Consider the following 139309-nt stretch of genomic DNA (forward strand, 5'->3'; position numbering starts at 1 on the left):
TGAGTCATTTTGCTTCAGGGCTTCATAGACCCAGGCATCACCAACTGAATGTTGGAAGGTCAAGAAAGGATTAAGAACATATTTATCAGTATGGTTATGTGAGAAATATCTCATTTTTTGAGTTCACATAGTAGGTAACTAATGCCAAGACAGATCTACCACAATGTAGAAATTATAGAGATAAAAACTAGGTTTCATTATGTTTAAACGCAGATTCAGGAACCTGAGTCCTGATTAGGATTCTAAAAGAGGCTTTTTATAGACAAAATTATATCAGAGTAATAGAGAAATAATTCTTTCACATATTACAATGTCAAACATTCTCTTAAGCTATAAAAGTTTTTTTTTTTTAAAAAGAAAGATTCATAATCCCAGGGTTCCTCCAATGTCCTAAAAGTTGAACAAACTTAATCAAAATCAGAATCTCACATATTCTCTAAGTAAACAAACCTCATTAAAACTTTATCAGTAAACTATAAGTAAACTAAGTTAGCTTACCCACTAAACTACATTTAAAATGTTCACAATGGTTTGATTGAGTGAAAAGGGATTTACATATCACCAAGATACCAACATGACTTTATTACAAGATTCAAGTCCAGTAAGAATCTATGAATCTCTAGTTTAAGTATAGTGACTTTAACAAGTCACAATCAAAAGTGTTCTGGTTAATGTTTAACAAAAATCTCTGAAAAAAAGAAATATCCACAGGACAAATTTTAACATTTAATCCGTATTATACACATTTTTTACATTAGTTTCTTAAGTCTGTGAATTTCAAAACTACTCAACCCTGTTCAAACCATTCTTTAGAGGATGGGATTTGGCTATTTCCTGATCAATAACAATGGAGATACTTGGAATGACAGAATCAGGTCTTGGAAACTACAATCTCTACCCTACTCAGGGTAACACGATTTAGGAAGGGCTGCAGCAAAGCTCAAGATTTAATTATTTGAGAATATGGCCTTCAACAGACATATGCAAAGGGGACAGACCTCTGGGCGGTCCTGGGTGAAGCTAGAGCCACCATTGGTACAGGTGAGACACAGGAAGTGAGGTAGAGGACAGCTGAGGAGTCTGGGGATTTTCTGTGTGGGGGAAGGGAGGTTGTTGGAGCCTGGTGCTTGGAGTGGAGGCCCTGAGACTCTTTCTCCATTTTGGTCACATGAGTGATAGGGACTGATCTCTTTTCTTTGCCTTGGCTATCTAAGGCCTTGAGCCTTTGGCCCAGCCTAAGCAGAGGGGGTATTTTAAGCCCTATTCCCTTCTCTCCCCTTTCTCTTTCTCTCTCTCTCTCTCTCTCTCTCTCTCTCTCTCTCTCTCTCTCTCTCTCTCTCTCTCTCTTTAATACCTTTCTTCCTCCTGTTAGTAATTAAAAACTCCATAAAAGGTTGACTGCTGACTTGAGTTTTCATTTAGGAATTACATAGCTGAATTCCTTGGCGACCTTAAATTAATATATATATATATATGTCTTTTAATGTGATTTCCATATCACAAGTCCAGGCAGTCGTTAAAACAATAAATCAAGCTGATTTATAACATATGCTGGTTTTCAAGGTGTAAATGCTCACACTGAAAATTTAACAATCAATTTTTTGAATAAATGGGTAGGATGTGGCTTCCACACACCACTCTTATCAATTATTTAATAGCACAACATTCCCCAAGTAATATCAGCTTTTTATTTAAGTCTAATTTTATTTATATATGAATATTACTCATCCAAAAATGTTTGTGATTAAGTTCTATCCTTGCACTAAAATATAAACTTCTTGAGGGAGAGGATTTTCTTATTTCTGTCTTTGGATCAACAGTACCAAACAGAGAGCCTTACATAGTATAAGGGTGATTGAAATGAATTGAATATTTTTGACTGGAAAGTAAGAGATATGCTTGAGAAATGGCAGTTGAATTTGGCTCAAATATAGGGCATTATAAAGGCAAATAATGTATAAAAGGGTAAAAAAGATTAGGAACAGGTCTCAGAGGTTCTTCAATGCATTTGAGAATGAGCAGCTCAAGAGACTTAAGTTCTCATTGGTGACCTCCGACCAAAGACTTATCTGTAAAAAGGATTCTGTTTAACTTTTGGACTTAACTATATGGCCCCTACAGCCCCTCCCTGAGAGTCTGTATCTGGATATGAATTTATCCTGCAAATGGGAAAACTAATGAAGAATTTGTTTTTGAAAGTAGGTTAAGCATTACTCCTATAATGTAATTTACTCCACTTGCTTTTGCTTAGCAAATCCTCTTTTCACAGACAAGCATAGAACTAAACATCAGCCTCATCAAGTCTGAATTATCCTGAAACACAGCTTAGAGCCAGAATTCTGTAAGATTAGCTATCACTCAAGTAATATGCTACTATCCAACAGACGGCCTAAACTGCAACTACAATTAATGGCATCTGTCAATTTTTTGTTTTTTATTCTTTCAGATGCACCTGATGCATCATTGCACCAAAGAATATCATGCATTTGGCAGTGCAAATACTTAAAAAAATCTTATTGATCAGCAGATAACCAGATTGGGCAAGTGCAATACCTAATTTCAAGTACTTGGAGAACTTCAACTCTCTTTGCAAATGTTTTTCATTATGTAAAAAAAAACTAAAGAAGGCAATAAAATCATTTTAATTAGCTGTGATGTGAAAATGTGGCTTATGAGCTATCATAACCATTCTGTTGGGAAACAAAGTCTAGCATGGTACGTGGTTTCTATACTGATTAGTTAATTGACAGGGATTCACTAAGTGTCAATGATGTAATCTTCTCAGAATAAGGTTTTTTAATTAATGTAATAAAATAAATGGGATTATAAAAGAAATCGATGGTTATAATTTTTTTAAAAAACTCGAGGGTCCAATCTATACCAGCATTCTCTTTTGATAGAGGAAGAAACAGGATGAGAAACAAAGTTACTTTTCTAATGCTTCATAGCTAGTAACTGGACAGTTTAGGACTACAACTCAAATTTTCTGGCTCCAAGTTCAGTAGTAAAAAGAGATGCCCATCCTTATTAGATATCATCTATTCTAAATCCCTATTAGATGAAAAGTGTCTCTTCAGAACTTTTGTAAGTCATGAAAGTACTGAAAGTTCTTCCTTAATTGCTCATTGTCCTCATACTAGAGTCATGGTTACTTAGGAAGGTCTAATCAAGTCTTCCCTTTAGTTTGTTTACCTCAGATAATTACCTATACCACATATCTCTCCTGACATTAAGGACTTTATCTAATTTTAGCTTCACAACAACTGTAAATCATGTAGGTAATCTGGGTGTTGTTATTCTCATTTTAAGAAGAAACTAAAATTCATATTTAAATTACTTAACCATGGTCACACAGTAATTCTCAAAGGCAGGATTCTAAAATGTCTTTCTACCTTCAGGGTTAGAACATTGTTTACCATATTGCCTCTTATTTGAAGGCAGTGATCATTTTTCTGTTTTATCTTCTTTTTTTTCCATTCCTTTAAAAGCCCTACCTTCTAAGATAGAAGAGCAGTGAGAGCAATGCAATTTGGGTTAAGTGACTTTCCCAGAGTCACACAGTTAGGAAGTGTCTGAGACCAAATTTGAACCCAGGACTTCTGATCTCCAAGCCCAGCTCTCTATCCACTGAATTACCTAGCTGCCCTAGAAAGGATGAATCTCAATTTGTTACATTAGCGAGAATACTCCTATAGTCCCATGAATCAGTCAATCAACAAACATCTATTAAACACTTACTAAGGGTAATGGACTGTTCTAGATACTGAGGATGCAGAGCAGAAATGAAATAATCTCTGTCCTCAAAGAATTTATAGTCTATCAAGCAGAGACAATATGTACGTGGATAATTTAATGCATAATAAAAACAAAGTAATTTGGTGGGGAAGATACTAGTTATTTTAAGAATTGTAGTATGATCAGACATGGGCTTTAGGAAATTGATTTTGGTAGAGCCATTCCTCAATAGATAAATGCTCAAAGGCTATGAACAAGCAGTTTTCAAAGAATGGAATCTAAGCTATGAACAACCTTGTGAAAAAATGCTATAAATCAATAATCTCCTTAACTGAGGGGGTCATCAGGACATAAAATGTAGAGGAAAAAGAATAAAATCCACAAAGATCGCTGACTACACCCAGGAGAATGATGAAACCAGTTTATGTCAGTTACAGAGAGCCAATTGTTAAAATTTTAGTGTGCTTATTACACTTCAGAAATCAGCAAAGGCTACAAATCAGGACCTGATTCATTGTTTCATTGATCGTCTAGTCTTAAGAAAGTGAATGCAAAAATGTTAATAATGCACAACAAGCTTAAAAGTGTGTCTTGTACAATTTTTTTCCAGGAAAGCCAGTTTTTAAATATCAGCACATTCTTGAATATACCCAGAATTAGTAGAAGCGATATAGATTATGATCCAGGAGAGGACACTAAAGAATAGTAAGAAAAGTAGGAGAAACAAGATAGAACAATGTCACAAAAACTCAGAAAGCAGAAAATACCCAGGATGAGAGGTTTTAGGTGAGATCCCAGATTCACTGAAATTTTGAAGAGGGTGAAAAGCAAAGAAAAAAGTGGAAAGAGTAAAGTGAGGGGAATAGGTGGAGAAGGAGGAAGGGAGAGGCAAAATGGAGACAGAAAGAGACAGATTGAGAGAATTATCAACTCAATAGTTGCAGATGAGTTGAAAGAGACAATAACTTTTGAGTTTGTAATATGTCATAAACTATATAGTTATAAACTTTCAAAGAATTATCATCTAGTAGCTACTTCCTTTGATATGTTAATAACCAACTGGGCATTATTCACAGTCCTTTAGTTGCTCCAATCTCTGAAAATTCAGAGGATCCACTGTAAGTGGGATAACTAGAACAACTTACCAAGAATGAAAATGAACATAGTACTAAAATAAAGGGAGACATGAGTATAGGGGAAATATTTTTGCTCATAAAATATGTGAATATTTTTTGAAAAGTAAATATTTAAGTCCAAGATTTCATCATTATCATTTCTGTATTCTTACTATTCATTCCAGTGAGAACTGCCAATCATCTTTGAAAGTAAAACATATTTAATCATGGTCCAACACATTCATGAATAATTTCCCATTTCTCCTTGTGTGGTTTTTTCTCCATTATGATATCTATAAAAATCTGCCAACAATTCATTCTGTAACTCCTCATCCTATAATTGGATGTTCACATATTCATATGTATGACATTTTAAACATAGTTGTAATCAGTATGTATGTGGAAATCGTAGTTCCCTTTTTAACATTATATTATTTTATATAATTCTTTCATAAGCCCATATCACTTCCATTTTAAGACTTTTAGACCTATGTAATTTTTTAAATGTAAATCCCTTCTTTCATGGTCCAATTACTTACCCAAGTAGTGATTAGATCTGTTTTACTTCCTTTTAACCACTGGATTCTCTCATTTCTTTTATTCCTTAGGAATTTAGTTTTCTCTTTACATCTCTAGTTTTATTAAATGGTTTCAATTTTCATTTATTCCTTTTTTATCCTGCAAGAAAAATCCAGAGAATGCAAATGTCCCTAAATATTGTATTATTCATACCCCAGGAGATCAGCTCTTATATTTAGAATATTTTAACATCTAGCTGATGTTGTGTTTATATAGCTCTAGAATCCTAAAGTAAAAGTCAGAAGATATATCGAGGTTTCTTCTATAGTAGACAGAGTATCCATCCATCTTGGGTAAACCCAATTGGCATTGCTCATAGCTTCAATGAACTATGCAAGCCCTTCTGCCATGACAAGTTATATAGACTATTCACTGGCAGATCAGATACTAAAGTCAAAGCTTAAATACTTTGGCCATACTATGGAAATTCAGGACTCACTGGAAAAGACCTTGATCTTGGGAAAGATTGGCAAAAGGAGAAAGAGATGGCAGAGGTTGAGATGGATAGAAAGTGTCCTGAAAACAAGAAACATGAAACTTTGAGGGACAATGGAGAATAGAAGGACTTGGTGTGCTTGAGGTTACAAAGAGTCAGACATGACTATATCAACAACAACATAAAGAGTACTAGATTTGAAACCAAATGTCAAAAGCTAATTTTCTATGTTTAATTCAATTTAGAAAACTGAGACTCAGAAATGTTACATATCTAAATATGGGGAATAGTCATAACACAAATATGGTGTTGATACTGTGGAAAGGAAAACTGAATCAAGTTTTGGACTTCCTGCCACTCAGGTGGAACAAACAGCATTTGGAATGTTAGAGAGAAGATATTGACAAGAATGATAGTTGGTGGGGGAGGAGAACTTGGGGAGTGACAGTTGGTCTCATGAGGCTTTCTCTTTCCTGGCCCTTAGACTGGAAGTAGAACTCTATGTATCTGGATAGAAGTTCCTCTAGTCATGATTTTCCCAACTGTGTGCTCTACCTAGATTCCTGTGATTGTGTCATTGAACAAAAAAGATTTAAGGGGAGTGGTTTGAACTGTAAGGCAGGTCTTTAGGGGCATCAGCCTGAAGAGTCAGGCCCAACCAGCTCTGAAGGTCAGAAACTTTTCTTCTTCTTACTGTCTACTGCTAAAGACTTTGAATTTAAGAAAGCTAGCATAGCTTAGCATAGGCAGGAATAAAAGAAATCCTCTGCCAGCCTGTGAGGCCTGGCCTCAGCTCAAAAGCTGAGAGAGACTCAAACCCAATTTCTGAAAATCCCAATTCCCTCTTCCCTGATACCGCCCCAATCCAAACTTGCTATTCATATTCAAATTTATTTAAATAAACTCAGTCAGATAAGAGGAGTATCATTTCAGGGGGACATAGAGGGAGCTGAACCTAAGGACAGCCATTCAACCATAGAAGGTCCTTATGAGACCCCTACTGGGCAACCTTGGTCTGCGGGGAGACTTGTTCCTCAGGAGGGCTATGCTTACCTTCTCTGGGATATCTTCACCATCAATCAATAGAGAAGACATCCCCTCAGGCTATCATAGTTGGCCCATTGCTCAGGAAGAACAATTTTCAAAGATAGCCTCTTAGCAGGGGGTATTTTTATCCTTTTACCTCAGCAGTAGCTATATTCTCTCTATCCGTTCAACTCCTCCATTCCCTATTACAAAATATTTCCTTATCCCCTGTACTTCTTCTGTCCTCTACAGTTTCCTTTTATTATAGTTTTTGCAGAGCCAGCTAGGCTTTCTAGCCTATTTTGCCAAGAATTTGGGAAGAAGAAGGCAGTTAGAAGTGTCAGGAAATTTTCATGAAAATCAGGCCTACATATATTTCAAAAGCCTGTGTGACTGTTTGAAAGTAGCCATTTTGAGAGCAGTGTTGAGTGCAGTTAATCTGCCTAGCAACACCATAGCCAATAAGAAACCACTCCTTCTGAAGGGAAGAGGCAACTCTTAAAGGGCCAGTTTTAAAAACATTTTTTTTTCCTTTGCAAGAGCCTTTTCAAGATACAAGACAACAAAGAAATTATTTCTTGCCATTGGTTATATAGTCTTGATTGGACACTTCTTTTATTTGGTTTATAACTTATTTTTTGTCATGATTCCAAATTATATTTATTTTTTGCTTAACATCTATGAAAGTTTTCAATGGCTCAAGATTGGTTTAGAGCACTTGATTTCATTCATTCCCACATATGCTGGAGCATGATTCTCCTTAGACCAAATATACTATGGCCTAAAAAAAAGTATATTAATTAATGGGAAAAAAGCAAAATAAAATGAAATGGCAGTGATTTCCAGACAGCAGCATAATCCATATTAACATACATAAATTGTTCACAGCAGCAGACCTTGAAAGTATGAAAAAAAAGGATTCCTTCCTGTGCACTGCTTGAAAGAATTTAAAAGAGCAATTAGGCTTTATGATCCAAATTTCCAGGACACTTAAATTCTTCTCTAAGAATGATTTTCAAAAAGAGAAAAGCAACAATTCATTAATAAAACTAGAAACAATCCAAATTTAACATCATGGCCAGAGAAGGAAAGAGACATAGAGTTATCTCATAATGAAAATCTGCATTATCTAAAACAGGCCAGAGAAGATCTATTAGAGGAAATTAAAAGGTTTTTTTCAAAAAAACAGATTTTTTTCAAAAAAGCAGATACTGGGGGACAATTTGAGAAATTGAGACAGGAGAGTGTGGAACATCCATCAAAGTTCCACGATTGGGTGATTGAAGTAGCAGAGGATGTACTTGTATTTGAAAATTTAAATGAGCAAAATCTCCAACACATAAGGAGACAATTTGTGAAAGGCAGTAACACACCTATTAGATCATATTTTAAACTTCATTGCCCAGACTGAGAAACACTAACTCTGGAAGATTTAAGAAAAACTGCAACTTACATATTCACAGGTCATAAAGAAATCCTAAATGAAAAGGATGAAATAATAAAAGAGCTTAAAACCAAGCTCAAAGAGGCAAATAGCACAATTAAACAAAAGGAAGTGGAGGAAATAAAAAATCTAACTACTCTGTAGTCATACAAACCCACAAGAAATTGCACACAAAACAATCAAAGAAGAAATGTACCCAAATGTTTCCTATGTGGAAAAATGGGTCACATGGTTTGAGACTGTTATTTAAAGGCACAACTAGTTCAAGCTAACAATAAAAAGAGATCCTGGAAAAGCAACATAAAAGTATAGCAGCAACAATACACAAACTAATACAAAATGTTGCAATTGTAATTGCAAGAATTCATTGCAAACATCAAATTTAGCAAACAGAGATACATCCAAACAGGAAGCAAAACCACATTATTTGCAAGTAGATTCAGGTGCTACCAAACAATATCAGTTATGAATCCAGGTACATGGGGTAAAAACAAAAAAGGAAAAATGGGAAAGGAAAAGGGGAAAATGAAAAGGAAGGAGACTGCATGCAAATAGAATTTGGGGGTCCAAAAACACAAAATAAAACTAAAGAGCAAATAGAAGAAGAAATCCAGTTAGATAATTAAGTAACAGAGATTAGAGAGAAAATTCTTGGAACAGTGGAACAAGATACAAAGAAAGGGGAAGGAACAGATCTGGCAAAAATCTGTAATACACAAACCTTAAACTTATTAGGACATTATAACTTACAAAGCAAAGAACATGAAAGATTAGATCCAAGCAACAGTGAATAGCAGCATTTCTCAGCACAAGACAAAAGTAAATTAGCAGAAAGGAAATAATATACTTTAGAAACAGAAAGTATAGAATAAATAGCAAAATAAAAAACAGAACTTTTAGAGATACAAATAATAAAGGGTTCTAAAGATTCTAAACAAACTGCAAAAGAATTAACTGAAGCATATGAGCAACAACAGAAAGGTCCAATGGGAAGGAAAATGTGTAATGGTTAAATTTTGTGGTGAGACTGAATAAAAATTTAGTTGGTCAACAGGGATATAATTTCTAAATCCCAATGAAGCACTCAAGTCAGAGTGGAAATTTATGATGATTTATTTACAATAGGAGGAAGAAATTAAGGATGGGGGGGTGGAGTTAATTTAAACTGTTCCAGCTCAGGCTGAGCCAGGCAGGAGTTCAAAGGCCTTGACCAAGGTGGCCCTCCCAGAGAGCCAAGAGAAAGAGAAAGCCTTATCACTTACCACGTGACTGTCTCAAGGAAGCCATCTGAGGAGCTCCTCTAGGAGCTCGAGTTCCATGGTCAACTGGCAACCAGCCCTCACCACAGACGGAAACTAAAAAGACAGTTCTCTACATCACTTCCTGCATCTCACATGTGCCAAGGTGGCTCAAGCTTGGCTTAGGACAGCCCAAGGTACAATCAGTTGTTTCTGATTTTTCACTTGCTAGCACATGCCAGTATGGTGTGGGTGTATACATTCCTGGGTGCTAGACTAAGCAAAATGGAGAAAATCCAAAATCAACAAATGCCATAACAGAGAACATTCTAATTATCAGATCTCCTGGAGACAATGAAATTAAAGGCAGGGATGATATTACAAAAGAATATACCAATGACATTATAGAAAAGTCAACTTTATATCCGTATGTCAAAGAATTCCAATTAATAGCAACTGCACAGGAAACAGCAAACACAAATATCATCACACCATTCTTAAGTTTCCATGCTAATGCAATTCCATTGCAAACTGATGATGGATAACAAAATGAATGTTTAAAGAAACAAAAGAAGTCTGTAGCTGAAGAACAAAACTAAGATATGAGCAAAATAGAAATACAAGCACCTTTGGTCCAAGTATGCCAACAAAATGAGAACACAGAACCAAGGGTCATGATAAAAGTGGGTAATAAAATATACCCAGCCTGTATCAATACAGGGGCAACCAAATCTGTTTTGAAAACATCTCCTGAAGGCAATCAAATCACAAATTGCATACAAAATGGTGACAACCGGGAAAAATAAACAGAGAGTACCAAAACTAAAATCAAATATGGTAACTCCAGAAACCCTAAAAACAGAACACACATTCTTGTTAATCCCAGAATGTCCAATCAACCTTATTGAGAGATATTTTTTTTCTGTAAAATTGGAGCAACCATTCAATGTGATAAATCAGGTTTACATCTACCCAAAGACTCTTTAAAACATTATCCATTGCTATTCAGGGGACAAATGGATGATGTACAAGATCAGAATGAAGCTAAAGTATTTGAAATACCAAGTGATATAACAGAAGAGCTTTGGGCTACACATTCTACAGATTTGTAGATTCTACAATCAACAAAGTTTCTATCTTTTTGGTAAGCTCCAATTCAAATTCTTCAAGAGTTTGTGGCCAAATTCCACTGGAGGGAGGGAGGTTTTGGCATATTTGTTTGTATTTCCTCTTCTGCTTTTTTCTCTGTAGTCTGGATTTTCCTCTGTAAAATTATGCAGAGTCAACCCTCTTTTTTATAGAAAACTTTTTATTTTATTTTACTTATTTATTTTTTAACCCACACCATCCATCTTGGAGTCAGTACTGTGTATTGACTACAAGGTAGAAGAGGGGTAAGGGCTAAGCAATGGGAGTTAAGTGACTTGCCCAGGGTCACATAGCTGGGAAGTGTCTGAGGCCAGATGTGAACCTAGGATTTCCCATCTGTAGACCTGACTCTCAATCCACTGAGCCACCCAGCTGCCCCCTCAACCTCTTCTTGTTTTTCTTGGTGTTGGGAAGTTGCTCCTGGGCACTATTTGTCAACACTTTGGTGGTTTCTCTTTCCCTTTTAGGGTGTGAGGTGTTGATCCAACCCCAGTCTCTCCCATGCTGTCTTCCAACATTCCCAGCAGTTTTTGTTTTCAATCAAATAGTGTATTTTTGTCCTCAAAGCTGGGATCTTTGGGTTTATCATAGACTGTTATCCTCTGGTCATTAACCACAAGTCTATTCCACTGATCCTCCTTTCAGTCTCTTAGCCAGTACCATATTGTTTTGATGACCACTGCTTTATAGTAATGTTTGAGACCTGGTAGTGTAAGGCCTACTTCCTTTACATTTTTTTTTCATTACTTCCCCGGATATCCTTGGTATTTCCTTCTTCGAAACAAACTTTGTTTTGTTTTTGTTTTTTGTTTTTTTCAATGGGTATGGAACCAAAGAAGTAAAGAAGTTTTGGTAGGATAGTCATTTTTATTATGTTAGCTCATTCTACCAATGAGCATTTAATGTTTTTTTTTCTTTTTTTCCCAGTTGTTTAGATCTACTTTTAATTGGGTGGGAAGCGTTTGGTATATTTTTGTGTTCATATACTTCCTGTGTTTGTCTTGGCAGATAGATTCCTAATTGTTCTATATCATCTAGGGTGATTTTAAATGGAATTTCTCTCGCTAATTCTGGCTGCTGAGATGTGTTGGAGATATATAGAAATGCTGATGACTTATGTGGTTTTATATTGTATCCGGAAACATTGCTAAAGCTGTTGATTATTCCCATTAGCTTTGTAGTTGATTCTCTAGGGTTCTTTAAGTAGACCATCATATCATCTGCAAAGCATGATAGCTTGGTCTTCTCGTTGCCAATTTTAATGCCTTCAATTTCTTTTTCTTCTCTAATTGCTACAGCTAGTGTCTCTAGTACAATGTTCAATAATAGGGGTGATAATGGGCATCCTTGCTTCACTCCTGATCTTATTGGGAAGGCTTCTAATTCATCCCCATTGCAGATGATGTTTGCTGATGGTTTTAGATATATACTATTTATTATTTTTAGGAAAGGCCCTTCTTTTCCTAGACTTTGTAGTGCTGTCAGTACGAATGAGTGTTGTTTTTTGTCAAAGGCTGTTTCTGCAAATACTGAGATAAGCATGTGATTTGTGTTGGTTGCTTGTCGATTTGGCCAACAATGTGGATGGTTTTCCTGATATTGGACCATCTTTGCCTTCCCGGCATCAATTCCACCTGATCGAAAAGAATAGTCCTGGCTATCATGTGCTGCAGTCTATTGCTAGTATTCTTTGGAAGATTTTTTTTTTGCATCTATGTTCATGAAGGAGATTGGTCTATAGTTTCCTTTCTCTACTTTTAAGCTGTCTGGCTTTGGAATCTGTACCATATTTGTGTCATGAGAGGAATCTGGGAGCATTCCTTCTTTGCTTATTCTGTCAAGGAGTTTGTATAATATTGGGATTAGTTGTTTTTGAATGTTTGATAGGATTCACTTGTGAATCCATCAGGCCCTGGGGATTTTTTCTTAGTGAGTTCTTTGATGGCTTGTTCAATTTTGTTTTCTGATACGGGATTATTTCTGGATTTCATTTCTTCTTCTGTTAATCTAGGCAATCTATATTTTTGTAAATATTCATCGATATCACCTACATTGCCATATTTGTTGCCATATAATTGGGCAAAATTCGTTTTTATGATTGCCTCAATTTCTACTCCATTACAGGTGAGGTCTCCCTTTACATCTATGGTACTGGGAATTTGATTTTCCTCTTTCCTTTCTTGTTTATCTTTTTATTCGATTGACCAGTGCTTTGTCTCTTTTGTTGGGTTTGTTTCCCCACAATACCACCTTCTATTCCTATTTATTAATTCAATCTTTCTTTCATTTTTGATTTTATTAATTTCTCCCTTAGTTTTTAGGATCTCTAATTTAGTTTTCATCTGAGAGTTTTCAATTTTTTGCTCTCCAGTTTTTTGATTTGCATGTCCAAGTCATTGACCTCTACCCTCCCTAATTTGTTAATATATGAATTCTAGGATATAAATTTCCCCCCAAGTTCTGCTTTGGCTGCATCCCACAGACTTTGAAAGGATGTCTCATCATTGTCATTTTCTTCAATGAAATTAGTAGCTAGCTGTTTCTATGATTTGTTTTTTAACTAACAGATTTTGGAGAATCATAGTATTTAATTTCCAATTGGTTTTTGAATTGGCTCTCCATGTACCATTACTGATTATTCTTTTTATTGCATTATGATCTGAAAAGGTTGCAGTTATTATTTCTGCTTTTCTGAACTGTTTTGCCATGTTTTTATGCCCTAGTACATGGTCAATCTTTGTGAATGTACCATGTGCTGCTGAAAAGAAGGGGTCTTCCTTTTTGTCCCTATATATTTCTCTCCGTTTACCTATTGACTCTCATTTTTCTAAGATTTCATTCAGGTCTCTCACCTCTTTCTCATTTAGTTTTTTTTTCAATTTGATTTATCTAGATCTGATAGTGGTAAATTCAGATCTCCCACTAGTATAGCTTACTTATCTATTTCCTCCTTTAACTCCAATAGTTTCTTCTTTAGAAATGTGGATGCTCTACCATTTGGTTCATACATGTTGATTACTGATATTTCCTCATTGTCGACACTGCCTTTTATCAGGATGTAGTTACCTTCACTATCCCTTTTAATCATATCCATTTTTACTTTGGCTTTCTCAGATTTCATGATTGCAACTCCTACCTCCTTTCTCTCAGTTGAGGCCCAATAGATTTTGCTCCGACACCGAATGCTAAACTTGTTAGTGCCCTGCTACTGGTCCTGCTTGTTCGTGATAATCGATGGCTAGCAACAAACCCTCACGTCCTTTGATGCCTAAAGTGCAAATGGTTACATTTATATTTCTTAATGGAGTATCTTCTGTTCAATAGAAAGGACCCTTCTCTTCTTTACAATTGCTGAAGTGAGTCACGGTGTAGAATTGTTGTTGTTTGGTTATTTCAGTTGTGCCCAGCTCTTTTGACTGCATTTGGGGTTTTCTTGGCAAAGGTAGTGCATGATTTGCTTTGGCCTTTTCCAGCTCATTTCACAGGTGAAGACTTCAGATTGTGAGAAGGGAATTAACACTTCCTTCGTTTTTTAGAGCGCTGTAGCAACTCTGTGTTAGGAAAGCCTTCATTTTCCTCCCCCTGTCTCCTCTTCCCGTGTTTGTCCTGTTTGCTTCCCTTTCCATCTCCTGGTGGATTTTCACGGTCCTTCTCTTTTGACGTGGCAATGTCCTTCATGGTGTGACCATGTCTCGCTGAGAGCTTTTCCGGGTAATTGCCACCTCTGTTGGGACTGCGGTGACCTGTTTGTCCTTGAGGTATATTCCGTTTGTTAGGAGACTGCCCCCTAAACACTGGAGGGGATCTTGGTCGTGAATGATATCGCCTACGTGGGGGCGACCTCGATCTGGCGCGGTGATAACCATGAGACCTGGATCTTGAACGCCGATCTCGACTTTTGCCTCTGCCTCTTCTGGGGTATGGACAGTGTGAAGGACTAAAGGATCGAGAATGGGAAGGGCAACGTGAGGAACCACATCTCGATTTAGAATAGGTATATGAACTTCTTGAGCGAGAGGAGCCACTATGTGGCGATTTAGATCTTGAAAAGGCGCGTCGACGCTCCTTTGGAATCTTTTCGTAGTCCGTGAATTTCTTAGCAAAATCTCGTTTGGACTTTCTCTTCTCCTCCTCTCTTAGTCTTCTTTGCACTCTGTAGAACTCTTCCCTGGATAAGGGGAGAGCTTGTATTGTCCGGATGGTATTCGGAGGAGCGGTTTGTACTGCTGTGGATACCCAAGGTGCTGATAAAGTTGTAGGGGCTGGAGGGAAACCTGGAGGAGGGACTCTGTAGCCAGCAGGTGGTGGTGGCCCGGGTGGAAATTGAGGAGGGAACTGAGGTGGTGGAACACCTGGAGGGAGAGGAAGTGTGTGGGGCGGTGGTGGATACAAAGGAGGCGGTGGGACAGGTGTTCCTGGTAGTGATGGGCCATGAGTCCTCTGGGAATGTTCACCAAGGTGTTGCCCTCCATTGATGCTTGGTTCCCAAACAGGTCTACCAGCAGCAGCAGCAGCAGCAGCAGGAGCAGCAGCAGCAGCAGCAGCAGCAGCAGCAGCAGCAGCAGCAGCAGCAGCAGGAGCAGGAGCAACAAGAGCAGCATTTATTCTTGCTGGACCCGTTGTAGGCATCAACTGTCCATGCAAAAGGGACTGCCCGATCCCAGAAGGCGTTCCAAGCAGAGGTCCCCGAGAGCCCTTTTCTTCCCTTAGTGCACTAATTGCTGTTGATGAAGAAGCTTGAGGATGATCTGATACCAAAGCTGCAGCAGGTCTCAGTTTGTCATCAGGATCACGGGAAGGCCCATCTGGTTTTTCTGCTTGGACAGATATGGACACTGTGGCAGTTCCATCGGCAACTGGTGCCGGAGTAGAAGGTTTCTTTATAGGTGCAGCAGAGGATTTATTAGGACTCATGGATGATGATCCAGAAGCAGTAGCAGCATGAGTAGATGCAGATGTCACTGGGATCTTCAAAGGGTCCTGCTGTCTTGAAAGTGGAGGTCTGGTCAGTGGCAGTAGGTTCCGCTGAATCGGTGGCCTTGGAGGTGGGGGTGGGCATATTTGCTTTTGAAGCCCTTTGGTATAACCGGTTTTGTTTTGGAAGTTCTCAATAGCCCGGCGCAAACATTTGTTGGCAATTAAAGCATCAGGAGACACATCATTCTGATGACAAGTTGGGCATGTATGGCCATCCGATTCTAGCAAAGCTGTTCTTATACATTCGTCACAATAACTGTTTCCACAGCAAGGTATGACAGCGGCATCAGTCATTATGGCTTTGCAGATTAGACATAGCAATTCATCTGGGATAGGGTCCTCCACTTCTGACGAAGACGACTCTTCCGCTGGTAGGAAAGGTGGTTTTTCTTTCTTCCCCCTGGCATATGCCTCTGCATCTATGGTTGGGATGACATATTTTCCAGTATCGGTAAGCATGGCACCTTTCATGTTCGGATCTTTCACCTCCATCATAAAACTTCTAGGAATTCCAGTGCTCTTTTTCATTCTGGGAACCGGATCAAAGTCTTTATCCCCTTTGGTTGGGCAATTCTTTATGTAATGGCCAGGTTTCCCACACCGGAAACAGGTATAAGATGGTGGAGGTGGCCCCGGAGGTGTCTTCGTGTAATGGATCGGATCGTATTCGTGGACGGACTGGATCATCATCGCTTGAACTTTGTCTTCTTCAGAAGCATCGGCTTCAGTCAGATTTGCAAACTTGATCAACTGGGCCACAGAAGCAGATGCAGAAGAGTCAGTCTTCCTTTGAGTTTCCTTTTTCGCCTCCCGTGGAACGCCACTAGGCATATCAAACTGTCTTCTCAGGTCATGAGATAGGTTTGCTTTTGAGGTTCTACTCACTCGTTTAGTTAGATCTAAAACATGTGTCCTGCTCGTAGCTACAATACCTCCAGCAGGAACTCTTCTTACGATAACGGAGAAATTCCTGTGAATCGGGGCATTGTCATCCCTGTACTCTTCTTTTGTGTCTGCATTGCTGATGTGCAGCTCGCAGTTAGGAGCCTTGAGTTTCTCTTTCTTCATGATTTGCTTCTTCAAATCACACACGGAGATGTGGGGTCCTTCAAAGATAACGGTCCCATAGTTGAGTTGGGAGGAAAATTTATAATGCACACCGGACATGGTGCCAAAAGTTTCCTGAGGCTCAGGGCTGAGACGGGACACTCTGAAGTATCTGGCTCTTTGTAAACTGAAGAGATGTGTACACACACACACAACACTCAGAATCTGAGGCAACCTGGGGCCTTATTCAGGCCCCCACCCCCCAAAAATGGGGTTCTGAACCAAGGACCCTCACTCCAATACTCAAATCACCTCAAGGGTGGATGGGAGCAGGAGGGTACCGGAAAAGGGATTTTGGAGGTAGGGAGCAGTTGAGCTAAATGCCCTAAGGGCTTCTCTGAAGAAATCCAGTTCACCTCCAACAAAGTTCCAATCTCCAGTCAGAAGAGCACAAGAGTCCCCAGAATAAGCGTCTCCTTCAGCCCTAGCCACCAACTCAGGAATCCTCTTCGGAGGCTGAGAGTCCCTTCAGCAAGGGCCACCAGCACAAGACTCTTGCTTCAACCAGAGTCACCAACCAAAAGCTCAATTCCAGCCCTCTGCTCTGGCTTTATAATGAACCCCTTTCTCCACCTACCAGTTCTCCCATGTCTCTGGGAGTGTGAACTTCCTAACTCTGACAGTGTGAACTTTCTCCCTCTCAGGGTGTGAACTTACTGTCTCTCAGGCTGGGAACTTCCTTTCTCTGGGGGTGTGAACTTCCTTGCAATCCATGCTAAATAAAGGGTCTTCAAGTTTCTGACTAGGCATGTCAATCCTCTGAAACCCTCCTCTCCCAAAAGGATCACAGAGGGGATTTTCAAAAGGAGATTAACACTCCCTTGTTGTTGTTGTTTTTAATGTGACCACACAGAAACTTGAAAACCCAATAGCATCTTTCCTTTCCCAAAGATCTGACATTCATACTATTCTGTGCTCACCTAATTCACTTCTAATTTCCTTCCTTATATTCAGCCCATTCGCCCATTCTGAGCTGATCTTGGTATAGGGTGTGAGCTGTTGATCCAACCCCTGTGTCTCCCATGCTGTCTTCCAATGTTCCCAGCAGATTTTTTTTTTTAATCAAATAGTGGATTTTTGTCCCAAAAGCTGGGATATTTGGGTTTATCATAGACTGTGGTACTCTGGTCACTAACCCCAAGTCTATTCCACTGATCCTCCTTTCTGTCTCTTAGCCAGTACCATACTGTATAGATGACCGCTGCTTTATAGTATAGTTTGAGATCTGGTAGTGCAAGGCCCCCTTCCTTTGCATGTTTTCTTTCATTACTTCCACAGATATCCTTGGTATTTACTTCTTCCAAACAAACTTTGTTCCGTTTCTGTTTCTGTTTTGTTGTTGTTGTTGTTTTTTTCTAATTCAGTCAAAAGGATTTTTGGGTAGTTCAATGGGTATGGCACCAAACAAGTAAATAAGTTTGGATAGGAAGGCCATTTTCATTATGTTAGCTTGTCCTACCCATGAGCAGTTAATGTTTTGTTTTGTTTTGCTTTTTCCCAGTAGTCTAGATCTACTTTTAATTGTGTGGGAAGTGTTCTGTATTTCTGTGTTCATATAGTTCCTGTGTTTGTCTTGGCCGATAGATGCCTAATCGTTCTATATCGTCTAGGCTGATTTTAAATGGAATTTCTCTCACTCATGCTGAGATGTGTGGGAGATATATCGAAATGCTGATGACTTATGTGGGTTCATTTTGTATCCTGCAACTTTGCTAAAGTTGTTGATTATTTCCACTAGCTTTTTAGTTGATTCTCTCGGGTTCTTTAAGTAGACCATCATAACACCTGCAAAGCGTGATAGCTTGGTCTCCTCGTTGCCAATTTTAATGCCTTCAATTTCTTTTTCTTCTCTAATTGCTACAGCTAGTGTCTCTAGTACAATGTTCAACAATAGAGGTGATAATGGGCATCCTTGCTTCACTCCTGATCTTATTGGGAAGGCTTCTAATTCATCCCCATTGCAGATGATGTTTGCTGATGGTTTTAGATATATACTATTTATTATTTTTAGGAAAGGCCCTTTTTTCCTAGACTTTGTAGTGCTTTCAGTGCGAATGAGTGTTGTTTTTTGTCAAAGGCTGTTTCTGCAAATACTGAGATAAGCATGTGATTTGTGTTGGTTGCTTGTCGATTTGGCCAACGATGTGGATGGTTTTCCTGATATTGGACCATCCTTGCCTTCCCGGTATCAATTCCAACTGATTGTAATGAATAATCCTGGCGATCATGTCTATTGCTAGTATTCTTTGGAAGATTTTTTTTTTTTTTTTGCATCTATGTTCATGAAGGAGATTGGTCTATAGTTTCCTTTCTCTACTTTTAAGCTGTCTGGCTTTGGAATCTGTACCATATTTGTGTCATGAGAGGAATCTGGGAGAATTCCTTCTTTGCTTATTCTGTCAAGGACTTTGTATAATATTGGGATTAGTTGTTTTTGAATGTTTGATAGGATTCACTTGTGAATCCGTCAGGCCCTGGGGATTTTTTCTTAGTGAGTTCTTTGATGGCTTGTTCAATTTTGTTTTCTGATACGGGATTATTTCTGGATTTCATTTCTTCTTCTGTTAATCTAGGCAATCTATATTTTTGTAAATATTCATCGATATCACCCACATTGCCATATTTGTTGCCATATAATTGGGCAAAATTCGTTTTTATGAATGCCTCAATTTCTACTCCATTACAGGTGAGGTCTCCCTTTTCATCTATGGTACTGGGAATTTGGTTTTCCTCATTCCTTTCTTGTTTCTCTTTTTATTCGATTGACCAGTGCTTTGTCTCTTTTGTTGGGTTTGTTTCCCCACAATACCACCTTCTATTCCTATTTATTAATTCAATCTTTCTTTCATTTTTGATTTTATTAATTTCTCCCTTAGTTTTTAGGATCTCTAATTTAGTTTTCATCTGAGAGTTTTCAATTTTTTGCTCTCCAGTTTTTTGATTTGCATGTCCAATTCATTGACCTCTACCCTCCCTAATTTGTTAATATATGAATTCTAGGATATAAATTTCCCCCCGAGTTCTGCTTTGGCTGCATCCCACAGACTTCGAAAGGATGTCTCATCATTGTCATTTTCTTCAATGAAATTAGTAGCTAGCTGTTTCTATGATTTGTTTTTTAACTAACAGATTTTGGAGAATCATAGTATTTAATTTCCAATTGGTTTTTGAATTGGCTCTCCATGTACCATTACTGATTATTCTTTTTATTGCATTATGATCTGAAAAGGTTGCAGTTATTATTTCTGCTTTTCTGAACTGTTTTGCCATGTTTTTATGCCCTAGTACGTGGTCAATCTTTGTGAATGTACCATGTGCTGCTGAAAAGAAGGGGTCTTCCTTTTTGTCCCTATATATTTCTCTCCGTTTACCTATTGACTCTCATTTTTCTAAGATTTCATTCACGTCTCTCACCTCTTTCTCATTTAGTTTTTTTTTTTCAATTTGATTTATCTAGATCTGATAGTGGTAAATTCAGATCTCCCACTAGTATAGCTTACTTATCTATTTCCTCCTTTAACTCCACTAGTTTCTTCTTTAGAAATGTGGATGCTCTACCATTTGGTGCATACATGTTGATTACTGATATTTCCTCATTGTCGACACTGCCTTTTATCAGGATGTAGTTACCTTCACTATCCCTTTTAATCATATCCATTTTTACTTTGGCTTTCTCAGATTTCATGATTGCAACTCCTACCTCCTTTCTCTCAGTTGAGGCCCAATAGATTTTGCTCCGACACCGAATGCTAAACTTGTTAGTGCCCTGCTACTGGTCCTGCTTGTTCGTGATAATCGATGGCTAGCAACAAACCCTCACGTCCTTTGATGCCTAAAGTGCAAATGGTTACATTTATATTTCTTAATGGAGTATCTTCTGTTCAATAGAAAGGACCCTTCTCTTCTTTACAATTGCTGAAGTGAGTCACGGTGTAGAATTGTTGTTGTTTGGTTATTTCAGTTGTGCCCAGCTCTTTTGACTGCATTTGGGGTTTTCTTGGCAAAGGTAGTGCATGATTTGCTTTGGCCTTTTCCAGCTCATTTCACAGGTGAAGACTTCAGATTGTGAGAAGGGAATTAACACTTCCTTCGTTTTTTAGAGCGCTGTAGCAACTCTGTGTTAGGAAAGCCTTCATTTTCCTCCCCCTGTCTCCTCTTCCCGTGTTTGTCCTGTTTGCTTCCCTTTCCATCTCCTGGTGGATTTTCACGGTCCTTCTCTTTTGACGTGGCAATGTCCTTCATGGTGTGACCATGTCTCGCTGAGAGCTTTTCCGGGTAATTGCCACCTCTGTTGGGACTGCGGTGACCTGTTTGTCCTTGAGGTATATTCCGTTTGTTAGGAGACTGCCCCCTAAACACTGGAGGGGATCTTGGTCGTGAATGATATCGCCTACGTGGGGGCGACCTCGATCTGGCGCGGTGATAACCATGAGACCTGGATCTTGAACGCCGATCTCGACTTTTGCCTCTGCCTCTTCTGGGGTATGGACAGTGTGAAGGACTAAAGGATCGAGAATGGGAAGGGCAACGTGAGGAACCACATCTCGATTTAGAATAGGTATATGAACTTCTTGAGCGAGAGGAGCCACTATGTGGCGATTTAGATCTTGAAAAGGCGCGTCGACGCTCCTTTGGAATCTTTTCGTAGTCCGTGAATTTCTTAGCAAAATCTCGTTTGGACTTTCTCTTCTCCTCCTCTCTTAGTCTTCTTTGCACTCTGTAGAACTCTTCCCTGGATAAGGGGAGAGCTTGTATTGTCCGGATGGTATTCGGAGGAGCGGTTTGTACTGCTGTGGATACCCAAGGTGCTGATAAAGTTGTAGGGGCTGGAGGGAAACCTGGAGGAGGGACTCTGTAGCCAGCAGGTGGTGGTGGCCCGGGTGGAAATTGAGGAGGGAACTGAGGTGGTGGAACACCTGGAGGGAGAGGAAGTGTGTGGGGCGGTGGTGGATACAAAGGAGGCGGTGGGACAGGTGTTCCTGGTAGTGATGGGCCATGAGTCCTCTGGGAATGTTCACCAAGGTGTTGCCCTCCATTGATGCTTGGTTCCCAAACAGGTCTACCAGCAGCAGCAGCAGCAGCAGCAGGAGCAGGAGCAGCAGCAGCAGCAGCAGGAGCAGCAGCAGCAGCAGCAGCAGCAGGAGCAGGAGCAACAAGAGCAGCATTTATTCTTGCTGGACCCGTTGTAGGCATCAACTGTCCATGCAAAAGGGACTGCCCGATCCCAGAAGGCGTTCCAAGCAGAGGTCCCCGAGAGCCCTTTTCTTCCCTTAGTGCACTAATTGCTGTTGATGAAGAAGCTTGAGGATGATCTGATACCAAAGCTGCAGCAGGTCTCAGTTTGTCATCAGGATCACGGGAAGGCCCATCTGGTTTTTCTGCTTGGACAGATATGGACACTGTGGCAGTTCCATCGGCAACTGGTGCCGGAGTAGAAGGTTTCTTTATAGGTGCAGCAGAGGATTTATTAGGACTCATGGATGATGATCCAGAAGCAGTAGCAGCATGAGTAGATGCAGATGTCACTGGGATCTTCAAAGGGTCCTGCTGTCTTGAAAGTGGAGGTCTGGTCAGTGGCAGTAGGTTCCGCTGAATCGGTGGCCTTGGAGGTGGGGGTGGGCATATTTGCTTTTGAAGCCCTTTGGTATAACCGGTTTTGTTTTGGAAGTTCTCAATAGCCCGGCGCAAACATTTGTTGGCAACTAAAGCATCAGGAGACACATCATTCTGATGACAAGTTGGGCATGTATGGCCATCCGATTCTAGCAAAGCTGTTCTTATACATTCGTCACAATAACTGTTTCCACAGCAAGGTATGACAGCGGCATCAGTCATTATGGCTTTGCAGATTAGACATAGCAATTCATCTGGGATAGGGTCCTCCACTTCTGACGAAGACGACTCTTCCGCTGGTAGGAAAGGTGGTTTTTCTTTCTTCCCCCTGGCATATGCCTCTGCATCTATGGTTGGGATGACATATTTTCCAGTATCGGTAAGCATGGCACCTTTCATGTTCGGATCTTTCACCTCCATCATAAAACTTCTAGGAATTCCAGTGCTCTTTTTCATTCTGGGAACCGGATCAAAGTCTTTATCCCCTTTGGTTGGGCAATTCTTTATGTAATGGCCAGGTTTCCCACACCGGAAACAGGTATAAGATGGTGGAGGTGGCCCCGGAGGTGTCTTCGTGTAATGGATCGGATCGTATTCGTGGACGGACTGGATCATCATCGCTTGAACTTTGTCTTCTTCAGAAGCATCGGCTTCAGTCAGATTTGCAAACTTGATCAACTGGGCCACAGAAGCGGATGCAGAAGAGTCAGTCTTCCTTTGAGTTTCCTTTTTCGCCTCCCGTGGAACGCCACTAGGCATATCAAACTGTCTTCTCAGGTCATGAGATAGGTTTGCTTTTGAGGTTCTACTCACTCGTTTAGTTAGATCTAAAACATGTGTCCTGCTCGTAGCTACAATACCTCCAGCAGGAACTCTTCTTACGATAACGGAGAAATTCCTGTGAATCGGGGCATTGTCATCCGTGTACTCTTCTTTTGTGTCTGCATTGCTGATGTGTAGCTCGCAGTTAGGAGCCTTGAGTTTCTCTTTCTTCATGATTTGCTTCTTCAAATCACACACGGAGATGTGGGGTCCTTCAAAGATAACGGTCCCATAGTTGAGTTGGGAGGAAAATTTATAATGCACACCGGACATGGTGCCAAAAGTTTCCTGAGGCTCAGGGCTGAGACGGGACACTCTGAAGTATCTGGCTCTTTGTAAACTGAAGAGATGTGTACACACACACACAACACTCAGAATCTGAGGCAACCTGGGGCCTTATTCAGGCCCCCACCCCCCAAAAATGGGGTTCTGAACCAAGGACCCTCACTCCAATACTCAAATCACCTCAAGGGTGGATGGGAGCAGGAGGGTACCGGAAAAGGGATTTTGGAGGTAGGGAGCAGTTGAGCTAAATGCCCTAAGGGCTTCTCTGAAGAAATCCAGTTCACCTCCAACAAAGTTCCAATCTCCAGTCAGAAGAGCACAAGAGTCCCCAGAATAAGCGTCTCCTTCAGCCCTAGCCACCAACTCAGGAATCCTCTTCGGAGGCTGAGAGTCCCTTCAGCAAGGGCCACCAGCACAAGACTCTTGCTTCAACCAGAGTCACCAACCAAAAGCTCAATTCCAGCCCTCTGCTCTGGCTTTATAATGAACCCCTTTCTCCACCTACCAGTTCTCCCATGTCTCTGGGAGTGTGAACTTCCTAACTCTGACAGTGTGAACTTTCTCCCTCTCAGGGTGTGAACTTACTATCTCTCAGGCTGGGAACTTCCTTTCTCTGGGGGTGTGAACTTCCTTGCAATCCATGCTAAATAAAGGGTCTTCAAGTTTCTGACTAGGCATGTCAATCCTCTGAAACCCTCCTCTCCCAAAAGGATCACAGAGGGGATTTTCAAAAGGAGATTAACACTCCCTTGTTGTTGTTGTTTTTAATGTGACCACACAGAAACTTGAAAACCCAATAGCATCTTTCCTTTCCCAAAGATCTGACATTCATACTATTCTGTGCTCACCTAATTCACTTCTAATTTCCTTCCTTATATTCAGCCCATTCGCCCATTCTGAGCTGATCTTGGTATAGGGTGTGAGCTGTTGATCCAACCCCTGTGTCTCCCATGCTGTCTTCCAATGTTCCCAGCAGATTTTTTTTTTTAATCAAATAGTGGATTTTTGTCCCAAAAGCTGGGATATTTGGGTTTATCATAGACTGTGGTACTCTGGTCACTAACCCCAAGTCTATTCCACTGATCCTCCTTTCTGTCTCTTAGCCAGTACCATACTGTATAGATGACCGCTGCTTTATAGTATAGTTTGAGATCTGGTAGTGCAAGGCCCCCTTCCTTTGCATGTTTTCTTTCATTACTTCCACAGATATCCTTGGTATTTACTTCTTCCAAACAAACTTTGTTCCGTTTCTGTTTCTGTTTTGTTGTTGTTGTTGTTTTTTTCTAATTCAGTCAAAAGGATTTTTGGGTAGTTCAATGGGTATGGCACCAAACAAGTAAATAAGTTTGGATAGGAAGGCCATTTTCATTATGTTAGCTTGTCCTACCCATGAGCAGTTAATGTTTTGTTTTGTTTTGCTTTTTCCCAGTAGTCTAGATCTACTTTTAATTGTGTGGGAAGTGTTCTGTATTTCTGTGTTCATATAGTTCCTGTGTTTGTCTTGGCCGATAGATGCCTAATCGTTCTATATCGTCTAGGCTGATTTTAAATGGAATTTCTCTCACTCATGCTGAGATGTGTGGGAGATATATCGAAATGCTGATGACTTATGTGGGTTCATTTTGTATCCTGCAACTTTGCTAAAGTTGTTGATTATTTCCACTAGCTTTTTAGTTGATTCTCTCGGGTTCTTTAAGTAGACCATCATAACACCTGCAAAGCGTGATAGCTTGGTCTCCTCGTTGCCAATTTTAATGCCTTCAATTTCTTTTTCTTCTCTAATTGCTACAGCTAGTGTCTCTAGTACAATGTTCAACAATAGAGGTGATAATGGGCATCCTTGCTTCACTCCTGATCTTATTGGGAAGGCTTCTAATTCATCCCCATTGCAGATGATGTTTGCTGATGGTTTTAGATATATACTATTTATTATTTTTAGGAAAGGCCCTTTTTTCCTAGACTTTGTAGTGCTTTCAGTGCGAATGAGTGTTGTTTTTTGTCAAAGGCTGTTTCTGCAAATACTGAGATAAGCATGTGATTTGTGTTGGTTGCTTGTCGATTTGGCCAACGATGTGGATGGTTTTCCTGATATTGGACCATCCTTGCCTTCCCGGTATCAATTCCACCTGATTGTAATGAATAATCCTGGCGATCATGTCTATTGCTAGTATTCTTTGGAAGATTTTTTTTTTTTTGCATCTATGTTCATGAAGGAGATTGGTCTATAGTTTCCTTTCTCTACTTTTAAGCTGTCTGGCTTTGGAATCTGTACCATATTTGTGTCATGAGAGGAATCTGGGAGAATTCCTTCTTTGCTTATTCTGTCAAGGACTTTGTATAATATTGGGATTAGTTGTTTTTGAATGTTTGATAGGATTCACTTGTGAATCCGTCAGGCCCTGGGGATTTTTTCTTAGTGAGTTCTTTGATGGCTTGTTCAATTTTGTTTTCTGATACGGGATTATTTCTGGATTTCATTTCTTCTTCTGTTAATCTAGGCAATCTATATTTTTGTAAATATTCATCGATATCACCCACATTGCCATATTTGTTGCCATATAATTGGGCAAAATTCGTTTTTATGAATGCCTCAATTTCTACTCCATTACAGGTGAGGTCTCCCTTTTCATCTATGGTACTGGGAATTTGGTTTTCCTCATTCCTTTCTTGTTTATCTTTTTATTCGATTGACCAGTGCTTTGTCTCTTTTGTTGGGTTTGTTTCCCCACAATACCACCTTCTATTCCTATTTATTAATTCAATCTTTCTTTCATTTTTGATTTTATTAATTTCTCCCTTAGTTTTTAGGATCTCTAATTTAGTTTTCATCTGAGAGTTTTCAATTTTTTGCTCTCCAGTTTTTTGATTTGCATGTCCAATTCATTGACCTCTACCCTCCCTAATTTGTTAATATATGAATTCTAGGATATAAATTTCCCCCCGAGTTCTGCTTTGGCTGCATCCCACAGACTTCGAAAGGATGTCTCATCATTGTCATTTTCTTCAATGAAATTAGTAGCTAGCTGTTTCTATGATTTGTTTTTTAACTAACAGATTTTGGAGAATCATAGTATTTAATTTCCAATTGGTTTTTGAATTGGCTCTCCATGTACCATTACTGATTATTCTTTTTATTGCATTATGATCTCAAAAGGTTGCAGTTATTATTTCTGCTTTTCTGAACTGTTTTGCCATGTTTTTATGCCCTAGTACGTGGTCAATCTTTGTGAATGTACCATGTGCTGCTGAAAAGAAGGGGTCTTCCTTTTTGTCCCTATATATTTCTCTCCGTTTACCTATTGACTCTCATTTTTCTAAGATTTCATTCACGTCTCTCACCTCTTTCTCATTTAGTTTTTTTTTTTTTCAATTTGATTTATCTAGATCTGATAGTGGTAAATTCAGATCTCCCACTAGTATAGCTTACTTATCTATTTCCTCCTTTAACTCCACTAGTTTCTTCTTTAGAAATGTGGATGCTCTACCATTTGGTGCATACATGTTGATTACTGATATTTCCTCATTGTCGACACTGCCTTTTATCAGGATGTAGTTACCTTCACTATCCCTTTTAATCATATCCATTTTTACTTTGGCTTTCTCAGATTTCATGATTGCAACTCCTACCTCCTTTCTCTCAGTTGAGGCCCAATAGATTTTGCTCCGACACCGAATGCTAAACTTGTTAGTGCCCTGCTACTGGTCCTGCTTGTTCGTGATAATCGATGGCTAGCAACAAACCCTCACGTCCTTTGATGCCTAAAGTGCAAATGGTTACATTTATATTTCTTAATGGAGTATCTTCTGTTCAATAGAAAGGACCCTTCTCTTCTTTACAATTGCTGAAGTGAGTCACGGTGTAGAATTGTTGTTGTTTGGTTATTTCAGTTGTGCCCAGCTCTTTTGACTGCATTTGGGGTTTTCTTGGCAAAGGTAGTGCATGATTTGCTTTGGCCTTTTCCAGCTCATTTCACAGGTGAAGACTTCAGATTGTGAGAAGGGAATTAACACTTCCTTCGTTTTTTAGAGCGCTGTAGCAACTCTGTGTTAGGAAAGCCTTCATTTTCCTCCCCCTGTCTCCTCTTCCCGTGTTTGTCCTGTTTGCTTCCCTTTCCATCTCCTGGTGGATTTTCACGGTCCTTCTCTTTTGACGTGGCAATGTCCTTCATGGTGTGACCATGTCTCGCTGAGAGCTTTTCCGGGTAATTGCCACCTCTGTTGGGACTGCGGTGACCTGTTTGTCCTTGAGGTATATTCCGTTTGTTAGGAGACTGCCCCCTAAACACTGGAGGGGATCTTGGTCGTGAATGATATCGCCTACGTGGGGGCGACCTCGATCTGGCGCGGTGATAACCATGAGACCTGGATCTTGAACGCCGATCTCGACTTTTGCCTCTGCCTCTTCTGGGGTATGGACAGTGTGAAGGACTAAAGGATCGAGAATGGGAAGGGCAACGTGAGGAACCACATCTCGATTTAGAATAGGTATATGAACTTCTTGAGCGAGAGGAGCCACTATGTGGCGATTTAGATCTTGAAAAGGCGCGTCGACGCTCCTTTGGAATCTTTTCGTAGTCCGTGAATTTCTTAGCAAAATCTCGTTTGGACTTTCTCTTCTCCTCCTCTCTTAGTCTTCTTTGCACTCTGTAGAACTCTTCCCTGGATAAGGGGAGAGCTTGTATTGTCCGGATGGTATTCGGAGGAGCGGTTTGCACTGCTGTGGATACCCAAGGTGCTGATAAAGTTGTAGGGGCTGGAGGGAAACCTGGAGGAGGGACTCTGTAGCCAGCAGGTGGTGGTGGCCCGGGTGGAAATTGAGGAGGGAACTGAGGTGGTGGAACACCTGGAGGGAGAGGAAGTGTGTGGGGCGGTGGTGGATACAAAGGAGGCGGTGGGACAGGTGTTCCTGGTAGTGATGGGCCATGAGTCCTCTGGGAATGTTCACCAAGGTGTTGCCCTCCATTGATGCTTGGTTCCCAAACAGGTCTACCAGCAGCAGCAGCAGCAGCAGCAGGAGCAGGAGCAGCAGCAGCAGCAGCAGGAGCAGCAGCAGCAGCAGCAGCAGCAGGAGCAGGAGCAACAAGAGCAGCATTTATTCTTGCTGGACCCGTTGTAGGCATCAACTGTCCATGCAAAAGGGACTGCCCGATCCCAGAAGGCGTTCCAAGCAGAGGTCCCCGAGAGCCCTTTTCTTCCCTTAGTGCACTAATTGCTGTTGATGAAGAAGCTTGAGGATGATCTGATACCAAAGCTGCAGCAGGTCTCAGTTTGTCATCAGGATCACGGGAAGGCCCATCTGGTTTTTCTGCTTGGACAGATATGGACACTGTGGCAGTTCCATCGGCAACTGGTGCCGGAGTAGAAGGTTTCTTTATAGGTGCAGCAGAGGATTTATTAGGACTCATGGATGATGATCCAGAAGCAGTAGCAGCATGAGTAGATGCAGATGTCACTGGGATCTTCAAAGGGTCCTGCTGTCTTGAAAGTGGAGGTCTGGTCAGTGGCAGTAGGTTCCGCTGAATCGGTGGCCTTGGAGGTGGGGGTGGGCATATTTGCTTTTGAAGCCCTTTGGTATAACCGGTTTTGTTTTGGAAGTTCTCAATAGCCCGGCGCAAACATTTGTTGGCAATTAAAGCATCAGGAGACACATCATTCTGATGACAAGTTGGGCATGTATGGCCATCCGATTCTAGCAAAGCTGTTCTTATACATTCGTCACAATAACTGTTTCCACAGCAAGGTATGACAGCGGCATCAGTCATTATGGCTTTGCAGATTAGACATAGCAATTCATCTGGGATAGGGTCCTCCACTTCTGACGAAGACGACTCTTCCGCTGGTAGGAAAGGTGGTTTTTCTTTCTTCCCCCTGGCATATGCCTCTGCATCTATGGTTGGGATGACATATTTTCCAGTATCGGTAAGCATGGCACCTTTCATGTTCGGATCTTTCACCTCCATCATAAAACTTCTAGGAATTCCAGTGCTCTTTTTCATTCTGGGAACCGGATCAAAGTCTTTATCCCCTTTGGTTGGGCAATTCTTTATGTAATGGCCAGGTTTCCCACACCGGAAACAGGTATAAGATGGTGGAGGTGGCCCCGGAGGTGTCTTCGTGTAATGGATCGGATCGTATTCGTGGACGGACTGGATCATCATCGCTTGAACTTTGTCTTCTTCAGAAGCATCGGCTTCAGTCAGATTTGCAAACTTGATCAACTGGGCCACAGAAGCGGATGCAGAAGAGTCAGTCTTCCTTTGAGTTTCCTTTTTCGCCTCCCGTGGAACGCCACTAGGCATATCAAACTGTCTTCTCAGGTCATGAGATAGGTTTGCTTTTGAGGTTCTACTCACTCGTTTAGTTAGATCTAAAACATGTGTCCTGCTCGTAGCTACAATACCTCCAGCAGGAACTCTTCTTACGATAACGGAGAAATTCCTGTGAATCGGGGCATTGTCATCCGTGTACTCTTCTTTTGTGTCTGCATTGCTGATGTGTAGCTCGCAGTTAGGAGCCTTGAGTTTCTCTTTCTTCATGATTTGCTTCTTCAAATCACACACGGAGATGTGGGGTCCTTCAAAGATAACGGTCCCATAGTTGAGTTGGGAGGAAAATTTATAATGCACACCGGACATGGTGCCAAAAGTTTCCTGAGGCTCAGGGCTGAGACGGGACACTCTGAAGTATCTGGCTCTTTGTAAACTGAAGAGATGTGTACACACACACACAACACTCAGAATCTGAGGCAACCTGGGGCCTTATTCAGGCCCCCACCCCCCAAAAATGGGGTTCTGAACCAAGGACCCTCACTCCAATACTCAAATCACCTCAAGGGTGGATGGGAGCAGGAGGGTACCGGAAAAGGGATTTTGGAGGTAGGGAGCAGTTGAGCTAAATGCCCTAAGGGCTTCTCTGAAGAAATCCAGTTCACCTCCAACAAAGTTCCAATCTCCAGTCAGAAGAGCACAAGAGTCCCCAGAATAAGCGTCTCCTTCAGCCCTAGCCACCAACTCAGGAATCCTCTTCGGAGGCTGAGAGTCCCTTCAGCAAGGGCCACCAGCACAAGACTCTTGCTTCAACCAGAGTCACCAACCAAAAGCTCAATTCCAGCCCTCTGCTCTGGCTTTATAATGAACCCCTTTCTCCACCTACCAGTTCTCCCATGTCTCTGGGAGTGTGAACTTCCTAACTCTGACAGTGTGAACTTTCTCCCTCTCAGGGTGTGAACTTACTATCTCTCAGGCTGGGAACTTCCTTTCTCTGGGGGTGTGAACTTCCTTGCAATCCATGCTAAATAAAGGGTCTTCAAGTTTCTGACTAGGCATGTCAATCCTCTGAAACCCTCCTCTCCCAAAAGGATCACAGAGGGGATTTTCAAAAGGAGATTAACACTCCCTTGTTGTTGTTGTTTTTAATGTGACCACACAGAAACTTGAAAACCCAATAGCATCTTTCCTTTCCCAAAGATCTGACATTCATACTATTCTGTGCTCACCTAATTCACTTCTAATTTCCTTCCTTATATTCAGCCCATTCGCCCATTCTGAGCTGATCTTGGTATAGGGTGTGAGCTGTTGATCCAACCCCTGTGTCTCCCATGCTGTCTTCCAATGTTCCCAGCAGATTTTTTTTTTTAATCAAATAGTGGATTTTTGTCCCAAAAGCTGGGATATTTGGGTTTATCATAGACTGTGGTACTCTGGTCACTAACCCCAAGTCTATTCCACTGATCCTCCTTTCTGTCTCTTAGCCAGTACCATACTGTATAGATGACCGCTGCTTTATAGTATAGTTTGAGATCTGGTAGTGCAAGGCCCCCTTCCTTTGCATGTTTTCTTTCATTACTTCCACAGATATCCTTGGTATTTACTTCTTCCAAACAAACTTTGTTCCGTTTCTGTTTCTGTTTTGTTGTTGTTGTTGTTTTTTTCTAATTCAGTCAAAAGGATTTTTGGGTAGTTCAATGGGTATGGCACCAAACAAGTAAATAAGTTTGGATAGGAAGGCCATTTTCATTATGTTAGCTTGTCCTACCCATGAGCAGTTAATGTTTTGTTTTGTTTTGCTTTTTCCCAGTAGTCTAGATCTACTTTTAATTGTGTGGGAAGTGTTCTGTATTTCTGTGTTCATATAGTTCCTGTGTTTGTCTTGGCCGATAGATGCCTAATCGTTCTATATCGTCTAGGCTGATTTTAAATGGAATTTCTCTCACTCATGCTGAGATGTGTGGGAGATATATCGAAATGCTGATGACTTATGTGGGTTCATTTTGTATCCTGCAACTTTGCTAAAGTTGTTGATTATTTCCACTAGCTTTTTAGTTGATTCTCTCGGGTTCTTTAAGTAGACCATCATAACACCTGCAAAGCGTGATAGCTTGGTCTCCTCGTTGCCAATTTTAATGCCTTCAATTTCTTTTTCTTCTCTAATTGCTACAGCTAGTGTCTCTAGTACAATGTTCAACAATAGAGGTGATAATGGGCATCCTTGCTTCACTCCTGATCTTATTGGGAAGGCTTCTAATTCATCCCCATTGCAGATGATGTTTGCTGATGGTTTTAGATATATACTATTTATTATTTTTAGGAAAGGCCCTTTTTTCCTAGACTTTGTAGTGCTTTCAGTGCGAATGAGTGTTGTTTTTTGTCAAAGGCTGTTTCTGCAAATACTGAGATAAGCATGTGATTTGTGTTGGTTGCTTGTCGATTTGGCCAACGATGTGGATGGTTTTCCTGATATTGGACCATCCTTGCCTTCCCGGTATCAATTCCACCTGATTGTAATGAATAATCCTGGCGATCATGTGCTGCAGTCTATTGCTAGTATTCTTTGGAAGATTTTTTTTTTTTGCATCTATGTTCATGAAGGAGATTGGTCTATAGTTTCCTTTGTCTACTTTTAAGCTGTCTGGCTTTGGAATCTGTACCATATTTGTGTCATGAGAGGAATCTGGGAGAATTCCTTCTTTGCTTATTCTGTCAAGGAATTTGTATAATATTGGGATTAGTTGTTTTTGAATGTTTGATAGGATTCACTTGTGAATCCGTCAGGCCCTGGGGATTTTTTCTTAGTGAGTTCTTTGATGGCTTGTTCAATTTTGTTTTCTGATACGGGATTATTTCTGGATTTCATTTCTTCTTCTGTTAATCTAGGCAATCTATATTTTTGTAAATATTCATCGATATCACCCACATTGCCATATTTGTTGCCATATAATTGGGCAAAATTCGTTTTTATGAATGCCTCAATTTCTACTCCATTACAGGTGAGGTCTCCCTTTTCATCTATGGTACTGGGAATTTGGTTTTCCTCATTCCTTTTTTGTTTCTCTTTTTATTCGATTGACCAGTGCTTTGTCTCTTTTGTTAGATTTGTTTCCCCACAATACCACTTTCTATTACTATTTATTAATTCAATCTTTCTTTCATTTTTGATTTTATTAATTTCTCCCTTAGATTTAGGATCTCTAACTTAGTTTTCATCTGAGATTTTTCAATTTTTTGCTCTCCAGTTTTTTGATTTGCACGTCCAATTCATTGACCTCTACCCTCCCTAATTTGTTAATATATGAATTCTAGGATATAAATTTCCCCCCGAGTTCTGCTTTGGCTGCATCCCACAGACATTGAAAGGATGTCACATCATTGTCATTTTCTTCAATGAAATTAGTAGCTAGCTGTTTCTATGATTTGCTTTTCAACTAACAGATTTTGGAGAATCATATTATTTAATTTCCAATTGGTTTTTGAATTGGCTCTCCATGTACCATTACTGATTATTCTTTTTATTGCATTATGATCTGAAAAGGTTGCAGTTATTATTTCTGCTTTTCTGAACTGTTTTGCCATGTTTTTATGCCCTAGTACGTGGTCAATCTTTGTGAATGTACCATGTGCTGCTGAAAAGAAGGGGTCTTCCTTTTTGTCCCTATATATTTCTCTCCGTTTACCTATTGACTCTCATTTTTCTAAGATTTCATTCACGTCTCTCACCTCTTTCTCATTTAGTTTTTTTTTTTCAATTTGATTTATCTAGATCTGATAGTGGTAAATTCAGATCTCCCACTAGTATAGCTTACTTATCTATTTCCTCCTTTAACTCCACTAGTTTCTTCTTTAGAAATGTGGATGCTCTACCATTTGGTGCATACATGTTGATTACTGATATTTCCTCATTGTCGACACTGCCTTTTATCAGGATGTAGTTACCTTCACTATCCCTTTTAATCATATCCGTTTTTACTTTGGCTTTCTCAGATTTCATGATTGCAACTCCTACCTCCTTTCTCTCAGTTGAGGCCCAATAGATTTTGCTCCGACACCGAATGCTAAACTTGTTAGTGCCCTGCTACTGGTCCTGCTTGTTCGTGATAATCGATGGCTAGCAACAAACCCTCACGTCCTTTGATGCCTAAAGTGCAAATGGTTACATTTATATTTCTTAATGGAGTATCTTCTGTTCAATAGAAAGGACCCTTCTCTTCTTTACAATTGCTGAAGTGAGTCACGGTGTAGAATTGTTGTTGTTTGGTTATTTCAGTTGTGCCCAGCTCTTTTGACTGCATTTGGGGTTTTCTTGGCAAAGGTAGTGCATGATTTGCTTTGGCCTTTTCCAGCTCATTTCACAGGTGAAGACTTCAGATTGTGAGAAGGGAATTAACACTTCCTTCGTTTTTTAGAGCGCTGTAGCAACTCTGTGTTAGGAAAGCCTTCATTTTCCTCCCCCTGTCTCCTCTTCCCGTGTTTGTCCTGTTTGCTTCCCTTTCCATCTCCTGGTGGATTTTCACGGTCCTTCTCTTTTGACGTGGCAATGTCCTTCATGGTGTGACCATGTCTCGCTGAGAGCTTTTCCGGGTAATTGCCACCTCTGTTGGGACTGCGGTGACCTGTTTGTCCTTGAGGTATATTCCGTTTGTTAGGAGACTGCCCCCTAAACACTGGAGGGGATCTTGGTCGTGAATGATATCGCCTACGTGGGGGCGACCTCGATCTGGCGCGGTGATAACCATGAGACCTGGATCTTGAACGCCGATCTCGACTTTTGCCTCTGCCTCTTCTGGGGTATGGACAGTGTGAAGGACTAAAGGATCGAGAATGGGAAGGGCAACGTGAGGAACCACATCTCGATTTAGAATAGGTATATGAACTTCTTGAGCGAGAGGAGCCACTATGTGGCGATTTAGATCTTGAAAAGGCGCGTCGACGCTCCTTTGGAATCTTTTCGTAGTCCGTGAATTTCTTAGCAAAATCTCGTTTGGACTTTCTCTTCTCCTCCTCTCTTAGTCTTCTTTGCACTCTGTAGAACTCTTCCCTGGATAAGGGGAGAGCTTGTATTGTCCGGATGGTATTCGGAGGAGCGGTTTGTACTGCTGTGGATACCCAAGGTGCTGATAAAGTTGTAGGGGCTGGAGGGAAACCTGGAGGAGGGACTCTGTAGCCAGCAGGTGGTGGTGGCCCGGGTGGAAATTGAGGAGGGAACTGAGGTGGTGGAACACCTGGAGGGAGAGGAAGTGTGTGGGGCGGTGGTGGATACAAAGGAGGCGGTGGGACAGGTGTTCCTGGTAGTGATGGGCCATGAGTCCTCTGGGAATGTTCACCAAGGTGTTGCCCTCCATTGATGCTTGGTTCCCAAACAGGTCTACCAGCAGCAGCAGCAGCAGCAGCAGGAGCAGGAGCAGCAGCAGCAGCAGCAGGAGCAGCAGCAGCAGCAGCAGCAGCAGGAGCAGGAGCAACAAGAGCAGCATTTATTCTTGCTGGACCCGTTGTAGGCATCAACTGTCCATGCAAAAGGGACTGCCCGATCCCAGAAGGCGTTCCAAGCAGAGGTCCCCGAGAGCCCTTTTCTTCCCTTAGTGCACTAATTGCTGTTGATGAAGAAGCTTGAGGATGATCTGATACCAAAGCTGCAGCAGGTCTCAGTTTGTCATCAGGATCACGGGAAGGCCCATCTGGTTTTTCTGCTTGGACAGATATGGACACTGTGGCAGTTCCATCGGCAACTGGTGCCGGAGTAGAAGGTTTCTTTATAGGTGCAGCAGAGGATTTATTAGGACTCATGGATGATGATCCAGAAGCAGTAGCAGCATGAGTAGATGCAGATGTCACTGGGATCTTCAAAGGGTCCTGCTGTCTTGAAAGTGGAGGTCTGGTCAGTGGCAGTAGGTTCCGCTGAATCGGTGGCCTTGGAGGTGGGGGTGGGCATATTTGCTTTTGAAGCCCTTTGGTATAACCGGTTTTGTTTTGGAAGTTCTCAATAGCCCGGCGCAAACATTTGTTGGCAACTAAAGCATCAGGAGACACATCATTCTGATGACAAGTTGGGCATGTATGGCCATCCGATTCTAGCAAAGCTGTTCTTATACATTCGTCACAATAACTGTTTCCACAGCAAGGTATGACAGCGGCATCAGTCATTATGGCTTTGCAGATTAGACATAGCAATTCATCTGGGATAGGGTCCTCCACTTCTGACGAAGACGACTCTTCCGCTGGTAGGAAAGGTGGTTTTTCTTTCTTCCCCCTGGCATATGCCTCTGCATCTATGGTTGGGATGACATATTTTCCAGTATCGGTAAGCATGGCACCTTTCATGTTCGGATCTTTCACCTCCATCATAAAACTTCTAGGAATTCCAGTGCTCTTTTTCATTCTGGGAACCGGATCAAAGTCTTTATCCCCTTTGGTTGGGCAATTCTTTATGTAATGGCCAGGTTTCCCACACCGGAAACAGGTATAAGATGGTGGAGGTGGCCCCGGAGGTGTCTTCGTGTAATGGATCGGATCGTATTCGTGGACGGACTGGATCATCATCGCTTGAACTTTGTCTTCTTCAGAAGCATCGGCTTCAGTCAGATTTGCAAACTTGATCAACTGGGCCACAGAAGCGGATGCAGAAGAGTCAGTCTTCCTTTGAGTTTCCTTTTTCGCCTCCCGTGGAACGCCACTAGGCATATCAAACTGTCTTCTCAGGTCATGAGATAGGTTTGCTTTTGAGGTTCTACTCACTCGTTTAGTTAGATCTAAAACATGTGTCCTGCTCGTAGCTACAATACCTCCAGCAGGAACTCTTCTTACGATAACGGAGAAATTCCTGTGAATCGGGGCATTGTCATCCGTGTACTCTTCTTTTGTGTCTGCATTGCTGATGTGTAGCTCGCAGTTAGGAGCCTTGAGTTTCTCTTTCTTCATGATTTGCTTCTTCAAATCACACACGGAGATGTGGGGTCCTTCAAAGATAACGGTCCCATAGTTGAGTTGGGAGGAAAATTTATAATGCACACCGGACATGGTGCCAAAAGTTTCCTGAGGCTCAGGGCTGAGACGGGACACTCTGAAGTATCTGGCTCTTTGTAAACTGAAGAGATGTGTACACACACACACAACACTCAGAATCTGAGGCAACCTGGGGCCTTATTCAGGCCCCCACCCCCCAAAAATGGGGTTCTGAACCAAGGACCCTCACTCCAATACTCAAATCACCTCAAGGGTGGATGGGAGCAGGAGGGTACCGGAAAAGGGATTTTGGAGGTAGGGAGCAGTTGAGCTAAATGCCCTAAGGGCTTCTCTGAAGAAATCCAGTTCACCTCCAACAAAGTTCCAATCTCCAGTCAGAAGAGCACAAGAGTCCCCAGAATAAGCGTCTCCTTCAGCCCTAGCCACCAACTCAGGAATCCTCTTCGGAGGCTGAGAGTCCCTTCAGCAAGGGCCACCAGCACAAGACTCTTGCTTCAACCAGAGTCACCAACCAAAAGCTCAATTCCAGCCCTCTGCTCTGGCTTTATAATGAACCCCTTTCTCCACCTACCAGTTCTCCCATGTCTCTGGGAGTGTGAACTTCCTAACTCTGACAGTGTGAACTTTCTCCCTCTCAGGGTGTGAACTTACTATCTCTCAGGCTGGGAACTTCCTTTCTCTGGGGGTGTGAACTTCCTTGCAATCCATGCTAAATAAAGGGTCTTCAAGTTTCTGACTAGGCATGTCAATCCTCTGAAACCCTCCTCTCCCAAAAGGATCACAGAGGGGATTTTCAAAAGGAGATTAACACTCCCTTGTTGTTGTTGTTTTTAATGTGACCACACAGAAACTTGAAAACCCAATAGCATCTTTCCTTTCCCAAAGATCTGACATTCATACTATTCTGTGCTCACCTAATTCACTTCTAATTTCCTTCCTTATATTCAGCCCATTCGCCCATTCTGAGCTGATCTTGGTATAGGGTGTGAGCTGTTGATCCAACCCCTGTGTCTCCCATGCTGTCTTCCAATGTTCCCAGCAGATTTTTTTTTTTAATCAAATAGTGGATTTTTGTCCCAAAAGCTGGGATATTTGGGTTTATCATAGACTGTGGTACTCTGGTCACTAACCCCAAGTCTATTCCACTGATCCTCCTTTCTGTCTCTTAGCCAGTACCATACTGTATAGATGACCGCTGCTTTATAGTATAGTTTGAGATCTGGTAGTGCAAGGCCCCCTTCCTTTGCATGTTTTCTTTCATTACTTCCACAGATATCCTTGGTATTTACTTCTTCCAAACAAACTTTGTTCCGTTTCTGTTTCTGTTTTGTTGTTGTTGTTGTTTTTTTCTAATTCAGTCAAAAGGATTTTTGGGTAGTTCAATGGGTATGGCACCAAACAAGTAAATAAGTTTGGATAGGAAGGCCATTTTCATTATGTTAGCTTGTCCTACCCATGAGCAGTTAATGTTTTGTTTTGTTTTGCTTTTTCCCAGTAGTCTAGATCTACTTTTAATTGTGTGGGAAGTGTTCTGTATTTCTGTGTTCATATAGTTCCTGTGTTTGTCTTGGCCGATAGATGCCTAATCGTTCTATATCGTCTAGGCTGATTTTAAATGGAATTTCTCTCACTCATGCTGAGATGTGTGGGAGATATATCGAAATGCTGATGACTTATGTGGGTTCATTTTGTATCCTGCAACTTTGCTAAAGTTGTTGATTATTTCCACTAGCTTTTTAGTTGATTCTCTCGGGTTCTTTAAGTAGACCATCATAACACCTGCAAAGCGTGATAGCTTGGTCTCCTCGTTGCCAATTTTAATGCCTTCAATTTCTTTTTCTTCTCTAATTGCTACAGCTAGTGTCTCTAGTACAATGTTCAACAATAGAGGTGATAATGGGCATCCTTGCTTCACTCCTGATCTTATTGGGAAGGCTTCTAATTCATCCCCATTGCAGATGATGTTTGCTGATGGTTTTAGATATATACTATTTATTATTTTTAGGAAAGGCCCTTTTTTCCTAGACTTTGTAGTGCTTTCAGTGCGAATGAGTGTTGTTTTTTGTCAAAGGCTGTTTCTGCAAATACTGAGATAAGCATGTGATTTGTGTTGGTTGCTTGTCGATTTGGCCAACGATGTGGATGGTTTTCCTGATATTGGACCATCCTTGCCTTCCCGGTATCAATTCCACCTGATTGTAATGAATAATCCTGGCGATCATGTCTATTGCTAGTATTCTTTGGAAGATTTTTTTTTTTTTGCATCTATGTTCATGAAGGAGATTGGTCTATAGTTTCCTTTCTCTACTTTTAAGCTGTCTGGCTTTGGAATCTGTACCATATTTGTGTCATGAGAGGAATCTGGGAGAATTCCTTCTTTGCTTATTCTGTCAAGGACTTTGTATAATATTGGGATTAGTTGTTTTTGAATGTTTGATAGGATTCACTTGTGAATCCGTCAGGCCCTGGGGATTTTTTCTTAGTGAGTTCTTTGATGGCTTGTTCAATTTTGTTTTCTGATACGGGATTATTTCTGGATTTCATTTCTTCTTCTGTTAATCTAGGCAATCTATATTTTTGTAAATATTCATCGATATCACCCACATTGCCATATTTGTTGCCATATAATTGGGCAAAATTCGTTTTTATGAATGCCTCAATTTCTACTCCATTACAGGTGAGGTCTCCCTTTTCATCTATGGTACTGGGAATTTGGTTTTCCTCATTCCTTTCTTGTTTATCTTTTTATTCGATTGACCAGTGCTTTGTCTCTTTTGTTGGGTTTGTTTCCCCACAATACCACCTTCTATTCCTATTTATTAATTCAATCTTTCTTTCATTTTTGATTTTATTAATTTCTCCCTTAGTTTTTAGGATCTCTAATTTAGTTTTCATCTGAGAGTTTTCAATTTTTTGCTCTCCAGTTTTTTGATTTGCATGTCCAATTCATTGACCTCTACCCTCCCTAATTTGTTAATATATGAATTCTAGGATATAAATTTCCCCCCGAGTTCTGCTTTGGCTGCATCCCACAGACTTCGAAAGGATGTCTCATCATTGTCATTTTCTTCAATGAAATTAGTAGCTAGCTGTTTCTATGATTTGTTTTTTAACTAACAGATTTTGGAGAATCATAGTATTTAATTTCCAATTGGTTTTTGAATTGGCTCTCCATGTACCATTACTGATTATTCTTTTTATTGCATTATGATCTCAAAAGGTTGCAGTTATTATTTCTGCTTTTCTGAACTGTTTTGCCATGTTTTTATGCCCTAGTACGTGGTCAATCTTTGTGAATGTACCATGTGCTGCTGAAAAGAAGGGGTCTTCCTTTTTGTCCCTATATATTTCTCTCCGTTTACCTATTGACTCTCATTTTTCTAAGATTTCATTCACGTCTCTCACCTCTTTCTCATTTAGTTTTTTTTTTTTTCAATTTGATTTATCTAGATCTGATAGTGGTAAATTCAGATCTCCCACTAGTATAGCTTACTTATCTATTTCCTCCTTTAACTCCACTAGTTTCTTCTTTAGAAATGTGGATGCTCTACCATTTGGTGCATACATGTTGATTACTGATATTTCCTCATTGTCGACACTGCCTTTTATCAGGATGTAGTTACCTTCACTATCCCTTTTAATCATATCCATTTTTACTTTGGCTTTCTCAGATTTCATGATTGCAACTCCTACCTCCTTTCTCTCAGTTGAGGCCCAATAGATTTTGCTCCGACACCGAATGCTAAACTTGTTAGTGCCCTGCTACTGGTCCTGCTTGTTCGTGATAATCGATGGCTAGCAACAAACCCTCACGTCCTTTGATGCCTAAAGTGCAAATGGTTACATTTATATTTCTTAATGGAGTATCTTCTGTTCAATAGAAAGGACCCTTCTCTTCTTTACAATTGCTGAAGTGAGTCACGGTGTAGAATTGTTGTTGTTTGGTTATTTCAGTTGTGCCCAGCTCTTTTGACTGCATTTGGGGTTTTCTTGGCAAAGGTAGTGCATGATTTGCTTTGGCCTTTTCCAGCTCATTTCACAGGTGAAGACTTCAGATTGTGAGAAGGGAATTAACACTTCCTTCGTTTTTTAGAGCGCTGTAGCAACTCTGTGTTAGGAAAGCCTTCATTTTCCTCCCCCTGTCTCCTCTTCCCGTGTTTGTCCTGTTTGCTTCCCTTTCCATCTCCTGGTGGATTTTCACGGTCCTTCTCTTTTGACGTGGCAATGTCCTTCATGGTGTGACCATGTCTCGCTGAGAGCTTTTCCGGGTAATTGCCACCTCTGTTGGGACTGCGGTGACCTGTTTGTCCTTGAGGTATATTCCGTTTGTTAGGAGACTGCCCCCTAAACACTGGAGGGGATCTTGGTCGTGAATGATATCGCCTACGTGGGGGCGACCTCGATCTGGCGCGGTGATAACCATGAGACCTGGATCTTGAACGCCGATCTCGACTTTTGCCTCTGCCTCTTCTGGGGTATGGACAGTGTGAAGGACTAAAGGATCGAGAATGGGAAGGGCAACGTGAGGAACCACATCTCGATTTAGAATAGGTATATGAACTTCTTGAGCGAGAGGAGCCACTATGTGGCGATTTAGATCTTGAAAAGGCGCGTCGACGCTCCTTTGGAATCTTTTCGTAGTCCGTGAATTTCTTAGCAAAATCTCGTTTGGACTTTCTCTTCTCCTCCTCTCTTAGTCTTCTTTGCACTCTGTAGAACTCTTCCCTGGATAAGGGGAGAGCTTGTATTGTCCGGATGGTATTCGGAGGAGCGGTTTGCACTGCTGTGGATACCCAAGGTGCTGATAAAGTTGTAGGGGCTGGAGGGAAACCTGGAGGAGGGACTCTGTAGCCAGCAGGTGGTGGTGGCCCGGGTGGAAATTGAGGAGGGAACTGAGGTGGTGGAACACCTGGAGGGAGAGGAAGTGTGTGGGGCGGTGGTGGATACAAAGGAGGCGGTGGGACAGGTGTTCCTGGTAGTGATGGGCCATGAGTCCTCTGGGAATGTTCACCAAGGTGTTGCCCTCCATTGATGCTTGGTTCCCAAACAGGTCTACCAGCAGCAGCAGCAGCAGCAGCAGGAGCAGGAGCAGCAGCAGCAGCAGCAGGAGCAGCAGCAGCAGCAGCAGCAGCAGGAGCAGGAGCAACAAGAGCAGCATTTATTCTTGCTGGACCCGTTGTAGGCATCAACTGTCCATGCAAAAGGGACTGCCCGATCCCAGAAGGCGTTCCAAGCAGAGGTCCCCGAGAGCCCTTTTCTTCCCTTAGTGCACTAATTGCTGTTGATGAAGAAGCTTGAGGATGATCTGATACCAAAGCTGCAGCAGGTCTCAGTTTGTCATCAGGATCACGGGAAGGCCCATCTGGTTTTTCTGCTTGGACAGATATGGACACTGTGGCAGTTCCATCGGCAACTGGTGCCGGAGTAGAAGGTTTCTTTATAGGTGCAGCAGAGGATTTATTAGGACTCATGGATGATGATCCAGAAGCAGTAGCAGCATGAGTAGATGCAGATGTCACTGGGATCTTCAAAGGGTCCTGCTGTCTTGAAAGTGGAGGTCTGGTCAGTGGCAGTAGGTTCCGCTGAATCGGTGGCCTTGGAGGTGGGGGTGGGCATATTTGCTTTTGAAGCCCTTTGGTATAACCGGTTTTGTTTTGGAAGTTCTCAATAGCCCGGCGCAAACATTTGTTGGCAATTAAAGCATCAGGAGACACATCATTCTGATGACAAGTTGGGCATGTATGGCCATCCGATTCTAGCAAAGCTGTTCTTATACATTCGTCACAATAACTGTTTCCACAGCAAGGTATGACAGCGGCATCAGTCATTATGGCTTTGCAGATTAGACATAGCAATTCATCTGGGATAGGGTCCTCCACTTCTGACGAAGACGACTCTTCCGCTGGTAGGAAAGGTGGTTTTTCTTTCTTCCCCCTGGCATATGCCTCTGCATCTATGGTTGGGATGACATATTTTCCAGTATCGGTAAGCATGGCACCTTTCATGTTCGGATCTTTCACCTCCATCATAAAACTTCTAGGAATTCCAGTGCTCTTTTTCATTCTGGGAACCGGATCAAAGTCTTTATCCCCTTTGGTTGGGCAATTCTTTATGTAATGGCCAGGTTTCCCACACCGGAAACAGGTATAAGATGGTGGAGGTGGCCCCGGAGGTGTCTTCGTGTAATGGATCGGATCGTATTCGTGGACGGACTGGATCATCATCGCTTGAACTTTGTCTTCTTCAGAAGCATCGGCTTCAGTCAGATTTGCAAACTTGATCAACTGGGCCACAGAAGCGGATGCAGAAGAGTCAGTCTTCCTTTGAGTTTCCTTTTTCGCCTCCCGTGGAACGCCACTAGGCATATCAAACTGTCTTCTCAGGTCATGAGATAGGTTTGCTTTTGAGGTTCTACTCACTCGTTTAGTTAGATCTAAAACATGTGTCCTGCTCGTAGCTACAATACCTCCAGCAGGAACTCTTCTTACGATAACGGAGAAATTCCTGTGAATCGGGGCATTGTCATCCGTGTACTCTTCTTTTGTGTCTGCATTGCTGATGTGTAGCTCGCAGTTAGGAGCCTTGAGTTTCTCTTTCTTCATGATTTGCTTCTTCAAATCACACACGGAGATGTGGGGTCCTTCAAAGATAACGGTCCCATAGTTGAGTTGGGAGGAAAATTTATAATGCACACCGGACATGGTGCCAAAAGTTTCCTGAGGCTCAGGGCTGAGACGGGACACTCTGAAGTATCTGGCTCTTTGTAAACTGAAGAGATGTGTACACACACACACAACACTCAGAATCTGAGGCAACCTGGGGCCTTATTCAGGCCCCCACCCCCCAAAAATGGGGTTCTGAACCAAGGACCCTCACTCCAATACTCAAATCACCTCAAGGGTGGATGGGAGCAGGAGGGTACCGGAAAAGGGATTTTGGAGGTAGGGAGCAGTTGAGCTAAATGCCCTAAGGGCTTCTCTGAAGAAATCCAGTTCACCTCCAACAAAGTTCCAATCTCCAGTCAGAAGAGCACAAGAGTCCCCAGAATAAGCGTCTCCTTCAGCCCTAGCCACCAACTCAGGAATCCTCTTCGGAGGCTGAGAGTCCCTTCAGCAAGGGCCACCAGCACAAGACTCTTGCTTCAACCAGAGTCACCAACCAAAAGCTCAATTCCAGCCCTCTGCTCTGGCTTTATAATGAACCCCTTTCTCCACCTACCAGTTCTCCCATGTCTCTGGGAGTGTGAACTTCCTAACTCTGACAGTGTGAACTTTCTCCCTCTCAGGGTGTGAACTTACTATCTCTCAGGCTGGGAACTTCCTTTCTCTGGGGGTGTGAACTTCCTTGCAATCCATGCTAAATAAAGGGTCTTCAAGTTTCTGACTAGGCATGTCAATCCTCTGAAACCCTCCTCTCCCAAAAGGATCACAGAGGGGATTTTCAAAAGGAGATTAACACTCCCTTGTTGTTGTTGTTTTTAATGTGACCACACAGAAACTTGAAAACCCAATAGCATCTTTCCTTTCCCAAAGATCTGACATTCATACTATTCTGTGCTCACCTAATTCACTTCTAATTTCCTTCCTTATATTCAGCCCATTCGCCCATTCTGAGCTGATCTTGGTATAGGGTGTGAGCTGTTGATCCAACCCCTGTGTCTCCCATGCTGTCTTCCAATGTTCCCAGCAGATTTTTTTTTTTAATCAAATAGTGGATTTTTGTCCCAAAAGCTGGGATATTTGGGTTTATCATAGACTGTGGTACTCTGGTCACTAACCCCAAGTCTATTCCACTGATCCTCCTTTCTGTCTCTTAGCCAGTACCATACTGTATAGATGACCGCTGCTTTATAGTATAGTTTGAGATCTGGTAGTGCAAGGCCCCCTTCCTTTGCATGTTTTCTTTCATTACTTCCACAGATATCCTTGGTATTTACTTCTTCCAAACAAACTTTGTTCCGTTTCTGTTTCTGTTTTGTTGTTGTTGTTGTTTTTTTCTAATTCAGTCAAAAGGATTTTTGGGTAGTTCAATGGGTATGGCACCAAACAAGTAAATAAGTTTGGATAGGAAGGCCATTTTCATTATGTTAGCTTGTCCTACCCATGAGCAGTTAATGTTTTGTTTTGTTTTGCTTTTTCCCAGTAGTCTAGATCTACTTTTAATTGTGTGGGAAGTGTTCTGTATTTCTGTGTTCATATAGTTCCTGTGTTTGTCTTGGCCGATAGATGCCTAATCGTTCTATATCGTCTAGGCTGATTTTAAATGGAATTTCTCTCACTCATGCTGAGATGTGTGGGAGATATATCGAAATGCTGATGACTTATGTGGGTTCATTTTGTATCCTGCAACTTTGCTAAAGTTGATTATTTCCACTAGCTTTTTAGTTGATTCTCTCGGGTTCTTTAAGTAGACCATCATAACACCTGCAAAGCGTGATAGCTTGGTCTCCTCGTTGCCAATTTTAATGCCTTCAATTTCTTTTTCTTCTCTAATTGCTACAGCTAGTGTCTCTAGTACAATGTTCAACAATAGAGGTGATAATGGGCATCCTTGCTTCACTCCTGATCTTATTGGGAAGGCTTCTAATTCATCCCCATTGCAGATGATGTTTGCTGATGGTTTTAGATATATACTATTTATTATTTTTAGGAAAGGCCCTTTTTTCCTAGACTTTGTAGTGCTTTCAGTGCGAATGAGTGTTGTTTTTTGTCAAAGGCTGTTTCTGCAAATACTGAGATAAGCATGTGATTTGTGTTGGTTGCTTGTCGATTTGGCCAACGATGTGGATGGTTTTCCTGATATTGGACCATCCTTGCCTTCCCGGTATCAATTCCACCTGATTGTAATGAATAATCCTGGCGATCATGTGCTGCAGTCTATTGCTAGTATTCTTTGGAAGATTTTTTTTTTTTGCATCTATGTTCATGAAGGAGATTGGTCTATAGTTTCCTTTGTCTACTTTTAAGCTGTCTGGCTTTGGAATCTGTACCATATTTGTGTCATGAGAGGAATCTGGGAGAATTCCTTCTTTGCTTATTCTGTCAAGGAATTTGTATAATATTGGGATTAGTTGTTTTTGAATGTTTGATAGGATTCACTTGTGAATCCGTCAGGCCCTGGGGATTTTTTCTTAGTGAGTTCTTTGATGGCTTGTTCAATTTTGTTTTCTGATACGGGATTATTTCTGGATTTCATTTCTTCTTCTGTTAATCTAGGCAATCTATATTTTTGTAAATATTCATCGATATCACCCACATTGCCATATTTGTTGCCATATAATTGGGCAAAATTCGTTTTTATGAATGCCTCAATTTCTACTCCATTACAGGTGAGGTCTCCCTTTTCATCTATGGTACTGGGAATTTGGTTTTCCTCATTCCTTTCTTGTTTATCTTTTTATTCGATTGACCAGTGCTTTGTCTCTTTTGTTAGATTTGTTTCCCCACAATACCACTTTCTATTACTATTTATTAATTCAATCTTTCTTTCATTTTTGATTTTATTAATTTCTCCCTTAGATTTAGGATCTCTAACTTAGTTTTCATCTGAGATTTTTCAATTTTTTGCTCTCCAGTTTTTTGATTTGCACGTCCAATTCATTGACCTCTACCCTCCCTAATTTGTTAATATATGAATTCTAGGATATAAATTTCCCCCCGAGTTCTGCTTTGGCTGCATCCCACAGACATTGAAAGGATGTCACATCATTGTCATTTTCTTCAATGAAATTAGTAGCTAGCTGTTTCTATGATTTGCTTTTCAACTAACAGATTTTGGAGAATCATATTATTTAATTTCCAATTGGTTTTTGAATTGGCTCTCCATGTACCATTACTGATTATTCTTTTTATTGCATTATGATCTGAAAAGGTTGCAGTTATTATTTCTGCTTTTCTGAACTGTTTTGCCATGTTTTTATGCCCTAGTACGTGGTCAATCTTTGTGAATGTACCATGTGCTGCTGAAAAGAAGGGGTCTTCCTTTTTGTCCCTATATATTTCTCTCCGTTTACCTATTGACTCTCATTTTTCTAAGATTTCATTCACGTCTCTCACCTCTTTCTCATTTAGTTTTTTTTTTTCAATTTGATTTATCTAGATCTGATAGTGGTAAATTCAGATCTCCCACTAGTATAGCTTACTTATCTATTTCCTCCTTTAACTCCACTAGTTTCTTCTTTAGAAATGTGGATGCTCTACCATTTGGTGCATACATGTTGATTACTGATATTTCCTCATTGTCGACACTGCCTTTTATCAGGATGTAGTTACCTTCACTATCCCTTTTAATCATATCCGTTTTTACTTTGGCTTTCTCAGATTTCATGATTGCAACTCCTACCTCCTTTCTCTCAGTTGAGGCCCAATAGATTTTGCTCCGACACCGAATGCTAAACTTGTTAGTGCCCTGCTACTGGTCCTGCTTGTTCGTGATAATCGATGGCTAGCAACAAACCCTCACGTCCTTTGATGCCTAAAGTGCAAATGGTTACATTTATATTTCTTAATGGAGTATCTTCTGTTCAATAGAAAGGACCCTTCTCTTCTTTACAATTGCTGAAGTGAGTCACGGTGTAGAATTGTTGTTGTTTGGTTATTTCAGTTGTGCCCAGCTCTTTTGACTGCATTTGGGGTTTTCTTGGCAAAGGTAGTGCATGATTTGCTTTGGCCTTTTCCAGCTCATTTCACAGGTGAAGACTTCAGATTGTGAGAAGGGAATTAACACTTCCTTCGTTTTTTAGAGCGCTGTAGCAACTCTGTGTTAGGAAAGCCTTCATTTTCCTCCCCCTGTCTCCTCTTCCCGTGTTTGTCCTGTTTGCTTCCCTTTCCATCTCCTGGTGGATTTTCACGGTCCTTCTCTTTTGACGTGGCAATGTCCTTCATGGTGTGACCATGTCTCGCTGAGAGCTTTTCCGGGTAATTGCCACCTCTGTTGGGACTGCGGTGACCTGTTTGTCCTTGAGGTATATTCCGTTTGTTAGGAGACTGCCCCCTAAACACTGGAGGGGATCTTGGTCGTGAATGATATCGCCTACGTGGGGGCGACCTCGATCTGGCGCGGTGATAACCATGAGACCTGGATCTTGAACGCCGATCTCGACTTTTGCCTCTGCCTCTTCTGGGGTATGGACAGTGTGAAGGACTAAAGGATCGAGAATGGGAAGGGCAACGTGAGGAACCACATCTCGATTTAGAATAGGTATATGAACTTCTTGAGCGAGAGGAGCCACTATGTGGCGATTTAGATCTTGAAAAGGCGCGTCGACGCTCCTTTGGAATCTTTTCGTAGTCCGTGAATTTCTTAGCAAAATCTCGTTTGGACTTTCTCTTCTCCTCCTCTCTTAGTCTTCTTTGCACTCTGTAGAACTCTTCCCTGGATAAGGGGAGAGCTTGTATTGTCCGGATGGTATTCGGAGGAGCGGTTTGCACTGCTGTGGATACCCAAGGTGCTGATAAAGTTGTAGGGGCTGGAGGGAAACCTGGAGGAGGGACTCTGTAGCCAGCAGGTGGTGGTGGCCCGGGTGGAAATTGAGGAGGGAACTGAGGTGGTGGAACACCTGGAGGGAGAGGAAGTGTGTGGGGCGGTGGTGGATACAAAGGAGGCGGTGGGACAGGTGTTCCTGGTAGTGATGGGCCATGAGTCCTCTGGGAATGTTCACCAAGGTGTTGCCCTCCATTGATGCTTGGTTCCCAAACAGGTCTACCAGCAGCAGCAGCAGCAGCAGCAGGAGCAGGAGCAGCAGCAGCAGCAGCAGGAGCAGCAGCAGCAGCAGCAGCAGCAGGAGCAGGAGCAACAAGAGCAGCATTTATTCTTGCTGGACCCGTTGTAGGCATCAACTGTCCATGCAAAAGGGACTGCCCGATCCCAGAAGGCGTTCCAAGCAGAGGTCCCCGAGAGCCCTTTTCTTCCCTTAGTGCACTAATTGCTGTTGATGAAGAAGCTTGAGGATGATCTGATACCAAAGCTGCAGCAGGTCTCAGTTTGTCATCAGGATCACGGGAAGGCCCATCTGGTTTTTCTGCTTGGACAGATATGGACACTGTGGCAGTTCCATCGGCAACTGGTGCCGGAGTAGAAGGTTTCTTTATAGGTGCAGCAGAGGATTTATTAGGACTCATGGATGATGATCCAGAAGCAGTAGCAGCATGAGTAGATGCAGATGTCACTGGGATCTTCAAAGGGTCCTGCTGTCTTGAAAGTGGAGGTCTGGTCAGTGGCAGTAGGTTCCGCTGAATCGGTGGCCTTGGAGGTGGGGGTGGGCATATTTGCTTTTGAAGCCCTTTGGTATAACCGGTTTTGTTTTGGAAGTTCTCAATAGCCCGGCGCAAACATTTGTTGGCAATTAAAGCATCAGGAGACACATCATTCTGATGACAAGTTGGGCATGTATGGCCATCCGATTCTAGCAAAGCTGTTCTTATACATTCGTCACAATAACTGTTTCCACAGCAAGGTATGACAGCGGCATCAGTCATTATGGCTTTGCAGATTAGACATAGCAATTCATCTGGGATAGGGTCCTCCACTTCTGACGAAGACGACTCTTCCGCTGGTAGGAAAGGTGGTTTTTCTTTCTTCCCCCTGGCATATGCCTCTGCATCTATGGTTGGGATGACATATTTTCCAGTATCGGTAAGCATGGCACCTTTCATGTTCGGATCTTTCACCTCCATCATAAAACTTCTAGGAATTCCAGTGCTCTTTTTCATTCTGGGAACCGGATCAAAGTCTTTATCCCCTTTGGTTGGGCAATTCTTTATGTAATGGCCAGGTTTCCCACACCGGAAACAGGTATAAGATGGTGGAGGTGGCCCCGGAGGTGTCTTCGTGTAATGGATCGGATCGTATTCGTGGACGGACTGGATCATCATCGCTTGAACTTTGTCTTCTTCAGAAGCATCGGCTTCAGTCAGATTTGCAAACTTGATCAACTGGGCCACAGAAGCGGATGCAGAAGAGTCAGTCTTCCTTTGAGTTTCCTTTTTCGCCTCCCGTGGAACGCCACTAGGCATATCAAACTGTCTTCTCAGGTCATGAGATAGGTTTGCTTTTGAGGTTCTACTCACTCGTTTAGTTAGATCTAAAACATGTGTCCTGCTCGTAGCTACAATACCTCCAGCAGGAACTCTTCTTACGATAACGGAGAAATTCCTGTGAATCGGGGCATTGTCATCCGTGTACTCTTCTTTTGTGTCTGCATTGCTGATGTGTAGCTCGCAGTTAGGAGCCTTGAGTTTCTCTTTCTTCATGATTTGCTTCTTCAAATCACACACGGAGATGTGGGGTCCTTCAAAGATAACGGTCCCATAGTTGAGTTGGGAGGAAAATTTATAATGCACACCGGACATGGTGCCAAAAGTTTCCTGAGGCTCAGGGCTGAGACGGGACACTCTGAAGTATCTGGCTCTTTGTAAACTGAAGAGATGTGTACACACACACACAACACTCAGAATCTGAGGCAACCTGGGGCCTTATTCAGGCCCCCACCCCCCAAAAATGGGGTTCTGAACCAAGGACCCTCACTCCAATACTCAAATCACCTCAAGGGTGGATGGGAGCAGGAGGGTACCGGAAAAGGGATTTTGGAGGTAGGGAGCAGTTGAGCTAAATGCCCTAAGGGCTTCTCTGAAGAAATCCAGTTCACCTCCAACAAAGTTCCAATCTCCAGTCAGAAGAGCACAAGAGTCCCCAGAATAAGCGTCTCCTTCAGCCCTAGCCACCAACTCAGGAATCCTCTTCGGAGGCTGAGAGTCCCTTCAGCAAGGGCCACCAGCACAAGACTCTTGCTTCAACCAGAGTCACCAACCAAAAGCTCAATTCCAGCCCTCTGCTCTGGCTTTATAATGAACCCCTTTCTCCACCTACCAGTTCTCCCATGTCTCTGGGAGTGTGAACTTCCTAACTCTGACAGTGTGAACTTTCTCCCTCTCAGGGTGTGAACTTACTATCTCTCAGGCTGGGAACTTCCTTTCTCTGGGGGTGTGAACTTCCTTGCAATCCATGCTAAATAAAGGGTCTTCAAGTTTCTGACTAGGCATGTCAATCCTCTGAAACCCTCCTCTCCCAAAAGGATCACAGAGGGGATTTTCAAAAGGAGATTAACACTCCCTTGTTGTTGTTGTTTTTAATGTGACCACACAGAAACTTGAAAACCCAATAGCATCTTTCCTTTCCCAAAGATCTGACATTCATACTATTCTGTGCTCACCTAATTCACTTCTAATTTCCTTCCTTATATTCAGCCCATTCGCCCATTCTGAGCTGATCTTGGTATAGGGTGTGAGCTGTTGATCCAACCCCTGTGTCTCCCATGCTGTCTTCCAATGTTCCCAGCAGATTTTTTTTTTTAATCAAATAGTGGATTTTTGTCCCAAAAGCTGGGATATTTGGGTTTATCATAGACTGTGGTACTCTGGTCACTAACCCCAAGTCTATTCCACTGATCCTCCTTTCTGTCTCTTAGCCAGTACCATACTGTATAGATGACCACTGCTTTATAGTATAGTTTGAGATCTGGTAGTGCAAGGCCCCCTTCCTTTGCATGTTTTCTTTCATTACTTCCACAGATATCCTTGGTATTTACTTCTTCCAAACAAACTTTGTTCCGTTTCTGTTTCTGTTTTGTTGTTGTTGTTGTTTTTTTCTAATTCAGTCAAAAGGATTTTTGGGTAGTTCAATGGGTATGGCACCAAACAAGTAAATAAGTTTGGATAGGAAGGCCATTTTCATTATGTTAGCTTGTCCTACCCATGAGCAGTTAATGTTTTGTTTTGTTTTGCTTTTTCCCAGTAGTCTAGATCTACTTTTAATTGTGTGGGAAGTGTTCTGTATTTCTGTGTTCATATAGTTCCTGTGTTTGTCTTGGCCGATAGATGCCTAATCGTTCTATATCGTCTAGGCTGATTTTAAATGGAATTTCTCTCACTCATGCTGAGATGTGTGGGAGATATATCGAAATGCTGATGACTTATGTGGGTTCATTTTGTATCCTGCAACTTTGCTAAAGTTGTTGATTATTTCCACTAGCTTTTTAGTTGATTCTCTCGGGTTCTTTAAGTAGACCATCATAACACCTGCAAAGCGTGATAGCTTGGTCTCCTCGTTGCCAATTTTAATGCCTTCAATTTCTTTTTCTTCTCTAATTGCTACAGCTAGTGTCTCTAGTACAATGTTCAACAATAGAGGTGATAATGGGCATCCTTGCTTCACTCCTGATCTTATTGGGAAGGCTTCTAATTCATCCCCATTGCAGATGATGTTTGCTGATGGTTTTAGATATATACTATTTATTATTTTTAGGAAAGGCCCTTTTTTCCTAGACTTTGTAGTGCTTTCAGTGCGAATGAGTGTTGTTTTTTGTCAAAGGCTGTTTCTGCAAATACTGAGATAAGCATGTGATTTGTGTTGGTTGCTTGTCGATTTGGCCAACGATGTGGATGGTTTTCCTGATATTGGACCATCCTTGCCTTCCCGGTATCAATTCCAACTGATTGTAATGAATAATCCTGGCGATCATGTCTATTGCTAGTATTCTTTGGAAGATTTTTTTTTTTTTTGCATCTATGTTCATGAAGGAGATTGGTCTATAGTTTCCTTTCTCTACTTTTAAGCTGTCTGGCTTTGGAATCTGTACCATATTTGTGTCATGAGAGGAATCTGGGAGAATTCCTTCTTTGCTTATTCTGTCAAGGACTTTGTATAATATTGGGATTAGTTGTTTTTGAATGTTTGATAGGATTCACTTGTGAATCCGTCAGGCCCTGGGGATTTTTTCTTAGTGAGTTCTTTGATGGCTTGTTCAATTTTGTTTTCTGATACGGGATTATTTCTGGATTTCATTTCTTCTTCTGTTAATCTAGGCAATCTATATTTTTGTAAATATTCATCGATATCACCCACATTGCCATATTTGTTGCCATATAATTGGGCAAAATTCGTTTTTATGAATGCCTCAATTTCTACTCCATTACAGGTGAGGTCTCCCTTTTCATCTATGGTACTGGGAATTTGGTTTTCCTCATTCCTTTCTTGTTTATCTTTTTATTCGATTGACCAGTGCTTTGTCTCTTTTGTTGGGTTTGTTTCCCCACAATACCACCTTCTATTCCTATTTATTAATTCAATCTTTCTTTCATTTTTGATTTTATTAATTTCTCCCTTAGTTTTTAGGATCTCTAATTTAGTTTTCATCTGAGAGTTTTCAATTTTTTGCTCTCCAGTTTTTTGATTTGCATGTCCAATTCATTGACCTCTACCCTCCCTAATTTGTTAATATATGAATTCTAGGATATAAATTTCCCCCCGAGTTCTGCTTTGGCTGCATCCCACAGACTTTGAAAGGATGTCTCATCATTGTCATTTTCTTCAATGAAATTAGTAGCTAGCTGTTTCTATGATTTGTTTTTTAACTAACAGATTTTGGAGAATCATAGTATTTAATTTCCAATTGGTTTTTGAATTGGCTCTCCATGTACCATTACTGATTATTCTTTTTATTGCATTATGATCTCAAAAGGTTGCAGTTATTATTTCTGCTTTTCTGAACTGTTTTGCCATGTTTTTATGCCCTAGTACGTGGTCAATCTTTGTGAATGTACCATGTGCTGCTGAAAAGAAGGGGTCTTCCTTTTTGTCCCTATATATTTCTCTCCGTTTACCTATTGACTCTCATTTTTCTAAGATTTCATTCACGTCTCTCACCTCTTTCTCATTTAGTTTTTTTTTTCAATTTGATTTATCTAGATCTGATAGTGGTAAATTCAGATCTCCCACTAGTATAGCTTACTTATCTATTTCCTCCTTTAACTCCACTAGTTTCTTCTTTAGAAATGTGGATGCTCTACCATTTGGTGCATACATGTTGATTACTGATATTTCCTCATTGTCGACACTGCCTTTTATCAGGATGTAGTTACCTTCACTATCCCTTTTAATCATATCCGTTTTTACTTTGGCTTTCTCAGATTTCATGATTGCAACTCCTACCTCCTTTCTCTCAGTTGAGGCCCAATAGATTTTGCTCCGACACCGAATGCTAAACTTGTTAGTGCCCTGCTACTGGTCCTGCTTGTTCGTGATAATCGATGGCTAGCAACAAACCCTCACGTCCTTTGATGCCTAAAGTGCAAATGGTTACATTTATATTTCTTAATGGAGTATCTTCTGTTCAATAGAAAGGACCCTTCTCTTCTTTACAATTGCTGAAGTGAGTCACGGTGTAGAATTGTTGTTGTTTGGTTATTTCAGTTGTGCCCAGCTCTTTTGACTGCATTTGGGGTTTTCTTGGCAAAGGTAGTGCATGATTTGCTTTGGCCTTTTCCAGCTCATTTCACAGGTGAAGACTTCAGATTGTGAGAAGGGAATTAACACTTCCTTCGTTTTTTAGAGCGCTGTAGCAACTCTGTGTTAGGAAAGCCTTCATTTTCCTCCCCCTGTCTCCTCTTCCCGTGTTTGTCCTGTTTGCTTCCCTTTCCATCTCCTGGTGGATTTTCACGGTCCTTCTCTTTTGACGTGGCAATGTCCTTCATGGTGTGACCATGTCTCGCTGAGAGCTTTTCCGGGTAATTGCCACCTCTGTTGGGACTGCGGTGACCTGTTTGTCCTTGAGGTATATTCCGTTTGTTAGGAGACTGCCCCCTAAACACTGGAGGGGATCTTGGTCGTGAATGATATCGCCTACGTGGGGGCGACCTCGATCTGGCGCGGTGATAACCATGAGACCTGGATCTTGAACGCCGATCTCGACTTTTGCCTCTGCCTCTTCTGGGGTATGGACAGTGTGAAGGACTAAAGGATCGAGAATGGGAAGGGCAACGTGAGGAACCACATCTCGATTTAGAATAGGTATATGAACTTCTTGAGCGAGAGGAGCCACTATGTGGCGATTTAGATCTTGAAAAGGCGCGTCGACGCTCCTTTGGAATCTTTTCGTAGTCCGTGAATTTCTTAGCAAAATCTCGTTTGGACTTTCTCTTCTCCTCCTCTCTTAGTCTTCTTTGCACTCTGTAGAACTCTTCCCTGGATAAGGGGAGAGCTTGTATTGTCCGGATGGTATTCGGAGGAGCGGTTTGTACTGCTGTGGATACCCAAGGTGCTGATAAAGTTGTAGGGGCTGGAGGGAAACCTGGAGGAGGGACTCTGTAGCCAGCAGGTGGTGGTGGCCCGGGTGGAAATTGAGGAGGGAACTGAGGTGGTGGAACACCTGGAGGGAGAGGAAGTGTGTGGGGCGGTGGTGGATACAAAGGAGGCGGTGGGACAGGTGTTCCTGGTAGTGATGGGCCATGAGTCCTCTGGGAATGTTCACCAAGGTGTTGCCCTCCATTGATGCTTGGTTCCCAAACAGGTCTACCAGCAGCAGCAGCAGCAGCAGCAGGAGCAGGAGCAGCAGCAGCAGCAGCAGGAGCAGCAGCAGCAGCAGTAGCAGCAGGAGCAGGAGCAACAAGAGCAGCATTTATTCTTGCTGGACCCGTTGTAGGCATCAACTGTCCATGCAAAAGGGACTGCCCGATCCCAGAAGGCGTTCCAAGCAGAGGTCCCCGAGAGCCCTTTTCTTCCCTTAGTGCACTAATTGCTGTTGATGAAGAAGCTTGAGGATGATCTGATACCAAAGCTGCAGCAGGTCTCAGTTTGTCATCAGGATCACGGGAAGGCCCATCTGGTTTTTCTGCTTGGACAGATATGGACACTGTGGCAGTTCCATCGGCAACTGGTGCCGGAGTAGAAGGTTTCTTTATAGGTGCAGCAGAGGATTTATTAGGACTCATGGATGATGATCCAGAAGCAGTAGCAGCATGAGTAGATGCAGATGTCACTGGGATCTTCAAAGGGTCCTGCTGTCTTGAAAGTGGAGGTCTGGTCAGTGGCAGTAGGTTCCGCTGAATCGGTGGCCTTGGAGGTGGGGGTGGGCATATTTGCTTTTGAAGCCCTTTGGTATAACCGGTTTTGTTTTGGAAGTTCTCAATAGCCCGGCGCAAACATTTGTTGGCAACTAAAGCATCAGGAGACACATCATTCTGATGACAAGTTGGGCATGTATGGCCATCCGATTCTAGCAAAGCTGTTCTTATACATTCGTCACAATAACTGTTTCCACAGCAAGGTATGACAGCGGCATCAGTCATTATGGCTTTGCAGATTAGACATAGCAATTCATCTGGGATAGGGTCCTCCACTTCTGACGAAGACGACTCTTCCGCTGGTAGGAAAGGTGGTTTTTCTTTCTTCCCCCTGGCATATGCCTCTGCATCTATGGTTGGGATGACATATTTTCCAGTATCGGTAAGCATGGCACCTTTCATGTTCGGATCTTTCACCTCCATCATAAAACTTCTAGGAATTCCAGTGCTCTTTTTCATTCTGGGAACCGGATCAAAGTCTTTATCCCCTTTGGTTGGGCAATTCTTTATGTAATGGCCAGGTTTCCCACACCGGAAACAGGTATAAGATGGTGGAGGTGGCCCCGGAGGTGTCTTCGTGTAATGGATCGGATCGTATTCGTGGACGGACTGGATCATCATCGCTTGAACTTTGTCTTCTTCAGAAGCATCGGCTTCAGTCAGATTTGCAAACTTGATCAACTGGGCCACAGAAGCGGATGCAGAAGAGTCAGTCTTCCTTTGAGTTTCCTTTTTCGCCTCCCGTGGAACGCCACTAGGCATATCAAACTGTCTTCTCAGGTCATGAGATAGGTTTGCTTTTGAGGTTCTACTCACTCGTTTAGTTAGATCTAAAACATGTGTCCTGCTCGTAGCTACAATACCTCCAGCAGGAACTCTTCTTACGATAACGGAGAAATTCCTGTGAATCGGGGCATTGTCATCCGTGTACTCTTCTTTTGTGTCTGCATTGCTGATGTGTAGCTCGCAGTTAGGAGCCTTGAGTTTCTCTTTCTTCATGATTTGCTTCTTCAAATCACACACGGAGATGTGGGGTCCTTCAAAGATAACGGTCCCATAGTTGAGTTGGGAGGAAAATTTATAATGCACACCGGACATGGTGCCAAAAGTTTCCTGAGGCTCAGGGCTGAGACGGGACACTCTGAAGTATCTGGCTCTTTGTAAACTGAAGAGATGTGTACACACACACACAACACTCAGAATCTGAGGCAACCTGGGGCCTTATTCAGGCCCCCACCCCCCAAAAATGGGGTTCTGAACCAAGGACCCTCACTCCAATACTCAAATCACCTCAAGGGTGGATGGGAGCAGGAGGGTACCGGAAAAGGGATTTTGGAGGTAGGGAGCAGTTGAGCTAAATGCCCTAAGGGCTTCTCTGAAGAAATCCAGTTCACCTCCAACAAAGTTCCAATCTCCAGTCAGAAGAGCACAAGAGTCCCCAGAATAAGCGTCTCCTTCAGCCCTAGCCACCAACTCAGGAATCCTCTTCGGAGGCTGAGAGTCCCTTCAGCAAGGGCCACCAGCACAAGACTCTTGCTTCAACCAGAGTCACCAACCAAAAGCTCAATTCCAGCCCTCTGCTCTGGCTTTATAATGAACCCCTTTCTCCACCTACCAGTTCTCCCATGTCTCTGGGAGTGTGAACTTCCTAACTCTGACAGTGTGAACTTTCTCCCTCTCAGGGTGTGAACTTACTATCTCTCAGGCTGGGAACTTCCTTTCTCTGGGGGTGTGAACTTCCTTGCAATCCATGCTAAATAAAGGGTCTTCAAGTTTCTGACTAGGCATGTCAATCCTCTGAAACCCTCCTCTCCCAAAAGGATCACAGAGGGGATTTTCAAAAGGAGATTAACACTCCCTTGTTGTTGTTGTTTTTAATGTGACCACACAGAAACTTGAAAACCCAATAGCATCTTTCCTTTCCCAAAGATCTGACATTCATACTATTCTGTGCTCACCTAATTCACTTCTAATTTCCTTCCTTATATTCAGCCCATTCGCCCATTCTGAGCTGATCTTGGTATAGGGTGTGAGCTGTTGATCCAACCCCTGTGTCTCCCATGCTGTCTTCCAATGTTCCCAGCAGATTTTTTTTTTTAATCAAATAGTGGATTTTTGTCCCAAAAGCTGGGATATTTGGGTTTATCATAGACTGTGGTACTCTGGTCACTAACCCCAAGTCTATTCCACTGATCCTCCTTTCTGTCTCTTAGCCAGTACCATACTGTATAGATGACCGCTGCTTTATAGTATAGTTTGAGATCTGGTAGTGCAAGGCCCCCTTCCTTTGCATGTTTTCTTTCATTACTTCCACAGATATCCTTGGTATTTACTTCTTCCAAACAAACTTTGTTCCGTTTCTGTTTCTGTTTTGTTGTTGTTGTTGTTTTTTTCTAATTCAGTCAAAAGGATTTTTGGGTAGTTCAATGGGTATGGCACCAAACAAGTAAATAAGTTTGGATAGGAAGGCCATTTTCATTATGTTAGCTTGTCCTACCCATGAGCAGTTAATGTTTTGTTTTGTTTTGCTTTTTCCCAGTAGTCTAGATCTACTTTTAATTGTGTGGGAAGTGTTCTGTATTTCTGTGTTCATATAGTTCCTGTGTTTGTCTTGGCCGATAGATGCCTAATCGTTCTATATCGTCTAGGCTGATTTTAAATGGAATTTCTCTCACTCATGCTGAGATGTGTGGGAGATATATCGAAATGCTGATGACTTATGTGGGTTCATTTTGTATCCTGCAACTTTGCTAAAGTTGTTGATTATTTCCACTAGCTTTTTAGTTGATTCTCTCGGGTTCTTTAAGTAGACCATCATAACACCTGCAAAGCGTGATAGCTTGGTCTCCTCGTTGCCAATTTTAATGCCTTCAATTTCTTTTTCTTCTCTAATTGCTACAGCTAGTGTCTCTAGTACAATGTTCAACAATAGAGGTGATAATGGGCATCCTTGCTTCACTCCTGATCTTATTGGGAAGGCTTCTAATTCATCCCCATTGCAGATGATGTTTGCTGATGGTTTTAGATATATACTATTTATTATTTTTAGGAAAGGCCCTTTTTTCCTAGACTTTGTAGTGCTTTCAGTGCGAATGAGTGTTGTTTTTTGTCAAAGGCTGTTTCTGCAAATACTGAGATAAGCATGTGATTTGTGTTGGTTGCTTGTCGATTTGGCCAACGATGTGGATGGTTTTCCTGATATTGGACCATCCTTGCCTTCCCGGTATCAATTCCACCTGATTGTAATGAATAATCCTGGCGATCATGTCTATTGCTAGTATTCTTTGGAAGATTTTTTTTTTTTTTTGCATCTATGTTCATGAAGGAGATTGGTCTATAGTTTCCTTTCTCTACTTTTAAGCTGTCTGGCTTTGGAATCTGTACCATATTTGTGTCATGAGAGGAATCTGGGAGAATTCCTTCTTTGCTTATTCTGTCAAGGACTTTGTATAATATTGGGATTAGTTGTTTTTGAATGTTTGATAGGATTCACTTGTGAATCCGTCAGGCCCTGGGGATTTTTTCTTAGTGAGTTCTTTGATGGCTTGTTCAATTTTGTTTTCTGATACGGGATTATTTCTGGATTTCATTTCTTCTTCTGTTAATCTAGGCAATCTATATTTTTGTAAATATTCATCGATATCACCCACATTGCCATATTTGTTGCCATATAATTGGGCAAAATTAGTTTTTATGAATGCCTCAATTTCTACTCCATTACAGGTGAGGTCTCCCTTTTCATCTATGGTACTGGGAATTTGGTTTTCCTCATTCCTTTCTTGTTTATCTTTTTATTCGATTGACCAGTGCTTTGTCTCTTTTGTTGGGTTTGTTTCCCCACAATACCACCTTCTATTCCTATTTATTAATTCAATCTTTCTTTCATTTTTGATTTTATTAATTTCTCCCTTAGTTTTTAGGATCTCTAATTTAGTTTTCATCTGAGAGTTTTCAATTTTTTGCTCTCCAGTTTTTTGATTTGCATGTCCAATTCATTGACCTCTACCCTCCCTAATTTGTTAATATATGAATTCTAGGATATAAATTTCCCCCCGAGTTCTGCTTTGGCTGCATCCCACAGACTTTGAAAGGATGTCTCATCATTGTCATTTTCTTCAATGAAATTAGTAGCTAGCTGTTTCTATGATTTGTTTTTTAACTAACAGATTTTGGAGAATCATAGTATTTAATTTCCAATTGGTTTTTGAATTGGCTCTCCATGTACCATTACTGATTATTCTTTTTATTGCATTATGATCTGAAAAGGTTGCAGTTATTATTTCTGCTTTTCTGAACTGTTTTGCCATGTTTTTATGCCCTAGTACGTGGTCAATCTTTGTGAATGTACCATGTGCTGCTGAAAAGAAGGGGTCTTCCTTTTTGTCCCTATATATTTCTCTCCGTTTACCTATTGACTCTCATTTTTCTAAGATTTCATTCACGTCTCTCACCTCTTTCTCATTTAGTTTTTTTTTTCAATTTGATTTATCTAGATCTGATAGTGGTAAATTCAGATCTCCCACTAGTATAGCTTACTTATCTATTTCCTCCTTTAACTCCACTAGTTTCTTCTTTAGAAATGTGGATGCTCTACCATTTGGTGCATACATGTTGATTACTGATATTTCCTCATTGTCGACACTGCCTTTTATCAGGATGTAGTTACCTTCACTATCCCTTTTAATCATATCCGTTTTTACTTTGGCTTTCTCAGATTTCATGATTGCAACTCCTACCTCCTTTCTCTCAGTTGAGGCCCAATAGATTTTGCTCCGACACCGAATGCTAAACTTGTTAGTGCCCTGCTACTGGTCCTGCTTGTTCGTGATAATCGATGGCTAGCAACAAACCCTCACGTCCTTTGATGCCTAAAGTGCAAATGGTTACATTTATATTTCTTAATGGAGTATCTTCTGTTCAATAGAAAGGACCCTTCTCTTCTTTACAATTGCTGAAGTGAGTCACGGTGTAGAATTGTTGTTGTTTGGTTATTTCAGTTGTGCCCAGCTCTTTTGACTGCATTTGGGGTTTTCTTGGCAAAGGTAGTGCATGATTTGCTTTGGCCTTTTCCAGCTCATTTCACAGGTGAAGACTTCAGATTGTGAGAAGGGAATTAACACTTCCTTCGTTTTTTAGAGCGCTGTAGCAACTCTGTGTTAGGAAAGCCTTCATTTTCCTCCCCCTGTCTCCTCTTCCCGTGTTTGTCCTGTTTGCTTCCCTTTCCATCTCCTGGTGGATTTTCACGGTCCTTCTCTTTTGACGTGGCAATGTCCTTCATGGTGTGACCATGTCTCGCTGAGAGCTTTTCCGGGTAATTGCCACCTCTGTTGGGACTGCGGTGACCTGTTTGTCCTTGAGGTATATTCCGTTTGTTAGGAGACTGCCCCCTAAACACTGGAGGGGATCTTGGTCGTGAATGATATCGCCTACGTGGGGGCGACCTCGATCTGGCGCGGTGATAACCATGAGACCTGGATCTTGAACGCCGATCTCGACTTTTGCCTCTGCCTCTTCTGGGGTATGGACAGTGTGAAGGACTAAAGGATCGAGAATGGGAAGGGCAACGTGAGGAACCACATCTCGATTTAGAATAGGTATATGAACTTCTTGAGCGAGAGGAGCCACTATGTGGCGATTTAGATCTTGAAAAGGCGCGTCGACGCTCCTTTGGAATCTTTTCGTAGTCCGTGAATTTCTTAGCAAAATCTCGTTTGGACTTTCTCTTCTCCTCCTCTCTTAGTCTTCTTTGCACTCTGTAGAACTCTTCCCTGGATAAGGGGAGAGCTTGTATTGTCCGGATGGTATTCGGAGGAGCGGTTTGTACTGCTGTGGATACCCAAGGTACTGATAAAGTTGTAGGGGCTGGAGGGAAACCTGGAGGAGGGACTCTGTAGCCAGCAGGTGGTGGTGGCCCGGGTGGAAATTGAGGAGGGAACTGAGGTGGTGGAACACCTGGAGGGAGAGGAAGTGTGTGGGGCGGTGGTGGATACAAAGGAGGTGGTGGGACAGGTGTTCCTGGTAGTGATGGGCCATGAGTCCTCTGGGAATGTTCACCAAGGTGTTGCCCTCCATTGATGCTTGGTTCCCAAACAGGTCTACCAGCAGCAGCAGCAGCAGCAGCAGGAGCAGGAGCAGCAGCAGCAGGAGCAGGAGCAGCAGCAGCAGCAGCAGCAGCAGGAGCAGGAGCAACAAGAGCAGCATTTATTCTTGCTGGACCCGTTGTAGGCATCAACTGTCCATGCAAAAGGGACTGCCCGATCCCAGAAGGCGTTCCAAGCAGAGGTCCCCGAGAGCCCTTTTCTTCCCTTAGTGCACTAATTGCTGTTGATGAAGAAGCTTGAGGATGATCTGATACCAAAGCTGCAGCAGGTCTCAGTTTGTCATCAGGATCACGGGAAGGCCCATCTGGTTTTTCTGCTTGGACAGATATGGACACTGTGGCAGTTCCATCGGCAACTGGTGCCGGAGTAGAAGGTTTCTTTATAGGTGCAGCAGAGGATTTATTAGGACTCATGGATGATGATCCAGAAGCAGTAGCAGCATGAGTAGATGCAGATGTCACTGGGATCTTCAAAGGGTCCTGCTGTCTTGAAAGTGGAGGTCTGGTCAGTGGCAGTAGGTTCCGCTGAATCGGTGGCCTTGGAGGTGGGGGTGGGCATATTTGCTTTTGAAGCCCTTTGGTATAACAGGTTTTGTTTTGGAAGTTCTCAATAGCCCGGCGCAAACATTTGTTGGCAACTAAAGCATCAGGAGACACATCATTCTGATGACAAGTTGGGCATGTATGGCCATCCGATTCTAGCAAAGCTGTTCTTATACATTCGTCACAATAACTGTTTCCACAGCAAGGTATGACAGCGGCATCAGTCATTATGGCTTTGCAGATTAGACATAGCAATTCATCTGGGATAGGGTCCTCCACTTCTGACGAAGACGACTCTTCCGCTGGTAGGAAAGGTGGTTTTTCTTTCTTCCCCCTGGCATATGCCTCTGCATCTATGGTTGGGATGACATATTTTCCAGTATCGGTAAGCATGGCACCTTTCATGTTCGGATCTTTCACCTCCATCATAAAACTTCTAGGAATTCCAGTGCTCTTTTTCATTCTGGGAACCGGATCAAAGTCTTTATCCCCTTTGGTTGGGCAATTCTTTATGTAATGGCCAGGTTTCCCACACCGGAAACAGGTATAAGATGGTGGAGGTGGCCCCGGAGGTGTCTTCGTGTAATGGATCGGATCGTATTCGTGGACGGACTGGATCATCATCGCTTGAACTTTGTCTTCTTCAGAAGCATCGGCTTCAGTCAGATTTGCAAACTTGATCAACTGGGCCACAGAAGCGGATGCAGAAGAGTCAGTCTTCCTTTGAGTTTCCTTTTTCGCCTCCCGTGGAACGCCACTAGGCATATCAAACTGTCTTCTCAGGTCATGAGATAGGTTTGCTTTTGAGGTTCTACTCACTCGTTTAGTTAGATCTAAAACATGTGTCCTGCTCGTAGCTACAATACCTCCAGCAGGAACTCTTCTTACGATAACGGAGAAATTCCTGTGAATCGGGGCATTGTCATCCGTGTACTCTTCTTTTGTGTCTGCATTGCTGATGTGCAGCTCGCAGTTAGGAGCCTTGAGTTTCTCTTTCTTCATGATTTGCTTCTTCAAATCACACACGGAGATGTGGGGTCCTTCAAAGATAACGGTCCCATAGTTGAGTTGGGAGGAAAATTTATAATGCACACCGGACATGGTGCCAAAAGTTTCCTGAGGCTCAGGGCTGAGACGGGACACTCTGAAGTATCTGGCTCTTTGTAAACTGAAGAGATGTGTACACACACACACAACACTCAGAATCTGAGGCAACCTGGGGCCTTATTCAGGCCCCCACCCCCCAAAAATGGGGTTCTGAACCAAGGACCCTCACTCCAATACTCAAATCACCTCAAGGGTGGATGGGAGCAGGAGGGTACCGGAAAAGGGATTTTGGAGGTAGGGAGCAGTTGAGCTAAATGCCCTAAGGGCTTCTCTGAAGAAATCCAGTTCACCTCCAACAAAGTTCCAATCTCCAGTCAGAAGAGCACAAGAGTCCCCAGAATAAGCGTCTCCTTCAGCCCTAGCCACCAACTCAGGAATCCTCTTCGGAGGCTGAGAGTCCCTTCAGCAAGGGCCACCAGCACAAGACTCTTGCTTCAACCAGAGTCACCAACCAAAAGCTCAATTCCAGCCCTCTGCTCTGGCTTTATAATGAACCCCTTTCTCCACCTACCAGTTCTCCCATGTCTCTGGGAGTGTGAACTTCCTAACTCTGACAGTGTGAACTTTCTCCCTCTCAGGGTGTGAACTTACTATCTCTCAGGCTGGGAACTTCCTTTCTCTGGGGGTGTGAACTTCCTTGCAATCCATGCTAAATAAAGGGTCTTCAAGTTTCTGACTAGGCATGTCAATCCTCTGAAACCCTCCTCTCCCAAAAGGATCACAGAGGGGATTTTCAAAAGGAGATTAACACTCCCTTGTTGTTGTTGTTTTTAATGTGACCACACAGAAACTTGAAAACCCAATAGCATCTTTCCTTTCCCAAAGATCTGACATTCATACTATTCTGTGCTCACCTAATTCACTTCTAATTTCCTTCCTTATATTCAGCCCATTCGCCCATTCTGAGCTGATCTTGGTATAGGGTGTGAGCTGTTGATCCAACCCCTGTGTCTCCCATGCTGTCTTCCAATGTTCCCAGCAGATTTTTTTTTTAATCAAATAGTGGATTTTTGTCCCAAAAGCTGGGATATTTGGGTTTATCATAGACTGTGGTACTCTGGTCACTAACCCCAAGTCTATTCCACTGATCCTCCTTTCTGTCTCTTAGCCAGTACCATACTGTATAGATGACCGCTGCTTTATAGTATAGTTTGAGATCTGGTAGTGCAAGGCCCCCTTCCTTTGCATGTTTTCTTTCATTACTTCCACAGATATCCTTGGTATTTACTTCTTCCAAACAAACTTTGTTCCGTTTCTGTTTCTGTTTTGTTGTTGTTGTTGTTTTTTTCTAATTCAGTCAAAAGGATTTTTGGGTAGTTCAATGGGTATGGCACCAAACAAGTAAATAAGTTTGGATAGGAAGGCCATTTTCATTATGTTAGCTTGTCCTACCCATGAGCAGTTAATGTTTTGTTTTGTTTTGCTTTTTCCCAGTAGTCTAGATCTACTTTTAATTGTGTGGGAAGTGTTCTGTATTTCTGTGTTCATATAGTTCCTGTGTTTGTCTTGGCCGATAGATGCCTAATCGTTCTATATCGTCTAGGCTGATTTTAAATGGAATTTCTCTCACTCATGCTGAGATGTGTGGGAGATATATCGAAATGCTGATGACTTATGTGGGTTCATTTTGTATCCTGCAACTTTGCTAAAGTTGTTGATTATTTCCACTAGCTTTTTAGTTGATTCTCTCGGGTTCTTTAAGTAGACCATCATAACACCTGCAAAGCGTGATAGCTTGGTCTCCTCGTTGCCAATTTTAATGCCTTCAATTTCTTTTTCTTCTCTAATTGCTACAGCTAGTGTCTCTAGTACAATGTTCAACAATAGAGGTGATAATGGGCATCCTTGCTTCACTCCTGATCTTATTGGGAAGGCTTCTAATTCATCCCCATTGCAGATGATGTTTGCTGATGGTTTTAGATATATACTATTTATTATTTTTAGGAAAGGCCCTTTTTTCCTAGACTTTGTAGTGCTTTCAGTGCGAATGAGTGTTGTTTTTTGTCAAAGGCTGTTTCTGCAAATACTGAGATAAGCATGTGATTTGTGTTGGTTGCTTGTCGATTTGGCCAACGATGTGGATGGTTTTCCTGATATTGGACCATCCTTGCCTTCCCGGTATCAATTCCACCTGATTGTAATGAATAATCCTGGCGATCATGTCTATTGCTAGTATTCTTTGGAAGATTTTTTTTTTTTTTGCATCTATGTTCATGAAGGAGATTGGTCTATAGTTTCCTTTCTCTACTTTTAAGCTGTCTGGCTTTGGAATCTGTACCATATTTGTGTCATGAGAGGAATCTGGGAGAATTCCTTCTTTGCTTATTCTGTCAAGGACTTTGTATAATATTGGGATTAGTTGTTTTTGAATGTTTGATAGGATTCACTTGTGAATCCGTCAGGCCCTGGGGATTTTTTCTTAGTGAGTTCTTTGATGGCTTGTTCAATTTTGTTTTCTGATACGGGATTATTTCTGGATTTCATTTCTTCTTCTGTTAATCTAGGCAATCTATATTTTTGTAAATATTCATCGATATCACCCACATTGCCATATTTGTTGCCATATAATTGGGCAAAATTCGTTTTTATGAATGCCTCAATTTCTACTCCATTACAGGTGAGGTCTCCCTTTTCATCTATGGTACTGGGAATTTGGTTTTCCTCATTCCTTTCTTGTTTATCTTTTTATTCGATTGACCAGTGCTTTGTCTCTTTTGTTGGGTTTGTTTCCCCACAATACCACCTTCTATTCCTATTTATTAATTCAATCTTTCTTTCATTTTTGATTTTATTAATTTCTCCCTTAGTTTTTAGGATCTCTAATTTAGTTTTCATCTGAGAGTTTTCAATTTTTTGCTCTCCAGTTTTTTGATTTGCATGTCCAATTCATTGACCTCTACCCTCCCTAATTTGTTAATATATGAATTCTAGGATATAAATTTCCCCCCGAGTTCTGCTTTGGCTGCATCCCACAGACTTTGAAAGGATGTCTCATCATTGTCATTTTCTTCAATGAAATTAGTAGCTAGCTGTTTCTATGATTTGTTTTTTAACTAACAGATTTTGGAGAATCATAGTATTTAATTTCCAATTGGTTTTTGAATTGGCTCTCCATGTACCATTACTGATTATTCTTTTTATTGCATTATGATCTCAAAAGGTTGCAGTTATTATTTCTGCTTTTCTGAACTGTTTTGCCATGTTTTTATGCCCTAGTACGTGGTCAATCTTTGTGAATGTACCATGTGCTGCTGAAAAGAAGGGGTCTTCCTTTTTGTCCCTATATATTTCTCTCCGTTTACCTATTGACTCTCATTTTTCTAAGATTTCATTCACGTCTCTCACCTCTTTCTCATTTAGTTTTTTTTTTTTCAATTTGATTTATCTAGATCTGATAGTGGTAAATTCAGATCTCCCACTAGTATAGCTTACTTATCTATTTCCTCCTTTAACTCCACTAGTTTCTTCTTTAGAAATGTGGATGCTCTACCATTTGGTGCATACATGTTGATTACTGATATTTCCTCATTGTCGACACTGCCTTTTATCAGGATGTAGTTACCTTCACTATCCCTTTTAATCATATCCGTTTTTACTTTGGCTTTCTCAGATTTCATGATTGCAACTCCTACCTCCTTTCTCTCAGTTGAGGCCCAATAGATTTTGCTCCGACACCGAATGCTAAACTTGTTAGTGCCCTGCTACTGGTCCTGCTTGTTCGTGATAATCGATGGCTAGCAACAAACCCTCATGTCCTTTGATGCCTAAAGTGCAAATGGTTACATTTATATTTCTTAATGGAGTATCTTCTGTTCAATAGAAAGGACCCTTCTCTTCTTTACAATTGCTGAAGTGAGTCACGGTGTAGAATTGTTGTTGTTTGGTTATTTCAGTTGTGCCCAGCTCTTTTGACTGCATTTGGGGTTTTCTTGGCAAAGGTAGTGCATGATTTGCTTTGGCCTTTTCCAGCTCATTTCACAGGTGAAGACTTCAGATTGTGAGAAGGGAATTAACACTTCCTTCGTTTTTTAGAGCGCTGTAGCAACTCTGTGTTAGGAAAGCCTTCATTTTCCTCCCCCTGTCTCCTCTTCCCGTGTTTGTCCTGTTTGCTTCCCTTTCCATCTCCTGGTGGATTTTCACGGTCCTTCTCTTTTGACGTGGCAATGTCCTTCATGGTGTGACCATGTCTCGCTGAGAGCTTTTCCGGGTAATTGCCACCTCTGTTGGGACTGCGGTGACCTGTTTGTCCTTGAGGTATATTCCGTTTGTTAGGAGACTGCCCCCTAAACACTGGAGGGGATCTTGGTCGTGAATGATATCGCCTACGTGGGGGCGACCTCGATCTGGCGCGGTGATAACCATGAGACCTGGATCTTGAACGCCGATCTCGACTTTTGCCTCTGCCTCTTCTGGGGTATGGACAGTGTGAAGGACTAAAGGATCGAGAATGGGAAGGGCAACATGAGGAACCACATCTCGATTTAGAATAGGTATATGAACTTCTTGAGCGAGAGGAGCCACTATGTGGCGATTTAGATCTTGAAAAGGCGCGTCGACGCTCCTTTGGAATCTTTTCGTAGTCCGTGAATTTCTTAGCAAAATCTCGTTTGGACTTTCTCTTCTCCTCCTCTCTTAGTCTTCTTTGCACTCTGTAGAACTCTTCCCTGGATAAGGGGAGAGCTTGTATTGTCCGGATGGTATTCGGAGGAGCGGTTTGTACTGCTGTGGATACCCAAGGTGCTGATAAAGTTGTAGGGGCTGGAGGGAAACCTGGAGGAGGGACTCTGTAGCCAGCAGGTGGTGGTGGCCCGGGTGGAAATTGAGGAGGGAACTGAGGTGGTGGAACACCTGGAGGGAGAGGAAGTGTGTGGGGCGGTGGTGGATACAAAGGAGGCGGTGGGACAGGTGTTCCTGGTAGTGATGGGCCATGAGTCCTCTGGGAATGTTCACCAAGGTGTTGCCCTCCATTGATGCTTGGTTCCCAAACAGGTCTACCAGCAGCAGCAGCAGCAGCAGCAGGAGCAGGAGCAGCAGCAGCAGCAGCAGGAGCAGCAGCAGCAGCAGCAGCAGCAGGAGCAGGAGCAACAAGAGCAGCATTTATTCTTGCTGGACCCGTTGTAGGCATCAACTGTCCATGCAAAAGGGACTGCCCGATCCCAGAAGGCGTTCCAAGCAGAGGTCCCCGAGAGCCCTTTTCTTCCCTTAGTGCACTAATTGCTGTTGATGAAGAAGCTTGAGGATGATCTGATACCAAAGCTGCAGCAGGTCTCAGTTTGTCATCAGGATCACGGGAAGGCCCATCTGGTTTTTCTGCTTGGACAGATATGGACACTGTGGCAGTTCCATCGGCAACTGGTGCCGGAGTAGAAGGTTTCTTTATAGGTGCAGCAGAGGATTTATTAGGACTCATGGATGATGATCCAGAAGCAGTAGCAGCATGAGTAGATGCAGATGTCACTGGGATCTTCAAAGGGTCCTGCTGTCTTGAAAGTGGAGGTCTGGTCAGTGGCAGTAGGTTCCGCTGAATCGGTGGCCTTGGAGGTGGGGGTGGGCATATTTGCTTTTGAAGCCCTTTGGTATAACCGGTTTTGTTTTGGAAGTTCTCAATAGCCCGGCGCAAACATTTGTTGGCAACTAAAGCATCAGGAGACACATCATTCTGATGACAAGTTGGGCATGTATGGCCATCTGATTCTAGCAAAGCTGTTCTTATACATTCGTCACAATAACTGTTTCCACAGCAAGGTATGACAGCGGCATCAGTCATTATGGCTTTGCAGATTAGACATAGCAATTCATCTGGGATAGGGTCCTCCACTTCTGACGAAGACGACTCTTCCGCTGGTAGGAAAGGTGGTTTTTCTTTCTTCCCCCTGGCATATGCCTCTGCATCTATGGTTGGGATGACATATTTTCCAGTATCGGTAAGCATGGCACCTTTCATGTTCGGATCTTTCACCTCCATCATAAAACTTCTAGGAATTCCAGTGCTCTTTTTCATTCTGGGAACCGGATCAAAGTCTTTATCCCCTTTGGTTGGGCAATTCTTTATGTAATGGCCAGGTTTCCCACACCGGAAACAGGTATAAGATGGTGGAGGTGGCCCCGGAGGTGTCTTCGTGTAATGGATCGGATCGTATTCGTGGACGGACTGGATCATCATCGCTTGAACTTTGTCTTCTTCAGAAGCATCGGCTTCAGTCAGATTTGCAAACTTGATCAACTGGGCCACAGAAGCGGATGCAGAAGAGTCAGTCTTCCTTTGAGTTTCCTTTTTCGCCTCCCGTGGAACGCCACTAGGCATATCAAACTGTCTTCTCAGGTCATGAGATAGGTTTGCTTTTGAGGTTCTACTCACTCGTTTAGTTAGATCTAAAACATGTGTCCTGCTCGTAGCTACAATACCTCCAGCAGGAACTCTTCTTACGATAACGGAGAAATTCCTGTGAATCGGGGCATTGTCATCCGTGTACTCTTCTTTTGTGTCTGCATTGCTGATGTGTAGCTCGCAGTTAGGAGCCTTGAGTTTCTCTTTCTTCATGATTTGCTTCTTCAAATCACACACGGAGATGTGGGGTCCTTCAAAGATAACGGTCCCATAGTTGAGTTGGGAGGAAAATTTATAATGCACACCGGACATGGTGCCAAAAGTTTCCTGAGGCTCAGGGCTGAGACGGGACACTCTGAAGTATCTGGCTCTTTGTAAACTGAAGAGATGTGTACACACACACACAACACTCAGAATCTGAGGCAACCTGGGGCCTTATTCAGGCCCCCACCCCCCAAAAATGGGGTTCTGAACCAAGGACCCTCACTCCAATACTCAAATCACCTCAAGGGTGGATGGGAGCAGGAGGGTACCGGAAAAGGGATTTTGGAGGTAGGGAGCAGTTGAGCTAAATGCCCTAAGGGCTTCTCTGAAGAAATCCAGTTCACCTCCAACAAAGTTCCAATCTCCAGTCAGAAGAGCACAAGAGTCCCCAGAATAAGCGTCTCCTTCAGCCCTAGCCACCAACTCAGGAATCCTCTTCGGAGGCTGAGAGTCCCTTCAGCAAGGGCCACCAGCACAAGACTCTTGCTTCAACCAGAGTCACCAACCAAAAGCTCAATTCCAGCCCTCTGCTCTGGCTTTATAATGAACCCCTTTCTCCACCTACCAGTTCTCCCATGTCTCTGGGAGTGTGAACTTCCTAACTCTGACAGTGTGAACTTTCTCCCTCTCAGGGTGTGAACTTACTATCTCTCAGGCTGGGAACTTCCTTTCTCTGGGGGTGTGAACTTCCTTGCAATCCATGCTAAATAAAGGGTCTTCAAGTTTCTGACTAGGCATGTCAATCCTCTGAAACCCTCCTCTCCCAAAAGGATCACAGAGGGGATTTTCAAAAGGAGATTAACACTCCCTTGTTGTTGTTGTTTTTAATGTGACCACACAGAAACTTGAAAACCCAATAGCATCTTTCCTTTCCCAAAGATCTGACATTCATACTATTCTGTGCTCACCTAATTCACTTCTAATTTCCTTCCTTATATTCAGCCCATTCGCCCATTCTGAGCTGATCTTGGTATAGGGTGTGAGCTGTTGATCCAACCCCTGTGTCTCCCATGCTGTCTTCCAATGTTCCCAGCAGATTTTTTTTTTTAATCAAATAGTGGATTTTTGTCCCAAAAGCTGGGATATTTGGGTTTATCATAGACTGTGGTACTCTGGTCACTAACCCCAAGTCTATTCCACTGATCCTCCTTTCTGTCTCTTAGCCAGTACCATACTGTATAGATGACCGCTGCTTTATAGTATAGTTTGAGATCTGGTAGTGCAAGGCCCCCTTCCTTTGCATGTTTTCTTTCATTACTTCCACAGATATCCTTGGTATTTACTTCTTCCAAACAAACTTTGTTCCGTTTCTGTTTCTGTTTTGTTGTTGTTGTTGTTTTTTTCTAATTCAGTCAAAAGGATTTTTGGGTAGTTCAATGGGTATGGCACCAAACAAGTAAATAAGTTTGGATAGGAAGGCCATTTTCATTATGTTAGCTTGTCCTACCCATGAGCAGTTAATGTTTTGTTTTGTTTTGCTTTTTCCCAGTAGTCTAGATCTACTTTTAATTGTGTGGGAAGTGTTCTGTATTTCTGTGTTCATATAGTTCCTGTGTTTGTCTTGGCCGATAGATGCCTAATCGTTCTATATCGTCTAGGCTGATTTTAAATGGAATTTCTCTCACTCATGCTGAGATGTGTGGGAGATATATCGAAATGCTGATGACTTATGTGGGTTCATTTTGTATCCTGCAACTTTGCTAAAGTTGTTGATTATTTCCACTAGCTTTTTAGTTGATTCTCTCGGGTTCTTTAAGTAGACCATCATAACACCTGCAAAGTGTGATAGCTTGGTCTCCTCGTTGCCAATTTTAATGCCTTCAATTTCTTTTTCTTCTCTAATTGCTACAGCTAGTGTCTCTAGTACAATGTTCAACAATAGAGTTGATAATGGGCATCCTTGCTTCACTCCTGATCTTATTGGGAAGGCTTCTAATTCATCCCCATTGCAGATGATGTTTGCTGATGGTTTTAGATATATACTATTTATTATTTTTAGGAAAGGCCCTTTTTTCCTAGACTTTGTAGTGCTTTCAGTGCGAATGAGTGTTGTTTTTTGTCAAAGGCTGTTTCTGCAAATACTGAGATAAGCATGTGATTTGTGTTGGTTGCTTGTCGATTTGGCCAACGATGTGGATGGTTTTCCTGATATTGGACCATCCTTGCCTTCCCGGTATCAATTCCACCTGATTGTAATGAATAATCCTGGCGATCATGTGCTGCAGTCTATTGCTAGTATTCTTTGGAAGATTTTTTTTTTTTGCATCTATGTTCATGAAGGAGATTGGTCTATAGTTTCCTTTGTCTACTTTTAAGCTGTCTGGCTTTGGAATCTGTACCATATTTGTGTCATGAGAGGAATCTGGGAGAATTCCTTCTTTGCTTATTCTGTCAAGGACTTTGTATAATATTGGGATTAGTTGTTTTTGAATGTTTGATAGGATTCACTTGTGAATCCGTCAGGCCCTGGGGATTTTTTCTTAGTGAGTTCTTTGATGGCTTGTTCAATTTTGTTTTCTGATACGGGATTATTTCTGGATTTCATTTCTTCTTCTGTTAATCTAGGCAATCTATATTTTTGTAAATATTCATCGATATCACCCACATTGCCATATTTGTTGCCATATAATTGGGCAAAATTCGTTTTTATGAATGCCTCAATTTCTACTCCATTACAGGTGAGGTCTCCCTTTTCATCTATGGTACTGGGAATTTGGTTTTCCTCATTCCTTTCTTGTTTCTCTTTTTATTCGATTGACCAGTGCTTTGTCTCTTTTGTTGGGTTTGTTTCCCCACAATACCACCTTCTATTCCTATTTATTAATTCAATCTTTCTTTCATTTTTGATTTTATTAATTTCTCCCTTAGTTTTTAGGATCTCTAATTTAGTTTTCATCTGAGAGTTTTCAATTTTTTGCTCTCCAGTTTTTTGATTTGCATGTCCAATTCATTGACCTCTACCCTCCCTAATTTGTTAATATATGAATTCTAGGATATAAATTTCCCCCCGAGTTCTGCTTTGGCTGCATCCCACAGACTTCGAAAGGATGTCTCATCATTGTCATTTTCTTCAATGAAATTAGTAGCTAGCTGTTTCTATGATTTGTTTTTTAACTAACAGATTTTGGAGAATCATAGTATTTAATTTCCAATTGGTTTTTGAATTGGCTCTCCATGTACCATTACTGATTATTCTTTTTATTGCATTATGATCTCAAAAGGTTGCAGTTATTATTTCTGCTTTTCTGAACTGTTTTGCCATGTTTTTATGCCCTAGTACGTGGTCAATCTTTGTGAATGTACCATGTGCTGCTGAAAAGAAGGGGTCTTCCTTTTTGTCCCTATATATTTCTCTCCGTTTACCTATTGACTCTCATTTTTCTAAGATTTCATTCACGTCTCTCACCTCTTTCTCATTTAGTTTTTTTTTTTTCAATTTGATTTATCTAGATCTGATAGTGGTAAATTCAGATCTCCCACTAGTATAGCTTACTTATCTATTTCCTCCTTTAACTCCACTAGTTTCTTCTTTAGAAATGTGGATGCTCTACCATTTGGTGCATACATGTTGATTACTGATATTTCCTCATTGTCGACACTGCCTTTTATCAGGATGTAGTTACCTTCACTATCCCTTTTAATCATATCCGTTTTTACTTTGGCTTTCTCAGATTTCATGATTGCAACTCCTACCTCCTTTCTCTCAGTTGAGGCCCAATAGATTTTGCTCCGACACCGAATGCTAAACTTGTTAGTGCCCTGCTACTGGTCCTGCTTGTTCGTGATAATCGATGGCTAGCAACAAACCCTCACGTCCTTTGATGCCTAAAGTGCAAATGGTTACATTTATATTTCTTAATGGAGTATCTTCTGTTCAATAGAAAGGACCCTTCTCTTCTTTACAATTGCTGAAGTGAGTCACGGTGTAGAATTGTTGTTGTTTGGTTATTTCAGTTGTGCCCAGCTCTTTTGACTGCATTTGGGGTTTTCTTGGCAAAGGTAGTGCATGATTTGCTTTGGCCTTTTCCAGCTCATTTCACAGGTGAAGACTTCAGATTGTGAGAAGGGAATTAACACTTCCTTCGTTTTTTAGAGCGCTGTAGCAACTCTGTGTTAGAAAAGCCTTCATTTTCCTCCCCCTGTCTCCTCTTCCCGTGTTTGTCCTGTTTGCTTCCCTTTCCATCTCCTGGTGGATTTTCACGGTCCTTCTCTTTTGACGTGGCAATGTCCTTCATGGTGTGACCATGTCTCGCTGAGAGCTTTTCCGGGTAATTGCCACCTCTGTTGGGACTGCGGTGACCTGTTTGTCCTTGAGGTATATTCCGTTTGTTAGGAGACTGCCCCCTAAACACTGGAGGGGATCTTGGTCGTGAATGATATCGCCTACGTGGGGGCGACCTCGATCTGGCGCGGTGATAACCATGAGACCTGGATCTTGAACGCCGATCTCGACTTTTGCCTCTGCCTCTTCTGGGGTATGGACAGTGTGAAGGACTAAAGGATCGAGAATGGGAAGGGCAACGTGAGGAACCACATCTCGATTTAGAATAGGTATATGAACTTCTTGAGCGAGAGGAGCCACTATGTGGCGATTTAGATCTTGAAAAGGCGCGTCGACGCTCCTTTGGAATCTTTTCGTAGTCCGTGAATTTCTTAGCAAAATCTCGTTTGGACTTTCTCTTCTCCTCCTCTCTTAGTCTTCTTTGCACTCTGTAGAACTCTTCCCTGGATAAGGGGAGAGCTTGTATTGTCCGGATGGTATTCGGAGGAGCGGTTTGTACTGCTGTGGATACCCAAGGTGCTGATAAAGTTGTAGGGGCTGGAGGGAAACCTGGAGGAGGGACTCTGTAGCCAGCAGGTGGTGGTGGCCCGGGTGGAAATTGAGGAGGGAACTGAGGTGGTGGAACACCTGGAGGGAGAGGAAGTGTGTGGGGCGGTGGTGGATACAAAGGAGGCGGTGGGACAGGTGTTCCTGGTAGTGATGGGCCATGAGTCCTCTGGGAATGTTCACCAAGGTGTTGCCCTCCATTGATGCTTGGTTCCCAAACAGGTCTACCAGCAGCAGCAGCAGCAGCAGCAGGAGCAGGAGCAGCAGCAGCAGCAGCAGCAGCAGGAGCAGGAGCAACAAGAGCAGCATTTATTCTTGCTGGACCCGTTGTAGGCATCAACTGTCCATGCAAAAGGGACTGCCCGATCCCAGAAGGCGTTCCAAGCAGAGGTCCCCGAGAGCCCTTTTCTTCCCTTAGTGCACTAATTGCTGTTGATGAAGAAGCTTGAGGATGATCTGATACCAAAGCTGCAGCAGGTCTCAGTTTGTCATCAGGATCACGGGAAGGCCCATCTGGTTTTTCTGCTTGGACAGATATGGACACTGTGGCAGTTCCATCGGCAACTGGTGCCGGAGTAGAAGGTTTCTTTATAGGTGCAGCAGAGGATTTATTAGGACTCATGGATGATGATCCAGAAGCAGTAGCAGCATGAGTAGATGCAGATGTCACTGGGATCTTCAAAGGGTCCTGCTGTCTTGAAAGTGGAGGTCTGGTCAGTGGCAGTAGGTTCCGCTGAATCGGTGGCCTTGGAGGTGGGGGTGGGCATATTTGCTTTTGAAGCCCTTTGGTATAACCGGTTTTGTTTTGGAAGTTCTCAATAGCCCGGCGCAAACATTTGTTGGCAACTAAAGCATCAGGAGACACATCATTCTGATGACAAGTTGGGCATGTATGGCCATCCGATTCTAGCAAAGCTGTTCTTATACATTCGTCACAATAACTGTTTCCACAGCAAGGTATGACAGCGGCATCAGTCATTATGGCTTTGCAGATTAGACATAGCAATTCATCTGGGATAGGGTCCTCCACTTCTGACGAAGACGACTCTTCCGCTGGTAGGAAAGGTGGTTTTTCTTTCTTCCCCCTGGCATATGCCTCTGCATCTATGGTTGGGATGACATATTTTCCAGTATCGGTAAGCATGGCACCTTTCATGTTCGGATCTTTCACCTCCATCATAAAACTTCTAGGAATTCCAGTGCTCTTTTTCATTCTGGGAACCGGATCAAAGTCTTTATCCCCTTTGGTTGGGCAATTCTTTATGTAATGGCCAGGTTTCCCACACCGGAAACAGGTATAAGATGGTGGAGGTGGCCCCGGAGGTGTCTTCGTGTAATGGATCGGATCGTATTCGTGGACGGACTGGATCATCATCGCTTGAACTTTGTCTTCTTCAGAAGCATCGGCTTCAGTCAGATTTGCAAACTTGATCAACTGGGCCACAGAAGCGGATGCAGAAGAGTCAGTCTTCCTTTGAGTTTCCTTTTTCGCCTCCCGTGGAACGCCACTAGGCATATCAAACTGTCTTCTCAGGTCATGAGATAGGTTTGCTTTTGAGGTTCTACTCACTCGTTTAGTTAGATCTAAAACATGTGTCCTGCTCGTAGCTACAATACCTCCAGCAGGAACTCTTCTTACGATAACGGAGAAATTCCTGTGAATCGGGGCATTGTCATCCGTGTACTCTTCTTTTGTGTCTGCATTGCTGATGTGTAGCTCGCAGTTAGGAGCCTTGAGTTTCTCTTTCTTCATGATTTGCTTCTTCAAATCACACACGGAGATGTGGGGTCCTTCAAAGATAACGGTCCCATAGTTGAGTTGGGAGGAAAATTTATAATGCACACCGGACATGGTGCCAAAAGTTTCCTGAGGCTCAGGGCTGAGACGGGACACTCTGAAGTATCTGGCTCTTTGTAAACTGAAGAGATGTGTACACACACACACAACACTCAGAATCTGAGGCAACCTGGGGCCTTATTCAGGCCCCCACCCCCCAAAAATGGGGTTCTGAACCAAGGACCCTCACTCCAATACTCAAATCACCTCAAGGGTGGATGGGAGCAGGAGGGTACCGGAAAAGGGATTTTGGAGGTAGGGAGCAGTTGAGCTAAATGCCCTAAGGGCTTCTCTGAAGAAATCCAGTTCACCTCCAACAAAGTTCCAATCTCCAGTCAGAAGAGCACAAGAGTCCCCAGAATAAGCGTCTCCTTCAGCCCTAGCCACCAACTCAGGAATCCTCTTCGGAGGCTGAGAGTCCCTTCAGCAAGGGCCACCAGCACAAGACTCTTGCTTCAACCAGAGTCACCAACCAAAAGCTCAATTCCAGCCCTCTGCTCTGGCTTTATAATGAACCCCTTTCTCCACCTACCAGTTCTCCCATGTCTCTGGGAGTGTGAACTTCCTAACTCTGACAGTGTGAACTTTCTCCCTCTCAGGGTGTGAACTTACTATCTCTCAGGCTGGGAACTTCCTTTCTCTGGGGGTGTGAACTTCCTTGCAATCCATGCTAAATAAAGGGTCTTCAAGTTTCTGACTAGGCATGTCAATCCTCTGAAACCCTCCTCTCCCAAAAGGATCACAGAGGGGATTTTCAAAAGGAGATTAACACTCCCTTGTTGTTGTTGTTTTTAATGTGACCACACAGAAACTTGAAAACCCAATAGCATCTTTCCTTTCCCAAAGATCTGACATTCATACTATTCTGTGCTCACCTAATTCACTTCTAATTTCCTTCCTTATATTCAGCCCATTCGCCCATTCTGAGCTGATCTTGGTATAGGGTGTGAGCTGTTGATCCAACCCCTGTGTCTCCCATGCTGTCTTCCAATGTTCCCAGCAGATTTTTTTTTTAATCAAATAGTGGATTTTTGTCCCAAAAGCTGGGATATTTGGGTTTATCATAGACTGTGGTACTCTGGTCACTAACCCCAAGTCTATTCCACTGATCCTCCTTTCTGTCTCTTAGCCAGTACCATACTGTATAGATGACCGCTGCTTTATAGTATAGTTTGAGATCTGGTAGTGCAAGGCCCCCTTCCTTTGCATGTTTTCTTTCATTACTTCCACAGATATCCTTGGTATTTACTTCTTCCAAACAAACTTTGTTCCGTTTCTGTTTCTGTTTTGTTGTTGTTGTTGTTTTTTTCTAATTCAGTCAAAAGGATTTTTGGGTAGTTCAATGGGTATGGCACCAAACAAGTAAATAAGTTTGGATAGGAAGGCCATTTTCATTATGTTAGCTTGTCCTACCCATGAGCAGTTAATGTTTTGTTTTGTTTTGCTTTTTCCCAGTAGTCTAGATCTACTTTTAATTGTGTGGGAAGTGTTCTGTATTTCTGTGTTCATATAGTTCCTGTGTTTGTCTTGGCCGATAGATGCCTAATTGTTCTATATCGTCTAGGCTGATTTTAAATGGAATTTCTCTCACTCATGCTGAGATGTGTGGGAGATATATCGAAATGCTGATGACTTATGTGGGTTCATTTTGTATCCTGCAACTTTGCTAAAGTTGTTGATTATTTCCACTAGCTTTTTAGTTGATTCTCTCGGGTTCTTTAAGTAGACCATCATAACACCTGCAAAGCGTGATAGCTTGGTCTCCTCGTTGCCAATTTTAATGCCTTCAATTTCTTTTTCTTCTCTAATTGCTACAGCTAGTGTCTCTAGTACAATGTTCAACAATAGAGGTGATAATGGGCATCCTTGCTTCACTCCTGATCTTATTGGGAAGGCTTCTAATTCATCCCCATTGCAGATGATGTTTGCTGATGGTTTTAGATATATACTATTTATTATTTTTAGGAAAGGCCCTTTTTTCCTAGACTTTGTAGTGCTTTCAGTGCGAATGAGTGTTGTTTTTTGTCAAAGGCTGTTTCTGCAAATACTGAGATAAGCATGTGATTTGTGTTGGTTGCTTGTCGATTTGGCCAACGATGTGGATGGTTTTCCTGATATTGGACCATCCTTGCCTTCCCGGTATCAATTCCACCTGATTGTAATGAATAATCCTGGCGATCATGTGCTGCAGTCTATTGCTAGTATTCTTTGGAAGATTTTTTTTTTTTGCATCTATGTTCATGAAGGAGATTGGTCTATAGTTTCCTTTGTCTACTTTTAAGCTGTCTGGCTTTGGAATCTGTACCATATTTGTGTCATGAGAGGAATCTGGGAGAATTCCTTCTTTGCTTATTCTGTCAAGGAATTTGTATAATATTGGGATTAGTTGTTTTTGAATGTTTGATAGGATTCACTTGTGAATCCGTCAGGCCCTGGGGATTTTTTCTTAGTGAGTTCTTTGATGGCTTGTTCAATTTTGTTTTCTGATACGGGATTATTTCTGGATTTCATTTCTTCTTCTGTTAATCTAGGCAATCTATATTTTTGTAAATATTCATCGATATCACCCACATTGCCATATTTGTTGCCATATAATTGGGCAAAATTCGTTTTTATGAATGCCTCAATTTCTACTCCATTACAGGTGAGGTCTCCCTTTTCATCTATGGTACTGGGAATTTGGTTTTCCTCATTCCTTTCTTGTTTATCTTTTTATTCGATTGACCAGTGCTTTGTCTCTTTTGTTAGATTTGTTTCCCCACAATACCACTTTCTATTACTATTTATTAATTCAATCTTTCTTTCATTTTTGATTTTATTAATTTCTCCCTTAGATTTAGGATCTCTAACTTAGTTTTCATCTGAGATTTTTCAATTTTTTGCTCTCCAGTTTTTTGATTTGCACGTCCAATTCATTGACCTCTACCCTCCCTAATTTGTTAATATATGAATTCTAGGATATAAATTTCCCCCCGAGTTCTGCTTTGGCTGCATCCCACAGACATTGAAAGGATGTCACATCATTGTCATTTTCTTCAATGAAATTAGTAGCTAGCTGTTTCTATGATTTGCTTTTCAACTAACAGATTTTGGAGAATCATATTATTTAATTTCCAATTGGTTTTTGAATTGGCTCTCCATGTACCATTACTGATTATTCTTTTTATTGCATTATGATCTGAAAAGGTTGCAGTTATTATTTCTGCTTTTCTGAACTGTTTTGCCATGTTTTTATGCCCTAGTACGTGGTCAATCTTTGTGAATGTACCATGTGCTGCTGAAAAGAAGGGGTCTTCCTTTTTGTCCCTATATATTTCTCTCCGTTTACCTATTGACTCTCATTTTTCTAAGATTTCATTCACGTCTCTCACCTCTTTCTCATTTAGTTTTTTTTTTTCAATTTGATTTATCTAGATCTGATAGTGGTAAATTCAGATCTCCCACTAGTATAGCTTACTTATCTATTTCCTCCTTTAACTCCACTAGTTTCTTCTTTAGAAATGTGGATGCTCTACCATTTGGTGCATACATGTTGATTACTGATATTTCCTCATTGTCGACACTGCCTTTTATCAGGATGTAGTTACCTTCACTATCCCTTTTAATCATATCCGTTTTTACTTTGGCTTTCTCAGATTTCATGATTGCAACTCCTACCTCCTTTCTCTCAGTTGAGGCCCAATAGATTTTGCTCCGACACCGAATGCTAAACTTGTTAGTGCCCTGCTACTGGTCCTGCTTGTTCGTGATAATCGATGGCTAGCAACAAACCCTCACGTCCTTTGATGCCTAAAGTGCAAATGGTTACATTTATATTTCTTAATGGAGTATCTTCTGTTCAATAGAAAGGACCCTTCTCTTCTTTACAATTGCTGAAGTGAGTCACGGTGTAGAATTGTTGTTGTTTGGTTATTTCAGTTGTGCCCAGCTCTTTTGACTGCATTTGGGGTTTTCTTGGCAAAGGTAGTGCATGATTTGCTTTGGCCTTTTCCAGCTCATTTCACAGGTGAAGACTTCAGATTGTGAGAAGGGAATTAACACTTCCTTCGTTTTTTAGAGCGCTGTAGCAACTCTGTGTTAGGAAAGCCTTCATTTTCCTCCCCCTGTCTCCTCTTCCCGTGTTTGTCCTGTTTGCTTCCCTTTCCATCTCCTGGTGGATTTTCACGGTCCTTCTCTTTTGACGTGGCAATGTCCTTCATGGTGTGACCATGTCTCGCTGAGAGCTTTTCCGGGTAATTGCCACCTCTGTTGGGACTGCGGTGACCTGTTTGTCCTTGAGGTATATTCCGTTTGTTAGGAGACTGCCCCCTAAACACTGGAGGGGATCTTGGTCGTGAATGATATCGCCTACGTGGGGGCGACCTCGATCTGGCGCGGTGATAACCATGAGACCTGGATCTTGAACGCCGATCTCGACTTTTGCCTCTGCCTCTTCTGGGGTATGGACAGTGTGAAGGACTAAAGGATCGAGAATGGGAAGGGCAACGTGAGGAACCACATCTCGATTTAGAATAGGTATATGAACTTCTTGAGCGAGAGGAGCCACTATGTGGCGATTTAGATCTTGAAAAGGCGCGTCGACGCTCCTTTGGAATCTTTTCGTAGTCCGTGAATTTCTTAGCAAAATCTCGTTTGGACTTTCTCTTCTCCTCCTCTCTTAGTCTTCTTTGCACTCTGTAGAACTCTTCCCTGGATAAGGGGAGAGCTTGTATTGTCCGGATGGTATTCGGAGGAGCGGTTTGCACTGCTGTGGATACCCAAGGTGCTGATAAAGTTGTAGGGGCTGGAGGGAAACCTGGAGGAGGGACTCTGTAGCCAGCAGGTGGTGGTGGCCCGGGTGGAAATTGAGGAGGGAACTGAGGTGGTGGAACACCTGGAGGGAGAGGAAGTGTGTGGGGCGGTGGTGGATACAAAGGAGGCGGTGGGACAGGTGTTCCTGGTAGTGATGGGCCATGAGTCCTCTGGGAATGTTCACCAAGGTGTTGCCCTCCATTGATGCTTGGTTCCCAAACAGGTCTACCAGCAGCAGCAGCAGCAGCAGCAGGAGCAGGAGCAGCAGCAGCAGCAGCAGGAGCAGCAGCAGCAGCAGCAGCAGCAGGAGCAGGAGCAACAAGAGCAGCATTTATTCTTGCTGGACCCGTTGTAGGCATCAACTGTCCATGCAAAAGGGACTGCCCGATCCCAGAAGGCGTTCCAAGCAGAGGTCCCCGAGAGCCCTTTTCTTCCCTTAGTGCACTAATTGCTGTTGATGAAGAAGCTTGAGGATGATCTGATACCAAAGCTGCAGCAGGTCTCAGTTTGTCATCAGGATCACGGGAAGGCCCATCTGGTTTTTCTGCTTGGACAGATATGGACACTGTGGCAGTTCCATCGGCAACTGGTGCCGGAGTAGAAGGTTTCTTTATAGGTGCAGCAGAGGATTTATTAGGACTCATGGATGATGATCCAGAAGCAGTAGCAGCATGAGTAGATGCAGATGTCACTGGGATCTTCAAAGGGTCCTGCTGTCTTGAAAGTGGAGGTCTGGTCAGTGGCAGTAGGTTCCGCTGAATCGGTGGCCTTGGAGGTGGGGGTGGGCATATTTGCTTTTGAAGCCCTTTGGTATAACCGGTTTTGTTTTGGAAGTTCTCAATAGCCCGGCGCAAACATTTGTTGGCAATTAAAGCATCAGGAGACACATCATTCTGATGACAAGTTGGGCATGTATGGCCATCCGATTCTAGCAAAGCTGTTCTTATACATTCGTCACAATAACTGTTTCCACAGCAAGGTATGACAGCGGCATCAGTCATTATGGCTTTGCAGATTAGACATAGCAATTCATCTGGGATAGGGTCCTCCACTTCTGACGAAGACGACTCTTCCGCTGGTAGGAAAGGTGGTTTTTCTTTCTTCCCCCTGGCATATGCCTCTGCATCTATGGTTGGGATGACATATTTTCCAGTATCGGTAAGCATGGCACCTTTCATGTTCGGATCTTTCACCTCCATCATAAAACTTCTAGGAATTCCAGTGCTCTTTTTCATTCTGGGAACCGGATCAAAGTCTTTATCCCCTTTGGTTGGGCAATTCTTTATGTAATGGCCAGGTTTCCCACACCGGAAACAGGTATAAGATGGTGGAGGTGGCCCCGGAGGTGTCTTCGTGTAATGGATCGGATCGTATTCGTGGACGGACTGGATCATCATCGCTTGAACTTTGTCTTCTTCAGAAGCATCGGCTTCAGTCAGATTTGCAAACTTGATCAACTGGGCCACAGAAGCGGATGCAGAAGAGTCAGTCTTCCTTTGAGTTTCCTTTTTCGCCTCCCGTGGAACGCCACTAGGCATATCAAACTGTCTTCTCAGGTCATGAGATAGGTTTGCTTTTGAGGTTCTACTCACTCGTTTAGTTAGATCTAAAACATGTGTCCTGCTCGTAGCTACAATACCTCCAGCAGGAACTCTTCTTACGATAACGGAGAAATTCCTGTGAATCGGGGCATTGTCATCCGTGTACTCTTCTTTTGTGTCTGCATTGCTGATGTGTAGCTCGCAGTTAGGAGCCTTGAGTTTCTCTTTCTTCATGATTTGCTTCTTCAAATCACACACGGAGATGTGGGGTCCTTCAAAGATAACGGTCCCATAGTTGAGTTGGGAGGAAAATTTATAATGCACACCGGACATGGTGCCAAAAGTTTCCTGAGGCTCAGGGCTGAGACGGGACACTCTGAAGTATCTGGCTCTTTGTAAACTGAAGAGATGTGTACACACACACACAACACTCAGAATCTGAGGCAACCTGGGGCCTTATTCAGGCCCCCACCCCCCAAAAATGGGGTTCTGAACCAAGGACCCTCACTCCAATACTCAAATCACCTCAAGGGTGGATGGGAGCAGGAGGGTACCGGAAAAGGGATTTTGGAGGTAGGGAGCAGTTGAGCTAAATGCCCTAAGGGCTTCTCTGAAGAAATCCAGTTCACCTCCAACAAAGTTCCAATCTCCAGTCAGAAGAGCACAAGAGTCCCCAGAATAAGCGTCTCCTTCAGCCCTAGCCACCAACTCAGGAATCCTCTTCGGAGGCTGAGAGTCCCTTCAGCAAGGGCCACCAGCACAAGACTCTTGCTTCAACCAGAGTCACCAACCAAAAGCTCAATTCCAGCCCTCTGCTCTGGCTTTATAATGAACCCCTTTCTCCACCTACCAGTTCTCCCATGTCTCTGGGAGTGTGAACTTCCTAACTCTGACAGTGTGAACTTTCTCCCTCTCAGGGTGTGAACTTACTATCTCTCAGGCTGGGAACTTCCTTTCTCTGGGGGTGTGAACTTCCTTGCAATCCATGCTAAATAAAGGGTCTTCAAGTTTCTGACTAGGCATGTCAATCCTCTGAAACCCTCCTCTCCCAAAAGGATCACAGAGGGGATTTTCAAAAGGAGATTAACACTCCCTTGTTGTTGTTGTTTTTAATGTGACCACACAGAAACTTGAAAACCCAATAGCATCTTTCCTTTCCCAAAGATCTGACATTCATACTATTCTGTGCTCACCTAATTCACTTCTAATTTCCTTCCTTATATTCAGCCCATTCGCCCATTCTGAGCTGATCTTGGTATAGGGTGTGAGCTGTTGATCCAACCCCTGTGTCTCCCATGCTGTCTTCCAATGTTCCCAGCAGATTTTTTTTTTTAATCAAATAGTGGATTTTTGTCCCAAAAGCTGGGATATTTGGGTTTATCATAGACTGTGGTACTCTGGTCACTAACCCCAAGTCTATTCCACTGATCCTCCTTTCTGTCTCTTAGCCAGTACCATACTGTATAGATGACCGCTGCTTTATAGTATAGTTTGAGATCTGGTAGTGCAAGGCCCCCTTCCTTTGCATGTTTTCTTTCATTACTTCCACAGATATCCTTGGTATTTACTTCTTCCAAACAAACTTTGTTCCGTTTCTGTTTCTGTTTTGTTGTTGTTGTTGTTTTTTTCTAATTCAGTCAAAAGGATTTTTGGGTAGTTCAATGGGTATGGCACCAAACAAGTAAATAAGTTTGGATAGGAAGGCCATTTTCATTATGTTAGCTTGTCCTACCCATGAGCAGTTAATGTTTTGTTTTGTTTTGCTTTTTCCCAGTAGTCTAGATCTACTTTTAATTGTGTGGGAAGTGTTCTGTATTTCTGTGTTCATATAGTTCCTGTGTTTGTCTTGGCCGATAGATGCCTAATCGTTCTATATCGTCTAGGCTGATTTTAAATGGAATTTCTCTCACTCATGCTGAGATGTGTGGGAGATATATCGAAATGCTGATGACTTATGTGGGTTCATTTTGTATCCTGCAACTTTGCTAAAGTTGTTGATTATTTCCACTAGCTTTTTAGTTGATTCTCTCGGGTTCTTTAAGTAGACCATCATAACACCTGCAAAGCGTGATAGCTTGGTCTCCTCGTTGCCAATTTTAATGCCTTCAATTTCTTTTTCTTCTCTAATTGCTACAGCTAGTGTCTCTAGTACAATGTTCAACAATAGAGGTGATAATGGGCATCCTTGCTTCACTCCTGATCTTATTGGGAAGGCTTCTAATTCATCCCCATTGCAGATGATGTTTGCTGATGGTTTTAGATATATACTATTTATTATTTTTAGGAAAGGCCCTTTTTTCCTAGACTTTGTAGTGCTTTCAGTGCGAATGAGTGTTGTTTTTTGTCAAAGGCTGTTTCTGCAAATACTGAGATAAGCATGTGATTTGTGTTGGTTGCTTGTCGATTTGGCCAACGATGTGGATGGTTTTCCTGATATTGGACCATCCTTGCCTTCCCGGTATCAATTCCACCTGATTGTAATGAATAATCCTGGCGATCATGTCTATTGCTAGTATTCTTTGGAAGATTTTTTTTTTTTTGCATCTATGTTCATGAAGGAGATTGGTCTATAGTTTCCTTTCTCTACTTTTAAGCTGTCTGGCTTTGGAATCTGTACCATATTTGTGTCATGAGAGGAATCTGGGAGAATTCCTTCTTTGCTTATTCTGTCAAGGACTTTGTATAATATTGGGATTAGTTGTTTTTGAATGTTTGATAGGATTCACTTGTGAATCCGTCAGGCCCTGGGGATTTTTTCTTAGTGAGTTCTTTGATGGCTTGTTCAATTTTGTTTTCTGATACGGGATTATTTCTGGATTTCATTTCTTCTTCTGTTAATCTAGGCAATCTATATTTTTGTAAATATTCATCGATATCACCCACATTGCCATATTTGTTGCCATATAATTGGGCAAAATTCGTTTTTATGAATGCCTCAATTTCTACTCCATTACAGGTGAGGTCTCCCTTTTCATCTATGGTACTGGGAATTTGGTTTTCCTCATTCCTTTCTTGTTTATCTTTTTATTCGATTGACCAGTGCTTTGTCTCTTTTGTTGGGTTTGTTTCCCCACAATACCACCTTCTATTCCTATTTATTAATTCAATCTTTCTTTCATTTTTGATTTTATTAATTTCTCCCTTAGTTTTTAGGATCTCTAATTTAGTTTTCATCTGAGAGTTTTCAATTTTTTGCTCTCCAGTTTTTTGATTTGCATGTCCAATTCATTGACCTCTACCCTCCCTAATTTGTTAATATATGAATTCTAGGATATAAATTTCCCCCCGAGTTCTGCTTTGGCTGCATCCCACAGACTTTGAAAGGATGTCTCATCATTGTCATTTTCTTCAATGAAATTAGTAGCTAGCTGTTTCTATGATTTGTTTTTTAACTAACAGATTTTGGAGAATCATAGTATTTAATTTCCAATTGGTTTTTGAATTGGCTCTCCATGTACCATTACTGATTATTCTTTTTATTGCATTATGATCTCAAAAGGTTGCAGTTATTATTTCTGCTTTTCTGAACTGTTTTGCCATGTTTTTATGCCCTAGTACGTGGTCAATCTTTGTGAATGTACCATGTGCTGCTGAAAAGAAGGGGTCTTCCTTTTTGTCCCTATATATTTCTCTCCGTTTACCTATTGACTCTCATTTTTCTAAGATTTCATTCACGTCTCTCACCTCTTTCTCATTTAGTTTTTTTTTTCAATTTGATTTATCTAGATCTGATAGTGGTAAATTCAGATCTCCCACTAGTATAGCTTACTTATCTATTTCCTCCTTTAACTCCACTAGTTTCTTCTTTAGAAATGTGGATGCTCTACCATTTGGTGCATACATGTTGATTACTGATATTTCCTCATTGTCGACACTGCCTTTTATCAGGATGTAGTTACCTTCACTATCCCTTTTAATCATATCCATTTTTACTTTGGCTTTCTCAGATTTCATGATTGCAACTCCTACCTCCTTTCTCTCAGTTGAGGCCCAATAGATTTTGCTCCGACACCGAATGCTAAACTTGTTAGTGCCCTGCTACTGGTCCTGCTTGTTCGTGATAATCGATGGCTAGCAACAAACCCTCACGTCCTTTGATGCCTAAAGTGCAAATGGTTACATTTATATTTCTTAATGGAGTATCTTCTGTTCAATAGAAAGGACCCTTCTCTTCTTTACAATTGCTGAAGTGAGTCACGGTGTAGAATTGTTGTTGTTTGGTTATTTCAGTTGTGCCCAGCTCTTTTGACTGCATTTGGGGTTTTCTTGGCAAAGGTAGTGCATGATTTGCTTTGGCCTTTTCCAGCTCATTTCACAGGTGAAGACTTCAGATTGTGAGAAGGGAATTAACACTTCCTTCGTTTTTTAGAGCGCTGTAGCAACTCTGTGTTAGGAAAGCCTTCATTTTCCTCCCCCTGTCTCCTCTTCCCGTGTTTGTCCTGTTTGCTTCCCTTTCCATCTCCTGGTGGATTTTCACGGTCCTTCTCTTTTGACGTGGCAATGTCCTTCATGGTGTGACCATGTCTCGCTGAGAGCTTTTCCGGGTAATTGCCACCTCTGTTGGGACTGCGGTGACCTGTTTGTCCTTGAGGTATATTCCGTTTGTTAGGAGACTGCCCCCTAAACACTGGAGGGGATCTTGGTCGTGAATGATATCGCCTACGTGGGGGCGACCTCGATCTGGCGCGGTGATAACCATGAGACCTGGATCTTGAACGCCGATCTCGACTTTTGCCTCTGCCTCTTCTGGGGTATGGACAGTGTGAAGGACTAAAGGATCGAGAATGGGAAGGGCAACGTGAGGAACCACATCTCGATTTAGAATAGGTATATGAACTTCTTGAGCGAGAGGAGCCACTATGTGGCGATTTAGATCTTGAAAAGGCGCGTCGACGCTCCTTTGGAATCTTTTCGTAGTCCGTGAATTTCTTAGCAAAATCTCGTTTGGACTTTCTCTTCTCCTCCTCTCTTAGTCTTCTTTGCACTCTGTAGAACTCTTCCCTGGATAAGGGGAGAGCTTGTATTGTCCGGATGGTATTCGGAGGAGCGGTTTGTACTGCTGTGGATACCCAAGGTGCTGATAAAGTTGTAGGGGCTGGAGGGAAACCTGGAGGAGGGACTCTGTAGCCAGCAGGTGGTGGTGGCCCGGGTGGAAATTGAGGAGGGAACTGAGGTGGTGGAACACCTGGAGGGAGAGGAAGTGTGTGGGGCGGTGGTGGATACAAAGGAGGCGGTGGGACAGGTGTTCCTGGTAGTGATGGGCCATGAGTCCTCTGGGAATGTTCACCAAGGTGTTGCCCTCCATTGATGCTTGGTTCCCAAACAGGTCTACCAGCAGCAGCAGCAGCAGCAGCAGGAGCAGGAGCAGCAGCAGCAGCAGCAGCAGCAGGAGCAGGAGCAACAAGAGCAGCATTTATTCTTGCTGGACCCGTTGTAGGCATCAACTGTCCATGCAAAAGGGACTGCCCGATCCCAGAAGGCATTCCAAGCAGAGGTCCCCGAGAGCCCTTTTCTTCCCTTAGTGCACTAATTGCTGTTGATGAAGAAGCTTGAGGATGATCTGATACCAAAGCTGCAGCAGGTCTCAGTTTGTCATCAGGATCACGGGAAGGCCCATCTGGTTTTTCTGCTTGGACAGATATGGACACTGTGGCAGTTCCATCGGCAACTGGTGCCGGAGTAGAAGGTTTCTTTATAGGTGCAGCAGAGGATTTATTAGGACTCATGGATGATGATCCAGAAGCAGTAGCAGCATGAGTAGATGCAGATGTCACTGGGATCTTCAAAGGGTCCTGCTGTCTTGAAAGTGGAGGTCTGGTCAGTGGCAGTAGGTTCCGCTGAATCGGTGGCCTTGGAGGTGGGGGTGGGCATATTTGCTTTTGAAGCCCTTTGGTATAACCGGTTTTGTTTTGGAAGTTCTCAATAGCCCGGCGCAAACATTTGTTGGCAATTAAAGCATCAGGAGACACATCATTCTGATGACAAGTTGGGCATGTATGGCCATCCGATTCTAGCAAAGCTGTTCTTATACATTCGTCACAATAACTGTTTCCACAGCAAGGTATGACAGCGGCATCAGTCATTATGGCTTTGCAGATTAGACATAGCAATTCATCTGGGATAGGGTCCTCCACTTCTGACGAAGACGACTCTTCCGCTGGTAGGAAAGGTGGTTTTTCTTTCTTCCCCCTGGCATATGCCTCTGCATCTATGGTTGGGATGACATATTTTCCAGTATCGGTAAGCATGGCACCTTTCATGTTCGGATCTTTCACCTCCATCATAAAACTTCTAGGAATTCCAGTGCTCTTTTTCATTCTGGGAACCGGATCAAAGTCTTTATCCCCTTTGGTTGGGCAATTCTTTATGTAATGGCCAGGTTTCCCACACCGGAAACAGGTATAAGATGGTGGAGGTGGCCCCGGAGGTGTCTTCGTGTAATGGATCGGATCGTATTCGTGGACGGACTGGATCATCATCGCTTGAACTTTGTCTTCTTCAGAAGCATCGGCTTCAGTCAGATTTGCAAACTTGATCAACTGGGCCACAGAAGCGGATGCAGAAGAGTCAGTCTTCCTTTGAGTTTCCTTTTTCGCCTCCCGTGGAACGCCACTAGGCATATCAAACTGTCTTCTCAGGTCATGAGATAGGTTTGCTTTTGAGGTTCTACTCACTCGTTTAGTTAGATCTAAAACATGTGTCCTGCTCGTAGCTACAATACCTCCAGCAGGAACTCTTCTTACGATAACGGAGAAATTCCTGTGAATCGGGGCATTGTCATCCGTGTACTCTTCTTTTGTGTCTGCATTGCTGATGTGTAGCTCGCAGTTAGGAGCCTTGAGTTTCTCTTTCTTCATGATTTGCTTCTTCAAATCACACACGGAGATGTGGGGTCCTTCAAAGATAACGGTCCCATAGTTGAGTTGGGAGGAAAATTTATAATGCACACCGGACATGGTGCCAAAAGTTTCCTGAGGCTCAGGGCTGAGACGGGACACTCTGAAGTATCTGGCTCTTTGTAAACTGAAGAGATGTGTACACACACACACAACACTCAGAATCTGAGGCAACCTGGGGCCTTATTCAGGCCCCCACCCCCCAAAAATGGGGTTCTGAACCAAGGACCCTCACTCCAATACTCAAATCACCTCAAGGGTGGATGGGAGCAGGAGGGTACCGGAAAAGGGATTTTGGAGGTAGGGAGCAGTTGAGCTAAATGCCCTAAGGGCTTCTCTGAAGAAATCCAGTTCACCTCCAACAAAGTTCCAATCTCCAGTCAGAAGAGCACAAGAGTCCCCAGAATAAGCGTCTCCTTCAGCCCTAGCCACCAACTCAGGAATCCTCTTCGGAGGCTGAGAGTCCCTTCAGCAAGGGCCACCAGCACAAGACTCTTGCTTCAACCAGAGTCACCAACCAAAAGCTCAATTCCAGCCCTCTGCTCTGGCTTTATAATGAACCCCTTTCTCCACCTACCAGTTCTCCCATGTCTCTGGGAGTGTGAACTTCCTAACTCTGACAGTGTGAACTTTCTCCCTCTCAGGGTGTGAACTTACTATCTCTCAGGCTGGGAACTTCCTTTCTCTGGGGGTGTGAACTTCCTTGCAATCCATGCTAAATAAAGGGTCTTCAAGTTTCTGACTAGGCATGTCAATCCTCTGAAACCCTCCTCTCCCAAAAGGATCACAGAGGGGATTTTCAAAAGGAGATTAACACTCCCTTGTTGTTGTTGTTTTTAATGTGACCACACAGAAACTTGAAAACCCAATAGCATCTTTCCTTTCCCAAAGATCTGACATTCATACTATTCTGTGCTCACCTAATTCACTTCTAATTTCCTTCCTTATATTCAGCCCATTCGCCCATTCTGAGCTGATCTTGGTATAGGGTGTGAGCTGTTGATCCAACCCCTGTGTCTCCCATGCTGTCTTCCAATGTTCCCAGCAGATTTTTTTTTTTAATCAAATAGTGGATTTTTGTCCCAAAAGCTGGGATATTTGGGTTTATCATAGACTGTGGTACTCTGGTCACTAACCCCAAGTCTATTCCACTGATCCTCCTTTCTGTCTCTTAGCCAGTACCATACTGTATAGATGACCGCTGCTTTATAGTATAGTTTGAGATCTGGTAGTGCAAGGCCCCCTTCCTTTGCATGTTTTCTTTCATTACTTCCACAGATATCCTTGGTATTTACTTCTTCCAAACAAACTTTGTTCCGTTTCTGTTTCTGTTTTGTTGTTGTTGTTGTTTTTTTCTAATTCAGTCAAAAGGATTTTTGGGTAGTTCAATGGGTATGGCACCAAACAAGTAAATAAGTTTGGATAGGAAGGCCATTTTCATTATGTTAGCTTGTCCTACCCATGAGCAGTTAATGTTTTGTTTTGTTTTGCTTTTTCCCAGTAGTCTAGATCTACTTTTAATTGTGTGGGAAGTGTTCTGTATTTCTGTGTTCATATAGTTCCTGTGTTTGTCTTGGCCGATAGATGCCTAATCGTTCTATATCGTCTAGGCTGATTTTAAATGGAATTTCTCTCACTCATGCTGAGATGTGTGGGAGATATATCGAAATGCTGATGACTTATGTGGGTTCATTTTGTATCCTGCAACTTTGCTAAAGTTGTTGATTATTTCCACTAGCTTTTTAGTTGATTCTCTCGGGTTCTTTAAGTAGACCATCATAACACCTGCAAAGCGTGATAGCTTGGTCTCCTCGTTGCCAATTTTAATGCCTTCAATTTCTTTTTCTTCTCTAATTGCTACAGCTAGTGTCTCTAGTACAATGTTCAACAATAGAGGTGATAATGGGCATCCTTGCTTCACTCCTGATCTTATTGGGAAGGCTTCTAATTCATCCCCATTGCAGATGATGTTTGCTGATGGTTTTAGATATATACTATTTATTATTTTTAGGAAAGGCCCTTTTTTCCTAGACTTTGTAGTGCTTTCAGTGCGAATGAGTGTTGTTTTTTGTCAAAGGCTGTTTCTGCAAATACTGAGATAAGCATGTGATTTGTGTTGGTTGCTTGTCGATTTGGCCAACGATGTGGATGGTTTTCCTGATATTGGACCATCCTTGCCTTCCCGGTATCAATTCCACCTGATTGTAATGAATAATCCTGGCGATCATGTCTATTGCTAGTATTCTTTGGAAGATTTTTTTTTTTTTGCATCTATGTTCATGAAGGAGATTGGTCTATAGTTTCCTTTCTCTACTTTTAAGCTGTCTGGCTTTGGAATCTGTACCATATTTGTGTCATGAGAGGAATCTGGGAGAATTCCTTCTTTGCTTATTCTGTCAAGGACTTTGTATAATATTGGGATTAGTTGTTTTTGAATGTTTGATAGGATTCACTTGTGAATCCGTCAGGCCCTGGGGATTTTTTCTTAGTGAGTTCTTTGATGGCTTGTTCAATTTTGTTTTCTGATACGGGATTATTTCTGGATTTCATTTCTTCTTCTGTTAATCTAGGCAATCTATATTTTTGTAAATATTCATCGATATCACCCACATTGCCATATTTGTTGCCATATAATTGGGCAAAATTCGTTTTTATGAATGCCTCAATTTCTACTCCATTACAGGTGAGGTCTCCCTTTTCATCTATGGTACTGGGAATTTGGTTTTCCTCATTCCTTTCTTGTTTATCTTTTTATTCGATTGACCAGTGCTTTGTCTCTTTTGTTGGGTTTGTTTCCCCACAATACCACCTTCTATTCCTATTTATTAATTCAATCTTTCTTTCATTTTTGATTTTATTAATTTCTCCCTTAGTTTTTAGGATCTCTAATTTAGTTTTCATCTGAGAGTTTTCAATTTTTTGCTCTCCAGTTTTTTGATTTGCATGTCCAATTCATTGACCTCTACCCTCCCTAATTTGTTAATATATGAATTCTAGGATATAAATTTCCCCCCGAGTTCTGCTTTGGCTGCATCCCACAGACTTTGAAAGGATGTCTCATCATTGTCATTTTCTTCAATGAAATTAGTAGCTAGCTGTTTCTATGATTTGTTTTTTAACTAACAGATTTTGGAGAATCATAGTATTTAATTTCCAATTGGTTTTTGAATTGGCTCTCCATGTACCATTACTGATTATTCTTTTTATTGCATTATGATCTCAAAAGGTTGCAGTTATTATTTCTGCTTTTCTGAACTGTTTTGCCATGTTTTTATGCCCTAGTACGTGGTCAATCTTTGTGAATGTACCATGTGCTGCTGAAAAGAAGGGGTCTTCCTTTTTGTCCCTATATATTTCTCTCCGTTTACCTATTGACTCTCATTTTTCTAAGATTTCATTCACGTCTCTCACCTCTTTCTCATTTAGTTTTTTTTTTCAATTTGATTTATCTAGATCTGATAGTGGTAAATTCAGATCTCCCACTAGTATAGCTTACTTATCTATTTCCTCCTTTAACTCCACTAGTTTCTTCTTTAGAAATGTGGATGCTCTACCATTTGGTGCATACATGTTGATTACTGATATTTCCTCATTGTCGACACTGCCTTTTATCAGGATGTAGTTACCTTCACTATCCCTTTTAATCATATCCATTTTTACTTTGGCTTTCTCAGATTTCATGATTGCAACTCCTACCTCCTTTCTCTCAGTTGAGGCCCAATAGATTTTGCTCCGACACCGAATGCTAAACTTGTTAGTGCCCTGCTACTGGTCCTGCTTGTTCGTGATAATCGATGGCTAGCAACAAACCCTCACGTCCTTTGATGCCTAAAGTGCAAATGGTTACATTTATATTTCTTAATGGAGTATCTTCTGTTCAATAGAAAGGACCCTTCTCTTCTTTACAATTGCTGAAGTGAGTCACGGTGTAGAATTGTTGTTGTTTGGTTATTTCAGTTGTGCCCAGCTCTTTTGACTGCATTTGGGGTTTTCTTGGCAAAGGTAGTGCATGATTTGCTTTGGCCTTTTCCAGCTCATTTCACAGGTGAAGACTTCAGATTGTGAGAAGGGAATTAACACTTCCTTCGTTTTTTAGAGCGCTGTAGCAACTCTGTGTTAGGAAAGCCTTCATTTTCCTCCCCCTGTCTCCTCTTCCCGTGTTTGTCCTGTTTGCTTCCCTTTCCATCTCCTGGTGGATTTTCACGGTCCTTCTCTTTTGACGTGGCAATGTCCTTCATGGTGTGACCATGTCTCGCTGAGAGCTTTTCCGGGTAATTGCCACCTCTGTTGGGACTGCGGTGACCTGTTTGTCCTTGAGGTATATTCCGTTTGTTAGGAGACTGCCCCCTAAACACTGGAGGGGATCTTGGTCGTGAATGATATCGCCTACGTGGGGGCGACCTCGATCTGGCGCGGTGATAACCATGAGACCTGGATCTTGAACGCCGATCTCGACTTTTGCCTCTGCCTCTTCTGGGGTATGGACAGTGTGAAGGACTAAAGGATCGAGAATGGGAAGGGCAACGTGAGGAACCACATCTCGATTTAGAATAGGTATATGAACTTCTTGAGCGAGAGGAGCCACTATGTGGCGATTTAGATCTTGAAAAGGCGCGTCGACGCTCCTTTGGAATCTTTTCGTAGTCCGTGAATTTCTTAGCAAAATCTCGTTTGGACTTTCTCTTCTCCTCCTCTCTTAGTCTTCTTTGCACTCTGTAGAACTCTTCCCTGGATAAGGGGAGAGCTTGTATTGTCCGGATGGTATTCGGAGGAGCGGTTTGTACTGCTGTGGATACCCAAGGTGCTGATAAAGTTGTAGGGGCTGGAGGGAAACCTGGAGGAGGGACTCTGTAGCCAGCAGGTGGTGGTGGCCCGGGTGGAAATTGAGGAGGGAACTGAGGTGGTGGAACACCTGGAGGGAGAGGAAGTGTGTGGGGCGGTGGTGGATACAAAGGAGGCGGTGGGACAGGTGTTCCTGGTAGTGATGGGCCATGAGTCCTCTGGGAATGTTCACCAAGGTGTTGCCCTCCATTGATGCTTGGTTCCCAAACAGGTCTACCAGCAGCAGCAGCAGCAGCAGCAGGAGCAGGAGCAGCAGCAGCAGCAGCAGCAGCAGGAGCAGGAGCAACAAGAGCAGCATTTATTCTTGCTGGACCCGTTGTAGGCATCAACTGTCCATGCAAAAGGGACTGCCCGATCCCAGAAGGCGTTCCAAGCAGAGGTCCCCGAGAGCCCTTTTCTTCCCTTAGTGCACTAATTGCTGTTGATGAAGAAGCTTGAGGATGATCTGATACCAAAGCTGCAGCAGGTCTCAGTTTGTCATCAGGATCACGGGAAGGCCCATCTGGTTTTTCTGCTTGGACAGATATGGACACTGTGGCAGTTCCATCGGCAACTGGTGCCGGAGTAGAAGGTTTCTTTATAGGTGCAGCAGAGGATTTATTAGGACTCATGGATGATGATCCAGAAGCAGTAGCAGCATGAGTAGATGCAGATGTCACTGGGATCTTCAAAGGGTCCTGCTGTCTTGAAAGTGGAGGTCTGGTCAGTGGCAGTAGGTTCCGCTGAATCGGTGGCCTTGGAGGTGGGGGTGGGCATATTTGCTTTTGAAGCCCTTTGGTATAACCGGTTTTGTTTTGGAAGTTCTCAATAGCCCGGCGCAAACATTTGTTGGCAATTAAAGCATCAGGAGACACATCATTCTGATGACAAGTTGGGCATGTATGGCCATCCGATTCTAGCAAAGCTGTTCTTATACATTCGTCACAATAACTGTTTCCACAGCAAGGTATGACAGCGGCATCAGTCATTATGGCTTTGCAGATTAGACATAGCAATTCATCTGGGATAGGGTCCTCCACTTCTGACGAAGACGACTCTTCCGCTGGTAGGAAAGGTGGTTTTTCTTTCTTCCCCCTGGCATATGCCTCTGCATCTATGGTTGGGATGACATATTTTCCAGTATCGGTAAGCATGGCACCTTTCATGTTCGGATCTTTCACCTCCATCATAAAACTTCTAGGAATTCCAGTGCTCTTTTTCATTCTGGGAACCAGATCAAAGTCTTTATCCCCTTTGGTTGGGCAATTCTTTATGTAATGGCCAGGTTTCCCACACCGGAAACAGGTATAAGATGGTGGAGGTGGCCCCGGAGGTGTCTTCGTGTAATGGATCGGATCGTATTCGTGGACGGACTGGATCATCATCGCTTGAACTTTGTCTTCTTCAGAAGCATCGGCTTCAGTCAGATTTGCAAACTTGATCAACTGGGCCACAGAAGCGGATGCAGAAGAGTCAGTCTTCCTTTGAGTTTCCTTTTTCGCCTCCCGTGGAACGCCACTAGGCATATCAAACTGTCTTCTCAGGTCATGAGATAGGTTTGCTTTTGAGGTTCTACTCACTCGTTTAGTTAGATCTAAAACATGTGTCCTGCTCGTAGCTACAATACCTCCAGCAGGAACTCTTCTTACGATAACGGAGAAATTCCTGTGAATCGGGGCATTGTCATCCGTGTACTCTTCTTTTGTGTCTGCATTGCTGATGTGTAGCTCGCAGTTAGGAGCCTTGAGTTTCTCTTTCTTCATGATTTGCTTCTTCAAATCACACACGGAGATGTGGGGTCCTTCAAAGATAACGGTCCCATAGTTGAGTTGGGAGGAAAATTTATAATGCACACCGGACATGGTGCCAAAAGTTTCCTGAGGCTCAGGGCTGAGACGGGACACTCTGAAGTATCTGGCTCTTTGTAAACTGAAGAGATGTGTACACACACACACAACACTCAGAATCTGAGGCAACCTGGGGCCTTATTCAGGCCCCCACCCCCCAAAAATGGGGTTCTGAACCAAGGACCCTCACTCCAATACTCAAATCACCTCAAGGGTGGATGGGAGCAGGAGGGTACCGGAAAAGGGATTTTGGAGGTAGGGAGCAGTTGAGCTAAATGCCCTAAGGGCTTCTCTGAAGAAATCCAGTTCACCTCCAACAAAGTTCCAATCTCCAGTCAGAAGAGCACAAGAGTCCCCAGAATAAGCGTCTCCTTCAGCCCTAGCCACCAACTCAGGAATCCTCTTCGGAGGCTGAGAGTCCCTTCAGCAAGGGCCACCAGCACAAGACTCTTGCTTCAACCAGAGTCACCAACCAAAAGCTCAATTCCAGCCCTCTGCTCTGGCTTTATAATGAACCCCTTTCTCCACCTACCAGTTCTCCCATGTCTCTGGGAGTGTGAACTTCCTAACTCTGACAGTGTGAACTTTCTCCCTCTCAGGGTGTGAACTTACTATCTCTCAGGCTGGGAACTTCCTTTCTCTGGGGGTGTGAACTTCCTTGCAATCCATGCTAAATAAAGGGTCTTCAAGTTTCTGACTAGGCATGTCAATCCTCTGAAACCCTCCTCTCCCAAAAGGATCACAGAGGGGATTTTCAAAAGGAGATTAACACTCCCTTGTTGTTGTTGTTTTTAATGTGACCACACAGAAACTTGAAAACCCAATAGCATCTTTCCTTTCCCAAAGATCTGACATTCATACTATTCTGTGCTCACCTAATTCACTTCTAATTTCCTTCCTTATATTCAGCCCATTCGCCCATTCTGAGCTGATCTTGGTATAGGGTGTGAGCTGTTGATCCAACCCCTGTGTCTCCCATGCTGTCTTCCAATGTTCCCAGCAGATTTTTTTTTTTAATCAAATAGTGGATTTTTGTCCCAAAAGCTGGGATATTTGGGTTTATCATAGACTGTGGTACTCTGGTCACTAACCCCAAGTCTATTCCACTGATCCTCCTTTCTGTCTCTTAGCCAGTACCATACTGTATAGATGACCGCTGCTTTATAGTATAGTTTGAGATCTGGTAGTGCAAGGCCCCCTTCCTTTGCATGTTTTCTTTCATTACTTCCACAGATATCCTTGGTATTTACTTCTTCCAAACAAACTTTGTTCCGTTTCTGTTTCTGTTTTGTTGTTGTTGTTGTTTTTTTCTAATTCAGTCAAAAGGATTTTTGGGTAGTTCAATGGGTATGGCACCAAACAAGTAAATAAGTTTGGATAGGAAGGCCATTTTCATTATGTTAGCTTGTCCTACCCATGAGCAGTTAATGTTTTGTTTTGTTTTGCTTTTTCCCAGTAGTCTAGATCTACTTTTAATTGTGTGGGAAGTGTTCTGTATTTCTGTGTTCATATAGTTCCTGTGTTTGTCTTGGCCGATAGATGCCTAATCGTTCTATATCGTCTAGGCTGATTTTAAATGGAATTTCTCTCACTCATGCTGAGATGTGTGGGAGATATATCGAAATGCTGATGACTTATGTGGGTTCATTTTGTATCCTGCAACTTTGCTAAAGTTGTTGATTATTTCCACTAGCTTTTTAGTTGATTCTCTCGGGTTCTTTAAGTAGACCATCATAACACCTGCAAAGCGTGATAGCTTGGTCTCCTCGTTGCCAATTTTAATGCCTTCAATTTCTTTTTCTTCTCTAATTGCTACAGCTAGTGTCTCTAGTACAATGTTCAACAATAGAGGTGATAATGGGCATCCTTGCTTCACTCCTGATCTTATTGGGAAGGCTTCTAATTCATCCCCATTGCAGATGATGTTTGCTGATGGTTTTAGATATATACTATTTATTATTTTTAGGAAAGGCCCTTTTTTCCTAGACTTTGTAGTGCTTTCAGTGCGAATGAGTGTTGTTTTTTGTCAAAGGCTGTTTCTGCAAATACTGAGATAAGCATGTGATTTGTGTTGGTTGCTTGTCGATTTGGCCAACGATGTGGATGGTTTTCCTGATATTGGACCATCCTTGCCTTCCCGGTATCAATTCCACCTGATTGTAATGAATAATCCTGGCGATCATGTGCTGCAGTCTATTGCTAGTATTCTTTGGAAGATTTTTTTTTTTTGCATCTATGTTCATGAAGGAGATTGGTCTATAGTTTCCTTTGTCTACTTTTAAGCTGTCTGGCTTTGGAATCTGTACCATATTTGTGTCATGAGAGGAATCTGGGAGAATTCCTTCTTTGCTTATTCTGTCAAGGAATTTGTATAATATTGGGATTAGTTGTTTTTGAATGTTTGATAGGATTCACTTGTGAATCCGTCAGGCCCTGGGGATTTTTTCTTAGTGAGTTCTTTGATGGCTTGTTCAATTTTGTTTTCTGATACGGGATTATTTCTGGATTTCATTTCTTCTTCTGTTAATCTAGGCAATCTATATTTTTGTAAATATTCATCGATATCACCCACATTGCCATATTTGTTGCCATATAATTGGGCAAAATTCGTTTTTATGAATGCCTCAATTTCTACTCCATTACAGGTGAGGTCTCCCTTTTCATCTATGGTACTGGGAATTTGGTTTTCCTCATTCCTTTTTTGTTTCTCTTTTTATTCGATTGACCAGTGCTTTGTCTCTTTTGTTAGATTTGTTTCCCCACAATACCACTTTCTATTACTATTTATTAATTCAATCTTTCTTTCATTTTTGATTTTATTAATTTCTCCCTTAGATTTAGGATCTCTAACTTAGTTTTCATCTGAGATTTTTCAATTTTTTGCTCTCCAGTTTTTTGATTTGCACGTCCAATTCATTGACCTCTACCCTCCCTAATTTGTTAATATATGAATTCTAGGATATAAATTTCCCCCCGAGTTCTGCTTTGGCTGCATCCCACAGACATTGAAAGGATGTCACATCATTGTCATTTTCTTCAATGAAATTAGTAGCTAGCTGTTTCTATGATTTGCTTTTCAACTAACAGATTTTGGAGAATCATATTATTTAATTTCCAATTGGTTTTTGAATTGGCTCTCCATGTACCATTACTGATTATTCTTTTTATTGCATTATGATCTGAAAAGGTTGCAGTTATTATTTCTGCTTTTCTGAACTGTTTTGCCATGTTTTTATGCCCTAGTACGTGGTCAATCTTTGTGAATGTACCATGTGCTGCTGAAAAGAAGGGGTCTTCCTTTTTGTCCCTATATATTTCTCTCCGTTTACCTATTGACTCTCATTTTTCTAAGATTTCATTCACGTCTCTCACCTCTTTCTCATTTAGTTTTTTTTTTTCAATTTGATTTATCTAGATCTGATAGTGGTAAATTCAGATCTCCCACTAGTATAGCTTACTTATCTATTTCCTCCTTTAACTCCACTAGTTTCTTCTTTAGAAATGTGGATGCTCTACCATTTGGTGCATACATGTTGATTACTGATATTTCCTCATTGTCGACACTGCCTTTTATCAGGATGTAGTTACCTTCACTATCCCTTTTAATCATATCCGTTTTTACTTTGGCTTTCTCAGATTTCATGATTGCAACTCCTACCTCCTTTCTCTCAGTTGAGGCCCAATAGATTTTGCTCCGACACCGAATGCTAAACTTGTTAGTGCCCTGCTACTGGTCCTGCTTGTTCGTGATAATCGATGGCTAGCAACAAACCCTCACGTCCTTTGATGCCTAAAGTGCAAATGGTTACATTTATATTTCTTAATGGAGTATCTTCTGTTCAATAGAAAGGACCCTTCTCTTCTTTACAATTGCTGAAGTGAGTCACGGTGTAGAATTGTTGTTGTTTGGTTATTTCAGTTGTGCCCAGCTCTTTTGACTGCATTTGGGGTTTTCTTGGCAAAGGTAGTGCATGATTTGCTTTGGCCTTTTCCAGCTCATTTCACAGGTGAAGACTTCAGATTGTGAGAAGGGAATTAACACTTCCTTCGTTTTTTAGAGCGCTGTAGCAACTCTGTGTTAGGAAAGCCTTCATTTTCCTCCCCCTGTCTCCTCTTCCCGTGTTTGTCCTGTTTGCTTCCCTTTCCATCTCCTGGTGGATTTTCACGGTCCTTCTCTTTTGACGTGGCAATGTCCTTCATGGTGTGACCATGTCTCGCTGAGAGCTTTTCCGGGTAATTGCCACCTCTGTTGGGACTGCGGTGACCTGTTTGTCCTTGAGGTATATTCCGTTTGTTAGGAGACTGCCCCCTAAACACTGGAGGGGATCTTGGTCGTGAATGATATCGCCTACGTGGGGGCGACCTCGATCTGGCGCGGTGATAACCATGAGACCTGGATCTTGAACGCCGATCTCGACTTTTGCCTCTGCCTCTTCTGGGGTATGGACAGTGTGAAGGACTAAAGGATCGAGAATGGGAAGGGCAACGTGAGGAACCACATCTCGATTTAGAATAGGTATATGAACTTCTTGAGCGAGAGGAGCCACTATGTGGCGATTTAGATCTTGAAAAGGCGCGTCGACGCTCCTTTGGAATCTTTTCGTAGTCCGTGAATTTCTTAGCAAAATCTCGTTTGGACTTTCTCTTCTCCTCCTCTCTTAGTCTTCTTTGCACTCTGTAGAACTCTTCCCTGGATAAGGGGAGAGCTTGTATTGTCCGGATGGTATTCGGAGGAGCGGTTTGTACTGCTGTGGATACCCAAGGTGCTGATAAAGTTGTAGGGGCTGGAGGGAAACCTGGAGGAGGGACTCTGTAGCCAGCAGGTGGTGGTGGCCCGGGTGGAAATTGAGGAGGGAACTGAGGTGGTGGAACACCTGGAGGGAGAGGAAGTGTGTGGGGCGGTGGTGGATACAAAGGAGGCGGTGGGACAGGTGTTCCTGGTAGTGATGGGCCATGAGTCCTCTGGGAATGTTCACCAAGGTGTTGCCCTCCATTGATGCTTGGTTCCCAAACAGGTCTACCAGCAGCAGCAGCAGCAGCAGCAGGAGCAGGAGCAGCAGCAGCAGCAGCAGGAGCAGCAGCAGCAGCAGCAGCAGCAGGAGCAGGAGCAACAAGAGCAGCATTTATTCTTGCTGGACCCGTTGTAGGCATCAACTGTCCATGCAAAAGGGACTGCCCGATCCCAGAAGGCGTTCCAAGCAGAGGTCCCCGAGAGCCCTTTTCTTCCCTTAGTGCACTAATTGCTGTTGATGAAGAAGCTTGAGGATGATCTGATACCAAAGCTGCAGCAGGTCTCAGTTTGTCATCAGGATCACGGGAAGGCCCATCTGGTTTTTCTGCTTGGACAGATATGGACACTGTGGCAGTTCCATCGGCAACTGGTGCCGGAGTAGAAGGTTTCTTTATAGGTGCAGCAGAGGATTTATTAGGACTCATGGATGATGATCCAGAAGCAGTAGCAGCATGAGTAGATGCAGATGTCACTGGGATCTTCAAAGGGTCCTGCTGTCTTGAAAGTGGAGGTCTGGTCAGTGGCAGTAGGTTCCGCTGAATCGGTGGCCTTGGAGGTGGGGGTGGGCATATTTGCTTTTGAAGCCCTTTGGTATAACCGGTTTTGTTTTGGAAGTTCTCAATAGCCCGGCGCAAACATTTGTTGGCAATTAAAGCATCAGGAGACACATCATTCTGATGACAAGTTGGGCATGTATGGCCATCCGATTCTAGCAAAGCTGTTCTTATACATTCGTCACAATAACTGTTTCCACAGCAAGGTATGACAGCGGCATCAGTCATTATGGCTTTGCAGATTAGACATAGCAATTCATCTGGGATAGGGTCCTCCACTTCTGACGAAGACGACTCTTCCGCTGGTAGGAAAGGTGGTTTTTCTTTCTTCCCCCTGGCATATGCCTCTGCATCTATGGTTGGGATGACATATTTTCCAGTATCGGTAAGCATGGCACCTTTCATGTTCGGATCTTTCACCTCCATCATAAAACTTCTAGGAATTCCAGTGCTCTTTTTCATTCTGGGAACCGGATCAAAGTCTTTATCCCCTTTGGTTGGGCAATTCTTTATGTAATGGCCAGGTTTCCCACACCGGAAACAGGTATAAGATGGTGGAGGTGGCCCCGGAGGTGTCTTCGTGTAATGGATCGGATCGTATTCGTGGACGGACTGGATCATCATCGCTTGAACTTTGTCTTCTTCAGAAGCATCGGCTTCAGTCAGATTTGCAAACTTGATCAACTGGGCCACAGAAGCGGATGCAGAAGAGTCAGTCTTCCTTTGAGTTTCCTTTTTCGCCTCCCGTGGAACGCCACTAGGCATATCAAACTGTCTTCTCAGGTCATGAGATAGGTTTGCTTTTGAGGTTCTACTCACTCGTTTAGTTAGATCTAAAACATGTGTCCTGCTCGTAGCTACAATACCTCCAGCAGGAACTCTTCTTACGATAACAGAGAAATTCCTGTGAATCGGGGCATTGCCATCCCTGTACTCTTCTTTTGTGTCTGCATTGCTGATGTGCAGCTCGCAGTTAGGAGCCTTGAGTTTCTCTTTCTTCATGATTTGCTTCTTCAAATCACACACGGAGATGTGGGGTCCTTCAAAGATAACGGTCCCATAGTTGAGTTGGGAGGAAAATTTATAATGCACACCGGACATGGTGCCAAAAGTTTCCTGAGGCTCAGGGCTGAGACGGGACACTCTGAAGTATCTGGCTCTTTGTAAACTGAAGAGATGTGTACACACACACACAACACTCAGAATCTGAGGCAACCTGGGGCCTTATTCAGGCCCCCACCCCCCAAAAATGGGGTTCTGAACCAAGGACCCTCACTCCAATACTCAAATCACCTCAAGGGTGGATGGGAGCAGGAGGGTACCGGAAAAGGGATTTTGGAGGTAGGGAGCAGTTGAGCTAAATGCCCTAAGTTCTTCTCTGAAGAAATCCAGTTCACCTCCAACAAAGTTCCAATCTCCAGTTAGAAGAGCACAAGAGTCCCCAGAATAAGCGTCTCCTTCAGCCCTAGCCACCAACTCAGGAATCCTCTTCGGAGGCTGAGAGTCCCTTCAGCAAGGGCCACCAGCACAAGACTCTTGCTTCAACCAGAGTCACCAACCAAAAGCTCAATTCCAGCCCTCTGCTCTGGCTTTATAATGAACCCCTTTCTCCACCTACCAGTTCTCCCATGTCTCTGGGAGTGTGAACTTCCTAACTCTGACAGTGTGAACTTTCTCCCTCTCAGGGTGTGAACTTACTATCTCTCAGGCTGGGAACTTCCTTTCTCTGGGGGTGTGAACTTCCTTGCAATCCATGCTAAATAAAGGGTCTTCAAGTTTCTGACTAGGCATGTCAATCCTCTGAAACCCTCCTCTCCCAAAAGGATCACAGAGGGGATTTTCAAAAGGAGATTAACACTCCCTTGTTGTTGTTGTTTTTAATGTGACCACACAGAAACTTGAAAACCCAATAGCATCTTTCCTTTCCCAAAGATCTGACATTCATACTATTCTGTGCTCACCTAATTCACTTCTAATTTCCTTCCTTATATTCAGCCCATTCGCCCATTCTGAGCTGATCTTGGTATAGGGTGTGAGCTGTTGATCCAACCCCTGTGTCTCCCATGCTGTCTTCCAATGTTCCCAGCAGATTTTTTTTTTTAATCAAATAGTGGATTTTTGTCCCAAAAGCTGGGATATTTGGGTTTATCATAGACTGTGGTACTCTGGTCACTAACCCCAAGTCTATTCCACTGATCCTCCTTTCTGTCTCTTAGCCAGTACCATACTGTATAGATGACCGCTGCTTTATAGTATAGTTTGAGATCTGGTAGTGCAAGGCCCCCTTCCTTTGCATGTTTTCTTTCATTACTTCCACAGATATCCTTGGTATTTACTTCTTCCAAACAAACTTTGTTCCGTTTCTGTTTCTGTTTTGTTGTTGTTGTTGTTTTTTTCTAATTCAGTCAAAAGGATTTTTGGGTAGTTCAATGGGTATGGCACCAAACAAGTAAATAAGTTTGGATAGGAAGGCCATTTTCATTATGTTAGCTTGTCCTACCCATGAGCAGTTAATGTTTTGTTTTGTTTTGCTTTTTCCCAGTAGTCTAGATCTACTTTTAATTGTGTGGGAAGTGTTCTGTATTTCTGTGTTCATATAGTTCCTGTGTTTGTCTTGGCCGATAGATGCCTAATTGTTCTATATCGTCTAGGCTGATTTTAAATGGAATTTCTCTCACTCATGCTGAGATGTGTGGGAGATATATCGAAATGCTGATGACTTATGTGGGTTCATTTTGTATCCTGCAACTTTGCTAAAGTTGTTGATTATTTCCACTAGCTTTTTAGTTGATTCTCTCGGGTTCTTTAAGTAGACCATCATAACACCTGCAAAGCGTGATAGCTTGGTCTCCTCGTTGCCAATTTTAATGCCTTCAATTTCTTTTTCTTCTCTAATTGCTACAGCTAGTGTCTCTAGTACAATGTTCAACAATAGAGGTGATAATGGGCATCCTTGCTTCACTCCTGATCTTATTGGGAAGGCTTCTAATTCATCCCCATTGCAGATGATGTTTGCTGATGGTTTTAGATATATACTATTTATTATTTTTAGGAAAGGCCCTTTTTTCCTAGACTTTGTAGTGCTTTCAGTGCGAATGAGTGTTGTTTTTTGTCAAAGGCTGTTTCTGCAAATACTGAGATAAGCATGTGATTTGTGTTGGTTGCTTGTCGATTTGGCCAACGATGTGGATGGTTTTCCTGATATTGGACCATCCTTGCCTTCCCGGTATCAATTCCACCTGATTGTAATGAATAATCCTGGCGATCATGTGCTGCAGTCTATTGCTAGTATTCTTTGGAAGATTTTTTTTTTTTGCATCTATGTTCATGAAGGAGATTGGTCTATAGTTTCCTTTGTCTACTTTTAAGCTGTCTGGCTTTGGAATCTGTACCATATTTGTGTCATGAGAGGAATCTGGGAGAATTCCTTCTTTGCTTATTCTGTCAAGGAATTTGTATAATATTGGGATTAGTTGTTTTTGAATGTTTGATAGGATTCACTTGTGAATCCGTCAGGCCCTGGGGATTTTTTCTTAGTGAGTTCTTTGATGGCTTGTTCAATTTTGTTTTCTGATACGGGATTATTTCTGGATTTCATTTCTTCTTCTGTTAATCTAGGCAATCTATATTTTTGTAAATATTCATCGATATCACCCACATTGCCATATTTGTTGCCATATAATTGGGCAAAATTCGTTTTTATGAATGCCTCAATTTCTACTCCATTACAGGTGAGGTCTCCCTTTTCATCTATGGTACTGGGAATTTGGTTTTCCTCATTCCTTTTTTGTTTCTCTTTTTATTCGATTGACCAGTGCTTTGTCTCTTTTGTTAGATTTGTTTCCCCACAATACCACTTTCTATTACTATTTATTAATTCAATCTTTCTTTCATTTTTGATTTTATTAATTTCTCCCTTAGATTTAGGATCTCTAACTTAGTTTTCATCTGAGATTTTTCAATTTTTTGCTCTCCAGTTTTTTGATTTGCACGTCCAATTCATTGACCTCTACCCTCCCTAATTTGTTAATATATGAATTCTAGGATATAAATTTCCCCCCGAGTTCTGCTTTGGCTGCATCCCACAGACATTGAAAGGATGTCACATCATTGTCATTTTCTTCAATGAAATTAGTAGCTAGCTGTTTCTATGATTTGCTTTTCAACTAACAGATTTTGGAGAATCATATTATTTAATTTCCAATTGGTTTTTGAATTGGCTCTCCATGTACCATTACTGATTATTCTTTTTATTGCATTATGATCTGAAAAGGTTGCAGTTATTATTTCTGCTTTTCTGAACTGTTTTGCCATGTTTTTATGCCCTAGTACGTGGTCAATCTTTGTGAATGTACCATGTGCTGCTGAAAAGAAGGGGTCTTCCTTTTTGTCCCTATATATTTCTCTCCGTTTACCTATTGACTCTCATTTTTCTAAGATTTCATTCACGTCTCTCACCTCTTTCTCATTTAGTTTTTTTTTTTCAATTTGATTTATCTAGATCTGATAGTGGTAAATTCAGATCTCCCACTAGTATAGCTTACTTATCTATTTCCTCCTTTAACTCCACTAGTTTCTTCTTTAGAAATGTGGATGCTCTACCATTTGGTGCATACATGTTGATTACTGATATTTCCTCATTGTCGACACTGCCTTTTATCAGGATGTAGTTACCTTCACTATCCCTTTTAATCATATCCGTTTTTACTTTGGCTTTCTCAGATTTCATGATTGCAACTCCTACCTCCTTTCTCTCAGTTGAGGCCCAATAGATTTTGCTCCGACACCGAATGCTAAACTTGTTAGTGCCCTGCTACTGGTCCTGCTTGTTCGTGATAATCGATGGCTAGCAACAAACCCTCACGTCCTTTGATGCCTAAAGTGCAAATGGTTACATTTATATTTCTTAATGGAGTATCTTCTGTTCAATAGAAAGGACCCTTCTCTTCTTTACAATTGCTGAAGTGAGTCACGGTGTAGAATTGTTGTTGTTTGGTTATTTCAGTTGTGCCCAGCTCTTTTGACTGCATTTGGGGTTTTCTTGGCAAAGGTAGTGCATGATTTGCTTTGGCCTTTTCCAGCTCATTTCACAGGTGAAGACTTCAGATTGTGAGAAGGGAATTAACACTTCCTTCGTTTTTTAGAGCGCTGTAGCAACTCTGTGTTAGGAAAGCCTTCATTTTCCTCCCCCTGTCTCCTCTTCCCGTGTTTGTCCTGTTTGCTTCCCTTTCCATCTCCTGGTGGATTTTCACGGTCCTTCTCTTTTGACGTGGCAATGTCCTTCATGGTGTGACCATGTCTCGCTGAGAGCTTTTCCGGGTAATTGCCACCTCTGTTGGGACTGCGGTGACCTGTTTGTCCTTGAGGTATATTCCGTTTGTTAGGAGACTGCCCCCTAAACACTGGAGGGGATCTTGGTCGTGAATGATATCGCCTACGTGGGGGCGACCTCGATCTGGCGCGGTGATAACCATGAGACCTGGATCTTGAACGCCGATCTCGACTTTTGCCTCTGCCTCTTCTGGGGTATGGACAGTGTGAAGGACTAAAGGATCGAGAATGGGAAGGGCAACGTGAGGAACCACATCTCGATTTAGAATAGGTATATGAACTTCTTGAGCGAGAGGAGCCACTATGTGGCGATTTAGATCTTGAAAAGGCGCGTCGACGCTCCTTTGGAATCTTTTCGTAGTCCGTGAATTTCTTAGCAAAATCTCGTTTGGACTTTCTCTTCTCCTCCTCTCTTAGTCTTCTTTGCACTCTGTAGAACTCTTCCCTGGATAAGGGGAGAGCTTGTATTGTCCGGATGGTATTCGGAGGAGCGGTTTGTACTGCTGTGGATACCCAAGGTGCTGATAAAGTTGTAGGGGCTGGAGGGAAACCTGGAGGAGGGACTCTGTAGCCAGCAGGTGGTGGTGGCCCGGGTGGAAATTGAGGAGGGAACTGAGGTGGTGGAACACCTGGAGGGAGAGGAAGTGTGTGGGGCGGTGGTGGATACAAAGGAGGCGGTGGGACAGGTGTTCCTGGTAGTGATGGGCCATGAGTCCTCTGGGAATGTTCACCAAGGTGTTGCCCTCCATTGATGCTTGGTTCCCAAACAGGTCTACCAGCAGCAGCAGCAGCAGCAGCAGGAGCAGGAGCAGCAGCAGCAGCAGCAGGAGCAGCAGCAGCAGCAGCAGCAGCAGGAGCAGGAGCAACAAGAGCAGCATTTATTCTTGCTGGACCCGTTGTAGGCATCAACTGTCCATGCAAAAGGGACTGCCCGATCCCAGAAGGCGTTCCAAGCAGAGGTCCCCGAGAGCCCTTTTCTTCCCTTAGTGCACTAATTGCTGTTGATGAAGAAGCTTGAGGATGATCTGATACCAAAGCTGCAGCAGGTCTCAGTTTGTCATCAGGATCACGGGAAGGCCCATCTGGTTTTTCTGCTTGGACAGATATGGACACTGTGGCAGTTCCATCGGCAACTGGTGCCGGAGTAGAAGGTTTCTTTATAGGTGCAGCAGAGGATTTATTAGGACTCATGGATGATGATCCAGAAGCAGTAGCAGCATGAGTAGATGCAGATGTCACTGGGATCTTCAAAGGGTCCTGCTGTCTTGAAAGTGGAGGTCTGGTCAGTGGCAGTAGGTTCCGCTGAATCGGTGGCCTTGGAGGTGGGGGTGGGCATATTTGCTTTTGAAGCCCTTTGGTATAACCGGTTTTGTTTTGGAAGTTCTCAATAGCCCGGCGCAAACATTTGTTGGCAATTAAAGCATCAGGAGACACATCATTCTGATGACAAGTTGGGCATGTATGGCCATCCGATTCTAGCAAAGCTGTTCTTATACATTCGTCACAATAACTGTTTCCACAGCAAGGTATGACAGCGGCATCAGTCATTATGGCTTTGCAGATTAGACATAGCAATTCATCTGGGATAGGGTCCTCCACTTCTGACGAAGACGACTCTTCCGCTGGTAGGAAAGGTGGTTTTTCTTTCTTCCCCCTGGCATATGCCTCTGCATCTATGGTTGGGATGACATATTTTCCAGTATCGGTAAGCATGGCACCTTTCATGTTCGGATCTTTCACCTCCATCATAAAACTTCTAGGAATTCCAGTGCTCTTTTTCATTCTGGGAACCGGATCAAAGTCTTTATCCCCTTTGGTTGGGCAATTCTTTATGTAATGGCCAGGTTTCCCACACCGGAAACAGGTATAAGATGGTGGAGGTGGCCCCGGAGGTGTCTTCGTGTAATGGATCGGATCGTATTCGTGGACGGACTGGATCATCATCGCTTGAACTTTGTCTTCTTCAGAAGCATCGGCTTCAGTCAGATTTGCAAACTTGATCAACTGGGCCACAGAAGCGGATGCAGAAGAGTCAGTCTTCCTTTGAGTTTCCTTTTTCGCCTCCCGTGGAACGCCACTAGGCATATCAAACTGTCTTCTCAGGTCATGAGATAGGTTTGCTTTTGAGGTTCTACTCACTCGTTTAGTTAGATCTAAAACATGTGTCCTGCTCGTAGCTACAATACCTCCAGCAGGAACTCTTCTTACGATAACGGAGAAATTCCTGTGAATCGGGGCATTGTCATCCATGTACTCTTCTTTTGTGTCTGCATTGCTGATGTGTAGCTCGCAGTTAGGAGCCTTGAGTTTCTCTTTCTTCATGATTTGCTTCTTCAAATCACACACGGAGATGTGGGGTCCTTCAAAGATAACGGTCCCATAGTTGAGTTGGGAGGAAAATTTATAATGCACACCGGACATGGTGCCAAAAGTTTCCTGAGGCTCAGGGCTGAGACGGGACACTCTGAAGTATCTGGCTCTTTGTAAACTGAAGAGATGTGTACACACACACACAACACTCAGAATCTGAGGCAACCTGGGGCCTTATTCAGGCCCCCACCCCCCAAAAATGGGGTTCTGAACCAAGGACCCTCACTCCAATACTCAAATCACCTCAAGGGTGGATGGGAGCAGGAGGGTACCGGAAAAGGGATTTTGGAGGTAGGGAGCAGTTGAGCTAAATGCCCTAAGGGCTTCTCTGAAGAAATCCAGTTCACCTCCAACAAAGTTCCAATCTCCAGTCAGAAGAGCACAAGAGTCCCCAGAATAAGCGTCTCCTTCAGCCCTAGCCACCAACTCAGGAATCCTCTTCGGAGGCTGAGAGTCCCTTCAGCAAGGGCCACCAGCACAAGACTCTTGCTTCAACCAGAGTCACCAACCAAAAGCTCAATTCCAGCCCTCTGCTCTGGCTTTATAATGAACCCCTTTCTCCACCTACCAGTTCTCCCATGTCTCTGGGAGTGTGAACTTCCTAACTCTGACAGTGTGAACTTTCTCCCTCTCAGGGTGTGAACTTACTATCTCTCAGGCTGGGAACTTCCTTTCTCTGGGGGTGTGAACTTCCTTGCAATCCATGCTAAATAAAGGGTCTTCAAGTTTCTGACTAGGCATGTCAATCCTCTGAAACCCTCCTCTCCCAAAAGGATCACAGAGGGGATTTTCAAAAGGAGATTAACACTCCCTTGTTGTTGTTGTTTTTAATGTGACCACACAGAAACTTGAAAACCCAATAGCATCTTTCCTTTCCCAAAGATCTGACATTCATACTATTCTGTGCTCACCTAATTCACTTCTAATTTCCTTCCTTATATTCAGCCCATTCGCCCATTCTGAGCTGATCTTGGTATAGGGTGTGAGCTGTTGATCCAACCCCTGTGTCTCCCATGCTGTCTTCCAATGTTCCCAGCAGATTTTTTTTTTAATCAAATAGTGGATTTTTGTCCCAAAAGCTGGGATATTTGGGTTTATCATAGACTGTGGTACTCTGGTCACTAACCCCAAGTCTATTCCACTGATCCTCCTTTCTGTCTCTTAGCCAGTACCATACTGTATAGATGACCGCTGCTTTATAGTATAGTTTGAGATCTGGTAGTGCAAGGCCCCCTTCCTTTGCATGTTTTCTTTCATTACTTCCACAGATATCCTTGGTATTTACTTCTTCCAAACAAACTTTGTTCCGTTTCTGTTTCTGTTTTGTTGTTGTTGTTGTTTTTTTCTAATTCAGTCAAAAGGATTTTTGGGTAGTTCAATGGGTATGGCACCAAACAAGTAAATAAGTTTGGATAGGAAGGCCATTTTCATTATGTTAGCTTGTCCTACCCATGAGCAGTTAATGTTTTGTTTTGTTTTGCTTTTTCCCAGTAGTCTAGATCTACTTTTAATTGTGTGGGAAGTGTTCTGTATTTCTGTGTTCATATAGTTCCTGTGTTTGTCTTGGCCGATAGATGCCTAATCGTTCTATATCGTCTAGGCTGATTTTAAATGGAATTTCTCTCACTCATGCTGAGATGTGTGGGAGATATATCGAAATGCTGATGACTTATGTGGGTTCATTTTGTATCCTGCAACTTTGCTAAAGTTGTTGATTATTTCCACTAGCTTTTTAGTTGATTCTCTCGGGTTCTTTAAGTAGACCATCATAACACCTGCAAAGCGTGATAGCTTGGTCTCCTCGTTGCCAATTTTAATGCCTTCAATTTCTTTTTCTTCTCTAATTGCTACAGCTAGTGTCTCTAGTACAATGTTCAACAATAGAGGTGATAATGGGCATCCTTGCTTCACTCCTGATCTTATTGGGAAGGCTTCTAATTCATCCCCATTGCAGATGATGTTTGCTGATGGTTTTAGATATATACTATTTATTATTTTTAGGAAAGGCCCTTTTTTCCTAGACTTTGTAGTGCTTTCAGTGCGAATGAGTGTTGTTTTTTGTCAAAGGCTGTTTCTGCAAATACTGAGATAAGCATGTGATTTGTGTTGGTTGCTTGTCGATTTGGCCAACGATGTGGATGGTTTTCCTGATATTGGACCATCCTTGCCTTCCCGGTATCAATTCCACCTGATTGTAATGAATAATCCTGGCGATCATGTGCTGCAGTCTATTGCTAGTATTCTTTGGAAGATTTTTTTTTTTTGCATCTATGTTCATGAAGGAGATTGGTCTATAGTTTCCTTTGTCTACTTTTAAGCTGTCTGGCTTTGGAATCTGTACCATATTTGTGTCATGAGAGGAATCTGGGAGAATTCCTTCTTTGCTTATTCTGTCAAGGAATTTGTATAATATTGGGATTAGTTGTTTTTGAATGTTTGATAGGATTCACTTGTGAATCCGTCAGGCCCTGGGGATTTTTTCTTAGTGAGTTCTTTGATGGCTTGTTCAATTTTGTTTTCTGATACGGGATTATTTCTGGATTTCATTTCTTCTTCTGTTAATCTAGGCAATCTATATTTTTGTAAATATTCATCGATATCACCCACATTGCCATATTTGTTGCCATATAATTGGGCAAAATTCGTTTTTATGAATGCCTCAATTTCTACTCCATTACAGGTGAGGTCTCCCTTTTCATCTATGGTACTGGGAATTTGGTTTTCCTCATTCCTTTTTTGTTTCTCTTTTTATTCGATTGACCAGTGCTTTGTCTCTTTTGTTAGATTTGTTTCCCCACAATACCACTTTCTATTACTATTTATTAATTCAATCTTTCTTTCATTTTTGATTTTATTAATTTCTCCCTTAGATTTAGGATCTCTAACTTAGTTTTCATCTGAGATTTTTCAATTTTTTGCTCTCCAGTTTTTTGATTTGCACGTCCAATTCATTGACCTCTACCCTCCCTAATTTGTTAATATATGAATTCTAGGATATAAATTTCCCCCCGAGTTCTGCTTTGGCTGCATCCCACAGACATTGAAAGGATGTCACATCATTGTCATTTTCTTCAATGAAATTAGTAGCTAGCTGTTTCTATGATTTGCTTTTCAACTAACAGATTTTGGAGAATCATATTATTTAATTTCCAATTGGTTTTTGAATTGGCTCTCCATGTACCATTACTGATTATTCTTTTTATTGCATTATGATCTGAAAAGGTTGCAGTTATTATTTCTGCTTTTCTGAACTGTTTTGCCATGTTTTTATGCCCTAGTACGTGGTCAATCTTTGTGAATGTACCATGTGCTGCTGAAAAGAAGGGGTCTTCCTTTTTGTCCCTATATATTTCTCTCCGTTTACCTATTGACTCTCATTTTTCTAAGATTTCATTCACGTCTCTCACCTCTTTCTCATTTAGTTTTTTTTTTTCAATTTGATTTATCTAGATCTGATAGTGGTAAATTCAGATCTCCCACTAGTATAGCTTACTTATCTATTTCCTCCTTTAACTCCACTAGTTTCTTCTTTAGAAATGTGGATGCTCTACCATTTGGTGCATACATGTTGATTACTGATATTTCCTCATTGTCGACACTGCCTTTTATCAGGATGTAGTTACCTTCACTATCCCTTTTAATCATATCCGTTTTTACTTTGGCTTTCTCAGATTTCATGATTGCAACTCCTACCTCCTTTCTCTCAGTTGAGGCCCAATAGATTTTGCTCCGACACCGAATGCTAAACTTGTTAGTGCCCTGCTACTGGTCCTGCTTGTTCGTGATAATCGATGGCTAGCAACAAACCCTCACGTCCTTTGATGCCTAAAGTGCAAATGGTTACATTTATATTTCTTAATGGAGTATCTTCTGTTCAATAGAAAGGACCCTTCTCTTCTTTACAATTGCTGAAGTGAGTCACGGTGTAGAATTGTTGTTGTTTGGTTATTTCAGTTGTGCCCAGCTCTTTTGACTGCATTTGGGGTTTTCTTGGCAAAGGTAGTGCATGATTTGCTTTGGCCTTTTCCAGCTCATTTCACAGGTGAAGACTTCAGATTGTGAGAAGGGAATTAACACTTCCTTCGTTTTTTAGAGCGCTGTAGCAACTCTGTGTTAGGAAAGCCTTCATTTTCCTCCCCCTGTCTCCTCTTCCCGTGTTTGTCCTGTTTGCTTCCCTTTCCATCTCCTGGTGGATTTTCACGGTCCTTCTCTTTTGACGTGGCAATGTCCTTCATGGTGTGACCATGTCTCGCTGAGAGCTTTTCCGGGTAATTGCCACCTCTGTTGGGACTGCGGTGACCTGTTTGTCCTTGAGGTATATTCCGTTTGTTAGGAGACTGCCCCCTAAACACTGGAGGGGATCTTGGTCGTGAATGATATCGCCTACGTGGGGGCGACCTCGATCTGGCGCGGTGATAACCATGAGACCTGGATCTTGAACGCCGATCTCGACTTTTGCCTCTGCCTCTTCTGGGGTATGGACAGTGTGAAGGACTAAAGGATCGAGAATGGGAAGGGCAACGTGAGGAACCACATCTCGATTTAGAATAGGTATATGAACTTCTTGAGCGAGAGGAGCCACTATGTGGCGATTTAGATCTTGAAAAGGCGCGTCGACGCTCCTTTGGAATCTTTTCGTAGTCCGTGAATTTCTTAGCAAAATCTCGTTTGGACTTTCTCTTCTCCTCCTCTCTTAGTCTTCTTTGCACTCTGTAGAACTCTTCCCTGGATAAGGGGAGAGCTTGTATTGTCCGGATGGTATTCGGAGGAGCGGTTTGTACTGCTGTGGATACCCAAGGTGCTGATAAAGTTGTAGGGGCTGGAGGGAAACCTGGAGGAGGGACTCTGTAGCCAGCAGGTGGTGGTGGCCCGGGTGGAAATTGAGGAGGGAACTGAGGTGGTGGAACACCTGGAGGGAGAGGAAGTGTGTGGGGCGGTGGTGGATACAAAGGAGGCGGTGGGACAGGTGTTCCTGGTAGTGATGGGCCATGAGTCCTCTGGGAATGTTCACCAAGGTGTTGCCCTCCATTGATGCTTGGTTCCCAAACAGGTCTACCAGCAGCAGCAGCAGCAGCAGCAGGAGCAGGAGCAGCAGCAGCAGCAGCAGGAGCAGCAGCAGCAGCAGCAGCAGCAGGAGCAGGAGCAACAAGAGCAGCATTTATTCTTGCTGGACCCGTTGTAGGCATCAACTGTCCATGCAAAAGGGACTGCCCGATCCCAGAAGGCGTTCCAAGCAGAGGTCCCCGAGAGCCCTTTTCTTCCCTTAGTGCACTAATTGCTGTTGATGAAGAAGCTTGAGGATGATCTGATACCAAAGCTGCAGCAGGTCTCAGTTTGTCATCAGGATCACGGGAAGGCCCATCTGGTTTTTCTGCTTGGACAGATATGGACACTGTGGCAGTTCCATCGGCAACTGGTGCCGGAGTAGAAGGTTTCTTTATAGGTGCAGCAGAGGATTTATTAGGACTCATGGATGATGATCCAGAAGCAGTAGCAGCATGAGTAGATGCAGATGTCACTGGGATCTTCAAAGGGTCCTGCTGTCTTGAAAGTGGAGGTCTGGTCAGTGGCAGTAGGTTCCGCTGAATCGGTGGCCTTGGAGGTGGGGGTGGGCATATTTGCTTTTGAAGCCCTTTGGTATAACCGGTTTTGTTTTGGAAGTTCTCAATAGCCCGGCGCAAACATTTGTTGGCAATTAAAGCATCAGGAGACACATCATTCTGATGACAAGTTGGGCATGTATGGCCATCCGATTCTAGCAAAGCTGTTCTTATACATTCGTCACAATAACTGTTTCCACAGCAAGGTATGACAGCGGCATCAGTCATTATGGCTTTGCAGATTAGACATAGCAATTCATCTGGGATAGGGTCCTCCACTTCTGACGAAGACGACTCTTCCGCTGGTAGGAAAGGTGGTTTTTCTTTCTTCCCCCTGGCATATGCCTCTGCATCTATGGTTGGGATGACATATTTTCCAGTATCGGTAAGCATGGCACCTTTCATGTTCGGATCTTTCACCTCCATCATAAAACTTCTAGGAATTCCAGTGCTCTTTTTCATTCTGGGAACCGGATCAAAGTCTTTATCCCCTTTGGTTGGGCAATTCTTTATGTAATGGCCAGGTTTCCCACACCGGAAACAGGTATAAGATGGTGGAGGTGGCCCCGGAGGTGTCTTCGTGTAATGGATCGGATCGTATTCGTGGACGGACTGGATCATCATCGCTTGAACTTTGTCTTCTTCAGAAGCATCGGCTTCAGTCAGATTTGCAAACTTGATCAACTGGGCCACAGAAGCGGATGCAGAAGAGTCAGTCTTCCTTTGAGTTTCCTTTTTCGCCTCCCGTGGAACGCCACTAGGCATATCAAACTGTCTTCTCAGGTCATGAGATAGGTTTGCTTTTGAGGTTCTACTCACTCGTTTAGTTAGATCTAAAACATGTGTCCTGCTCGTAGCTACAATACCTCCAGCAGGAACTCTTCTTACGATAACGGAGAAATTCCTGTGAATCGGGGCATTGTCATCCATGTACTCTTCTTTTGTGTCTGCATTGCTGATGTGTAGCTCGCAGTTAGGAGCCTTGAGTTTCTCTTTCTTCATGATTTGCTTCTTCAAATCACACACGGAGATGTGGGGTCCTTCAAAGATAACGGTCCCATAGTTGAGTTGGGAGGAAAATTTATAATGCACACCGGACATGGTGCCAAAAGTTTCCTGAGGCTCAGGGCTGAGACGGGACACTCTGAAGTATCTGGCTCTTTGTAAACTGAAGAGATGTGTACACACACACACAACACTCAGAATCTGAGGCAACCTGGGGCCTTATTCAGGCCCCCACCCCCCAAAAATGGGGTTCTGAACCAAGGACCCTCACTCCAATACTCAAATCACCTCAAGGGTGGATGGGAGCAGGAGGGTACCGGAAAAGGGATTTTGGAGGTAGGGAGCAGTTGAGCTAAATGCCCTAAGGGCTTCTCTGAAGAAATCCAGTTCACCTCCAACAAAGTTCCAATCTCCAGTCAGAAGAGCACAAGAGTCCCCAGAATAAGCGTCTCCTTCAGCCCTAGCCACCAACTCAGGAATCCTCTTCGGAGGCTGAGAGTCCCTTCAGCAAGGGCCACCAGCACAAGACTCTTGCTTCAACCAGAGTCACCAACCAAAAGCTCAATTCCAGCCCTCTGCTCTGGCTTTATAATGAACCCCTTTCTCCACCTACCAGTTCTCCCATGTCTCTGGGAGTGTGAACTTCCTAACTCTGACAGTGTGAACTTTCTCCCTCTCAGGGTGTGAACTTACTATCTCTCAGGCTGGGAACTTCCTTTCTCTGGGGGTGTGAACTTCCTTGCAATCCATGCTAAATAAAGGGTCTTCAAGTTTCTGACTAGGCATGTCAATCCTCTGAAACCCTCCTCTCCCAAAAGGATCACAGAGGGGATTTTCAAAAGGAGATTAACACTCCCTTGTTGTTGTTGTTTTTAATGTGACCACACAGAAACTTGAAAACCCAATAGCATCTTTCCTTTCCCAAAGATCTGACATTCATACTATTCTGTGCTCACCTAATTCACTTCTAATTTCCTTCCTTATATTCAGCCCATTCGCCCATTCTGAGCTGATCTTGGTATAGGGTGTGAGCTGTTGATCCAACCCCTGTGTCTCCCATGCTGTCTTCCAATGTTCCCAGCAGATTTTTTTTTTAATCAAATAGTGGATTTTTGTCCCAAAAGCTGGGATATTTGGGTTTATCATAGACTGTGGTACTCTGGTCACTAACCCCAAGTCTATTCCACTGATCCTCCTTTCTGTCTCTTAGCCAGTACCATACTGTATAGATGACCGCTGCTTTATAGTATAGTTTGAGATCTGGTAGTGCAAGGCCCCCTTCCTTTGCATGTTTTCTTTCATTACTTCCACAGATATCCTTGGTATTTACTTCTTCCAAACAAACTTTGTTCCGTTTCTGTTTCTGTTTTGTTGTTGTTGTTGTTTTTTTCTAATTCAGTCAAAAGGATTTTTGGGTAGTTCAATGGGTATGGCACCAAACAAGTAAATAAGTTTGGATAGGAAGGCCATTTTCATTATGTTAGCTTGTCCTACCCATGAGCAGTTAATGTTTTGTTTTGTTTTGCTTTTTCCCAGTAGTCTAGATCTACTTTTAATTGTGTGGGAAGTGTTCTGTATTTCTGTGTTCATATAGTTCCTGTGTTTGTCTTGGCCGATAGATGCCTAATCGTTCTATATCGTCTAGGCTGATTTTAAATGGAATTTCTCTCACTCATGCTGAGATGTGTGGGAGATATATCGAAATGCTGATGACTTATGTGGGTTCATTTTGTATCCTGCAACTTTGCTAAAGTTGTTGATTATTTCCACTAGCTTTTTAGTTGATTCTCTCGGGTTCTTTAAGTAGACCATCATAACACCTGCAAAGCGTGATAGCTTGGTCTCCTCGTTGCCAATTTTAATGCCTTCAATTTCTTTTTCTTCTCTAATTGCTACAGCTAGTGTCTCTAGTACAATGTTCAACAATAGAGGTGATAATGGGCATCCTTGCTTCACTCCTGATCTTATTGGGAAGGCTTCTAATTCATCCCCATTGCAGATGATGTTTGCTGATGGTTTTAGATATATACTATTTATTATTTTTAGGAAAGGCCCTTTTTTCCTAGACTTTGTAGTGCTTTCAGTGCGAATGAGTGTTGTTTTTTGTCAAAGGCTGTTTCTGCAAATACTGAGATAAGCATGTGATTTGTGTTGGTTGCTTGTCGATTTGGCCAACGATGTGGATGGTTTTCCTGATATTGGACCATCCTTGCCTTCCCGGTATCAATTCCACCTGATTGTAATGAATAATCCTGGCGATCATGTGCTGCAGTCTATTGCTAGTATTCTTTGGAAGATTTTTTTTTTTTGCATCTATGTTCATGAAGGAGATTGGTCTATAGTTTCCTTTGTCTACTTTTAAGCTGTCTGGCTTTGGAATCTGTACCATATTTGTGTCATGAGAGGAATCTGGGAGAATTCCTTCTTTGCTTATTCTGTCAAGGAATTTGTATAATATTGGGATTAGTTGTTTTTGAATGTTTGATAGGATTCACTTGTGAATCCGTCAGGCCCTGGGGATTTTTTCTTAGTGAGTTCTTTGATGGCTTGTTCAATTTTGTTTTCTGATACGGGATTATTTCTGGATTTCATTTCTTCTTCTGTTAATCTAGGCAATCTATATTTTTGTAAATATTCATCGATATCACCCACATTGCCATATTTGTTGCCATATAATTGGGCAAAATTCGTTTTTATGAATGCCTCAATTTCTACTCCATTACAGGTGAGGTCTCCCTTTTCATCTATGGTACTGGGAATTTGGTTTTCCTCATTCCTTTTTTGTTTCTCTTTTTATTCGATTGACCAGTGCTTTGTCTCTTTTGTTAGATTTGTTTCCCCACAATACCACTTTCTATTACTATTTATTAATTCAATCTTTCTTTCATTTTTGATTTTATTAATTTCTCCCTTAGATTTAGGATCTCTAACTTAGTTTTCATCTGAGATTTTTCAATTTTTTGCTCTCCAGTTTTTTGATTTGCACGTCCAATTCATTGACCTCTACCCTCCCTAATTTGTTAATATATGAATTCTAGGATATAAATTTCCCCCCGAGTTCTGCTTTGGCTGCATCCCACAGACATTGAAAGGATGTCACATCATTGTCATTTTCTTCAATGAAATTAGTAGCTAGCTGTTTCTATGATTTGCTTTTCAACTAACAGATTTTGGAGAATCATATTATTTAATTTCCAATTGGTTTTTGAATTGGCTCTCCATGTACCATTACTGATTATTCTTTTTATTGCATTATGATCTGAAAAGGTTGCAGTTATTATTTCTGCTTTTCTGAACTGTTTTGCCATGTTTTTATGCCCTAGTACGTGGTCAATCTTTGTGAATGTACCATGTGCTGCTGAAAAGAAGGGGTCTTCCTTTTTGTCCCTATATATTTCTCTCCGTTTACCTATTGACTCTCATTTTTCTAAGATTTCATTCACGTCTCTCACCTCTTTCTCATTTAGTTTTTTTTTTTCAATTTGATTTATCTAGATCTGATAGTGGTAAATTCAGATCTCCCACTAGTATAGCTTACTTATCTATTTCCTCCTTTAACTCCACTAGTTTCTTCTTTAGAAATGTGGATGCTCTACCATTTGGTGCATACATGTTGATTACTGATATTTCCTCATTGTCGACACTGCCTTTTATCAGGATGTAGTTACCTTCACTATCCCTTTTAATCATATCCGTTTTTACTTTGGCTTTCTCAGATTTCATGATTGCAACTCCTACCTCCTTTCTCTCAGTTGAGGCCCAATAGATTTTGCTCCGACACCGAATGCTAAACTTGTTAGTGCCCTGCTACTGGTCCTGCTTGTTCGTGATAATCGATGGCTAGCAACAAACCCTCACGTCCTTTGATGCCTAAAGTGCAAATGGTTACATTTATATTTCTTAATGGAGTATCTTCTGTTCAATAGAAAGGACCCTTCTCTTCTTTACAATTGCTGAAGTGAGTCACGGTGTAGAATTGTTGTTGTTTGGTTATTTCAGTTGTGCCCAGCTCTTTTGACTGCATTTGGGGTTTTCTTGGCAAAGGTAGTGCATGATTTGCTTTGGCCTTTTCCAGCTCATTTCACAGGTGAAGACTTCAGATTGTGAGAAGGGAATTAACACTTCCTTCGTTTTTTAGAGCGCTGTAGCAACTCTGTGTTAGGAAAGCCTTCATTTTCCTCCCCCTGTCTCCTCTTCCCGTGTTTGTCCTGTTTGCTTCCCTTTCCATCTCCTGGTGGATTTTCACGGTCCTTCTCTTTTGACGTGGCAATGTCCTTCATGGTGTGACCATGTCTCGCTGAGAGCTTTTCCGGGTAATTGCCACCTCTGTTGGGACTGCGGTGACCTGTTTGTCCTTGAGGTATATTCCGTTTGTTAGGAGACTGCCCCCTAAACACTGGAGGGGATCTTGGTCGTGAATGATATCGCCTACGTGGGGGCGACCTCGATCTGGCGCGGTGATAACCATGAGACCTGGATCTTGAACGCCGATCTCGACTTTTGCCTCTGCCTCTTCTGGGGTATGGACAGTGTGAAGGACTAAAGGATCGAGAATGGGAAGGGCAACGTGAGGAACCACATCTCGATTTAGAATAGGTATATGAACTTCTTGAGCGAGAGGAGCCACTATGTGGCGATTTAGATCTTGAAAAGGCGCGTCGACGCTCCTTTGGAATCTTTTCGTAGTCCGTGAATTTCTTAGCAAAATCTCGTTTGGACTTTCTCTTCTCCTCCTCTCTTAGTCTTCTTTGCACTCTGTAGAACTCTTCCCTGGATAAGGGGAGAGCTTGTATTGTCCGGATGGTATTCGGAGGAGCGGTTTGTACTGCTGTGGATACCCAAGGTGCTGATAAAGTTGTAGGGGCTGGAGGGAAACCTGGAGGAGGGACTCTGTAGCCAGCAGGTGGTGGTGGCCCGGGTGGAAATTGAGGAGGGAACTGAGGTGGTGGAACACCTGGAGGGAGAGGAAGTGTGTGGGGCGGTGGTGGATACAAAGGAGGCGGTGGGACAGGTGTTCCTGGTAGTGATGGGCCATGAGTCCTCTGGGAATGTTCACCAAGGTGTTGCCCTCCATTGATGCTTGGTTCCCAAACAGGTCTACCAGCAGCAGCAGCAGCAGCAGCAGGAGCAGGAGCAGCAGCAGCAGCAGCAGGAGCAGCAGCAGCAGCAGCAGCAGCAGGAGCAGGAGCAACAAGAGCAGCATTTATTCTTGCTGGACCCGTTGTAGGCATCAACTGTCCATGCAAAAGGGACTGCCCGATCCCAGAAGGCGTTCCAAGCAGAGGTCCCCGAGAGCCCTTTTCTTCCCTTAGTGCACTAATTGCTGTTGATGAAGAAGCTTGAGGATGATCTGATACCAAAGCTGCAGCAGGTCTCAGTTTGTCATCAGGATCACGGGAAGGCCCATCTGGTTTTTCTGCTTGGACAGATATGGACACTGTGGCAGTTCCATCGGCAACTGGTGCCGGAGTAGAAGGTTTCTTTATAGGTGCAGCAGAGGATTTATTAGGACTCATGGATGATGATCCAGAAGCAGTAGCAGCATGAGTAGATGCAGATGTCACTGGGATCTTCAAAGGGTCCTGCTGTCTTGAAAGTGGAGGTCTGGTCAGTGGCAGTAGGTTCCGCTGAATCGGTGGCCTTGGAGGTGGGGGTGGGCATATTTGCTTTTGAAGCCCTTTGGTATAACCGGTTTTGTTTTGGAAGTTCTCAATAGCCCGGCGCAAACATTTGTTGGCAATTAAAGCATCAGGAGACACATCATTCTGATGACAAGTTGGGCATGTATGGCCATCCGATTCTAGCAAAGCTGTTCTTATACATTCGTCACAATAACTGTTTCCACAGCAAGGTATGACAGCGGCATCAGTCATTATGGCTTTGCAGATTAGACATAGCAATTCATCTGGGATAGGGTCCTCCACTTCTGACGAAGACGACTCTTCCGCTGGTAGGAAAGGTGGTTTTTCTTTCTTCCCCCTGGCATATGCCTCTGCATCTATGGTTGGGATGACATATTTTCCAGTATCGGTAAGCATGGCACCTTTCATGTTCGGATCTTTCACCTCCATCATAAAACTTCTAGGAATTCCAGTGCTCTTTTTCATTCTGGGAACCGGATCAAAGTCTTTATCCCCTTTGGTTGGGCAATTCTTTATGTAATGGCCAGGTTTCCCACACCGGAAACAGGTATAAGATGGTGGAGGTGGCCCCGGAGGTGTCTTCGTGTAATGGATCGGATCGTATTCGTGGACGGACTGGATCATCATCGCTTGAACTTTGTCTTCTTCAGAAGCATCGGCTTCAGTCAGATTTGCAAACTTGATCAACTGGGCCACAGAAGCGGATGCAGAAGAGTCAGTCTTCCTTTGAGTTTCCTTTTTCGCCTCCCGTGGAACGCCACTAGGCATATCAAACTGTCTTCTCAGGTCATGAGATAGGTTTGCTTTTGAGGTTCTACTCACTCGTTTAGTTAGATCTAAAACATGTGTCCTGCTCGTAGCTACAATACCTCCAGCAGGAACTCTTCTTACGATAACGGAGAAATTCCTGTGAATCGGGGCATTGTCATCCGTGTACTCTTCTTTTGTGTCTGCATTGCTGATGTGTAGCTCGCAGTTAGGAGCCTTGAGTTTCTCTTTCTTCATGATTTGCTTCTTCAAATCACACACGGAGATGTGGGGTCCTTCAAAGATAACGGTCCCATAGTTGAGTTGGGAGGAAAATTTATAATGCACACCGGACATGGTGCCAAAAGTTTCCTGAGGCTCAGGGCTGAGACGGGACACTCTGAAGTATCTGGCTCTTTGTAAACTGAAGAGATGTGTACACACACACACAACACTCAGAATCTGAGGCAACCTGGGGCCTTATTCAGGCCCCCACCCCCCAAAAATGGGGTTCTGAACCAAGGACCCTCACTCCAATACTCAAATCACCTCAAGGGTGGATGGGAGCAGGAGGGTACCGGAAAAGGGATTTTGGAGGTAGGGAGCAGTTGAGCTAAATGCCCTAAGGGCTTCTCTGAAGAAATCCAGTTCACCTCCAACAAAGTTCCAATCTCCAGTCAGAAGAGCACAAGAGTCCCCAGAATAAGCGTCTCCTTCAGCCCTAGCCACCAACTCAGGAATCCTCTTCGGAGGCTGAGAGTCCCTTCAGCAAGGGCCACCAGCACAAGACTCTTGCTTCAACCAGAGTCACCAACCAAAAGCTCAATTCCAGCCCTCTGCTCTGGCTTTATAATGAACCCCTTTCTCCACCTACCAGTTCTCCCATGTCTCTGGGAGTGTGAACTTCCTAACTCTGACAGTGTGAACTTTCTCCCTCTCAGGGTGTGAACTTACTATCTCTCAGGCTGGGAACTTCCTTTCTCTGGGGGTGTGAACTTCCTTGCAATCCATGCTAAATAAAGGGTCTTCAAGTTTCTGACTAGGCATGTCAATCCTCTGAAACCCTCCTCTCCCAAAAGGATCACAGAGGGGATTTTCAAAAGGAGATTAACACTCCCTTGTTGTTGTTGTTTTTAATGTGACCACACAGAAACTTGAAAACCCAATAGCATCTTTCCTTTCCCAAAGATCTGACATTCATACTATTCTGTGCTCACCTAATTCACTTCTAATTTCCTTCCTTATATTCAGCCCATTCGCCCATTCTGAGCTGATCTTGGTATAGGGTGTGAGCTGTTGATCCAACCCCTGTGTCTCCCATGCTGTCTTCCAATGTTCCCAGCAGATTTTTTTTTTTAATCAAATAGTGGATTTTTGTCCCAAAAGCTGGGATATTTGGGTTTATCATAGACTGTGGTACTCTGGTCACTAACCCCAAGTCTATTCCACTGATCCTCCTTTCTGTCTCTTAGCCAGTACCATACTGTATAGATGACCGCTGCTTTATAGTATAGTTTGAGATCTGGTAGTGCAAGGCCCCCTTCCTTTGCATGTTTTCTTTCATTACTTCCACAGATATCCTTGGTATTTACTTCTTCCAAACAAACTTTGTTCCGTTTCTGTTTCTGTTTTGTTGTTGTTGTTGTTTTTTTCTAATTCAGTCAAAAGGATTTTTGGGTAGTTCAATGGGTATGGCACCAAACAAGTAAATAAGTTTGGATAGGAAGGCCATTTTCATTATGTTAGCTTGTCCTACCCATGAGCAGTTAATGTTTTGTTTTGTTTTGCTTTTTCCCAGTAGTCTAGATCTACTTTTAATTGTGTGGGAAGTGTTCTGTATTTCTGTGTTCATATAGTTCCTGTGTTTGTCTTGGCCGATAGATGCCTAATCGTTCTATATCGTCTAGGCTGATTTTAAATGGAATTTCTCTCACTCATGCTGAGATGTGTGGGAGATATATCGAAATGCTGATGACTTATGTGGGTTCATTTTGTATCCTGCAACTTTGCTAAAGTTGTTGATTATTTCCACTAGCTTTTTAGTTGATTCTCTCGGGTTCTTTAAGTAGACCATCATAACACCTGCAAAGCGTGATAGCTTGGTCTCCTCGTTGCCAATTTTAATGCCTTCAATTTCTTTTTCTTCTCTAATTGCTACAGCTAGTGTCTCTAGTACAATGTTCAACAATAGAGGTGATAATGGGCATCCTTGCTTCACTCCTGATCTTATTGGGAAGGCTTCTAATTCATCCCCATTGCAGATGATGTTTGCTGATGGTTTTAGATATATACTATTTATTATTTTTAGGAAAGGCCCTTTTTTCCTAGACTTTGTAGTGCTTTCAGTGCGAATGAGTGTTGTTTTTTGTCAAAGGCTGTTTCTGCAAATACTGAGATAAGCATGTGATTTGTGTTGGTTGCTTGTCGATTTGGCCAACGATGTGGATGGTTTTCCTGATATTGGACCATCCTTGCCTTCCCGGTATCAATTCCACCTGATTGTAATGAATAATCCTGGCGATCATGTCTATTGCTAGTATTCTTTGGAAGATTTTTTTTTTTTTTTGCATCTATGTTCATGAAGGAGATTGGTCTATAGTTTCCTTTCTCTACTTTTAAGCTGTCTGGCTTTGGAATCTGTACCATATTTGTGTCATGAGAGGAATCTGGGAGAATTCCTTCTTTGCTTATTCTGTCAAGGACTTTGTATAATATTGGGATTAGTTGTTTTTGAATGTTTGATAGGATTCACTTGTGAATCCATCAGGCCCTGGGGATTTTTTCTTAGTGAGTTCTTTGATGGCTTGTTCAATTTTGTTTTCTGATACGGGATTATTTCTGGATTTCATTTCTTCTTCTGTTAATCTAGGCAATCTATATTTTTGTAAATATTCATCGATATCACCCACATTGCCATATTTGTTGCCATATAATTGGGCAAAATTCGTTTTTATGAATGCCTCAATTTCTACTCCATTACAGGTGAGGTCTCCCTTTTCATCTATGGTACTGGGAATTTGGTTTTCCTCATTCCTTTCTTGTTTATCTTTTTATTCGATTGACCAGTGCTTTGTCTCTTTTGTTGGGTTTGTTTCCCCACAATACCACCTTCTATTCCTATTTATTAATTCAATCTTTCTTTCATTTTTGATTTTATTAATTTCTCCCTTAGTTTTTAGGATCTCTAATTTAGTTTTCATCTGAGAGTTTTCAATTTTTTGCTCTCCAGTTTTTTGATTTGCATGTCCAATTCATTGACCTCTACCCTCCCTAATTTGTTAATATATGAATTCTAGGATATAAATTTCCCCCCGAGTTCTGCTTTGGCTGCATCCCACAGACTTTGAAAGGATGTCTCATCATTGTCATTTTCTTCAATGAAATTAGTAGCTAGCTGTTTCTATGATTTGTTTTTTAACTAACAGATTTTGGAGAATCATAGTATTTAATTTCCAATTGGTTTTTGAATTGGCTCTCCATGTACCATTACTGATTATTCTTTTTATTGCATTATGATCTCAAAAGGTTGCAGTTATTATTTCTGCTTTTCTGAACTGTTTTGCCATGTTTTTATGCCCTAGTACGTGGTCAATCTTTGTGAATGTACCATGTGCTGCTGAAAAGAAGGGGTCTTCCTTTTTGTCCCTATATATTTCTCTCCGTTTACCTATTGACTCTCATTTTTCTAAGATTTCATTCACGTCTCTCACCTCTTTCTCATTTAGTTTTTTTTTTTCAATTTGATTTATCTAGATCTGATAGTGGTAAATTCAGATCTCCCACTAGTATAGCTTACTTATCTATTTCCTCCTTTAACTCCACTAGTTTCTTCTTTAGAAATGTGGATGCTCTACCATTTGGTGCATACATGTTGATTACTGATATTTCCTCATTGTCGACACTGCCTTTTATCAGGATGTAGTTACCTTCACTATCCCTTTTAATCATATCCGTTTTTACTTTGGCTTTCTCAGATTTCATGATTGCAACTCCTACCTCCTTTCTCTCAGTTGAGGCCCAATAGATTTTGCTCCGACACCGAATGCTAAACTTGTTAGTGCCCTGCTACTGGTCCTGCTTGTTCGTGATAATCGATGGCTAGCAACAAACCCTCACGTCCTTTGATGCCTAAAGTGCAAATGGTTACATTTATATTTCTTAATGGAGTATCTTCTGTTCAATAGAAAGGACCCTTCTCTTCTTTACAATTGCTGAAGTGAGTCACGGTGTAGAATTGTTGTTGTTTGGTTATTTCAGTTGTGCCCAGCTCTTTTGACTGCATTTGGGGTTTTCTTGGCAAAGGTAGTGCATGATTTGCTTTGGCCTTTTCCAGCTCATTTCACAGGTGAAGACTTCAGATTGTGAGAAGGGAATTAACACTTCCTTCGTTTTTTAGAGCGCTGTAGCAACTCTGTGTTAGGAAAGCCTTCATTTTCCTCCCCCTGTCTCCTCTTCCCGTGTTTGTCCTGTTTGCTTCCCTTTCCATCTCCTGGTGGATTTTCACGGTCCTTCTCTTTTGACGTGGCAATGTCCTTCATGGTGTGACCATGTCTCGCTGAGAGCTTTTCCGGGTAATTGCCACCTCTGTTGGGACTGCGGTGACCTGTTTGTCCTTGAGGTATATTCCGTTTGTTAGGAGACTGCCCCCTAAACACTGGAGGGGATCTTGGTCGTGAATGATATCGCCTACGTGGGGGCGACCTCGATCTGGCGCGGTGATAACCATGAGACCTGGATCTTGAACGCCGATCTCGACTTTTGCCTCTGCCTCTTCTGGGGTATGGACAGTGTGAAGGACTAAAGGATCGAGAATGGGAAGGGCAACGTGAGGAACCACATCTCGATTTAGAATAGGTATATGAACTTCTTGAGCGAGAGGAGCCACTATGTGGCGATTTAGATCTTGAAAAGGCGCGTCGACGCTCCTTTGGAATCTTTTCGTAGTCCGTGAATTTCTTAGCAAAATCTCGTTTGGACTTTCTCTTCTCCTCCTCTCTTAGTCTTCTTTGCACTCTGTAGAACTCTTCCCTGGATAAGGGGAGAGCTTGTATTGTCCGGATGGTATTCGGAGGAGCGGTTTGTACTGCTGTGGATACCCAAGGTGCTGATAAAGTTGTAGGGGCTGGAGGGAAACCTGGAGGAGGGACTCTGTAGCCAGCAGGTGGTGGTGGCCCGGGTGGAAATTGAGGAGGGAACTGAGGTGGTGGAACACCTGGAGGGAGAGGAAGTGTGTGGGGCGGTGGTGGATACAAAGGAGGCGGTGGGACAGGTGTTCCTGGTAGTGATGGGCCATGAGTCCTCTGGGAATGTTCACCAAGGTGTTGCCCTCCATTGATGCTTGGTTCCCAAACAGGTCTACCAGCAGCAGCAGCAGCAGCAGCAGGAGCAGGAGCAGCAGCAGCAGCAGCAGGAGCAGCAGCAGCAGCAGCAGCAGCAGGAGCAGGAGCAACAAGAGCAGCATTTATTCTTGCTGGACCCGTTGTAGGCATCAACTGTCCATGCAAAAGGGACTGCCCGATCCCAGAAGGCGTTCCAAGCAGAGGTCCCCGAGAGCCCTTTTCTTCCCTTAGTGCACTAATTGCTGTTGATGAAGAAGCTTGAGGATGATCTGATACCAAAGCTGCAGCAGGTCTCAGTTTGTCATCAGGATCACGGGAAGGCCCATCTGGTTTTTCTGCTTGGACAGATATGGACACTGTGGCAGTTCCATCGGCAACTGGTGCCGGAGTAGAAGGTTTCTTTATAGGTGCAGCAGAGGATTTATTAGGACTCATGGATGATGATCCAGAAGCAGTAGCAGCATGAGTAGATGCAGATGTCACTGGGATCTTCAAAGGGTCCTGCTGTCTTGAAAGTGGAGGTCTGGTCAGTGGCAGTAGGTTCCGCTGAATCGGTGGCCTTGGAGGTGGGGGTGGGCATATTTGCTTTTGAAGCCCTTTGGTATAACCGGTTTTGTTTTGGAAGTTCTCAATAGCCCGGCGCAAACATTTGTTGGCAACTAAAGCATCAGGAGACACATCATTCTGATGACAAGTTGGGCATGTATGGCCATCCGATTCTAGCAAAGCTGTTCTTATACATTCGTCACAATAACTGTTTCCACAGCAAGGTATGACAGCGGCATCAGTCATTATGGCTTTGCAGATTAGACATAGCAATTCATCTGGGATAGGGTCCTCCACTTCTGAGGAAGACGACTCTTCCGCTGGTAGGAAAGGTGGTTTTTCTTTCTTCCCCCTGGCATATGCCTCTGCATCTATGGTTGGGATGACATATTTTCCAGTATCGGTAAGCATGGCACCTTTCATGTTCGGATCTTTCACCTCCATCATAAAACTTCTAGGAATTCCAGTGCTCTTTTTCATTCTGGGAACCGGATCAAAGTCTTTATCCCCTTTGGTTGGGCAATTCTTTATGTAATGGCCAGGTTTCCCACACCGGAAACAGGTATAAGATGGTGGAGGTGGCCCCGGAGGTGTCTTCGTGTAATGGATCGGATCGTATTCGTGGACGGACTGGATCATCATCGCTTGAACTTTGTCTTCTTCAGAAGCATCGGCTTCAGTCAGATTTGCAAACTTGATCAACTGGGCCACAGAAGCGGATGCAGAAGAGTCAGTCTTCCTTTGAGTTTCCTTTTTCGCCTCCCGTGGAACGCCACTAGGCATATCAAACTGTCTTCTCAGGTCATGAGATAGGTTTGCTTTTGAGGTTCTACTCACTCGTTTAGTTAGATCTAAAACATGTGTCCTGCTCGTAGCTACAATACCTCCAGCAGGAACTCTTCTTACGATAACGGAGAAATTCCTGTGAATCGGGGCATTGTCATCCGTGTACTCTTCTTTTGTGTCTGCATTGCTGATGTGTAGCTCGCAGTTAGGAGCCTTGAGTTTCTCTTTCTTCATGATTTGCTTCTTCAAATCACACACGGAGATGTGGGGTCCTTCAAAGATAACGGTCCCATAGTTGAGTTGGGAGGAAAATTTATAATGCACACCGGACATGGTGCCAAAAGTTTCCTGAGGCTCAGGGCTGAGACGGGACACTCTGAAGTATCTGGCTCTTTGTAAACTGAAGAGATGTGTACACACACACACAACACTCAGAATCTGAGGGAACCTGGGGCCTTATTCAGGCCCCCACCCCCCAAAAATGGGGTTCTGAACCAAGGACCCTCACTCCAATACTCAAATCACCTCAAGGGTGGATGGGAGCAGGAGGGTACCGGAAAAGGGATTTTGGAGGTAGGGAGCAGTTGAGCTAAATGCCCTAAGGGCTTCTCTGAAGAAATCCAGTTCACCTCCAACAAAGTTCCAATCTCCAGTCAGAAGAGCACAAGAGTCCCCAGAATAAGCGTCTCCTTCAGCCCTAGCCACCAACTCAGGAATCCTCTTCGGAGGCTGAGAGTCCCTTCAGCAAGGGCCACCAGCACAAGACTCTTGCTTCAACCAGAGTCACCAACCAAAAGCTCAATTCCAGCCCTCTGCTCTGGCTTTATAATGAACCCCTTTCTCCACCTACCAGTTCTCCCATGTCTCTGGGAGTGTGAACTTCCTAACTCTGACAGTGTGAACTTTCTCCCTCTCAGGGTGTGAACTTACTATCTCTCAGGCTGGGAACTTCCTTTCTCTGGGGGTGTGAACTTCCTTGCAATCCATGCTAAATAAAGGGTCTTCAAGTTTCTGACTAGGCATGTCAATCCTCTGAAACCCTCCTCTCCCAAAAGGATCACAGAGGGGATTTTCAAAAGGAGATTAACACTCCCTTGTTGTTGTTGTTTTTAATGTGACCACACAGAAACTTGAAAACCCAATAGCATCTTTCCTTTCCCAAAGATCTGACATTCATACTATTCTGTGCTCACCTAATTCACTTCTAATTTCCTTCCTTATATTCAGCCCATTCGCCCATTCTGAGCTGATCTTGGTATAGGGTGTGAGCTGTTGATCCAACCCCTGTGTCTCCCATGCTGTCTTCCAATGTTCCCAGCAGATTTTTTTTTTTAATCAAATAGTGGATTTTTGTCCCAAAAGCTGGGATATTTGGGTTTATCATAGACTGTGGTACTCTGGTCACTAACCCCAAGTCTATTCCACTGATCCTCCTTTCTGTCTCTTAGCCAGTACCATACTGTATAGATGACCGCTGCTTTATAGTATAGTTTGAGATCTGGTAGTGCAAGGCCCCCTTCCTTTGCATGTTTTCTTTCATTACTTCCACAGATATCCTTGGTATTTACTTCTTCCAAACAAACTTTGTTCCGTTTCTGTTTCTGTTTTGTTGTTGTTGTTGTTTTTTTCTAATTCAGTCAAAAGGATTTTTGGGTAGTTCAATGGGTATGGCACCAAACAAGTAAATAAGTTTGGATAGGAAGGCCATTTTCATTATGTTAGCTTGTCCTACCCATGAGCAGTTAATGTTTTGTTTTGTTTTGCTTTTTCCCAGTAGTCTAGATCTACTTTTAATTGTGTGGGAAGTGTTCTGTATTTCTGTGTTCATATAGTTCCTGTGTTTGTCTTGGCCGATAGATGCCTAATCGTTCTATATCGTCTAGGCTGATTTTAAATGGAATTTCTCTCACTCATGCTGAGATGTGTGGGAGATATATCGAAATGCTGATGACTTATGTGGGTTCATTTTGTATCCTGCAACTTTGCTAAAGTTGTTGATTATTTCCACTAGCTTTTTAGTTGATTCTCTCGGGTTCTTTAAGTAGACCATCATAACACCTGCAAAGCGTGATAGCTTGGTCTCCTCGTTGCCAATTTTAATGCCTTCAATTTCTTTTTCTTCTCTAATTGCTACAGCTAGTGTCTCTAGTACAATGTTCAACAATAGAGGTGATAATGGGCATCCTTGCTTCACTCCTGATCTTATTGGGAAGGCTTCTAATTCATCCCCATTGCAGATGATGTTTGCTGATGGTTTTAGATATATACTATTTATTATTTTTAGGAAAGGCCCTTTTTTCCTAGACTTTGTAGTGCTTTCAGTGCGAATGAGTGTTGTTTTTTGTCAAAGGCTGTTTCTGCAAATACTGAGATAAGCATGTGATTTGTGTTGGTTGCTTGTCGATTTGGCCAACGATGTGGATGGTTTTCCTGATATTGGACCATCCTTGCCTTCCCGGTATCAATTCCACCTGATTGTAATGAATAATCCTGGCGATCATGTCTATTGCTAGTATTCTTTGGAAGATTTTTTTTTTTTTTTGCATCTATGTTCATGAAGGAGATTGGTCTATAGTTTCCTTTGTCTACTTTTAAGCTGTCTGGCTTTGGAATCTGTACCATATTTGTGTCATGAGAGGAATCTGGGAGAATTCCTTCTTTGCTTATTCTGTCAAGGAATTTGTATAATATTGGGATTAGTTGTTTTTGAATGTTTGATAGGATTCACTTGTGAATCCATCAGGCCCTGGGGATTTTTTCTTAGTGAGTTCTTTGATGGCTTGTTCAATTTTGTTTTCTGATACGGGATTATTTCTGGATTTCATTTCTTCTTCTGTTAATCTAGGCAATCTATATTTTTGTAAATATTCATCGATATCACCCACATTGCCATATTTGTTGCCATATAATTGGGCAAAATTCGTTTTTATGAATGCCTCAATTTCTACTCCATTACAGGTGAGGTCTCCCTTTTCATCTATGGTACTGGGAATTTGGTTTTCCTCATTCCTTTCTTGTTTATCTTTTTATTCGATTGACCAGTGCTTTGTCTCTTTTGTTGGGTTTGTTTCCCCACAATACCACCTTCTATTCCTATTTATTAATTCAATCTTTCTTTCATTTTTGATTTTATTAATTTCTCCCTTAGTTTTTAGGATCTCTAATTTAGTTTTCATCTGAGAGTTTTCAATTTTTTGCTCTCCAGTTTTTTGATTTGCATGTCCAATTCATTGACCTCTACCCTCCCTAATTTGTTAATATATGAATTCTAGGATATAAATTTCCCCCCGAGTTCTGCTTTGGCTGCATCCCACAGACTTTGAAAGGATGTCTCATCATTGTCATTTTCTTCAATGAAATTAGTAGCTAGCTGTTTCTATGATTTGTTTTTTAACTAACAGATTTTGGAGAATCATAGTATTTAATTTCCAATTGGTTTTTGAATTGGCTCTCCATGTACCATTACTGATTATTCTTTTTATTGCATTATGATCTCAAAAGGTTGCAGTTATTATTTCTGCTTTTCTGAACTGTTTTGCCATGTTTTTATGCCCTAGTACGTGGTCAATCTTTGTGAATGTACCATGTGCTGCTGAAAAGAAGGGGTCTTCCTTTTTGTCCCTATATATTTCTCTCCGTTTACCTATTGACTCTCATTTTTCTAAGATTTCATTCAGGTCTCTCACCTCTTTCTCATTTAGTTTTTTTTTCAATTTGATTTATCTAGATCTGATAGTGGTAAATTCAGATCTCCCACTAGTATAGCTTACTTATCTATTTCCTCCTTTAACTCCACTAGTTTCTTCTTTAGAAATGTGGATGCTCTACCATTTGGTGCATACATGTTGATTACTGATATTTCCTCATTGTCGACACTGCCTTTTATCAGGATGTAGTTACCTTCACTATCCCTTTTAATCATATCCATTTTTACTTTGGCTTTCTCAGATTTCATGATTGCAACTCCTACCTCCTTTCTCTCAGTTGAGGCCCAATAGATTTTGCTCCGACACCGAATGCTAAACTTGTTAGTGCCCTGCTACTGGTCCTGCTTGTTCGTGACAATCGATGGCTAGCAACAAATCCTCACGTCCTTTGATGCCTAAAGTGCAAATGGTTACATTTATATTTCTTAATGGAGTATCTTCTGTTCAATAGAAAGGACCTTTCTCTTCTTTACAATTGCTGAAGTGAGTCACGGTGTAGAATTGTTGTTGTTTGGTTATTTCAGTTATGCCCAGCTCTTTTGACTGCATTTGGGGTTTTCTTGGCAAAGGTAGTGCATGATTTGCTTTGGCCTTTTCCAGCTCATTTCACAGGTGAAGACTTCAGATTGTGAGAAGGGAATTAACACTTCCTTCGTTTTTTAGAGCGCTGTAGCAACTCTGTGTTAGGAAAGCCTTCATTTTCCTCCCCCTGTCTCCTCTTCCCGTGTTTGTCCTGTTTGCTTCCCTTTCCATCTCCTGGTGGATTTTCACGGTCCTTCTCTTTTGACATGGCAATGTCCTTCATGGTGTGACCATGTCTCGCTGAAAGCTTTTCCGGGTAATTGCCACCTCTGTTGGGACTGCGGTGACCTGTTTGTCCTTGAGATATATTCCGTTTGTTAGGAGACTGCCCCCTAAACACTGGAGGGGATCTTGGTCGTGAATGATATCGTTTCGCGGCGGCGACCTCGATCTGGCGCGGTGATAACCATGAGACCTGGATCTTGAACGCCGATCTCGACTTTTGCCTCTGCCTCTTCTGGGGTATGGACAGTGTGAAGGACTAAAGGATCGAGAATGGGAAGGGCAACGTGAGGAACCACATCTCGATTTAGAATAGGTATATGAACTTCTTGAGCGAGAGGAGCCACTATGTGGCGATTTAGATCTTGAAAAGGCGCGTCGACGCTCCTTTGGAATCTTTTCGTAGTCCGTGAATTTCTTAGCAAAATCTCGTTTGGACTTTCTCTTCTCCTCCTCTCTTAGTCTTCTTTGCACTCTGTAGAACTCTTCCCTGGATAAGGGGAGAGCTTGTATTGTCCGGATGGTATTCGGAGGAGCGGTTTGTACTGCTTTGGATACCCAAGGTGCTGATAAAGTTGTAGGGGCTGGAGGGAAACCTGGAGGAGGGACTCTGTAGCCAGCAGGTGGTGGTGGCCCGGGTGGAAATTGAGGAGGGAACTGAGGTGGTGGAACACCTGGAGGGAGAGGAAGTGTGTGGGGCGGTGGTGGATACAAAGGAGGCGGTGGGACAGGTGTTCCTGGTAGTGATGGGCCATGAGTCCTCTGGGAATGTTCACCAAGGTGTTGCCCTCCATTGATGCTTGGTTCCCAAACAGGTCTACCAGCAGCAGCAGCAGCAGCAGCAGGAGCAGGAGCAGCAGCAGCAGCAGGAGCAGCAGCAGCAGCAGCAGGAGCAGCAGCAGCAGCAGCAGCAGCAGGAGCAGGAGCAACAAGAGCAGCATTTATTCTTGCTGGACCCGTTGTAGGCATCAACTGTCCATGCAAAAGGGACTGCCTGATCCAAGAAGGCGTTCCAAGCAGAGGTCCCCGAGAGCCCTTTTCTTCCCTTAGTGCACTAATTGCTGTTGATGAAGAAGCTTGAGGATGATCTGATACCAAAGCTGCAGCAGGTCTCAGTTTGTCATCAGGATCACGGGAAGGCCCATCTGGTTTTTCTGCTTGGACAGATATGGACACTGTGGCAGTTCCATCGGCAACTGGTGCCGGAGTAGAAGGTTTCTTTATAGGTGCAGCAGAGGATTTATTAGGACTCATGGATGATGATCCAGAAGCAGTAGCAGCATGAGTAGATGCAGATGTCACTGGGATCTTCAAAGGGTCCTGCTCTCTTGAAATTGGAGGTCTGGTCAGTGGCAGTAGGTTCCGCTGAATCGGTGGCCTTGGAGTTGGGGGTGGGCTTATTTGCTTTTGAAGCAAATGTTTCATTCATTATTTCTGCTTTTCTGCATTTGTTTGCTATGTTTTTTTGATCTTGTGTATGGTTAATCTTTGTGAATATACCATGTGCTACTGAAAAGAAGGTATTATTCCTTTTTGTACCTATTTATTATTCTCCATATATCTATTAACTCTAATTTTTCAAGATTTCATTCACCTCTTTTACCTGGTTCTTTATTATTTTTTGATTTGATTTATGTAAATTTGATAGTGGTAGTTTCAGTTCTCCCAGTACTATAGTTTTCTATCTATTTCTTCCTTCAATTCTCCTTGTTTCTCCATTAGAAATTTTGGTGCTAAATGATTTTGTGCATAAATGTTGATTAGTGATATTTCATCATTATCTATACCCCCTTTTATCAGGATGTTTTTACCTTCTCTATCCCTTTTAATAAGGTCTATTTTTTCTTTGGCTTTGTCTGATATCACGATTGCAACTCCTGCCTTTTTTTTCTGTCAATTGAGACCCAATAGGTCTTTCTCCAACCTTTAATTCTGAACTTATGAGTATCTATTCGCTTCAGGTGTGTTTCTTGTAGACAACATATGGTAGGACTCTTTATTATAATCCACTCTCCTATTTGTCTATGTTTTATGGGTGAGTTCATCCCATTCCTGTTCAAAGTTATGATTGTCCCTTGTCAATTCCCTAGCATTTTGATATCCTCCCCTAATTCTGTCCTATCTTCTTTTTCTATATCTTTTTAAATAGTGGTTTACTTTTAATCAATACCCCTATTCTCCTCCCTTAATATGCTTCCCTTTCTTGCCCCTCTCTTTCTGTTCTCTTCTTGTTTTTTAGAGTCTGTTAAGTTTCCTCCCCCCCCTCTCCTTCCCTCCCTTTTTTTACTCCATTCCCCTACCCCCTTAGTTTTCCCTTCTACCTTATTCTGTAGAATAAAATAGACTTCAAGATCTCAATGGATCTAGATGCTCTTCCCTCTCAGAATTTATTTCACTGACAGAAATGTTCGAGTATTACCTATTATCACTCTCTTCCTCTTCCTCTTATAAGAGTATACTTCCCCTCCCCTTCACATGTGAATCTTTGTGTGACAAAGATTATTCTATTCATTTTATTTCTTTGAGTCTCTCTTGGTACCATCATCCATTTTCCAAACCCTTTTTCTTTTTTACATATCATTTTATAGTCCTTAATGTCTCAATATTTTTCTCTGAGTGTTTTCTAATTACTACAATAAAGAATACAATTTTTAGAGTTACCAATAACATTTCCCCCATATTTTAATATATATAATTTGATCTAATTTTAGCCCTTAAAGAAGAGTGTTTGAATAAAAAAACATTTTTATCCTTTTCCCTCTCTTTCATATTTACCTTTTCATGATTCTCTTGATCTTTGTGTTTGGATATCAAACTTTCCACTTAGTTCTGGTCTTTTCTATACAAATACTTGGAAATCTTCTATTTTGTTGAATCCCCCTGGTTTTCCCTGGAAGTATATAATCAGTTTTGATGGATAGATGATTCTTGGTTGAAGACCCAGTTATCTTGTCTCTCTGAATATCATGTTCCAGGCCTTGCTGTCCTTTAGTATAGAAGCTGCCAGGACTTGTGTGATCTTGACTGGTGCTCCTTGGTATCTGAATTTACTCTTTCTGGCTTCTTGTAGAATTTTCTCCTTAGCTTGAAAGCTCTGTAATTTGGCAATTACATTCCTGAGAGTTGTTTTTTTGGGGGGGGATTTAGTGTGAAGGGTGTTCTATGAACTCTTCCAATGTCTATTTTTACCCCTTGTTCACAAACATCAGGTCAGTTTTCTTGGATGATTTCTTGTATTATGATGTCAAGATTTCTGTTTATTTGTGGCTTTTCAGGTAGACCAATAATTCTGAAACTGTCTCTCCTTCCTCTGTTTTCCTGATCTGTCACCTTGCCAGTAAGGTATTTTATGTTTTCTTCTATTTAGTCAGTCTTTTGACTTTTCTGTATTAATTCTTGCTGTTTTGCAAGACCATTGGTTTCTAGAGGCTCAATTCTTTTCCTTAATGTCTGATTTTCTGCTTTAACCTTTTGGTATTCAGCTGTGATTTCTTGTTTGTTTGTTTCCATTTCCCACTTATTTTGCCAGAAGGCTTACATCTTTTTGATAAGCTCCAATTCAAATTCTTCCACATCTTGTGGACAATTTCTATTTTTTTTAAGAAAAAAATCTACCTACCCTTATTTCAAACTTTCTATTTCTTTTGAGAGCACCAGTATTATTCTAGTCACTCATATTTCCAATCTTGTAATTGTTCTAGGCTTATGTTTCTCTATCCTTCATATATATATGTGTGTGTGTGTATGTGCATATTATATGTATAATTAAAAATTCTTAGGTATTATTAAATATGCTTCCACAATATCTTTCCAATCAGTTTCCTCTTTTTCCAGTTCAGTAGTGTTAATTTAATCCTTTTCAATACTTATGTTTGTGTTTTTCTATATATATGTGACAAACCCCCAATATTATGTTAACTCCATGTGAGCACAAATTATTCTGACAATTGTCACTTCATGTAAATTTGCATTACTCAAATTTGACTCCCCTCTCTGGCTCTGGCAAGCAGCTACAGGGGTGGAAGTGGCAGCATTCCAGGGGTCCTTCACTCCAGGAACTAAAGTCCTTCCAGCTGCCTAGGAATCAGAGCCCCAGAAGAGGATTGGAGGGAGGTGGTATACAGAATTGTCCATTTATGTTAAGTGAGAAATATTTCATTTGTCTTTGAAACCCCATCATATAACACACTGACTTGCATATAGTAGATGTTCAATAAGTTATTTTTGGATTGAATTGTTCATATTTTATCAGTTTGACAATAAAAAAAATTACACTCAAATATGATATCTATAAAAAAAAAACCAGCCTGTCAACAACTCAGTCTGCATCTCTCAATCCCATGATTGGATATTCACATATTCGTGTGTATGTTATTTTAAAGAGAGTTATAGATATTTTGGTTTTGTTTTTAACTTTACATTGTTTTATAGAACTATTTCCATGTAATCTTCATTGTAGCCCTCTTTAGGATGAGATTATTTTAATATTGATTTATGCTCTGTTCATTCTACAATTATAAATTTGTTATTAACTTCTTTAAACAGCTGAGAAGTTAATGATTCTAAGATGTATTCAGATCAGTGATGGTAGTCATGTGCAAAATAGATGAGCTTTGTTAGATTCTCCCTCTTTTTAAAAAATTTTAATTAATATTTCATTTTATTTTTTAAATTTAATTAATTTTATTTTTATTAATTTTTATTAATATTATATTAACATAATATCATATATAATAAAATATTAATAATAATTAAATTTAAAATAATTGATAAAGTATTGTTAATTGTTTTTATTAATAATAATAATTTAATTAATATTTCATTTGGAAATTTTTGGGGGGGAGCCATCCAGCAGTCTCCCTGAGGGTGATGCTCACTCCTTCTAGATGTGATGATCTGGTCAAGTAATGGAGATGTCAGACACTGTGTGCTCAGGTCCACATGCATAGGCATCACACAGTGTTCTGCCATATCATGGAGGTTCATTTATTATATCGGGTTTCAAGTACAAACTTCTTTTGCACACAATCAATTTTCTACACATATATGTTTCCATGGAACTTAACAATGAGATGCAAAGCCTAAGGAGATAGTCAATGAGACATTGTTGCTATAGATTAATGACATAGACAGGGTGATATAGAGGTTAGTTCTCCCTGACCTAGGAGAATCATTGTTACTTTTTGTTAGCTTTCACAATCAATCACAATTACTTAGGAGATGGGTAACAAAACATTTCATAGCTAGGTACAAAGGTAGAAGGCAATTTGAGACAATCCAGATTTGGAGTTTTCCTCAATTTACAAGTTC

General features: G+C 42.3%; 19 protein-coding genes across 19 annotated transcripts; all 19 read right to left on the reverse strand.

Annotated features, from left to right (window-relative positions):
- Nucleotides 1-13735: 13735 nt before the first annotated feature.
- Nucleotides 13736-17408, reverse strand: LOC130457963 (E3 ubiquitin-protein ligase RBBP6-like). The gene has a single exon (XM_056820844.1). It carries the CDS (start codon nucleotides 16864-16866, stop codon nucleotides 14236-14238), a length of 2631 nt encoding a protein of 876 aa, XP_056676822.1. The 5' UTR covers nucleotides 16867-17408; the 3' UTR covers nucleotides 13736-14235.
- A 2458-nt stretch (nucleotides 17409-19866) lies between these two features.
- On the reverse strand, nucleotides 19867-24458 carry LOC130457964 (E3 ubiquitin-protein ligase RBBP6-like). Its single transcript, XM_056820845.1, has one exon. It carries the CDS (start codon nucleotides 23512-23514, stop codon nucleotides 20884-20886), a length of 2631 nt encoding a protein of 876 aa, XP_056676823.1. The 5' UTR covers nucleotides 23515-24458; the 3' UTR covers nucleotides 19867-20883.
- Nucleotides 24459-26511: 2053 nt separating this feature from the next.
- Nucleotides 26512-31105, reverse strand: LOC130457965 (E3 ubiquitin-protein ligase RBBP6-like). Its single transcript, XM_056820846.1, has one exon. It carries the CDS (start codon nucleotides 30159-30161, stop codon nucleotides 27531-27533), a length of 2631 nt encoding a protein of 876 aa, XP_056676824.1. The 5' UTR covers nucleotides 30162-31105; the 3' UTR covers nucleotides 26512-27530.
- Nucleotides 31106-33284: 2179 nt separating this feature from the next.
- On the reverse strand, nucleotides 33285-37756 carry LOC130457966 (E3 ubiquitin-protein ligase RBBP6-like). The gene has a single exon (XM_056820847.1). The coding sequence runs from the start codon at nucleotides 36810-36812 to the stop codon at nucleotides 34182-34184; it is 2631 nt and encodes an 876-aa protein (XP_056676825.1). The 5' UTR covers nucleotides 36813-37756; the 3' UTR covers nucleotides 33285-34181.
- A 2053-nt stretch (nucleotides 37757-39809) lies between these two features.
- LOC130457967 (E3 ubiquitin-protein ligase RBBP6-like) lies at nucleotides 39810-44403 on the reverse strand. Its single transcript, XM_056820848.1, has one exon. The coding sequence runs from the start codon at nucleotides 43457-43459 to the stop codon at nucleotides 40829-40831; it is 2631 nt and encodes an 876-aa protein (XP_056676826.1). The 5' UTR covers nucleotides 43460-44403; the 3' UTR covers nucleotides 39810-40828.
- Nucleotides 44404-46579: 2176 nt separating this feature from the next.
- Nucleotides 46580-51051, reverse strand: LOC130457968 (E3 ubiquitin-protein ligase RBBP6-like). Its single transcript, XM_056820849.1, has one exon. The coding sequence runs from the start codon at nucleotides 50105-50107 to the stop codon at nucleotides 47477-47479; it is 2631 nt and encodes an 876-aa protein (XP_056676827.1). The 5' UTR covers nucleotides 50108-51051; the 3' UTR covers nucleotides 46580-47476.
- A 1271-nt stretch (nucleotides 51052-52322) lies between these two features.
- LOC130457969 (E3 ubiquitin-protein ligase RBBP6-like) lies at nucleotides 52323-57696 on the reverse strand. The gene has a single exon (XM_056820850.1). The coding sequence runs from the start codon at nucleotides 56750-56752 to the stop codon at nucleotides 54122-54124; it is 2631 nt and encodes an 876-aa protein (XP_056676828.1). The 5' UTR covers nucleotides 56753-57696; the 3' UTR covers nucleotides 52323-54121.
- A 1678-nt stretch (nucleotides 57697-59374) lies between these two features.
- On the reverse strand, nucleotides 59375-64546 carry LOC130457970 (E3 ubiquitin-protein ligase RBBP6-like). The gene has a single exon (XM_056820851.1). The coding sequence runs from the start codon at nucleotides 63396-63398 to the stop codon at nucleotides 60768-60770; it is 2631 nt and encodes an 876-aa protein (XP_056676829.1). The 5' UTR covers nucleotides 63399-64546; the 3' UTR covers nucleotides 59375-60767.
- Nucleotides 64547-65612: 1066 nt separating this feature from the next.
- Nucleotides 65613-70988, reverse strand: LOC130457971 (E3 ubiquitin-protein ligase RBBP6-like). The gene has a single exon (XM_056820852.1). The coding sequence runs from the start codon at nucleotides 70042-70044 to the stop codon at nucleotides 67414-67416; it is 2631 nt and encodes an 876-aa protein (XP_056676830.1). The 5' UTR covers nucleotides 70045-70988; the 3' UTR covers nucleotides 65613-67413.
- Nucleotides 70989-74066: 3078 nt separating this feature from the next.
- On the reverse strand, nucleotides 74067-77824 carry LOC130458077 (E3 ubiquitin-protein ligase RBBP6-like). Its single transcript, XM_056821024.1, has one exon. It carries the CDS (start codon nucleotides 76674-76676, stop codon nucleotides 74067-74069), a length of 2610 nt encoding a protein of 869 aa, XP_056677002.1. The 5' UTR covers nucleotides 76677-77824.
- Nucleotides 77825-79798: 1974 nt separating this feature from the next.
- On the reverse strand, nucleotides 79799-84270 carry LOC130457972 (E3 ubiquitin-protein ligase RBBP6-like). The gene has a single exon (XM_056820853.1). It carries the CDS (start codon nucleotides 83324-83326, stop codon nucleotides 80696-80698), a length of 2631 nt encoding a protein of 876 aa, XP_056676831.1. The 5' UTR covers nucleotides 83327-84270; the 3' UTR covers nucleotides 79799-80695.
- Nucleotides 84271-85535: 1265 nt separating this feature from the next.
- On the reverse strand, nucleotides 85536-90893 carry LOC130457973 (E3 ubiquitin-protein ligase RBBP6-like). Its single transcript, XM_056820854.1, has one exon. The coding sequence runs from the start codon at nucleotides 89947-89949 to the stop codon at nucleotides 87340-87342; it is 2610 nt and encodes an 869-aa protein (XP_056676832.1). The 5' UTR covers nucleotides 89950-90893; the 3' UTR covers nucleotides 85536-87339.
- A 1265-nt stretch (nucleotides 90894-92158) lies between these two features.
- Nucleotides 92159-97516, reverse strand: LOC130457974 (E3 ubiquitin-protein ligase RBBP6-like). The gene has a single exon (XM_056820855.1). It carries the CDS (start codon nucleotides 96570-96572, stop codon nucleotides 93963-93965), a length of 2610 nt encoding a protein of 869 aa, XP_056676833.1. The 5' UTR covers nucleotides 96573-97516; the 3' UTR covers nucleotides 92159-93962.
- A 2179-nt stretch (nucleotides 97517-99695) lies between these two features.
- On the reverse strand, nucleotides 99696-102979 carry LOC130457975 (E3 ubiquitin-protein ligase RBBP6-like). Its single transcript, XM_056820856.1, has one exon. It carries the CDS (start codon nucleotides 102885-102887, stop codon nucleotides 100593-100595), a length of 2295 nt encoding a protein of 764 aa, XP_056676834.1. The 5' UTR covers nucleotides 102888-102979; the 3' UTR covers nucleotides 99696-100592.
- Nucleotides 102980-106346: 3367 nt separating this feature from the next.
- On the reverse strand, nucleotides 106347-111022 carry LOC130457976 (E3 ubiquitin-protein ligase RBBP6-like). The gene has a single exon (XM_056820857.1). The coding sequence runs from the start codon at nucleotides 109872-109874 to the stop codon at nucleotides 107244-107246; it is 2631 nt and encodes an 876-aa protein (XP_056676835.1). The 5' UTR covers nucleotides 109875-111022; the 3' UTR covers nucleotides 106347-107243.
- Nucleotides 111023-112996: 1974 nt separating this feature from the next.
- On the reverse strand, nucleotides 112997-117672 carry LOC130457977 (E3 ubiquitin-protein ligase RBBP6-like). Its single transcript, XM_056820858.1, has one exon. It carries the CDS (start codon nucleotides 116522-116524, stop codon nucleotides 113894-113896), a length of 2631 nt encoding a protein of 876 aa, XP_056676836.1. The 5' UTR covers nucleotides 116525-117672; the 3' UTR covers nucleotides 112997-113893.
- A 1974-nt stretch (nucleotides 117673-119646) lies between these two features.
- Nucleotides 119647-124118, reverse strand: LOC130457978 (E3 ubiquitin-protein ligase RBBP6-like). Its single transcript, XM_056820859.1, has one exon. It carries the CDS (start codon nucleotides 123172-123174, stop codon nucleotides 120544-120546), a length of 2631 nt encoding a protein of 876 aa, XP_056676837.1. The 5' UTR covers nucleotides 123175-124118; the 3' UTR covers nucleotides 119647-120543.
- Nucleotides 124119-125385: 1267 nt separating this feature from the next.
- On the reverse strand, nucleotides 125386-129903 carry LOC130457979 (E3 ubiquitin-protein ligase RBBP6-like). The gene has a single exon (XM_056820860.1). It carries the CDS (start codon nucleotides 129819-129821, stop codon nucleotides 127191-127193), a length of 2631 nt encoding a protein of 876 aa, XP_056676838.1. The 5' UTR covers nucleotides 129822-129903; the 3' UTR covers nucleotides 125386-127190.
- A 3932-nt stretch (nucleotides 129904-133835) lies between these two features.
- LOC107652049 (E3 ubiquitin-protein ligase RBBP6-like) lies at nucleotides 133836-135424 on the reverse strand. The gene is given in 3 exon segments (XM_056821025.1): nucleotides 133836-134152; nucleotides 134155-134840; nucleotides 134940-135424. Coding segments are annotated over 3 exon segments (1488 nt in total).
- Between the last annotated feature and the right edge of the window lie 3885 nt (nucleotides 135425-139309).

This window comes from Monodelphis domestica, chromosome 3 (assembly GCF_027887165.1).
Source record: "Monodelphis domestica isolate mMonDom1 chromosome 3, mMonDom1.pri, whole genome shotgun sequence".
In the NCBI taxonomy this organism is placed as follows: Eukaryota; Metazoa; Chordata; class Mammalia; order Didelphimorphia; family Didelphidae; genus Monodelphis; species Monodelphis domestica.

What these genes read in the sequence shown, in the direction of transcription:
- LOC130457965 (XM_056820846.1), bottom strand. Translation starts at nt 30,161, where the DNA reads ATGTCCGGTGTGCATTATAAATTTTCCTCCCAACTCAACTATGGGACC.
- LOC130457966 (XM_056820847.1), bottom strand. Translation starts at nt 36,812, where the DNA reads ATGTCCGGTGTGCATTATAAATTTTCCTCCCAACTCAACTATGGGACC.
- LOC130457975 (XM_056820856.1), bottom strand. Translation starts at nt 102,887, where the DNA reads ATGCCTAGTGGCGTTCCACGGGAGGCGAAAAAGGAAACTCAAAGGAAG.
- LOC130458077 (XM_056821024.1), bottom strand. Translation starts at nt 76,676, where the DNA reads ATGTCCGGTGTGCATTATAAATTTTCCTCCCAACTCAACTATGGGACC.
- LOC130457974 (XM_056820855.1), bottom strand. Translation starts at nt 96,572, where the DNA reads ATGTCCGGTGTGCATTATAAATTTTCCTCCCAACTCAACTATGGGACC.
- LOC130457963 (XM_056820844.1), bottom strand. Translation starts at nt 16,866, where the DNA reads ATGTCCGGTGTGCATTATAAATTTTCCTCCCAACTCAACTATGGGACC.
- LOC130457972 (XM_056820853.1), bottom strand. Translation starts at nt 83,326, where the DNA reads ATGTCCGGTGTGCATTATAAATTTTCCTCCCAACTCAACTATGGGACC.
- LOC130457977 (XM_056820858.1), bottom strand. Translation starts at nt 116,524, where the DNA reads ATGTCCGGTGTGCATTATAAATTTTCCTCCCAACTCAACTATGGGACC.
- LOC130457973 (XM_056820854.1), bottom strand. Translation starts at nt 89,949, where the DNA reads ATGTCCGGTGTGCATTATAAATTTTCCTCCCAACTCAACTATGGGACC.
- LOC130457969 (XM_056820850.1), bottom strand. Translation starts at nt 56,752, where the DNA reads ATGTCCGGTGTGCATTATAAATTTTCCTCCCAACTCAACTATGGGACC.
- LOC130457979 (XM_056820860.1), bottom strand. Translation starts at nt 129,821, where the DNA reads ATGTCCGGTGTGCATTATAAATTTTCCTCCCAACTCAACTATGGGACC.
- LOC130457978 (XM_056820859.1), bottom strand. Translation starts at nt 123,174, where the DNA reads ATGTCCGGTGTGCATTATAAATTTTCCTCCCAACTCAACTATGGGACC.
- LOC130457967 (XM_056820848.1), bottom strand. Translation starts at nt 43,459, where the DNA reads ATGTCCGGTGTGCATTATAAATTTTCCTCCCAACTCAACTATGGGACC.
- LOC130457970 (XM_056820851.1), bottom strand. Translation starts at nt 63,398, where the DNA reads ATGTCCGGTGTGCATTATAAATTTTCCTCCCAACTCAACTATGGGACC.
- LOC130457971 (XM_056820852.1), bottom strand. Translation starts at nt 70,044, where the DNA reads ATGTCCGGTGTGCATTATAAATTTTCCTCCCAACTCAACTATGGGACC.
- LOC130457976 (XM_056820857.1), bottom strand. Translation starts at nt 109,874, where the DNA reads ATGTCCGGTGTGCATTATAAATTTTCCTCCCAACTCAACTATGGGACC.
- LOC130457968 (XM_056820849.1), bottom strand. Translation starts at nt 50,107, where the DNA reads ATGTCCGGTGTGCATTATAAATTTTCCTCCCAACTCAACTATGGGACC.
- LOC130457964 (XM_056820845.1), bottom strand. Translation starts at nt 23,514, where the DNA reads ATGTCCGGTGTGCATTATAAATTTTCCTCCCAACTCAACTATGGGACC.